Below are 143,849 nucleotides of genomic sequence, written 5' to 3'. Positions count from 1 at the left end.
TATAGTTTTACATTGTACTGTGCTATTATAGTGTACTGTAGTATTATAGTATACTGTAGTATACTGTACTATTATAGTGAACTGTAATATTGTAGTATACAGTAGTATTATAGTGCACAGTAGTAGTATAATGTACTGTAGTATTATAGTGTACTGTGGTAGTATAGTGTAAAGTAGTATTATAGTGTACTGTAGTATTACAGTGGACTGTAGTATTATAGTATACTGCAGTATTACAGTACACCGTAGTATTATATTGGACTGTGGTATTATAGTGTAATGTGGTATTATAGTATACTCTAGTATTATGGTGTACTGTAGTAGTATAGAATACTCTGGTATTATAGTGGACTGTAGTATTATAATGGGCTGTAGTTTTAAAGTGCACTGTAGTATTATAGTATACTGTGTTATTATTGTGTACTATATTATCGTAGTACAGTGTAGTGTAGTATTATAGTGTACTGTAGCATAGTGTACTATAGTATAGTGTACTGTAGTGTTATAGTGTACTCTAGTAGTATAGTGTACTATAGTAGTATAGTGTACTGTAGTATTATAGTGTACTGTAATATTAGTGTACTGTAGTATATTATTTAGTGTACTGTAGAATTCAAGTGTACTGTAGTAGTATAGTGTACTGTAGTATAGTAGTATAGTGTACTCTGGTAGTACAGTGTACTCTAGCATTATAGTGCACTATAGTATTATGGTGTACTCTAGTATTACAGTGTACTGTAGTATAGTATTACTAGTGTACTGAAGTATTAAATTGCACTGTAGTATTGCAATGTACTGTGGTATTATAGTGTACTTTGGTAGTATAGTGTACTCTGGTATTATAGTGTACCATAGTATATTAGTATAGTGTACTGCAGTATTATAGTTTACTGTAGTGTTGTAGTATACAGTAGTTTTATAGTGGACCATAGTATTATAGTGCACTGTAGTAGTAGAATGTACTGTAGTATTACAGTGGACTGTAGTATAGTATATTGTAGTATTATAGTACACTGTAGTATTATATTGGGCTGTGGTATTATAGTGCAATGTAGTATTATAGTACCCCCTAGTATTATAGTGTACTGTAGTAGTATAGAATACTCTGGTATTATAGTGGACTGTAGTATTATAATGGGCTGTAGTTTTAAAGTGTACTGTGCTATTCTAGTGTACTGTAATATTCATGTACTATAGTATATTATTTAGTGTACTGTGTATTCAAGTGTACTGTAGTAGTATAGTGTACTGTAGTAGTATAGTGCACTGTAGTATAGTAGTATAGTGTACTCTAGTAGTACAGTGCACTCTAGTAGTACAGTGTACTCTAGCATTATAGTGTACTATAGTATTATAGTGTACTGTAGTATAGTATTATAGTATACTGCAGTAGTAGTGTACTCTAGTATTATAGTGTACTGTAGTATAGTATTATAGTGTACTCTAGTATTACAGTGTACTGTAGTATAGTATTACTAGTGTACTGAAGTATTAAAGTGTACTGTAGTATGCAGTGTACTGTAGTATTATAGTATACTGTGGAATAGTATTATAGTGTACTTTGGTAGTATAGTGTACCATGGTATACTAGCATAGTGTACTGTAGTATTATAGTGTACTGTAGAATATTATTATAGTGTGCTGTAGTATTATAGTGAACTGTAGAATGGTATTACAGTGTACTGTAGAATAGTATTTTAGTGTACTCTGGTAGTATAGTGCATTCTAGTATTATAGTGTACTGTAGTATAATGGTATAGTGTACTCTAGTATTATACTGTACTGTAGTATTATTGTGTACTGTAGTATTAAAGTGCACTGTATCAGTATTCCCTCTCATTCTAGCTGCTTGTGGATGAAATGCACGCACGCACGCACGCACGCACGCACGCACGCACGCACGCACACGCACACGCACACACACACACACACACACACACACACACACACACACACACACACACACACACACACACACACACACACACACACACACACACACTGGTCTGGCCCAGCCGCTGACAAGGCTTGCAGGCCAGGGTAGTCTGTTGTGATTCTAAGCCTTTCAGCACAGATTAAACTTGCACGGCGAATACTACACCCACAACAGCCTTCCCTGGTTATGCATCTGTAACAGCTTTGAACTTTAGACTGGGAGAAAGAGGACAAAATCTGTGAAAACTGCCCTGCATTGATATTTGATTAAAGAGGAGTGGGGGAGGGGAGAGTGTATAGAGCTGCTAGCTACTCAGTCCAGTCTAGTCACTCATTACTTCTGACTGGGACACTTTTTGGGATTATTGTGACTTTTTTAATTGCAGCATTAATATTCCTACTTCATTAATAATATATTTAATACCTTAATCATTTATCCCTGTTTCATCTAATCTCAACTCATTAAGACTCCATATGTTGGGCGTACCAGTAAGATCCCCACAACATGATGCTACCACCCCCGTGCTTCACGGTTGGGATGGTGTTCTTCGGCTTGCAAGCCTCCCCCTTTTTCCTCCAAACATAACGATGGTCATTATGGCCAAACAGTTCTATTTTTGTTTCATCAGACCAGAGGACATTTCTCCAAAAAGTACGATATTTGTCCCCATGTGCAGTTGCAAACCGTAGTCTGGCTTTTTTATGGCGGTTTTGGAGCAGTGGCTTCTTCCTTGCTGAGCGGCCATTCAGGTTATGTCGATATAGGACTAGATTTACTGTGGATATAGATACTTTTGTACCTGTTTCCTCCAGCATCTTCACAAGGTCCTTTGCTGTTGTTCTGGGATTGAGTTGCGCATTCGCACCAAAGTACGTTCATCTCTAGGAGACAGAACGCGTCTCCTTCCTGAGCGGTATGACGGCTGCGTGGTCTCATGGTGTTTATACTTGTGTACTATTGTTTGTACAGATGAACGTGGTACCTTCAGGTCTACAATTTATTTTCTGAGGTCTTTGCTGATTTCTTTTGATATTCCCATGATGTCAAGCAAAGAGGCACTGAGTTTGAAGGTAGCCCTTGAAATACATCCACAGGTACACCTCCAATTGACTCAAATGATGTCAATTAGCCTATCAGAAGCTTCTAAAGCCATGACATAATTTTCTGGAATTTTCCAAGCTGTTTAAAGGCACAGTCAACTTCGTGTATGTAAACTTCTGACCCACTGGAATTGTGATCCAGTGAATTATAAGTGAAATAATCTGTCTGTTAACAATTGTTGGAAAAATTACTTATGTCATGCACAAAGTAGATGTCCTAACCGACTTGCCAAAACTATAGTTTGTTAACAAGAAATATGAGGAGTGGTTGAAAAACGAGTTTTATTGACTCCAACCTAAGTGTATGTAAACTTCCAACTTCAACTGTAGGTACTTTGCTACTATTCTATTGAGAAGAACACCATCAGTGGAAGTTTACAGACTTGTAAATTCAGCTTGTTGTCTTGAGGTTGTTATTATGCACTTTTGGCAGCTCTGGTTGCTCGAGTTGGCATCATCACATCAATTTACAAACTGGCCTTTGTGGTGGAAAAGTGACAACGATGGGTCAAGGACTCTGAATCTAATCTTTGCAAATAATTAGAGTTGTTGATACACAAACTGAATGTGTACGGGAACATTTAGTTCACTAGTTCATCTCAACACAGACAATGCAAGCTGTACTTCCAATAAAGCTGACAGGAAATTCTCAACCTTCCATTTTATCACATGGTTTGTGACTCCAATGAAAAATTGGGATATGTGATCGTTCAAATGTGGTTTGAGTGCAAGACTGTTTCAAACTGGTTTTACAGCAACTCTATTAAGCATGTTTGTGAGTACATGAGAATAAGCATGTTTCACAGCTATGAAGAATGATTTAGTCCACTGACTTCACAGTTTTCCTCTCTCCTTCTCTCTTGCACACACACACATTCAGACGTACATGCACATGCACACACACTCACTTGTCATCTTCCCACAAAGACAGGAAACTCTTTCTGTGTCATCTGGCATGTGTTCATGTTCGGCCACAATCTCTGTTCTGAGGTGAGAAGGTGAAAGGTCAAACCTGTGATGAGGTTAACCCTTAAAGGAAGCATGTGAAACAGCTTGGGATATAGTAAAGATCACTGAAGAATTCTCATCTATAAAAATACATATATATATATATATATATATATATATATATATATATATATATATATATATATATATATATATATATATATATATGTACACATTTCATGACCTTGCAAAAGCCTTCTTAATTGCTATATTTTTGGTCCATATCTGGGACATAAAGTATACATGCACTTAGAGTGTAAAACTACTTTAAAGGTAGAATGTTTGCGTAGACAAGCTAGAGAGTCACAAACGGAAAATAACATTTCAAGAGCTTTGCTAATGCAACCAGTTTGATACAGTGCTGTTGATACAGTAAACTCTCTCTCTCTCTCTTTTTCTCTCCCTTAGTTCCTGCCTCCCTTCTGCCTCTTGTATGTTTCTGTCCATTTCTCTTCGCTACAAACGTCAGAACAAGAGCTTCTCTTTTTGCGCTCTGTAGTAATCCCTTGCTGATCACGAGTGTTTTGTGGTAAGCTGCAGTACAGCGTGAGCTGGTCTAGCTCGATATGATGTCTGAAACAGTCTGAAACCATCTGAAACGCTCAGTCTAGCATGCAAACTATATGAATTACCCCCCCTGGTGTTCCCAGCACCTGGGGAGAGACACATCTCATCTCGCCACTCACCCACCCGCACCCTCAAGTCAAGCGATAGCCTGCTCCTCTACGCACCCAGGACTAAACTACGTTCCTTGGGTGATCGAGCTTTCAGCTCAACCGCCAACAGCCTCTAGAATACCCTCCCAGACCATCTGAAGGCACCACAGACTCTGGGCTCTTTTAAATAGGCCTAAAGACCTTTCTCTTCAGGAAAACTTCTGTTGATAGCTGGGATTCTTGGTGTCCTTGTCCCTTGTTTTTTATTTTATGCACTTTGAGATTATTCTGTATAATGAGAAACGCTTTACAAATGTAATACATTATTATTATTATTATTAATTATTACTCGCTATACCAATCAGACACTTTGGTACATTACCATCGAAGCCTGAATGAGATTGATTGGTCACCATGCGTAAGGCATCAGTCATGCTTCAGGGTTTGTTGGGTCATATTCCTTGCCGTGAAGTGTCAGTTTTGGTTTTGCAGTTGTGGAACTAGCTAAAGGAAGAAAGAGTGATCGAAGGAGAAAGAGAGAACAAAACAGAACGATCAATTGATGGAGAGAGAGCATGGCAGAGATACAGAGGGAAAGAGATTGAGGAAGTGACAGATAGAGAGGGAGCGAGAGACAAAGATATAGACAGAGACAGAGATACAGAGGGAAAGAGATTGAGGAAGTGACAGATAGAGAGGGAGCGAGAGACAAAGATATAGACAGAGACAGAGAGTGAAAGTATAAGCTAGTGATGGAGAGAGAGCGAGAGCATTCTGTCTGCCCACCACAGTGGCCTTCTCCGGCCTTTAGACTCTGGGGGTTTTACGGCTGTGGGAAAGGCACAGAGGTCACCGAATTTCGTCAGACCGACCAGTTTTTCTCTAACAGATTTCAGCATATTATTTTTTCAGCCTCGCCTTGTTTACTGTTATCGTCCTCCCACTGTGTGGCTCCTCGGCGGTCCGGGGAGAATATGCAATCTCCATTCTTATCTCCCAAACATCTCTGTCAGAACTGGAGGAGAGCTGGCTGTGTGTAGACTTACAGTTGAAGTCAGAAGTTTACATACACCTTAGCCAAATACACTTAAACTCAGTTTTTCACAATTCCTGACATTTAATCCTAGTAAAAATTCCCTGTCATAGGTCAGTTAGGATCACCACTTTATTTTAAGAATGTGAAATGTTAGAATAATAGTAGAGAGAATGATTTATTTAAGCTTTTATTTTTTTCATCATATTCCCAGTGGGTCAGAAGTTTACACACACTCAATTAGTATTTGGTAGCATTGCCTTTAAATTGTTAACTTGGGTCAAACGTTTCGGGTAGCCTTCCACAAGCTTCCCACAATAAGTTGGGTGAATTTTGGCCCATTCCTCCTGACAAAGCTGGTGTAACTGAGTCAGGTTTGTAGGCCTCCTTGCTCTCACACGCTTTTTCAGTTCTGCCCACATATTTTCTATAGGATTGAGATCAGGTCTTTGTGATGGCCACTCCAATACCTTGACTTTATTGTCCTTAAGCCATTTTGCCACAACTTTGGAAGTACGCTTGGGGTCATTGTCCATTTGGAAGACCCATTTGCGACCAAGCTTTAACTTCCTGACTGATGTCTTGAGATGTATGCGAATTGGAGTGGGTCTAGTGTGTCCGTGAGGATGCTGTTGATGTGAGCCATAATCAGCCTTTCAAAGCACACCATGGCTACCTACGTGAGGGACACGGGGTGGTAATCATTTAGGCAGGTTACCTTCGCTTCCTTAGGCACAGGGACTATGGTGGTCTGCTTGAAACATGTAGGTATTACAGACTCGGTCAGGGAGAGGTTGAAAATGTCAGTGGAGACACTTGACAGTTGGTCTGTGCATGCTTTGAGTACACGTCCTGGTAATCCGTCTGGCCCAGCGGCTTTGTGAATGTTGACCTGTTTAAAGATTTTGTTCACATCGGCTACCGAGAGCGTTATCACACAGTCATCCAGAACAGATGGTGGTCTCGTACATGCTTCAGTGTTGCTTGCCTCGAAGAGAGCATAAAAGGCATTTAGCTCGTCTGGTACGCTTGCGTCACTGGGCAGCTCGTGTCTGGGTTTCCCGTTGTAGTTTGTAATAGTTTTCAAGCCCTGCCACATCCGACGAGCGTCAGAGCCGGTGTAGTAGGATTCAATCTTAATCCTGTATTGACGCTTTGCTTGTTTGATGGTTCGTCTGAGGGCATCGCAGGATGTCTTATAAGTGTCCGGATTAGTCTCCCGCTCCTTGAAAGCGGCAGCTCTAGCCTTTAGCTCGATGTGGATGTTTCCTGTAATTCATGGCTTCTGGTTGAGATATGTACATACAGTCACTGTGGGGACAACGTCATCGATGCACTTATTGATGAAGCCGATGACTGAGGTGGTGTATTCCTCAATGCCATTGAATGAATCCCAAAACTTATTCCAGTCTGTGCTATCACTCTCCTTCTTGGTAAAATAGCCCGTACACAGCCTGGAGGTGTGTTGGGTCATTGTCCTGTTGAGAAACAAATGTCCCACTAAGCCCAAACCTGATGGGATGGCATATCCTTGCAGAATGCTGTGGTAGCCATGCTGGTTAAGTGTGTCTTGAATTCTAAAAAAAATCACAGACAGTGTCACCAGCAAAGCACCCCCACTCCATAACACCTCCTCCATGCTTCACATTGGGAAATACACATGCGGAGAGCATCCATTCACCAACATCGTGTCTCAAATTTGGACTCCAGACCAAAGGACAAATTTCCAACAGTCTAATGTCCATTGCTCATGTTTCTTGGCGAAAGCAAGTCTCTTCTTATTATTGGTGTCCTTTAGTCGTGTTTTCTTTGCAGCAATTCGACCATGAAGGCCTGATTCACACAGTCTCCTCTGAACAGTCGATGTTGAAATTTGTCTGTTACTTGAACTCTGTGAAGTATTTATTTGGGCTGCAATCTGAGGTGCAGTTAACTCTAATGAACTTATCCTCTGCAGCAGAGGTAATTCTGGGTCTTCCATTCCTGTGGCGGTCCTCGTGAGAGCCAGTTTCATCATAGCACTTGATGGTTTTTGCGACTGCACTTCAAGAAACTTTCAAAGTTCTTGAAATGTTCCATATTGGCTGACATACATGTCTTAAAGTAATGATGGACTGTCGTTTCTCTTTGCTTATTTGAGCTGTTCGCGTCGTAATATGGACTTGGTCTTTTACCAAATAGGGCTATCTTCTGTATACCTCCCCCCACCCACCTTGTCACAACACAACTGATTGGCTCAAACGCATTAAGAAAATAAGTAACTCCACAAATTAACTTTTAACAAGGCACACCTGTTAATTGAAATGCATTCCAGGTGACTACCTCATGAAGCTGGTTGAGAGAATTCCAAGAGTGTGCAAAGCTGTCTTCAACGCAAAGGGTGGCTATTTGAAGAATCTCAAATATAACATATATTTTGATTTGGTTAACACTTGTTTGGTTACTACAGGATTCCATATGTGCTATTTCATAGTTTTGATGTCTTCACTATTATTCTACAATGTAGAAAATAGTAAAAATAAAGAAAAATCCTTGAATGAGTAGGTGTTCTAAAACTTTTGACCGGTAGTGTATATACTGAACAAAAATATCAATGCAACATACAACAATTGCAATGATTTTACTGAATTACAGCTCATAGAAGGAAATCAGTCATTTGAAATAAAGTCATTAGGCCCTAATCTATGGATTTCACATGACTGGGCAGGGGTGCAGACATGGGTGGGCCTGGGAATAGGCCCACCCACATGGGAGCCAGGCCCACCCACTGGGGAGCCAGGCCCAGCCAATCAGAATGAGTCTGCCCCCACAAAAGGGCTTTATTACAGACAGAAATACACCTCAGTTTCATCAGCATTCCGGGTGGCTGGTTTCAGACAATCCTGCAGGTGAAGTAGCCAAATCTGGAGGTCCTGGACTGGCGTGGTTACACGTGGTCTGCGGTTGTGAGGCGGGTTGGATTTACTGCTAAATTCTCTAAAATGACTTTGGAGGCGGCTTATGGTAGACAAATTAACATAAAATGATCTGGTAACAGCTCTGGTGGACATTCCTGCAGTTAGCATGCCAATTGCACGCTCCCTCAAAACTTGAGACATCTGTGGCATTGTGTTGTGTGACAAAACTGTACATTTTAGAGTGGCACACCTGTGCAATGGTCATGCTGTTGAATCAGCTTCTTGATATGCCACACTTGTCAGGTGGATGGACCATCTTAGCAAAGGAGAAATGCTCACTAACAGGGATGTAAACACATTTGTGCACAATATTTGACAGAAATAAGCTTTTTGTGGGTATGTAACATTTCTTGGATCTTTTATTTCAGCTCATGAAACATGGGATCAACACTTTACATTTTGCGCTTATATTTTTGTTCAATATATTTTATATGAGAAAAGCCTGTACGGTTTCCGTCTCATATGTCGTAATAATGGGATTTTTTTATTTTTTATTTAAACTGTATTTAACTAGTCAAGTCAGTTAAGAACAAATGTTTATTTACAATGACGGCCTACCCCAGCAATGCTGGGCCAATTGTGTGACGCCCTATGGGACTCCCAATCACGGCCGGATGTGATACAGCCTGGATTCGAACCAGGGACTGTAGTGACGCCTCTTGCACTGAGATGCAGTGCCTTAGACTGTTGCGCCACTCGGGATAAAGAGGGACTCTTGGCCACTTGACCTCACAGCCTTCTTATAGAAAAGGGAAAAGGTGTTGGGTTTCATAAGACATGACAAGAAGAACATGGCTTTTAGTAGACTGGAAATCTAATTTACAATGAGACAAGTCCAGAATAACAATGTTGTTACTGGACTGTAACATGGAAAGAGGGAGAATCAAAGAGCGAAGCTCCCTCACTCCCTCCATGTGGCTGACTTTCTTGTCATCATGAATGAAGTATTTGAGGTTTTGATGTAAGGCCCCCTGGGAGCATTAATATTATAACACACACTCCTTTGAAATCAGCATTAATACCCAGCAAATTAATTATCCTGTGGAGAAATCTAGATTCTCAACATACCCTTTCCCTCTATCGATGTAATAGGGGAAAGTGTGAGGGGGGATGGAGGGGTTGGAAGTACTGGCGGAACACTGAGACATTATTTACCTAGCTGGAATGAAAGCCATTTGAAAATAGCTGGGGTTTGGTACAAATATGAGGCTGATCAGGGCTAGCTTTGATCACACATGAAACCTCCGGGCTGACTTCCTGCTCTTGTCCTGTGTGTCAGGGCTGGTGTGGGCTGGTCCGAAGACCCTTAAGAATTTAGACAAACACCAGCCATTGAGGAGAGAGAGCTGAGATGGGGAGATGAACTGTGCTTAGCCTTGTTCTGCCCAGGGCTCATGAGAAAACGAGCAAAGCATCTCCTTTAGCTGTTCCACAGATGTTCCATAGATATTCATCCTCACTGCAACCAAATGCTATCCCTCCCCTCCACCCCCAGCAGTTCGTCCAAGTTTCCTCTCCGCCTGATGGAGGAGTGAGAGTTACCTGAAGGCGAGAGTTGTTTTTTGGGGACGGGTGGAGGAAGGGGTCGGCGGCTGCAGTGGGAGTGATGCAGACATGGATTATGGATGCTAAACTGCCAGGGAGGGGGGTGGAGTGTGATGGGGGAAGAGGGGGTGTAGAGAGAGAAGAGGTAACCATGGGGTGCCTGGAAAAGTGGGTTAACCCCCAGCTGCAGCCAGCCAGGCAGCACGAGGCGACTCCATCCCCCTACGCATAAGTACACACACACACACACATACACACATGTGCATGCCACGCAGGGACACACACACACACACACACACACCAACATTTCTTTGCTTACTCTGAAACCCTTATACAGTGATTTTTTTGTTGTCATTTAGACAATTACAATGATTAAAAAAATTATAATAATCAGCTCCACTTACTTAGTGTTCGTACGAGATGACAGTGGAAAGAGGCGATTGTGACTCTTTTTAAAGACTCTCGCTGTCCCTGAACAGTAGGGAGGAGTCCTTCCCTCAGGACTCCTGGATTTAGAGCACAGGTCACGTGACTCCACGCACCCCAGCCCCCATGCTCCCTCCTTCCCTTACCCTTTCTCCTGTAGAGGGAGGGTTAGTGTCTGTGTTGTCCCCACAACATCACTGGTACTACTAGCAGTGTGTAGCCTCCTCTATCCACTCAACAGCAGAGAGGAGAGAGAGGACACATGAGGGGGCAGAGGGCTAAATGCATACATTGTTCCCCTCTCGTCCCCGGCCTGAGAGAGCCGTCTGTTCTCAGACCTGTAGTAATGGACTAGTGACTGGGACTCCTCTTTGTGACCATATAAAGACATCCTTTTCCCCCAGTGACTCCATTATCAGTGGTATACTTTAACATATCCTCTGAACACATGCCCAGAGCGCTGTGCGTCGTTGTTTTATGTAACAGCTGACCAGTGTGGAACTGGAACACATAGGAAAAACAGGCCAGTCTGAAACGACATGGTCCCTTCAGCCAGGGCAGGCGACCGTGGTCAACTCACGCAGGAAGACCAGATGGCATTTAATAATAGGCTGGTTGTAAAGATACTTATTACTCTGTTGTTGGACTAAAACTCTCTATCTCCGCCGCTGTTAATGTGGGTTATCTGATGTCAATCCGGTTTATTGTACTAAAGGCAGTTAAGCCGGGTTTGGCTTGTCTGATGAAAGCCTTTTAACTATTTTTGTTCTCACTGAGGCCCGACCAGCTCTCTCATTTACCATCCAGACTTTCTAATGTGATTTGAAGAAATAATCCACCCAAAAACTATCTTGTGGTATATTTTTTATGATGATGTGGCAAGTGACACTTTGCTTCTTGGAAGTCCAATATCTTGAAAACTTGACTACTGACATGCAAGACATTTTGGGACTGTATCAACAGTGGACTACTGACATGCGAGACATTTTGGGACTGTATCAACAGTGGACTACTGACATGCGAGACATTTTGGGACTGTATCAACAGTGGACTACTGAAAAAAAGACCAAAAGATAGGTTGAGTGGATTTTCCCCATAAGGGTTGGAATTCCAGCATCTGTGTGATTTTTTTATTTATTAGTGTGTGTGTGTGTGTGTGTGTGTGTGTGTGTGTGTGTGTGTGTGTGTGTGTGTGTGTGTGTGTGTGTGTGTGTGACTGCATGTGTTTGTATCGCACATGTACACAAGATACATTTTTTGAATGTTTACAGTATTTATGTTATCTTCTTTACATATTACTGGAATTAATATAACCCAGGACATACTGTACATATTTATATAATAATAATAATAATTTGGTGGGTGCTTATATTTGTCCTATTTCACACATGTACAAGTGTGTATTAAATGAATGTGTGAAATGGAAATGTGTTTTTTGCACTAACCCCGAGACACCCCCGGAGAGTGTGGTCATCAATACCATGCATTCAGTTGTGGTATGTCAGACAGCCAATCGGGACAGAGTGAAAGGGGATTCTGTGGCAGAATGAAAGTGCTGGCCCCGCTGTAACATATATGGGTCTGTCAAAAGAGAATAGGGGCCGAAATATAGCAGACCCTGTAGCATGGCTGTGACCTTGTGACGAGATAATGGCTCCAGAATAATGAGGGGAGGTCAGCCAGCCAGACAGACAGTATTGATGGAATGGGGACTTAAGGAGTAGAGGGGAGAGGAGGGGGGAATCGGTGAGAAGGGAGTCTTTACTTTGTCCTAGACACTAGGCAGATAGCGATGATTCTGGCTTGGCCTCACACACAGACATATGTTCATTGTAAAAAGGGCCCATCTTCTTCTGAGACAACATATGGTATTGTGGGCTCCCGAGTGGAGAAGCAGTCTAATACCATGCCCAATTGATTTAGTCCCCCCACACCAAACGCAGTCACGACACGCAGGTTGAAATATTAAAACAAACTCTGAACCAATTATATTAATTTGGGGACAGGTCAAAAAGCATTAAACATTTATGGCAATTTAGCTAGCTAGCTTGTAGTTGCTAGCTAATATGTCCTATTTAGCTAGCTAGCTTGCTGTTACTAGCTAATTTATCCTGGGACATAAACATTGACCTGAAATGCAGAAGGTCCTCTACTCCGACAATTAATCTACACATAAAATGGTCAACCGAATCGTTTCTACTCATCTCTCCTCCTTCCAGGCTCCTTTTTCTTCTTTGGACTTTATAAGGTGATTGGCAACTAACTTTCATAGTTACCACGACGACCGACCGACCTCAGTTCATCTTTCAATCACCCACGTGGGGATAACCAATGAGGAGATGGCACGTGGGTATCTGCTTCTATAAACCAATGAGGAGATGGGAGAGGCAGGACTTGCACATCATTCAGCGTCACAAATAGAACTGACTTCTATTTTAGCGCTTGGCAACGCAGACGCTCGTTGGCGCGCGCGAGCAGTGTGGGTGCAGTAATTGAATAACATGTATATTTACATTTATTTTGCAAAGCTCGCGTACGTGATGCGAGCGGTGTGGTCAGCATGTAATGGTGACAAACGGTGCCCACAAACTGATAGGGCCTACATAAAGCTGTCCCAACAGCAGTTCCAACATCTTACCACTGCTACACCTGGCTATCAGCGGAGCCTTGTCTGGTAGCGAAACAGTTAATTCAGCCTCATTTACTGCCTTTTAAAAAAACATAGCTGATATGGCTGACTTGCTTAAACAAATGTGGTTTGTAATAACAATTGAGATGTACAAACTATGGCATAAGGGTACGACAAGCGGATAAGAGGCAATCCGCAATTTTCATTAAGACAATGAGCGAGCTAGGACGGACGTACTCAATATAACTATTTGTTTAGCCCTTTTGAAATGTACAGCAACAGAATTCAGAACATGGGCCGTTCTTAGTGTTCTCCCTGTACACCAAGTCAGAACCATAGGATAAATAAAGGGGGCATATAAGCAGACAATGAAAGCTCTTACAATATTAGATGATTACATTTCTCGAAAACAGGTTATAGGCTACATGTGCACCACCAAGTCAGAACAGTAGGAGAAATTAAGAGGGCTAAATAGACCAAATGTTTAGGGTGAGGCGCATGGGCTACTTAGCTACTTCCCACTTACTTAGCTACTAACATCTTACTACACAACATGCAACATCTGAAAAATAGCGCCTACTTGGTAGTGTGTACCGGTGCTCGACCAGTCGGCGAAAGCCAACATCATCCATGACAGAGAACGGTTGATTTTCAAGGGCAATGAATTCCATTATCTTGGCGTTAATGGATTTCGCCTTTGAGTTGTCTCGCTGAAATGTTCTTATTCTTTCAAATGACTGCTCGACTTGTTGACTGCTCGATCCACACAGCAGACATTGTGAGCTAGGTTAGGAATGCTATATTTTTCATCCTCTACCTACGTTATATAGGTATGTACGTCAGCTTTGACATTGATTTTGCACATTGCCGTTAAACTAGACATCGGGCCGATGCCGATGTTGGCATTTTTAGCTAATATCGTCCGATTACGATATGTTTACCGATATATCGTGCATCCCTAGTTTATGTCCAATGGCCGATGAGTACCGATACATTTTATCTATAATTTCTCTTCATTATTTCTCTTCATATGACAAGGATTAAAAAGGATTTGCCAGTAGATTGTCGACTTGATTCATGATGATGACTGCTAGCCAAGATTTTGAAAGTATGACGTTGACATGATCAGTCAAATCAAAGCTACTGTACATATAACGTGATTTGACGTAATTTTATCTGTGGCCAATGACCTTGAGCCTTCTTGGATGGGCCCTTCCAATGTAACTCTATGGCAGCACCCAAAGGGCTAGAATTTTTGAGGTCTTGGCGGTGACGTGACAGAACACTGAGCCAATCACAGCGCAACGCTCCGTATTTTCTGCTGGTTTGCCCCACCACCACAGAAAGCACTGAGCTAGGCTGAAACACCTGCATTTTGGAGCTGCCTTACTCAAGAAAACAAAAAAGAGACCATGTTTGTACACGGCTCAATGATATATTTATTTTTTTACATTGTTTGCAAACTGATATGTGACACGTATTAATGCCAAAATAACATGCTAAACAGGCAAGCACCCCCAAAATGTCCTTTTTTAAAAATGCTATCATTTTTTTGCAAAAAATGTGGGGCTCACCACCTGCCCTGAATGACGGGTCGCCACTGATCATGTGTAACAACGTTCAGGTAACCTTAGGGAAATTGGCTAATTATCAAGGTCAATGGTTTTAATTTAAAAGTAACTCAATTACTTTTACTCTGAGTACTTTTTAAAATGAACTACTTTTTTTTTTATACTTTAGTTTTTTTTCACACCAGTAATATTACTTCTACTTGAGTAAAATGTAATTAAAGTAACAACACTTCTACTTGAGTAAAATGTAATTAAAGTAACAGCACTTCTACTTGAGTAAAATGTAATTAAAGTAACAGTATTTCTATTTGAGTAGAATAGTTCAGTAAACTTCTAGTGAAACTTGAGTCCTTGACATTCTTAGAACTTGAACTATTAAAGTTGCAGTCCGGGATTTTAAGCACTTTGTACGATTGGAATTCGTAACATATAATATGAATTGGATGATGTAGTACACAACTGTGCACAATTTTCGTTGACCCGTTTTGACTCGAGAGCACTACTTTCCAAACCACTGGCTGAAATTATACAAAAGCTCTGGAGCATCACTTTAATAGGTAGATATGTAAAATGCAGGACCTCTTGACAGTCTTGCCCTTGATGCGATGGTCCTTTTTAACTTCATAATTTAGGGTGGTTTACTCATAAAAGTCTAAAGAAGATGAAATATGGACAGCTACAGATCTTAGATCTTCAGAGGGACATTTTTTATTGTCTTCGTGTTTGGAAAGACAATGAGGTTGTCTTAAGAAAATCTCAATGAGGTTTCTGTAGGAATCTTGTTGGTGAATGGTCTCTGTTGCATACTTATCCACAGAATTGCAACACACACACACACACACACACACACACACACACACACACACACACACACACACACACACACACACACACACACACACACACACACACACACACACACACACACACACACACACACACACACACACACACACACACACACACACACACTTTTTCTGAACTGTGGAGGCGGGAGATGGGCGGTATTCCCTGAGGAGTGCTGGGTTGGAAGTTCACTGGGTTTGGAGTTCACTCAGTTCAGCCATGGCCGAGAGGGCATCTTGCGTTAGTGGGGTCAGCTGGCCAAAAACACCCAGCCCGAGGGTTATGTTTTATCAATGTCTCGCTAAATGACACCCTGCCTTACACACCCTAACACCAATGGTGACCCACAAAGCTCAAATGTCATAGCTAGTATTTCAGTAAATACAAGATAATTACCTGCTAAGAGACAGATAGTCTGAGTCTAAAATGTCCAGATGGACATCTTTGTGGCCTGGACTGACATGATCTTGGTGAAGAAGAGTAAAACTCCCATGATTCTTGAGTGACCTCAGCCCCTGTCTGAAGAACCGGGAACAACTATGCAGGGTCTCTTGTGTCTGGAATGGAATAAATGGAACGGTATCAAGCACATCAAAAAATATGGAACCTCTGTTCCATTTATTCCATTCCAGACATTATTATGAGCCCGCCTCCTATAGCTCCTCCCACCAGCCTCTACTGGTCCATATGCTATTAAAACTGCATGCTTTCGATTAGCCGCCACGTTCAAAACACAGAAACACACATGCGCCCTTCCTGTCCACGGTTGTACTTGCATCATCCCCCGTGAAGAGGGTCAGTCGTTGCCAAACGGCCTCCATGTGTCTGTCTCCTCCGAAGCCCAAGTAACACAGTCATACACAAAGAACAAGTCGAGCAATGTTGCTGACCCACAACCGACCTGCCTGACAGAAGAATATATTAGCTTGTCTTACAGCAACTAAGGAAATGAACAGGGAGCAATTCCTTCCAACTCTAACTGATACTCTGAATAGGATCAGAACAATAGACCACACAGAGCTCTGTATGAGAGAGCAGAGGAGGCCAGAAAAGAGGCCAGCAGACATGTCTACAATTACATTTTAGCAGACGCTCTTATCCAGAGCAATTAGGGTTAAGTGCCTTGCTCAAGGGCACATCGACAGATTGTTCACCGAGTTGGCTCAGGGGATTCGAAACCAGTGACCTTTCGGTTACTGGCCCAACGCTCTTAACCACCAGGCTACCTGCCGCCTACAATGAAGGCTATACAGCAGAAATCACAGTCATTTGTCTCATAATACTCACTGGCGTAATTTAATGTTAGGAAAGATTCACTTTTACGTCAAATGTTAGATATTTCTCTTATGAGGAGAAAGTTATCACTGGTCTTTTACAGTAAAGATGACAACACATTGGCACTTAGGGGTGTAATCCCTACGTTGAGCTTGTACTGATAAAAGGCACATTATGTCCAATGAGATATTGGGAGTTTCAAGTCTGTTGTATGGCTGCCATCACATCTTCCATTGGATCATCATGTCCTCCCCACTCCCACATATGTCAGAGGCACAGAGAGCTGGCCTCTAATCCCAAATAACTCATTTGGCAGCTCGACATCATTTCAATCTCCCTCTGGCCCTATGGGATTAATGTCAAAGTACTTAACCATGTAGTGTAGTAACTACATAAGCAGGACACAATGCAGGAATACGCAGGAGCGGGAAGTAGCTTAAGGGCTATTAACATTTAACGTCATACAGGGTGCCGTAATGTGCACATTTGGAGAGGGCGTAGTAACGCAGTGTCAATACAGGTGTCGTTGTATCTGGCTGTGGGATACATATAGTATAACCCCCCTCCTCTCATCTTTCTCACAATCCCTCTGGTTTGGATCAGGAGCTCCAGTAGAGGGGCTTCCATTTTGGGGCAAATGCCTAGTCAGTTTCCAGTGTGCCAGTGATAAAACAAAACCGTCTTTCAGCAGTGCAGATTGATGAGATACAAAACGGGACATGTGTCCATTTTGTGTCAACCTGGGACCCAGGGTTGAACAATGAGCCGGACTTGGCCCAAAGACCTATACTGTTGATGCATTTTCAGAGTGCTGAGATGAAGGTAATGCCTAGAGCAACAGGGGCCAGTAATATCTGACAGCTGCTGCAAACCTGTAATTGTTCTTTAATCTGCCGGTTTATGATGTATAGCTCTCTCCGGGCTTTAAACAAATGACGGGGCTGCTTTTCCAGGCTAGACAATCATCCTGGAACACTCCCCCAGATAAATAAATAATGGAAATGAATGTACCGCGGCTGAGGCTACGGTAGGACTGCTTGATTGCACCTCTCTCTCTTCTCTGTATTTAAAAAAAAGAATGCACAGTGTTTTGGCCCAGTGGAAATAGACTTTTCCGCGAGCTGTCAGAAGACAGGTTCTTACACCTTTGATAACTTACAGGACCAGGTTTTTTCAGACCCTTGTTTAATTTCCACTTCCTGCTTTGTTCTTGTCTTAATCCAAATGCAAGACAGCTGTGCATTGAGTCGGCAGGGGGCGGGGAGGGGTAGGAAGAGGAGGGCGGAGGCAGGCCGTCATGGGGGACGCTGGGCCGAGAAGCACGTTTCAACTGCTTTAACAGATTGTGGGAACCAGCCAGGGAGTCGTAGTGAGAGGAGCAGCACTCACAGTACCAGTGGTAGAGAATCGTGCACAGCAGGCTATTGATACAGGCCGTGCCGCAAACACTCACCAGGTTAGAGCTAAGGGCCTAAGGGTTTTGTACTGCTCACTCACCAAATGTAGGCTGACTGAATGGCCCACAAGGCTGATTCACTGGACTCTGAGGACAGTCTAGGCTACAGGGGTCTTAAATATTTAGGGGGCACTGATGTGAAATCATTTTGTGATCTAAAAGCAATACAGTATTTATATTTTAGGGGTTATCATCTGTCTCATTTCACATAGACTTAACTATATTCTGAAACAAATGTTTAATTGAGTGGATAGATGATCTTGAAACGAACCAATCCAATTTGTTGGGAATCATTTTAAAAAACATTCTCCATGCTGTGAATGTTTCCTCGCAGCCAATTCCACAGAAACCAGTTGAGCGAAAATATATGACCAGGGACATACAGAAAATAAAGTTCTGAAATGTGATCATGTCTTAAAGGCACGGAGAACAATTGACCCCTTAAAAAGTTAAGTGACAAACACATTTATACTTGAAATACAAGCCCCCTGTCTGTTGCTCTCTGTTCCGTCTCTCACAGAGCTTTTGATCCACTGCGCTAACAAGGCCATACACATGTACAACAACAAATAACGATAAAGAGTAGTGGAAAACAAAAAAAACACTGCCTCACAATTTCTCCCCTTTTCCCTATTCATGTTTTCTATTCATAGCACGCCTTTACAGAAAAAAATCCAGGAGAAATCGTCTCTTGCCGAGAAGTTAAAAGAACTGCTGTAGGACTCCCTAGAGGGATCCTCCTGCCCTCCATTGGCTGCAGCCAAGGGGGCCGGCTGGTGGCAGACCCACTCCTCACCTCAGCTTCTTCACTGGGTGAGGTCAGGGGGTTCAATGGCTGGTTACTCAGGCTGCTAAGACTGGGGCCTGGTGGAGCTTTGGCCAGACAGGACATCTATCTCTCAGGGGCCTCCCCGGACCTCGGGTCCCATCACACTGATAGAGGCCTACAGAGGAATCCAACCTACTGGGCCATGGCCTGGCCTACAGCAGATGTTCATGTTCTGGATGGGGACTCCTGAGCTCACAGCTTCACAGCTCCTGGGCCACTAGAGGCAAGCAGGTCTGTATGGTCCTCATGGTCAGTTACAAGGATTTGCCAAGTAGCTTTACTGGGAGCCTAGAGCAGGATTCCCTAACAGGATTCTCCAACCGGATTCCCCAAATTCCCCAATTTGGTCTGCTGGTCATTTTATTTGGCCCCCAGAGTTATATTTTTTTAATGTACATTTTTTGGGGACATAAAATACAGTAAAAACACCAGGAAATTAACTCTAAGTGATTTTCATTTTGTAAATCTGTTCCAAAGTTATCCCATGCATAATAGAGAGATATACACTACCGTTCAAAAGTTTGGGGTCACTTAGAAATGTCCTTGTTTTTTAAAGAAAAGCACATTTTCTGTCCCTTAAAAAAATATCAAATTGATCAGAAATACAGTGTAGACATTTGTTAATGTTGTAAATGACTATTGTAGCTGGAAACAGCAGATTTTTAATGGTATATCTACATAGGCGTACAGAGGCCTATTATCAGCAACCATCACTCCTGTGTTCCAATGGCATGTTGTGTTAGCTAATCCAAGTTTATCATTTTAAAAGGCTAAATGATCATTATAAAACCCTTTTGCAATTATCTTAGCACAGCTGAAAACTGTTGTCCTGATTAAAGAAGCAATAAAACTGTCTTTCTTTAGACTAGTTGAGTATCTGGAGCATCAGCATTTGTGGGTTCGATTACAGGCTCAAAATGGCCAGAAACAAAGACCTTTCTTCTGAAACTCGTCAGTCTTGTTCTGAGAAATGAAGGCTATTCCATGCGAGAAATTGCCAAGAAACTGAAGATCTCGTACAACGCTGTGTACTACTCCCTTCACAGAACAGAGCAAACTGGGTCTAACCAGACTAGAAAGAGAAGTGGGAGGACCCGGTGCACAACTGAGCAAGAGGACAAGTACATTAGAGTGTCTCCTTTGAGAAACAGACAACTCAAAGTCCTCAACTGTTAGCTTCATTAAATAGTACCGGCAAAACACCAGTCTCAACGTCAACAGTGAAGAGACGACTCCGTGGAAAGCAGATCAGGAGAGCTATAGAATGTAACAATCTATGTGCAATAATCAAACGGCCATTGTGCCTGATGAAGAATTGTGGATAAACAGACATGGTGAACTTCAGCAGTGAAACACATCGGTGCTTGCCTGTCTGCGCTCTTATTGTGAAGTAAATTAGATTCATTGAGGCAGAGTCATGATCAGGAATTGACTTTGACGTTCCTCGTCTGTCAATTTAGTGCATCGAGCTCCACTCTGCTCATGAGGCGCAACGATTGGGCCAGTCAGGACAGTCAATAGCGCCCAGGGGCATACGCCTCCCACAATCCATACCCGATCATGGCAGGCTTCTCCTCAACAAAGCTGCCAGACAGAATTGATCTCACTAGGATGTGTATGTGGCGTATAAAGTGATCTTAAAGGCCCAGTGCAGTAAAAAATTTGATTTGCCTGTCATTAGATACACTGAGTATACAAAACATTAAGAACACCTGCTTTTCCATGACATAGACTGACTAGGTGAATCCAGGTGAAAGCTATGATCCCTTAAATCCACTTCAATCAGTCTAGATCAGGTACTCCCAAACTGGGTTAAATGCCGTTGGGGTATGGTAGTAGGTGCCAGGCACACCGGTTCTTGTGAAGAACTGCAACGCTGCTGGGTTTTTTCACACTCAACAGTTTCCTGTGTGTATCAAGAATGGTCCATCAACCATAGGACATCCAGCCAACTTGACACAACAGTGGGAAGCATATAAGTCAACATGAGCCAGCATCCCTGTGTGTGTGTGGGGGGGGCAGTCCTAGCAAAATTCTTTCTTGAGAAATTGCTCTTTGTTAAGAAGCTATTTTTGTGTCTTTTTGACCATTTTAATCAAAAACACTTACAGTACGGTACTTAATTGCTACCCAAAAAGGATTTGATATTGAGACAGAAACAGCTGCGCTGAACCTTTAAGCTGAAACCTAAACTCATGCTCTCCAGTCAGGCTCAGCATATACAGTTCATCTAAAGCCTTTCAACTCTGTATAGAAATGTTGTTTTGTAAATACTACAGAGTGAGATGACTTAAGAAAACATACGAGAGCCAGTACATAAAGACCACAGGAGGTTGGGGGCACCTTAATTGGAGAGGACGGGCTCGTGGTAATGGCCGGAGCGGAATTGATGGAATGTATCGAATCCATTCGCTCTGTTCCAGCCATTATTATGAGCCATCCTCCCCTCACCAGCCTCCACTGATAATGAGACAGGAGACAGTCTCTTAAGTGTAGTACCAGAGCCCCTGAAAGAGTTGTGTGTAGAACAGCTGTGTGTGTGTGTGTGTGTCTGTTTCTGTGTGTCTGTTTCTATGTGTTTGTTGCCAAGGCCCCTGCAAGCGGTTAGCAGTGTGTATAGAGCGGCACAGACGCCGGGCTCCCTCCCAGACTTCCGCCATGCTGGCAGCCGGGCACGCTGACTCGGCAATGTTCCTCCGACAGCGGGATAGGGGAACAGTGACCTACCTGTGTGTGGCCGGGCACCTGACCCGCCCCTCTGCCAGGTTCATCCATAACACACTAAACCTGGCCAGCCAGGCTAGGGGATGCAGGAGTGTTGACAATAATTCCAAGGTGCAGGTAAAATGGTTTACTGTAAATACATGGGTGAGAGATTAAAAAACACTCCCAGTCACAGACGTGCGCAAACACACACACACAGTCAGAGACGTGTAGTCGTGCACACACACACAAAGAGGTTTAATCCAATTCTTTCCCCAGTCAAAATCCCTGCATTTGTTTGCCTCTTCATTAGTATCCTATATATCCTCCTAGTAACATGGGAGGAGCATCAAACTCAATAAGAATAAGAAGGACATCCCTGCCCATAACTGAATCTTCATTCTCAAATGGAGCCCATACCATACATGCTTTACTGTAGGCTACACGTTTCGTTGACAGTTGCTACAATGGATCTCAGCAGATGCTGGGAGAGTCAGGTCCACACTCAGCAGATGGCTTTAGCAGGCTCTCTGGATCTAGGCTTCTACATGTTCTCCCTCTCTCCCCCCTCTATTCTCACCTTTAACTATCCCCTCCTTTTCTCTCTGTATACAGCGCATTCAGAAAGTATTCAGTCCCCTTCCCTTTCTCCACATTTTGCTACGTTACAGCCTTATTCTAAAATTGATAAAATAAATTTTTTTCCTCATCAATCTACACACAATACCCCATAATGACAAAGTGAGAACAGTTTTTTGACATTTTAGCAAATTAATAAAAAAAATACATAAAATTGAGCTCAGGCTGCATCCTGTTTCCATTGACCACCCTTGAGCTGCTTCTACAACTTGATTAGAGTCCACCTGTGGTAAATTCAATTGATTGGACATGATTTGGAAAGGCACACACCTGTCTATATCAGGTCCCACAGTTGACAGTGCATGTCAGAGCAAAAACCAAGCCATGAAGTCAAAGGAATTGTCCGTAGAGCTCCGAGACAGATTGTGTCAAGGCACAGATCTGGGGGAGGTTACCGAAAAACTTCTGCAGCATTGAAGGTTCTTAAATGGAAGAAGTTTGGAACCACCAAAACTCTTCCTAGAGCTGGCCGCCTGGCCAAACTGAGCAATCGGGGGAGAAGGGCCTTGGTCAGAGAGGTGACCAAGAACCCAATGGTCACGCTGACAGAGCTCCAGAGTTCCTCTGTGGAGATGGAGAACCTTCCAGAAGGACAACCATCTCTGCAGCACTCCACCAATCAGGACTTTATGGTAGAGTGGCCAGACGGAATACACTCCTCAGTAAAAGGCACATGACAGGCTGCTTGGAGTTTGCCAAAAGGCACCTAAAGAACTTTCAGACCATGAGAAACAATATTCTCTGGTCTGATGAAGCAAAGATTAAACTCTTTGGCCTGAATGCCACGTGTCACGTCTGGAGGAAACCTGGCACCATCCCTACAGTGAAGCATGGTGGTGGCAGCATCATGTTGTAGGGACATTTTTCATCGGCAGGGACTGGGAGACTAGTCAGGATCGAGGGAAAGATGAATGGAGCCAAGTACAGGGAGATCCTTGATGAAAACCAGCCCCAGAGCACTCAGGACCTCAGACTGGGGTGAAGGTTCACCTTCCAACAGGACAACAAACCTAGCACACAGCCAAGACAATGCAGGAGTGGCTTCGGGACAAGTCTCAATGTCCTTGAGTGGCCCAGCCAAAGCCAGGACTTGAACCCAGTCAAACATCTCTGGAGACCTGAAAATAGCTGTGTAGCGACACTCCCCATCCAACCTGACAGAGTTTGAGAGGATCTGTAGAGAAGAATGGGAGAAACTCCCCAAATACAGCTGTGCCATGTTTGTAGCATCATACCCAAGAAGACTCAAGGCTGTAAGCGCTGCCAAAGGTGCTTCAAAAAAGTACTGAGTAAAGGTTCTGAATATTTATGTAAATATGATATTTCAGTTTATTTTTAATAAATTTGCAAAAATGTCAAAACATTTTTTTTACTTTGTCATTGTGGGGTATTGTATGTAGATGAGGGGAAAAAACTACTGAATCCATTTTAAAATAAGGCTGTAACGTAATAAAATGTGGAAAAAGTAAAGCGGTCTGAATACTTTCCTGAATGCACTGTATATATCTTGCTGTATGTCTCCCGCTCTCTCTCTAAGCCTGTGGAGTGGAAGGCTGGATGCTGGATCGAGCTAGGAGTGTGGGAGTAAGTTATGTCACAGGCCTCTCAGGGAGTTTCCCTAGTGGTGGTGCTGCCGCTGCTGTGTTTGGTTAGGTAACTCAGCCTAGCCTCACTCAGTCACAGCCTCACAAAACAAACATGCCTGACTGAACCGGTAGGCAAGCAGGCCACTCTTTATTCATCAGATGTATCTGACTGAGGCTGCAGAGCAGAACCCCCCCCACAAAACCCATATAGACACCTTTCTCTGTTTTGAACTTTGTAGGAGACCATAGATAGGGGAGACAACATTACCAGCCAGATTCCATGGAGGGTTAGGTTAATTGAAAGCTAATGTGCCGTGACATGGGAACGTGTGTACTGCAGTAGACGTGCGGTTGTCCCTGTGTACCAGTCAGTGGAGGCTGGCTCATAATAATGGCTGGAACGGAGTGAATGGAATGGCATCAAACACATGGAAACCTTGTGATGTATTTAATACCATTCCACTCCAGCCAATACCACGAACCCGTCCTCCCTAATTAAGGGTCCACCAACCTCCTGTGGTACTAGTGGCTTCCATTTGTCTTTCCCTCAGCCAATGAGGATCCTTTTATCCTCCTCAGACAAATGATGGTTAAAAGGGCAACATGAGGGTGACGGAGGGTGTCTCAGGCAGTTGCCTGAAACCCAGACACAAGACAGACAGACACTGTCTGTGACTTCTGCTGTGACTTTAAAAGCGTTGTGGGGACAAAACATCAGGCCTGGATCCTTTTTACGAGCTCCAGTCGTATATTGTGGTTGTACGCACCATTCACTGGAACCAATTCAAGTTGAGGAGGTCCATTTGTCTCGTTATTCTTTCTCAGTTTACACCTGTATGAAAGGACTGACTGAAGGATGTTTGACCGTTGGTCACAGAGATAGTGAGGGACCCAATTTTCAGTCTCTCAGGTCATCCATGTAAGACATGTTGAGCTCACCAGACCTATTACACAACTTTGTGTGTTCTGTCTGCATTAAACACCAGGGATGAACCATTATCAGATCCTGTGTGTACTCAAACCAACATACATTAATACACAATCTACTGCCAATACTTCATTTACATTCTGTTCATATGGATTGTAAAGACATATCTGATGCTAGCAGTTGTCAAATCACAGAAGAGTCCCTCTGAATATAACCACAGAAGCAAAAACACATGACTCACACGAAGATCAATCATTGGTTGCTACCACCCTTGATACCATTGCTAAAACGCTTTGGGGAGAAGGCAACAAGGAAACGGGAACCATCGAGCTGAAATGGTGCAGTTGAGTTGAGGGGCGCCGCATGGGGAATTTGATTATCAACAGGCTAGAGAGATATTAACGAGCACGAGACTGAGAGGCACGCCTCAATGTTCAATTCTTGCTTCTCCTTTTTCATCCCCTGAAAATATCAGCTTCCACCAGGGCTGTGGTGGTGTTTTGTAACGACAAACAACGTAGAGCAGTCGGTTATACAGGAGGGGATAGGGAACGTTCATCTAGGACTTTGGTATTCACAATTCCTGTTTCTATGGAAATGTCACAAAGAACAATTCCATTAAATATGTCTTTCCTATCATTTCAAAAGGCCAGGCCACGTGAATTGCTGATTTTTTGTGGGCAAAACACATTCCAATTGCCACATCCTAGAACAACGAAGGCTGTAGAGATAGAAAATGGTGATCCCTTCACACCGGCAATAGGAACACTGGATAGTATTAGCAGACAATGAAGAGAACGCCTTAGTTTCCTGTGTTAATTAAAGAATCAGTGAAGGACATTTGATGCACAGATCTCTAAGTAATGAATACTCTCAATAGCACAGCCCTTGAAAGTATCATCTGATCATACTCACCACACTGAACAGCAATGGCACCATTATTTTAGGATAACACGGCTTAATGTTTCCAAAACAGAGGTCAGTCAAATGTACAGGGCTTGTAGTTAGTGTATACAACCACTTCATTATCCCACTCATAGGTCGCTTAAGCGAGACCGTTGACATTATTTTCTCACAAACTTCTGGCATCTTAAAAGCAAGCTATTTACACACAGCAGTAAACATTTCCTGGCGTGGAGAAAACCATAATGACCTAGAGGCTTTGCACACCAGCTCACACTTACATCGACTCAACCCTCTTTTCCATAGCTAGCACTGTCCATGATCTATTTCAACTTGAAATCAGAAAGCATTAATATACATCAAATATATTAGACGAAGAATTCTCGTTCTACTGGTCAGCGTCATCTTCATCGTAAAATATTAAGGTCGATCACAAATCAGGTATCTCACAGAGACAAGAATGAGACTTGATTGGATTTATGTGAAGTTTATAACACTAAGATAAAGGGCAGTTTACACATACAATAACAAACAGACATCTAATTTGTATGAGCATAATTATAACCTGTACAAGTTTTTCTATTTTACATCGTGGGTTGTGTATTCTCAGTGCATAGCATTACACACAGAGCAACTGTTGCACAGCACAATAGTATCCAAACAGGCTGAAATGGAATAAGGCTGTTTTTTTTTTTTTTAAAGATTGAAAATAGAATGAGTTATAGCCAACATACCTCTGCACAAAATTAATCCCAGGGAGAAAAACCCCAAACAAAACAATGGAGTGGCGGGTGGGAGGTAGCCCCGCCCACTTCTGCAGGTAACACCTCTTGATTTATTGCACCCCTTCCATCTGCATGCATGACATGTTCTAGAACAGTATTTAATAAGATTTCTTTTATCCCCCTCAACTGTAAATGAGAGGCAATGTGTGGCAACCACAGGCATCATTATAACATATTGCACAAATCAGCTAAAAACTAGTGACATGAAACTTAACCTACACACTGGCACCTTTAAAATAATTTTACTTTGTTTTTAAGCTGAACCGTGTGTATGCTGCCTGTGAACTCCACAAGTTTTAGCCCATGCCAAAAGGTTCCCGTAGGTTTCCCTAGGAATTTGTACTTTAAGGTACTGTGGTAACATGTTTTGAGAATCGGGGTTACAGATGTCTAGGGGATGGCCTGTGGCCTTAAATCCAGCACCAACATGTGAAAATGGCATGTTTCTATGTTTTGCAGCTAAAAGAAAAGAGGACGATAAGTGTTTCCAATGACACCAGTGTGCATCGTGTGACTAACCAATTATGAGTAGGCATTGCCTGCTAATTGGTTGATGTCATTGGAAACTCATCTTCCTTTAAGCTTTCCAATGACATCAACCAATTAGTAGACAAAGCTTAATCATAATTGGTACAAATTTACAATTATTTTTTTTAAATCACACGATGCATTTTTTTTTTTTTACTACTAAACATAGAAGCGATTCACATGTGTTGATGTTGGGGTGGTGCTGGAGATGAATATGAAGCATTCAGAAATGTCTCTTAAACATAAGCTCCTTAATAGTGAGGCCATTGAATAGATTCATACATTTAAGCTGCTGAACATCCAGAATAGTAAGCAAATGGATACAGATAGTATATTTTTTTGCCCGATAGTTTACCTGCAGAGTCTTTACCAGAAAACACGAATACCGTCAAATAGTTAATTCCATTTTTTTCTCCAAATTTTTATTTATTTTCTTTAAAAAAAAATCATAAAAAAGGATCAGGACATTTTCAGTCAAAGTAACAAATTGTTGTTTCTATGGGGGATGCATGAATACAAGATTAAGGTACACCTAGCCATTTTATTCCACCGTCCTTCACTGATCGCAAGGCTTTTGTTTTACAAAGGGGAACAACGGGGGGGGGGGGGGGGGGGGGGAGAGACTGAATCACTGACTGAGACCCTGCAAAACCCTGTAACAGTGCAAAAGTCTATTGCTCTATTAATAGTAGCTTTAAATAAGTACTTTAACTATCAAGTCAGTGCTTGGGCAGAATGGTAGATTTCAAAGCAATAGCAGAGTAAGCTTTGTCAACTTCAAGTAAGGCAAAGAATATCTCCCATAGGCCCCACCTTAAAGAACAAAGAAAAAAAACTAACAAAAAGAAATAATTATCAAGCTTACTTTTGGCAGGTTTTCAGTGATGTCATAAAATGTAAACAAAAAAAGAGAATTCTAGATGAAGTGTTCCTGGGTTGGCTAGGGTACACTTTACGATGAAGAAAAACAGACAAAAGAACAGACAGACACCTAGGGAAAATAGTCTAAAAACAAGGCGAGATGAAACGGCATGTGCGATGGATTGTTGAAAAGAGGGAAGCCTTAATGTCAAGAGTACAGGAAAAGGCAGCTTACATCACTACCCTCAGTGCAGATTCCTGGGTGTTACAAAAAATTTGGCATGCTGAAAATAAATGATACATATTTAAATATTCGCATATATAGGGCTCTGTATATTTCATGAGCAAGCACAAGACTTTGTAAAATCTGTAGCTGCGCTAATTTCATTCCCCAACGGAATGAAACCTGTTTTTGAAAAGGAGAAGAACGTAAAAACGCAACAAAAAGGGAAATAACCCCAACCAGTTAGGGACAGCAACTGCAGAAAAATGCACATGGGAGTGCACATTAAAAAGTTCACACAGAAGTAGTGTATGCCACTGAAGCTACTTGCACCATAGGATAGGTACAGATTCTTGGCTCCGTTGTTGGATCGTAAGCATGCAGCTTGGCAGTTTAAGCACCTTTTGTTGGATGTACAAGTGATCCGGATCTTATTGGACCAGATACGATAAGGCTGCAAAACAAGTCATTCAAGGAGTAAAAGATCTGATGTCTCAAGAGGGGGAAAAAAACCTAAAGAGCACCTAAGTTCACATATTATCCACTCCTGGGTTGATCAAAACCTGCATTAAACACCTCTGGATCGGTTCAGACAAAGCTTAACATTCAATCCCACTCTGTCGCCTCGGTCTCTTACCAAGCGTCACCTCTATTGGCCTTACTGAACAGGTGTCAAGACTAGGTCAGCATCACCACTTCTGGTGTGTCCATGCACATACTAAGATGACAAAAAGTGCAGTTTGTCGAAAAACTTTCTAGAGACTGAGGGGACACCGACCTAGACGCACTAATGCAGGTTTGGATACATGCTGCAGTACGCATGTCATAAGGTACACATTTGGAACAGATTACCCCTCTATAAGCACATTACACACTGAAAATGAATTCAAAACATGATACCATTGTCCTCTGTGATGATCGCCAAAACTGTATCCGGTTACTGTTAAAAGGGGGGGGGGGGGGGGGCGTGACGCCATGTACTGTATCATAAAACACAAGGCCATTCTAAATGGCTTGCCAAAAGATTGAAGTTATACCTGCAGATACCATGAAAATAAAGGATGCCATTTTTGACCTCCTGGCTAATAAAATCAGCTTTAGAAATCAATTTTGTTGTTGTTGAAAAACATGGTATACAATTTATTAAACAACGATTCCAATAACATGCACACCGTTTGTCGTTTAACTATAGTGTTCACGTTATTGCAACACTGGCTTCCCTGCCGTTTTGTGTTCTATTTACCTTAACATAAAAACATCAACAATACATGGGACACTGGGTTTCTGCATACCTTGAACAGACATGATAGAAGGTATGGACATTGGTTAGATGTCATGTAGCTTAATAATTATAATAATAATCACAATAATAATCATAAGTCGACTGGAGAAATTCTAACATGCAGTTTACACTGCACAAACTCATGTGAGACCACCTGCAAAAAGCACAAGAAGCATTCACAGTAGACAGGATGGAAGGGGTGGTATGTGGGGTGGTAGGGGCATGGTGGAGGGCAACGAATGAAGTGGGAGAAAGTGACAGAAGCACTGGCCTTGGTTTCCACAGGAGATGGAGCAGTGAAATTTATGATTTCCAATAAGCCTTTCCAATACCGGATCTCACATCTCCTGATAGCGGAAATCTTCTTCTATAGTCTTTGACACAAAAAGGTATAACACTACAGCTACTGAACCTTTTCCCACTCAACAACGGTCTCAATACTTTCCGGATGAACGAGCGGGGGAGGGGCAAAACATTTCAAAAGAACAAAGAAAACTTGGTCAGCATTGTTCCTAAAATTGGTGGCATATTCCGTGACGCAAATGTCCTGCTGCTGTAGGTTGGTGCGGAAAAAGGTACTTGCTTTTCAGTTTATATTCAAGTTCCTTTTTTCCCCTCTGAAAGGTTTTTTAATTATTTTTTTTACTTCCCATAAAAACCTCACACTTTCGTTATTTGCGTGTGTTGATCTTCGTCAAACGGTTCGTTCTCCGGGTCAGAGTCTGTGGTGTCAGAGTATCGGTAATGGTCCGCCTCGTTGTCACTAACGTCTGGCGTTAGCGAGGTGGAAGTGCTGGCCTCAGAGTTGAAGATGTCCTCCACGGTCTTGGTAAAGTACAGCTTCACCTGGAGTTTCAGAGAAAACGTTATTATCCACATACTGAAACACGGCAATGGATCTATACAAAGGGGAAACTACATTTTATCTGAGCGAAGCGGCGAGAGCATTTGGTCACACTATTTGGATAATCCATCTGTAGATTCTCTACAGATAGTATGACCATCTGTTGATAAGCAACTGCTTGCTGATGTAACAGTTAGGTTTAGAATAAAGGTTAGGGTTAGTAGATAGTCTGTAGAGCATCTACAGACTAACTATTCAAATAAAGTGGTACCGCGCATTCATCTTGGCACAAAAGTCAAATATTTCCCCAAACATTCATAAAAAATTTATTTTTCCCCAACCCCCAATCAAAGAAAGTCTCATTCACCTGACTGACCTTGAAGTTGGGGGAGAAGTATCGGTTTGCTTTATCCTTGTTGGCCTTGTCCAGGTCGTTCTTCGTCAGTGAGAGGATCAGGTAATCCTTGTCGTTGTCCCCCGTTCCTCCCGTTTGGATTCCTGCCTGCTCCTTTGGTAACGTCGCCGTTGGTAACGTCTCCGTTGGTAACGTCCCGTTCTCAACTTTCTCAAAGTTCTCCTCTGGTCCAGGGACAAAGAAGGTATTCACCCAAAAGTGAAACATCTTGTCCTGATGGAAAAATACATGGGGGGGTGAATAAAAGGCTAACTTAATAATAACTCAGTTAGTTACAAAGTTACAGTAACTCAGTTACAAAAGCAGTTACATCATCTCAACCGCGACACAGAATGTAGGCTATACTCCAATCAGAACTTGTGTGTTTAAGTTAAATCTCACCCTCCCTCATAGTGAATCAGAATAGTCTACAATACCTAATTTAACGTGCATATAAAAATCAAGAACCACAAGGCCCATTACCACCTTCATCATTTTATTCTGTTTGTGGAAGAACTCCACCTTGATGTCTCCGCACACGGGCAGCGGCTGGGGGAACTCGAAGAACACATACTTCTCCTCCTTCCGCGTGTTCACCGGGTTGGACGTGTGGATCTTTACCTTGAGCTGGTACACCACAAACTGAGGATCTGTGGGTGAGCACAAGTTAACACCAGTCACTCTCCTGGTGGGTGGAGAGACACAGTGACAACAACCAAGTACATATTATTTACATCTCGGTAAATTAGGAATGGAGGACAGAAAAGGGACAGAATTACATAGTACCACTGCCAGGAATATTAATTATAGAAAAGACGGTTACAGTAACATGCTATAAAGGGCCCTAAGAAGAGAAGAGTTGACCAAAACCAAGCTCATTTGAGGGAGTACTTCTGGTCTAGGATCAGTCCACAACGAAGTTTAACACCACCAACATAATCTACAACCTAGTTCAACAACACCACCTTCATCGACACAACCTCCTAGTCAACAGGTAAACATTGGATGAAAAGCTGATCATTATTACCCCAGTGCCAATTCCCTTTCCTGAAACCATGTGGAATCTGCTCGCTCTTGTTTTTAACGGAAGTGTCCCCTTAGAAAGAGAAAAGGAGATTAACACAGAGTCCTGCAGCAGCCCTGCCTGGGTAGAGCTGGGTTATCAAGGCTATGTACAAACACACTGTAGCATATACATGTTTACAACCAGTCAAACAGATTCTAACTTACCATTTCAACATGCGGACAGCAACTTCCCGTTGTCAAGTTATTAGGACCTTAACCAGTATAACAATTATGGAACGGCCCTTTCTGCAATCATAATATTTATAGTAATGCATTTCCTAACATACATGCCTTAATAAGCATCAACTAACATTTTCCTTCAAAAAAAGAAAACGACAGAAAACAAACTTTGTCATCTACTACTACTAATTTTATGAGGGGCAGGGGCTTTGGCGTTGAAATTAAAACCACTTCAATACTTTGTGTGTTGTGCAATGGGAACACACCACATAGTGGTGTGTGTTTAGAATTGGGATAAAATAACAGGGATTGACATTAAAGCCAAAAAGGCACTTGCCAATCGGCAAGTCAAGAGTAGTTTTTGGTTGCCCGAAAATGTCAATTAGCCATTTACAAGCAGAAGTACCATATATTGCCTGCCTAACACCGACACATAAGGGACGAATCAGAAAAGACCAGTACTGGAATTCTTTGACTTTAGCTTGTTATCAGTTTTTTTTTTTTAAATCTCAGTGCAGGCTCTACTTGCCAGAATGCCATAAATTTTCCATCTTTCACTTAAACAATGGGTTGGAACCAGAAAGATGAGCTTTAAGCTACTGGCATTCTTTTCAGGTTGGATGTTTTCACCAGTTTTTTTTTTTTTTTTAATCACCTGCCCAATAGGCCAACCTCAGAAGGCTGCTCAGTTCACTTGCCCCAGGCAATAGGTCAACCGACAGAAATATGGAATAATGAAGTGAAGAGGTTAAATTCCAGACACAGCTGACAAGACACCCACGTGCACATGGCTGTTGTATTGTAAATATGGTGGTGGTGGAGTGGTGGCCTGAGGGGAACACACAGAATGTGTTTGGTAAGGTGTTATGAAATGTAATGTATTATTTGAAACTGTATGTAATGTTCTTATGTTGCTGGACCCCAGGAAAAGTAGCTTCTGCCTTGGCAGCGGCTAATGGAGATCCATAATAAATAAAAATACAAAAGAGCAGCCACTGATGACAATCACACAGAGTCAGGGGTTGTTATAGCATAGCAGGGCTTGAAACTGCCAGGGACCTCGCAACACGATAATATCACGACACTTAGGTGCTGACACGAGTTGTATTGCGATTGTCACGGTTCTATATGTATTGCGATTCGATACTGCGATTTGATGTTCCAAACATACTGCTCACTATGTCTTTGCTGCAGAGAGATGAGACCATGAGAAAATGTGTTTTGATCAGGGGTAATAAAAGTGCAGAAAACATGTTGGCTCACTATTTAAAAAGACGGAGAACAAGCTATAGGATAAAAATTAAAAAAATACTTTTGGCCAGTGTTTCCCCTGATTTATTTAGCAGCGGAGGGCTGCTGATGCTAAATCGTTGCCTTCACTCCCAAAAAATATGGTAAAACGTTCAATATAAACTTAAGGACAACTAAAAGCCAGATATAAAGTATCTAGAAAAGATAATGTAGCTATATATATTTTAAAATCAGATCATCTTTAAGAACCACCAAAATAAAAAATAAACAGCCAGGGAAAATCTCAAATTCAAAAAACACTTGTTGCCGCAGGTACAGCCAACTAGCGATAGCTAACAAAAAAATTATAATTATTGGAGTCAAAGTATCGATATAATATACACTGAACAAAAAAACGATTTTACTGAGTTATAGTTCATGAGGAAACCAGTCAATTGAAATAAATGAATTAGCCCCTAATCTATGGATTTAACATGACTGGGCAGGGGCTCAGCCATGGGTGGGCCTGGGAGGGCATAAGCCCACCCACTGGGGAGCCAGGCCAAGGATAATGAGTTTTCACCCACAAAAGGGTTTTATTACAGACAGAAATACACCTCAGTTTCATCAGCTGTCCCAGTGGCTGGTCTCATTCTATCCCGCAGGTGAATAAGTCAGATGTGGAGGTCCTGGGCTGGTGTGGTTACACGTGGTTTGCGATTGTGAGGCCAGTTGGACGTACTACCAAATTCTCTAAAATGACATTGGCTTATGGTAGAGGAATTAACATTCAATTCTCTGGCAACAGCTGTGGTAGACATTCCTGCAGTCAGCACAATTGCACACTCCCTCAACACTTGAGACATCTGCAGCATTGTGTTGTGAAACAAAACTGCACATTTTAGAGTGGCCTTTTATTGTCCACAGCACAAGGTGCACCTGTGTAATGATCATGCTGTTTAATCAGCTTCTTGATATGCCACACCTGTCAGGTGGATGGATTATCTTGGCAAAGGTGAAATGCTCACTAACAGGAATGTAAACTAATTTCTGCACAACATTTCAGAGAAATAAGCTTTGTGTGTATCGAACATTTCTGGAATATTTTAAGATCCCATGAAACATGGGACCAGCACTTTACATGTTGGATTTATATTTTTGTTGAGTATAATTACTAAATAATTGTGTGATATGTAACGTATTGTTTTTTACCCTCATCACTATTTGATAGGTCCATATAAGTCTTCTGGCAATCCAGCGAGGTACAGTTAAAGTCAGAAGTTTACATACACCTTAGCCAAATACATTTAAACTCAGTTGAACAATTCCTGACATTTAATCCTAGTAAAAATTCCCTGTCTTAGGTCAGTTAAAATAAAGTGGTGATTCTAAGAATGTGAAATGTCAGAATAATAGTAGAGAGACTGATTTATTTCAGCTTCCCAGTGGGTCAGAAGTCTACATACACTCAATTAATATTTGGTAGCATTGCCTTTAAATTGTTTAACTTGGGTCAAACGTTTCAGGTAGCCTTCCACAAGCTTCCCACAATAAATTGGGTGAATTTTGGCCCATTCCTCCTGACAGAGCTGGTGTAACTGAGTCAGGTTTGTAGGCCTCCTTGCTTGCACACGCTTTTTCAGTTCTGCCCACAAATTTTCTAGAGGTATGAGGTCAGGGCTTTGTGATGGCCACTCCAATACCTTGACTTTGTTGTCCTTAAGCCATTGTGCCACAACTTTGGAAGTATGCTTGGGGTCATTGCCCATTTGGAAGACCCATTTGCAACTAAGCTTTAACTTCCTGACTGATGTCTTGAGATGTTGCTTCAATATAGCCACAATTTTCCTTCCTCATGATGCCATTTATTTTGTGAAGTGCACCAGTCTCTCCTGCAGCAAAGCACCCCCACAACATGATGCTGCCACCCCCGTGCTTCACAGTTGGGATGGTGTTCTTCGGCTTGCAAGGCTCCCCGTTCTATTTTTGTTTCATCCCATGTTCTGGGATTGATTTGCACTTTTCGCACCAAAGTACGTTCATCTCTAGGAGACAGAACGCGTCTCCTTCCTGAGTGGTATGACGGCTGCGTGGTCCCATGGTGTATATACTTGCATACTATTGTTTGTACAGATGAACGTGATACCTTCAGGCATTTGGAAATTGCTCCCAAGGATGAACCAGACTTGTGGAGGTCTACTAATTGTTGAGGTCTTGGCTGATTTCTTTTGATTTTCCCATGATGTCAAGCAAAGAGGCACTGAGTTTGAAGGTAGGCCTTGAAGTACATTCACATGTACACCTCCAATTGACTCAAATGATGTCAATTAGCCTATCAGAAGCTTCTAAAGCCATGACATCATTTTCTGTAATTTTCCAAGCTGTTTAAAGGCACAGTCAATTTAGTGTATGTAAACTTCTGACCCACTGGAATTGTGACACAGTGAAATAATCTGTCTGTAAACAATTGTTGGAAAAATTGCTTGTGTCATGCACAAAGTAGATGTCCTAACTGACTTGCCAAAACTACAATTTGTTAACTAGAAATTTGTGGAGTGGTTGAAAAACTAGTTTTAATGACTCCAATCTAAGTGTATGTAAACTTCCGACTTCAACTGTATATGCTGCCTTCAAACAACTGGGAACTCTGAAATGTCAGAGTACAGGAACTCGGGTGAAGAAAAAAAAAGAGCTGACTGGGAAAAATCTTTTTAAGCAGTCTCCGGAAACTTTCTAGAGCGCCGACTTTCTGACCTGAAGATCACGGACGTCATGATTTGACCTTGTCCGCCCCCCCAAGTTCCCAGCTGTCTTGAACGCACGAATAAACCCCTTATTCTCTGATTATACAGCCAAGTCAAATGACCAGTGAGCCAAACAAAATAATAGCAGGGAAACCACACAATTTTGACGAGCATAACCCTCATTACAAAACGGTACGTTCCACTGTAGTTAATGTCAGCTTTGCATGGAGAAAAGGGCAAAAGAACATGCAACATCAAGAAGCAAAGCTGTGCAGAGCAAAGCAGAGGACAGAGGCAGGACAATGAACTGAAGCTCACATTGTGAAAGTGTGAAAGCCAGTAGCACACAAGCCCAAGGTCAGGAGGATACAGGAAAGAAACAGGATTGAGACCAATGACAAGGAAATCACTTACGACACGTTCCGCCACTGAACATGGGCACCGTTTCGAACACCATCTTGTGGAAGAGCAGAGCCACTGGTTTGTAATCCAGCTGGTTCTTCAGAAGGTGGCTATAGTAATAGACATAGCGCCTCTGGCTGGGGATTGTCACTCCCTGAATGGGAAAAGAGGAACTCTTAGAGAAACTGAAGTTTTTTTCTCCGTCTGTAGAGGACTTTTACAATTTGAAATATCAAATCATGATGACAAGCCTTTATAGGAGCCTCAAAACTGTTCAAGTTAGGAAGATAAGCCTTAACTCAAGCAACTATTCATAATGTATCCTTCAATTAAGACAATGATTAGAGATATACTAGGATCAACCACGACGACCAGGCCTATGGTGTGGAGTTGACGACTATCATCATAATCCTCCATTTAACCCTTATGTTACCAGCGAGGTACGTTGAAAATGGCCTGGGGAAGAGTTAGAGGGTTGAATGATCCAACTGGAAAATGTGGATGATCCGTTTCCAAGACAGTATGGCTGCGTTTACACATGCAGCCCAATTCTGATATTTTTTCCCACTGAACAATTGGTCTGTTGACCAATCACGTCAGATCTTTTCACATCAGATCTTTTTCAGAGTTCATCTGATTGGTCAAAAGACCATTTAGAGAACAAATATCATAATTGGGCTGCCTGTGTAAACGCAGCCTTAGAGGGCCAGACTGGAACAATAAAATGTACCTTCTTATCTCTGGTCCTGACTTCTCCATAGAAGTCCAAAGCTTCTTGTGCTTTGAGGAACTTGCCCCGGTGTAACAGGTATGCACAGATCATGACACCCGTACGTCCCTTTCCAGCTTTACAGTGAATCGCCGCCACGTGATTGTCATCCTCACTTAACCACTGGTCAAGATCTTCGCAGAACGGTTTAATCAGCTCCAGCTGGGGGGGATTGTGATCCTCAAACGGATATTGTGCAACTGGAGAGAGACGGAGAGAGACTGAGCTCAGTTAGATAATGTCACACGTGGGTTTTTAGTGAAAGATTGATTCATTCAATGACAGCCTGAATGAAAGTGATGTTTTCACTGCAATGTAATGTCTCACCTCTGCAATTGAATTTGGCTGTGTCATAATGTCGCTCAGCGCACCTATAAAGGGACAAACAAAAATGTTGCTGTAGTAGTGGACTACAAACGGGAGCATTCTTTCATTTGTACAATCGATCTGTCAGCATACAGATTATTTCAACAACCGCAACCTCATGAATTCCAAACAGATTCAGCCAACTGTTGAATAATATATCCATTGTTTTTACTGAGCTCTCTCTACTTCTCTCAATAGTTAAGATGATTGTTATCAATGAGAAACCTGTGGTCCTTAGTATCTTTGTAGCTCGCAGTTAAGTCAGTCAGTGCCAGTCTACTAGGTAATGACTTCATACTGAGTGAGGAAAACATGGTTGTAAATTCCTTTTCCAGGGTAAAACTATACCAAACGGTTACCATGATATGATTGTTCTGAAACGTCATCACAATGCCTGGGCCTATCTACCAAGAACCACTGGGCCCTGTATTAAAAAAATGATCTGGATTTCGCCTATCTGATAGGATTAGACGCCTAGAAATAGAATAGACAAATCATTGCTTGAATGGGGACTCCCGTTCTATGCATTTAATCCTATACGATAGGCCAAATCCGGATAGACAACTGGGTCCTGATGACTTAAGGCAAATAAGTGCTACTGTGGTTTACATTCTAAAACAGAAAGGCTTTTCCTCCTCCAGGGCTATATTCCACAGACATTTTCTGCATTACATCAGACAACTTTGCAGCACAGCAACCGCTGCTGACCATACTGCATATGCACAAGCAAAATAGACAGATACCAGGGTACTCACAGATTATAGATCTTGTAATGATTTTTGTGCTTAGAGTCCAGAAACCTGAGAGAGAGAAGAGGAGAATTACTTTTCCATCCAGAACACATTTTTAGTCAATTCTGATCCGACTTAACTTCCAACATTAAACGGCCCTCTAAAACATTAACGGACCTCTAAATCACCATCTTAAAACAGAGCATAATGCCAGAATGGCACAGACAGAGGGGCAGACTGACGGCCTCTCAGACAAGCTAAATAATACAGTGTTACAACATTGACTATCAGTAGGGTGTTGGTCGCTCAGATTGGCGCACATATCTAAAAACAACAGCTTCTGGGAAATGAAAAGGGCATTTTTTTCTGTTAACATTTCCAAAAGCCCACACCTATGAGTCTACATCCTCAAATTAATTTTTTATTTGTCACATGCGCCGAATACAACAGGTGTAGACCTTACCCAACAATGCAGTTAAGAAAATAAGAGTAAAGAAAATATTTACTAAATAAACAAAAAGTGAAAAAAGTTACAATACCGAGTCAATGTGCGGGGATACAGGTTAGTCCGAGGTAATAGAGGTAAAATGTACATGTAGGTAAGGGTAAAGTGACTATGCATAGATAATAAACAGCAAGAAGCTGTTAAGGAGCCTTTTGGACCTAAACTTGATGCTCCGGTACCGCTTGCCATACGATAGCTGAAAGAACAGTCTATGACATGGGTGGCTGGAGTCTGACAATTTTTAGGGCCTGCGTAAATCGAAGGAAATTGGTGCACAATAAAATAAGTAGGGTCAGGTTAAGTTCACAGGTGGCTTGCAGGTCACTCCTTTGGTTTCAGTTGACACATCAGGCAAGCCTCTGAAGCTGGCACAACAGCATGCATTTCAAACATTATATTCAGTCCGACCTCTGTCGCCCATATAATGATAAACAGTGAGAAAGGATCAGGGATTTTTCTGCCATACAAACCCTTGGGCAGGTTTTTGGGATACCTAAGTCCCAACTGTAAAACAGTTATAATAATGATAAGTGTAAACTTAAACAACTAAAACCAGATAAAGTATGTAGAAAAAATAAATTGAAATAAATTGAACTATAACTTTCAATAAAATTATCTTTGAGAACATGCCATGGCAGAATATGTAGAATCCCTGGAAATTAGCTTTTAAAATGCTAAAATATATCTCAGCTCCCTGGAGAAATTCTAAGATTTGTTGGAAATTGGCTTACATTACGGGGCCCTCAAATGTTCAGCCTCGCCAACTGCTCCCACTGGGTTTGGTTAAGGTAGTTAGGACAAGTTAACTACCTGCTGTTTTCATAGTTTACCTTTTCCCCATTCCTTTACGTTCTAAGAAACCCCTCGTTTATTTGACAGGGACGTCGACATGCACATTTAGGAGAAGTACTTACCGTACTACATCATCAATGTTGTTTCTGTATACACCCTCAAGTCTTTCAGCAGGAAAGCCCATAGCAATTATGTTCGGATAAATATCTGAGCGCAGGAGTCAAGGAAACCAGGAGGTTGGCTGCTTAAAGGTCAGAGACTAAAGAAAGGAATTACACACACCTAGACCAATACAACAACCCACATACAATTGGTATACAATACAAACAAACAGCTCTTTGATATGCCCAAACATAGATGGCTTATATCAAACATGCATTGCTTATCACGCCAGATCAATCACGGCAGAGAAGTATGGACAACAGGACAGAGCCTGGGTAATATAGACCAGACCCCCCCACCCATCATCATTACCTCTTCGAAAGAAAAAGCATTACGTCACTCACATCAGGTATAAACAAAGCTCAAGTTGCTGTAATTTGCGCATGCCTTTTCACTTGGGAAATATATCCAAGCACAAAAAAATGTATTTAAGCATACAAAGATTCCCTATTTGGTCAAATAATTCATCAGAATTTGCTACTACTATATGAAATGCATACAAAACATGATCTCTAAATTATTCTTCCATGTTTACTGTTCATTTACTGAAACCCAGGCCGTCTTGTCACACACTAACGTATCATGATAGTGTACTACTACATTTGAACTGGCATAAAATCACAATGACGTCATGCTCCAAAAGTACCCGAGACTACTGCAATGACAAATGCACTGGTCAGCATGAGCAGAGCCTCACGATGCAACTGTTCCAATCAAATAAATCAATCAATGGACTGAATGGGATCAATTCAATTTTGCACAGAACATAGTTATCTCTTGGTTGGACCAAACATCTCATTTTCAAGAGAGACTATCTCAATGAGACTAACCTAGATAAAGGTTAAATAAAATAAGCCATTTTCCAGCAACACCATTTAGGAGAATCATTTTCATATTCGTAATAGCACAGTTAAGATCTGGTGGAGAGGCATTGTTGCCGATGTGAAATCTCATCACTATTTTAAAGCCAAACCCTAGAAATGGAGAGGAATCATTACATAACAGGAACAACCATGGCTACACTGCCTTCCCGAACACTGCCACAATGACCGACACAATGACTGGCACAATAGTTCTCTCACATCTAAATATGTTTGATGGAACAAGGTGATTTAGCTATAATCCCATGTTTCGCTCATACATTATCTAACTCAAAAAATACTTACGTTAGGCAAACCCAGTTCTGTTTTTTATTTGTATAAAATAAAATGCACAGCAATTCCTGAGATCACTGATCCTCAATCAAAGGGTCATAGCCACAGCAAAGAGAAGTTTACCAATTGAAGTGCAAGACATGACAACTAAACATGCCAATATTGTACAACAGTACTAAGCCACACTTCCTCCAATTATGCTCATAACCTTTAACTGGCTTTTATCTACGCATTCTACATGCACCTACACTTTCACCATTTGATTGCATACCTTGCAAGGTTAGGTGACGCATTTCAGACAAAGCTAACTTCTGAACAGTAATTTTGAGAATGATCTTTTCCTGTCATTTGTCACTAAACACTATCCCCAACAATTGCTCAAATCAATACAAACATGCTGAGCTCATTAAGCTAGACGAAAAAAGTTAAAATATATGAAGACGACCAAACCAATGATTATGTTCATTCAAGCACATTGAAATTGGCACATTCCACTAACTAGATAGCGCTATTATAAATCGTATTAATAAGCTACCATTTCCTCTCACTCTGATAATGACTCAATGCTTGTAGGTCTTTGTCTGGCTAGAAGGAGGACTGATTGAGAATATAAAGTGAATCTAATCAATTATAGCTTGTTACATTATTATGTAGGCCAGAGGACCTTAATAATGCGTCGCAAAAAGGTTGATCTCTTTGTTCCCCATCCAGGGGAAGCTAACTATATATTAGCCAACTAACCGGTGACATTTTCAGTTGACATCAACCAAATAATTAAGACCTCAACTTATCAAGATCAATTTGCTAGACATAACGTTAACTACCACTACATTAGCCAGCTACGTTATCCATGATGTTGAATCTCTCGCTCAGTTATCATGATGATGATGATGATGGACGTGCAAACTACTAGCTAGCGAAGCTAACGTTATGCAAGCTATGAGATTTATCTAGTTATCAAAACTGCGTTTAGTTTCACAGGTCACACACCGTTCTCAAATACTGTAGCAATTTAGCAGAGTAGGTTAGCACAGAACCTGGTTGCTAATTGACCTAGCCAGGTAGTCAGCTAGTTGACCAACCAGTGACGAGTGAGCGAGCCAACCAACCAGACGTTCTGTCATTAGCTGCCTAGCTAGCTTTCACAGCTTGCTAACTATATATATATATTTTGAATTAATGCTCACTGACTTCTGTCTGACTAACTTTACTAACATTAGTTCACGTTAACTAGCTAATCTTCTTTTGTAGAAAGGTTAAGTTGGCAATCTAGGTATTATAGCTAGTTAGCAAGGTAACGTTAATAGAGACAGATGAACATGGAAATAAAAACTAGCCAGCTAATATTACGGCCATTCAACAAAAAGGATACAAGTCAAGTCCAAGTCAAACCCATCCTCCTGGTATCTCCTTTTGTTTCGGCTGACAATTTCCTTTATGATTGCAGCCATATCTGTCACAGGAGTCTTTAACGTTTTTATATTAAGATAAAGTATTGTTGTTGCCTTTGTATGAAATGCTGCCAATATTTCTCCCTCGCAATCCCGTTGGTGTCAAACGTTGACAGCGAACGTTAGTTAGCTAAGCTAGCCGTGCTAGCTAGAATAGCTTCTGCTGCTGCTGGGTCATAAAGGAGGGCCTCTCTCCGTTCCACCACAGGCCCGGCTTCCCAGATGCCACAATTTGACACAAAATCCTCCAGATGAATAGGTGATTAATTATCCAGCCCTCGAACCGTTGTATTTTAAGAGCGTACCAAGTATCTGATTTCGCCCAAGGCGCCGTGATTATGCCAGAAAAGCGGAGAGAAATCTCCCCGACGTTCCTTGCCCAGAATAGTGACTGTGACACACACTCGATCTCTGCACACACGTAGCTAGATATGGCTAGCGTATCTAGTTAGCATGTCAATTCTTCAACAACAAAAAAAGAACTCATCCGACAAAACGATCCACGTCGTCGGAACTAAAAAATATGACAGGAAAATTGACAGCCTCCACCTTAACCATAGCTAACAAATCTGTGTAATTATATTACTCGCCCGCACTTCTTCCCTGACACGTCCCTTTCCCTACTGACTCGTTTCTCTCGCTGCTCTCGCAAACTTCCATCATGGCTTCCGTTCCAATTGAGAAAGGCTACGATTGGACATAATGTTATGCCGCAGTGTAAAATAGTTCTTCAAAGACATCTATCCGGCGAAACGCGATTAGGACAACACGTAAAATAGTGCAGAATAAATTGACAAAGCAATACATTATATCATGAAATATGTATCTTTCATTGTATAATTGCATTTATAAGATATTATTTTCGTCGGTGGCGGAAGGACATGGGCACTGAACAGGGAACTAGCGTCTCTATTATAGTCACGTGTTTCTATAATTAGGGAAGTTTCCAATATTTAATTTAGGAATCATGACATTGACATGTATATAATCAAATCAGAGAATTTGCGTTGTGTAAGTATATACACTCGGTGTGCCTGATGCATTTTATACAAGTCTCATGGCATGTCTAGATGTTGGATCAAATTGCAGGTGTATTTTTTTAATTTTACCTTTGTTTAAGACACTCTTATTTTCAATGACTGCCTTGTTCAGTTGCAGAACGACAGATTTTTACCTTGTCAGCTCGAGGATTCGATCGTGCAACCTTCCGGTTACCAGTCCAAAGCTCTAACCACTAGGCTACCTGCCGTCACGACCTTGATGAGGAATCAATACATTGTTGTCTTTCCATTTTGCGTATAGACTATAAAACAAGAATGATAAATAAATAAACAGTACCTTTCACTATATGTTTCGATACTTGACAACTTCAAAGTTGTTGCACATTATGCAGTGTGTTGTAGCGTTTTCACTATGCATATAGACTAGGAAACAAAAATATACACAGTTGTTGCACATTATGCAGTGTCTGTCTTGGTACCTTGACTTTTCCTAACTTTTTACCCGGACAGGAGCTTGTGAGCCAGTAGTTGTGGTCACTGTACTAACGTTAGTTGTGTTAGGGCTCCACCTGTCAGATTTGCTTGGAACATGAAGCACAGAATCCTGACCTACACATTGAGTAACAAAAAAAGTAACGTTTTATGATGGGGAGTAGCTTATTTTGTACCATATGGGTTGTAGCCACATCATTAAATCCATAGTTTTACATGTGTTGTTCTTTACCTTGAAGAATCTTCGTTCAACGCTGTCCCATGCCACAGAAATATTGAGGAAATTATTTTACTGTTTCTATTCCAAAACGGTAGGGGGCATCTGTCAAGCAAATTGCGTCGAGCTTCACGCTGAAAGGGACAAGAGCAAGAGTGGAAGCGCTAGGTGAGTGTCACGACCAGTCCAGCAAACTGTGATGGTTAATTTGTTTTTGTAAATCATTTAAAAGTTCTAATTACAAATACATGGATCAATACAACACGTTTCACAAGGTGTCCTACTAGTGGGAATTTCTTTCTACAAAGTAACGACTGTAATTTAGGCACGAGGCTGCATGCTAACTGGAGGTCAAAGCTATCAAAATTAAGTCAAGGTTTCGGTTTTGTAACATGCAAAGTGAAACTACTATCTAGCTAGTCTTTTCACAGTTTCGATGATTGTCAAACACTTTTTAGATATAGACTTAAAATAACACCAATTCCATCATCAGGTATGTAGGTCATATCATATTACTAGCTAGCTGACAACTGTCAAATGCTGTGTCAAGCAGGACGCAACAGTACAGAGATTTTTAGCCGGCATTGTTAGCTTGCCAGTGTTGTGACAGCTAACATGATGACATATGGCTAACTGCTAACAATATTTATAGGATGGACATGAACATGTGATCTTAGCTAGCTAAACAGGATTGAGTGTACATTTTTAAGAACTGATGTAATTTCTCAGCTAATGTCTAAGCCTATTTTCAATTAGGATTTTCTGAATTTAAGTGGAATTCACACATTGTTCTTGTTGGATAAGAGTGCAGCACTTGTATAGCAGCTAAGCTATGTTGTTCATTTTCAACTGTGATCAAGTTTTGAGAATGTCATTTTGTTTTCCATCCCCCAGTCATCTAAGAAGATGGGGTTGAAGGAGATTCCAACTGAAAGTATTGCCCAGCCCTTGGGCCGGAATGAAGTCTTTAGTTTACTCTTCCGACTGACCATATTTGGTGCAGTCACTTACTTCACCATAAAGTGGATGGTTGATGCCATTGATCCCACAAGGAAACAGAAAATGGAAGCACAGAAACAGGTGAAGTTTTCAATATACAGTAGCCAAGTTTGACCTGTTTGCTTCTGAGCGTTTTCTGTGGATATCTATCATGTTTGTTGGGACTGTATTGTACTGTACAAAGCTAGGTAGATGGCTATTGACAGGTGGGTTTTTTCAGGCAGAGAAACTCATGAAGCAGATCGGTGTGCAGAATGTCAAGCTCTCAGAGTATGAGATGAGCATTGCAGCACATCTGGTGGACCCGTTGACCATGCAGGTAAGAGAGCGGCTTCAATACACCATTGCTTGAACCCAACTATTACAAGCGTTGGTTTTTCCATTTATATTTTGTGGTTGGATGTTAGTACATTGGGTGCACCGGTTGGTGTCACCTCGTTAGTCAGTATGTGTTGAACCTGTGCTGGCTTGGCTTGTCATCTCGTTAGTCAGAAGGCGTTTCATCTGTGCTGGTACAGGGGATATTTGAGTGCGGGTGCTCCAGTTACCTTGAGAGATGTGGAGGGTTAACACCTTTAGTTGGCGCTCCCTCTATGATTTCTAAGAAACTGTCCTTTATCTGTTCTTCCTTGTTAGTTTTGCTCCACCTTTTGGTTTGATTCCTGTCTACGTTTGGGGTGGGTTTTAATTTTGTTTGCCTCTTCTTGGGCAAATTTAGTGGCCGCTCATGGTGGGTCTCTTGTAGGTCCCAGTTGGTGGTGTTAGTCAACTTTCAGTGGACAACATGACGAGTTTCTTTCAGATCCACTTCTAGAACCCCACCTGTTTTGTTTTGGTTGTCAGTAACTCTTTGTTAGTTCCCCATTCTGGTTGAGTTACACTTTTTGGTGTCTTGCTGGGTAACAACATTCCAACAGAAACGAATATGAAGGAAACACTACATAAAGTGTCTTAAGGTTGTTGGAACAGCTTCAAAACAGCTTCAATGTGCCTTGGAATAGATTCTACAAGTGTCTGGAATGCTTTTGGAGGGATACGACACCATTCTTCCACAAGAAATGCCAATTGTTTTTGGTGTTTTGTTAATGGTGGTGGAAAACACTTGAGGCGCTGCTCCAGAATCTCCCTTAAGTGTTAAATTGGTTTGAGGTCTGTGACTGACGCACACACACCCTTTAAACCCCTGTGTGCCTTTGAGACCCCTCTTTCAAAGTCACAGATCTCTTCTAGCCATGGTAGCCAAAATAATCGGCAACTGGGCATTTTTATACATGACCCTATTAACTCAGGATCCACACCTACAGTGCATTTGGAAAGTATTCAGACCCCTTTTCCCACATTGTTATATTACAGCCTTATTAAAAAATGTATTACATTTCCCCCCCTCAATCTACACACACTACCCCATAATGACAAAGCAAAACCGGGTTTTTAGAAATTTCAGCAAATGTATTGAAGCACCTTTGGCAGCGATTACATCCTCGAGTCTTCTTGGGTATGACGCTACAAGCTTGGCACACCTGTATTTGGGGAGTTTCTCCAATTCTTCTCTGCAGATGCTCTCAAGCTCTGTCAGGTTGGATGGGGAGCGTCGCTGCACAGCTATTTTCAGGTATCTCCAGAGATGTTCAAGTCTGGGCTCTGGCTGGGCCACTCAAGGACATTGAGACTTGTCCCGAAGCCACTCCTGCATTGTCTTGGCTGTGTGCTTAGGTTTGTTGTCTTGGCTGTGTGCTTAGGTTTGTTGTCCTGTTGGAAGGGGAACCTTTGCCCCAGTCTGAGGTCCTGAGCGCTCTGGAGCAGGTTTTCATCAAGGATCTCTCTGTACTTTACCCCTTTTCATCTTTCCCTCGATCCTGACTAGTCTAAGTCCCTAACGCTGGAAAAACATCCCCACAGCATGATGCTGTCACCACTGTGGGGATGGTGCCAGGTTTCCTCCAGACGTGATGCTTGGCATTCAGGCCAAAGAGTTTAATCTTGGTTTCATCAGACCAGAGAATCTTGTTTCTTGTTCCTTTTGGCAAACTCCAAGCGGGCTGTCATGTGCCTTTTACAGAGGAGTGGCTTCCGTCTGGCCACTCTACCATAAAGGCCTGATTGGTGGAGTGCTGCACAGATGCGAGAACCTTCCAGAAGGACAACCATCTCCACAGAGGAACTCTGGAGCTCTGTCAGAGTGCCCATCGGGTTCTTGGTCACTTCCCTGACCAAGGCCCTTCTTCCCCGATTGCTCAGTTCGGCCGGGCGTCCAGCTCTAGGAAGAGTCTTAGTGGTTCCAAACTTCCATTTAAGAATGATGGAGGCCTTGGGGACCTTCAATGCTGCAGAAATGTTTTGGTACCCTTCCCCAGATCTGTGCCTCGACGCAATCCTGTCTCGGAGCTCTACGGACAATTCCTTCGACCTCATGGATTAGTTTTTGCTCTGACATGCACTGTCAACTGTGGAACCTGATATAGACAGGTGTGTGTGTGCCTTTCCAAATCATGTCCAATCAATGGAATTACCACAATTACCACAGATGGACTCCAATCAAGTTGTAAAAACATCTCAAGGATGATCAATGGAAACAGGATGCAGCCTGAGCTCAATTTCGAGTCTCATAGCAAAGGGTTTGAATACTTATGTAATTTTTATAATTTGCCAAAATGTCAACCTGTTTTCGCTTTAATTTGTGTGTAGATTGATTTTTTTATTTTTTTATCCATTTTAGAATAAGGCTGTAACGTAACAAAATGTGGAAAAAGTTAAAGGGTCTGAATACTTTCCAAATGCACTGTATGTGGAAGCACCTGCTTACAATATACTTAATCCCTCATTTACTCAAGTGTTTCCTTTATTTTGGTAGTCACCTGTATGTCTGTTCTCCATAACTAACTGATGTGATGCTCTCTCTACAGATCACATGGAGTGATATTGCTGGCCTAGATGAAGTCATCACTGAGCTGAAAGACACTGTCATACTTCCCATCCAGAAGAGACACCTGTTCAAGGGATCCAGACTGCTTCAGCCACCAAAAGGTGAGTCTCTTGTTTTCATACAAGATTTGCTTATTGAGACCGGTGCAAAAGCCTAGATAGACACAATGCATATAAAGGTTCAACAGGACCGCCTTCAGTCTTTAGCCACTCCTCTTACCCCTGTCATTATGATAACAGGTGTGCTGCTGTACGGACCACCTGGCTGTGGGAAGACGCTGATCGCCAAAGCAACTGCCAAAGATGCTGGTTTCCGCTTCATCAACCTGCAGCCTTCCACCCTCACAGACAAGTGGTATGGAGAGTCCCAGAAACTGGCTTCTGCCGTCTTCTCTCTAGCCATTAAGCTTCAGCCCTCAATCATCTTCATAGATGAGATTGGTAAATGCTTATTTTACCATTATCTTTAACAGATGCTATACAGTGCTTTAAATCTTGTTTGGGTACTTCAGCTAAGCCAGTTATGTTGTCATCATCCCCGGCTCCTGTCGATCCTGTAATGTTCTGTTCCAGACTCTTTCCTCAGAAGCCGTTCCAGCTCTGACCACGAGGCCACAGCCATGATGAAGGCTCAGTTCATGAGCTTGTGGGATGGGCTTGAGACGGACTATAACTGCCAGGTGGGTCCATTATGAAGGAAAAGCAAAAAGGTGCGACAGGTCCGCACTCCAAAAGATGTTGCGTAAAGCTTATTCATTTCACTGCATCAGGGATGGCGTACACAGACGTTTCGGTTTTCACATACATTGATCATCATGTGACTCCTGTCTGGTTGAGTCTCTCTCAACTGCCTCTCACCTTTTCCTCATGTAGGTCATCATTATGGGGGCCACTAATCGTCCACAGGATCTCGACTCCGCCATTCTGAGGAGAATGCCCACAAGATTTCACGTAAATCAGCCTGTGAGTCTATTCACAAACTGTACACGTTTTTCAGTATATACACAGTACTATGAACATGGTTGTGACGGTCCTGGAATTTTGGATGATTGTAATTGGCCAGACAAATGACCACTGTCTCCGTAATAACTGTTCAAATAGCAAAATCTGGTCTTGGCTGCATGTGCTACCATAGAAATAGAATGAATAGAACAGATGTCGCCATTCAAGTCAATAATGGCATAATAGGTGGACTGGCCGCCATTGTGAGTGTACTCATAGGAGCAAAGCAGGAAGTGTACCCATCAATATGTGCTGTAATTTGTTGATTCAATTCAATTGGCATGACAAAAAATACATTACATTGCATGAGCCACATCAGTTTACATCATTGAAATGAACATTCTATATTACCATGGGAATTATTGCGTCACAATAGTAGGCAGCCATTGCGAGTGTACCCATGAGTAGGGCTGTGGCGGGCACGAAATTTCGTCAGTTGGTAATGGTCAAGAAAATAACTGTCTGTCTCACGGTGATTGACCGTTAATTAACAAACACATTTAGCATCTCCTGGCTTCCACACACAGCCTACAAGCCACTGATGCCGACCTTTTGGAACAGTTCCCTTTTTTAAAAAGTCTAATAAATCCATGTAATATAGCCTACACCTTCAAAATAAATCCATTATTTATTTTAGACAAGTCTCAAAGAAGCATGATATGAAGAAAATGTAGTCTATTTCAGAAGAACAAAATGGCATACTCTGAGTTGTCTTGTTAGGTCCAGATCTGGCTATGCCATATGGCTCCGGGCTACACTAGTTCATTTAGCAGACAAGATTTGCTTAGAATTCCGTGGCATTATTTTATAGTATGAAGAATACAATTGAACAAGCAAAATAAAATGTTAAGGATATTTTCTCCAAACGATTTGAGGGAGTGCGCACATGCAGCTATTCTGGGTTGAGCAGTTAACAAAGAAATAGGTATTCTTAAATGCTTAATTTAGAGTTATTCATGTAACTTTAGTTGTTCTACAAACTTTGGGCAATATGTTTTGATTTTTAATACATTGTAAGGCTCTAATGACTAATGATTTGTAAAAAGTTGCTTGAAAGGCATGAGCTCTGCTTTGTTTTCTGTGCAGGCTTTGAACACTACATCAGTCACTCATTCACAATTTGACAAGCACTTGATAATGCCTAGAATTTCACGGCGGCATCCCGTTTGTGTGGCCGTAATGCACCCTAAAACAATCCATGCCTTTTGCGGCTAGTGGCTGTTGTGCCCTTCTCCTTGAGTGCTGCGCGCTCCATCACGTGATTGGGTCTTTCTCACAGGCTACAAGTGAAGACAGACACATCGGGGACGCAACTGCATGCATCCTTATCCAATTCTTAGGTGCATATTGAAGATATTGGATGAACTGTCCACATTTTACATTTCGTCAGCCAACAAGATGTAGGCCTAACGAACAGAAAAAGCACTAGCCTATGTCAATCTACTATCCCCCATAGTATAGAAGTTGACCTATTCTGTACGAGAAATAAATATTCCAAACATAGTCTGGGATAGTTGTGGGATGCAATAGATCCCAAATTAATACAACCACTAGCATAAAAATGTGGCTGATTCAACAGATCAGAAAGTTTAGCTTAATGTTGAGAAACAATTTCTTCACATAAGCGCAACAATGTGCACACTGCAGTAGGCTAGAAGCGCGAATGTTCCCTTAGTGGAAAACACCATTATCAAAAGTGACCACAAATGTGATTATGCATGTAATGGTTCTATAATACAGGTGCATTTTTAAGGTGATCTTTATGGTATTTTTACGTCCGGTGAACAGGTCAGGATTCCATAGCCGCAGGCAGAATAGTTGAAACTGGAGCAGCAGCACGACCAGGTGGACTGGGGACAGCTAGGAGGCCAGGTAGTCCTGAGGTATGGGCTCAGGTCCTCCGAGAGGAGAGAGAGAGAATTAGAGGGAGCATACTTAAATTCACACAGGATACCGGATAAGACAGGATAATTACACCAGATTTAACAGACTGACCCTAGCCCCCCCGACACACAAACTATTGCAGCATAGATACTGGAGGCTGAGACGAGGGGTTGGGAAGACACTGTGGCCCCGTCTGACAATACAGGGCAAACAGCCCCACACCACTAGAGGGATGTCTGTAAACCACCAACTTACTACCCTGAGACAAGGCTGAGTATAGCTCACGAAGATCTCCCCCATGGCACGAACCTATGGGTGTGCCAACCCGAACTGGAAGATCACGTCAGTGACTCAACCCACTCAAGTGAGGCACCGCTCTTAGGGACGGAATGGAAGAGCACCAGTAAGACAGTGACTCAGCCCCTGTAATAGGGTCAGAGGCAGAGAATCCCAGTGAAGAGAAGGGGACCGGGCAGGGAGAGACAGCAAGGGCGGTTTGTCACTCCAGTGCCTTGCCGTTCACATTCGCACCCCTGGTCCAGACTACACTCAATCATAGAACCTACTGAAGAGATGAGTCTTCAGTAAAGACAAAAGTTGAGACCAAGTCTGCGTCTCTCACATGGACCATTCCATAAAAATTGAGCTCTATAGGAGAAAGCCCTGCCTCCAGCTGTTTGCTTAGAAATTTTAGGGACATGACCAAATCGGAGAGATGGGTAGGAGTAAAACCTTGAAATCAGCCCTAGCCTTAACAGGAAGCTAGAGGCTAGCACTGGAGTAATATGATCACATCTTTTGGTTCTAGTCAAGATTCTAGCAGCCGTGTTTAGCACTAACTGAAGTTTATTTAGTGCTTTATCCGGTGTTGTAACTTTAATGTGTTACAGAGTTAATGTTTAAGTTAATTCATTGAGCTGTATCTAAAGATATTTCTTTACAGTTATTTACATATGTAATTGTATTGGTTAGTATTGAATTACGCTTTTGACTGCAAGTTCCAGAATGCCTTGCGACAGGAAGTAGAGAGTGAACGCGCTAGTTAAGTGCAATTAACAGGTGATTATTTTGGCTCCTTTGCGCTAGCATCTTACTTGCATTGCTCTGTAGAATCTAAAGTTGTTAAATGTAACGTGATCAAGTATTATTACTAAAAGAAGCTTTCATATCAAACCCGACGTCCCGAGTCATTACTTTGAAGATAGTTATTCTATATCCGGGTAGCTGGAAAGTAGAGCATTGCAGTAGTGACAAAAGCATGGATTAGTTTTTCTGCATAATTTTTGGATTTAAAGTTTCAGATTTTTGCAGTGTTACAAAGATGTATGCCAGTTAGGCTCTACACCCCTTGTTAAGCGGAGTAATGTGCTTAATTTTAAAAGTTATTTGGCTCCTTTAGTTGTGATACAAACCTGTTAAAACGTATAGGCCTATGGGCTAGGCTAAATGAGGTGTGCGACTATGATTTTGAAATGGTCACAAAAAAGGCATTGTTTCTATTGCTGTGAATCGTGAAAATATATAATTCACAAGTGATAGGCTAATATTGTCACCTGTCAGAGTTTTCTTGATTTAATCTTGTTTTTACATATACTAAATAATATATGTGGTGGTAAAACAGTCACCACAACAGCCCTACCTGTGAGTTTACCAGTTCGATTGCCATGGTTAGAGGTGCCAAGCCCATTCTATTCATTGTTTGCTACAACGCCTTGCTTGTTTCAGCAAGGCGCAACACAGTTTCATCACGTTGTTTAGAGTCCATGTTATCGCAGAAACGGACTCAACAGTACGAATGCCAACCGTCCTGTCTTCAGTCAGCTGTTCGCCCTGGCCTCCCCAAAAATATATAGATATTATGACGGTTATTTACTTTTCATGGCGGTCTTCATCCATAACCGTCAGTAACACGGTTATATGGTAATTGAGCCAGCCAATATGGTTATTTATGCAGTACTATATGAGATTACCTGAAATGTATTACATTCCTGCTAAAAACTATTATTGTCTTGCAGAATCGCATGCAGAGGGAAGAAATCTTGAAACTCATATTGAAAAATGAAAATGTAAGTTTTACATGGTAATTAAATTACACAATTACACATTTGTCTGTGTTTCCACTAAACTTCCCCATGCATTTTCCAGGTGGATCCCAGTGTTGACTTTGTTGACATGGCGAAGGAGACTGACGGATTCTCAGGAAGTGATCTCCGAGAGATGTGTCGGGATGCTGCCCTGTTATGTGTGCGGGATTTTGTCCATAACACCCATGCCGATGAAAGGTACCACACCCCTCTGACTGCGTTTACTATAAGGAATTTGTGTCAATTCAAATCTGGTATCAGGACAAAATGTGATTGAGTCACCGAATATACTTTAAGTATTTTTATTAAACTCAAGCGATAAATGGTAAATGCAATTTTCGGCTAACCACAGCTTCCCAGCACACTTATCTGGGGCTAACTGTTACTTCCAGCACACACACACAGACACCCAGGCGCCCACACACAGACACCCAGGCGCCCACACACAGACACCCAGGCGCCCACACACAGACACCCAGGCGCCCACACAGACACCCAGGCGCCCACACACAGACACCCAGGCGCCCAGGCCAACAGTTGCTAATATTCAATCACATGATGTAGTATTGGGTTATAGTGCAATAAACACAAATCCTAACATTACACAGGCAGCCCAATTCTGCCCGTATAAACACATACTTCTTGAGACCTAACTTGATCTCCCAATACCAATGTCTTTACATTGGCTTTTCATATGAGCATTAGTAGTGATTAGTGATTTTCACACTATTAGAGTGCCTTCTGTAGTTACCAGCAAGATACTGACCTTGTCTTTGTCTCCAGGATCCAGGATCAAATCCGGTCCATCAATCAGGACGACATGCAGACTGCCAGGCAGAAGATGAGGAAGTCGAAGTCGGCAGACGGACAGACGGTTCTGATTCATTCTACTCTGGATTGAGTCTTAACATGCAAAGGAGAACTATTAAGCGCCTGGATATGCTTTCCTTATTATTTTCTGTATGTAGAGTACTTACTGGTGGAGAGAACTTGAAGAGATATACATAAGTGTAATGTCTATCATAACATCACTTTGTAACGTCTTAGCTTATCATTTGTTATTTTAAGAACATTTAGTTCAATGCATTCAACATGAAATGTTTCTGTCAAAATGCTATTTGTTATGTGGAAGTTAGGCGTTACATGATACTTATGTTGGCATTAGTGTCTTATGTTTCTGGCCAATCAAGGTCTCACCCAAACTGGCTCTGAGACTGCAAAATATGGGCACAGCCATGGATCCTTTCAGGTTTGATAGTACATAATCGCCTCCCTATTACTTATGACACACAGCAATATTGACTTAGCCTTGGGCTTTTATCTGAACATCACATGTTGCTTCTTTTGGTACTGTATGTTTAGGGCTGTTTTTCTTCAGAAAGCTGTTTATCGAACTAGTGTAACATCTGTAATAAAATTTGCCTCTGTCATCGTTCAACTATTAGCTAATTGTACATTGAGTGGTTCTCAGAATTATGAATTAGATCACAAGTTTTATCAGAACAATTCAACTCCTATTTGAAAGTGAATTATCACTGTGGATGTTGTGAAGAGAGCATGGTACCAGATGCAAAGATGTTTGAGTAAAGTGACATGGCCTTCCATTTCCTCATAGTAATTTACTTCAATATCATGAGCTGCTTATGTTAAGGTGTGTACTTCGGTTTTTAAAACTTCAATATATCAGGAAACCTGCAATATATCAGGAAACCTGCATTGTGCTTTCAAGTCCTTTATGCCCTGGTCTCCAGCCCAGGATTCATTTACAGTAGAATCTAATAACTGCTTTTGGTGATTGTCATGTCTTATAGTTTCTGTTTATCCCTTGTGATGACCAGGATGCTTAATGGTTGATTATTTCTACATGACAAACTTCCAGTATCTACCACATGCAATCTATTGAATGTGTGATTGACAAGTTTTCTATGGACGGTTTGGGGGGTTGGGATTGGTGGAACTTTGGTTTAGGTAAAATGCTTGCTTTGCTTTTTATATTGACTAATTATTTTTTAGAATTTGTTTTACCCTGAATATCTGCTAAAATAAATTACACCAATGTTGTTCGTAATCATTTATTTGCTTGAAACTTCCTGATATAAAAAGGCTAGATGCAGTATAAGAACATTTAGAAATTAGGTACAATGGCATCACTAGATAAATAGTTTCATTCATTACACAGGGATAGTTAAAACCCCTTCCACTCAACTACATAGTCTTCTCACAGCTTCAAAAACATACATTTTAAGTTACTAGCTTGGAAGTAAAGATACAAAAGTGATCTGTTAAAACATTCATATTGATTTTTTTACACTGCTTACAGATTTATTTTGACCCACACATCAAACTAGATCATTTCCGGTTTACATGATGTTTAGTAAAAAAAAAAAAAAAAGCTCAGGCATGCATTTCATTAATGCCTAGATGTCTACAGTACTTGATATAAAATAGAAAAGCTTAAGATGTGTCTGTTAGACCCAAGGTGTGCGTGTTCATTCGTCCTTCTGCAGGGAGCTGTAGTACTCTGTGAGGACCTTCCAGGCCTTATTGGCCATGAAACCATCCGGGGGGTTCTCTCCGCTGCGTGCCATCCTCCTCATCTTGGTCCCAGATATGAACTCAAATTCCTGGTGTCTGGAAAGGAAGGTAAGACAAAGTGTGTGAAGCAGCTTGACTCAATCTCTCAGTTACTTTTTAACATTGTAGTGAAGTTTTTCCTCAGCCCTAGTTATTGCTTACAACCAGAGCCCAGAGATTTTCCTGGTCAGGCTACATAGTCCGGAAAAACGTATGGGCCAAAATATTAGCTGTCAATGTACCTCTCCTTATCATAGAAGTCCATAGATCTTTTAGTCTTGTTGTAGGCAGCCAGTCTGAAGGGGATGATCTCTACAGAGGGGAGACCAGGGGCCATGGTGAGGACCTTGGCCCCGTGGGTGGGCTCATACAGGCTCTGCTTGGTCTCAGGGTGAGGCATGCCCGCAGGGTCGCGACCAACGATGTAGAAGTTGGCACCAGCTATCATTCGTGCCCGGCAGTGCCACTGTACCTAACGGGTAGAAAGACAAACACTTGTCTAGTGACTACAGATATGACCGGATTCTACTGAATAAAACAATGCTTAGAAATACATTTTATACAGAGATTAGTGTCCAGCAGTGGCAACCCATCATTCAGGGCAGTTGGGGCAAAATATATATATAATAATATACAGTACCAGTCAAAAGTTTGGACACACCTACTCATTCAAGATTTGTTATTTATTTTTACTATTTTCTACATTGTAGAATAATAGTGAAGACATCAAAACTATGAAATAACACATATGGAATCGTGTAGTAACCAAAAAAGTGTTTAACAAATCAAAATATATTTTCTATTTGAGATTCTTCAAAGTAGCCACCCTTTGTCTTGATGACAGCTTTGCACACTCTTGGGATTCTCTCAACCAGCTTCACGAGTTACCTGGAATGCATTTCAAATAACAGGTGTGCCTTGTTAAAAGTACATTTGTGGAATTTATTTCCTTATTAATGTGTTTGCGCAAATCAGTTGTGTTGTGACAAGGTATGGGTGGTATACAAAAGGTTGGTAAAAGACCAAGTCCATATTATGGCAAGAACAGCTCAAATAAGCAAAGAGAATCGAGAGTCCATCATTACTTTAAGACATTAAGGTCAGTCAATGGGGAAAATTTAAAAAAAAAACATTGAAAGTTTCTTCAAGTGCAGTCACAAAAACCATCATGCCCTATGATGAAACTGGCTCTCATGAGGACCGCCACAGGAAAGGAAGACTCAGAGTTACCTCTGCTGCAGAGGATAAGCTCATTATAGTTACCAGCCTCAGAAATTGCAGCCCAAATAAATGCTTCACAGAGTTCAAGTAATATTTACACATTTATTTAGAATTCAAGGCACACTTAACCAGCATGGCTACCACAGCATTCTGCAGTGATACGCCATCCCATCTGGTTTGCGCTTAGTGGGACTATCAATTGTTTTTCAACAGGACAATGACCCAACACACCTCCAGTCTGTGTAAGGGCTATTTGATCAAGAAGAAGAGTGATGGAGTGCTGCTTAAGATGACCTGGCCCCCATAATCACCTGACCTCAAACCAATTGAGATGGTTTGGGATGAGTTGGACCGCAGAGTGAAGGAAAAGCGCTCAGCATATGTGGGAACTCTTTCAAGACTGTTGGAAACGCATTCCAGGTGAAGCTTGTTGAGAGAATGCAAAGAGTGTGCAAAGCTGTCAAAGGCAAAGGGTGACTACTTTGAAGAATCTAAAATATATTTAGATATGTTTAACACTTTTTTTGGTTACTACATGATTCCATATGTGTTATTTCATAGTTTTGATATAGAAAATAGTAAAAATAAAGAAAACCCCTTGAATGAATAGGTATCCAAACTTTTGACTGGTACTGTAAATATATATATTTTTTGTGCCTTTTTTGTATGTTATTTTGGCATTAATACGTGTCACATATCAGTTTGCAAACAATGTAAAAAAAAATGATTGAGTTTATAAACCCGCATACAAACCCGTACATCTGCAAGACAGAACAGCTGCCTCTGGTAAGACAAGGGGTGGCGGTCTGTGTCTATTCGTCAATAACAGCTGGTGTGCAAAATCTAATATTAAGGAAGTCTCAAGGTTTTGCTCGCCTGGGTTAGAGTATCTCGTGATAAGCTGTAGACCACACTATTTACCAAGAGTTATCTATATTTTTCGTAGCCGTCTATTTACTACCACAAACCGATGCTGGCACTAAGATTGCACTCAACGAGTTGTATACGGCCATAAGCAAACAAGAAAATGCTCCTCCAGAGGCGGTGCTCCTAGTGGCTGAAGACTAATGCAGGGAAACTTAAATCCGTTTTACCTCATTTCTACCATCATTTTACATGTGCAACCAGAGAAAAAGAATCTCTAGACCACCTTTACTCCACACACAGAGACGCGTACAAAGCTCTCCCTCGCCCTCCATTTGGCAAATCTGACCATAATTCTATCCTCCTGATTCCTGCTTACAAGCAAAAACTAAAACAGGAAGTACCAGTGAATCGCTCAATACGGAAGTGGTCAGATGACCAGATGCTAAGCTACAGGACTGTTTTGCTAGCACAGACTGGAATATGTTCCAGGACGCATCCGATGGCATTGAGGAGTATACCACATCAGGGGGGGTTTACTTGGCTCATCACGCTCTAGTGGGCCGGGCGCCTACAGGCCGAATTCGGTTGTCAGTTGAATGGTGTTTCCTCCGTCACATTGGTGCAGCTGGCTTCCGCGTTAATTGAGCGGGTGTTAAGAAGCACGGCTTGGCGTGTCATGTTTCGGAGGATGTATGACTCAACCTTTGCCTCTCCTGAGCCCATTGGTGGGATGCAGCGTTGAGACAACATTGTAATCACGAAATTGGGGAGAAAAAGGTGGTAAAAAAAAAAAAATCCCGCTATGCCCTCCGACAAACCATCAAACAGGCAAAGTGTCAATACAGGACTAAGATTGAATCCTACTAGACCGGCTCTGATGCTCGTCGGATGTGGCGGAGCTTGCAAACTATTAGGAACTACAAAGGGAAGCCAGTCGCGAGCTGCCCAGTGACACGAGCCTACCAGACGAGCTAAATTACTTCTATGTGCGTTTTGAGGCAAGAAACACTGAAGCATGCATGAGAGCATCAGCTGTTCCGGACGACTGTGTGATCACACTTTAAACAGGTCAAAATTCACAAGGCTGCAGGGCAAGACGGATTACCAGGACGTGTACTCCGAGAATGCGCTGACCAACTGGCAAGTGTCTTCACTGACATTTTCAACCTGACCTTGGCCCGAGTCTGTAATACCTACATGTTTCAAGCAGACCACCATAGTCCCTGTGCCCAAGAACACCAAGGTAACCTACCTAAATGACTACCGACCCGTAGCACTCAGGTCTGTAGCAATGAAGTGCTTTGAATGGCTGGTCATAGCTCACATCAACACCATCATCCCAGAAACCCTAGACCCACTCCAATTTGCATACCGCCCCAACGGATCCACAGATTACGCAATCTCTACTGCACTCCACACTGCCCTTTCCCACCTGGACAAAAGGAAGACCTACATCAGACTGCTGTTCATTGACTACAGCTCAGTGTTCAACACCATATTGCCCTCAAAGCTCATCACTAAGCTAAGGACCCTGGGACTAAACACCTCCCTCTGCAACTGGATCCTGGACTTCCTGATGGGCCGCCCCCAGGTGGTAAGGGTAGGCAACAACCCATCTGCCACGCTGATCCTCAACACGGGGCCCCTCAGGGGTGCGTGCTTAGTCCCCTCCTGTACTCATTGTTGACCATGACTGCTTGGTCAAGGACGACTCCAACACCATAATTACGTTTGCCAACGACAAAGGTAGTAAGCCTGATCACCGACAACAATGAGACAGCCTGTAGGGAGGAAATCAGAGACCTTGCAGAGCACAGGGGTTGGTAATCTTTTCTAGTTGCGTAGTGATTGGCTCAGTGTTCTGTTATTCATTGGGACACTATGTTGTTGCAAAATCTTCGGGGAGAGATAGAAAGTTCAAGCCCCCTTGGGTGCTGCCATAGATTTACATTAGAAGTGCCCATCCAAGAAGGCTCAAGGTCATTGGTCACAGATAAAATTACGTCAAATCACGTGACATCTACCATAGCTTAGCTAGCAAACTAGACAACAAGTCATCATCATGAATCGCATTGACAAATCCTTGTCATATGAAGAGAAATAAAACATATAGGTGCTCATTGGACATAAACATTACACAACAAGTTGGAAATTGCAAATTCTTCCATGAGTGGTTTGGAAGGAATCAGTGGCTAACTGCAAGCATTGCAAAGCAATCACTATGTTGCTTCCCCTGCCTGCTATTCGGTGGAGAGGGTGTGTGGTCCAAGTCTGCGTTTAAGAGACTCTTTTCCAAGCTTTAAAAGGATAAACAGAAAAGTTTGAATACATTGGCCATGCTGTCAAGCCAGCATGAATTCTGCCGCATTCAAAACAACTGGAACTCGGAACTGGGAAATCTCAGACTTCAGTGAGTTCAAGACAACTGGGAACTCTGGAAAAAAATGAGCTCTGACTGGGAAAATAAGTTTTGAACGATCATCCAACTCGGAATTCCAAGTTGGGAACTCAGGCCTTTTTCTAGAGCTACGACCTGAAGATCACTGACGTTATTAATCGACCTTGTTTTTTCTGAGTTCCCAGTTGTCTTGAAAGCACCATAAATCCAGAGAATGCCAGACATTGATGATAAAGTTCCAGGGCAAAACTTGAAGGACCGCCGCACCACCTTCCTGTTGAAATTGAGCAAAGCACAACGTTGAGTCCAAAAAAAAAGAAAAAGATTTACATTATAAAACCGCCACTTGTATCCAGTTAGATTTCACTTACACTGTTTGAACTATCTAAGATGTAGACCAGGGGGAACCATTGCCCTACCTCAGTGGGTCCAGCATACATCATGGGGGAGGGGAATATGGCCACGATGGTGCTGGCTGGGTCCAGTACCCCCTCCTCCAGTACGGCAGCATGCTGTTTTATGCGCCAGTCCAGAGGCACGTCATCGTCTTTGGTCCAGCCTCCCAGCGGGTGAAGCAGCAGGACAGGGTTCTTGTAGCCTCGCTCCAGCAGCCGCCGCTTCGTGTCTTGCATCAGGAGGGCGTGGCCATTGTGGACCGGGTTGCGAAGCTGGAAGGCGAAGATGGCGTCTGGGGGAACGCAAAAAAGGAGGTTCCTTATTAAGTGACTGCTAAGTCTTCTTCATCATCACTGTGTTTTTTTAGCGTTTGCCTTAAGTAGACATTAGCATACACAATGCAGCACTAAGAGAGACAGCGGACAGGAAGTGAGAATTAAACAGAATATAATAAGCTATTCACCTGCTTTCATTTCCTTGAACTTTTGCTTCAGTTCTCTTGGAGTGAAGCGGTATTGGTCCAGACCATCGTTCCATTTGATTTGCTCTAGCACCTCCAAATCTCCACCAACCAGCCAATCACCACCCTCCATAACCATCTGTGAGATTTTATCTTTATTTTTAACATTTCTGATTTTTCATTCAAGTATGTTCTGTTGACAAGCAAGTTCATGATATTAACAGGGACAGTTCTAAAAGGCAATTCTAACCTTGATGTAAGGATGCTGAGGACATGTGGTTCCCCACTGCCTGGCACAACGCTCTTCCTTCCGATGTTCATAAAACTCAGGGTTGCGGAGAATTGCCACTCTGCAACCTTTGAACTCAAGTGCGAACGCTGCGCAGCCGTCCAGCTTCTCTTTGCTCTCTTTGGAAACGGGCAGGACGATCGGCACAGAGAGGTTGATGTTTCCACCTGCCAACCACATGTCATTCTATGTCACTGACAGAAAAGTCAACAGACCTCTGTTGGCTCATTGTGAGCGCTATTGACTTTATGTGAGGTAGAAGTAGGTGTTGTTACATGTGCATAACATGTCAATAGAACATGATATTACAGACGAACATGGGCCCTATTAAGAACAATCCATTCAATTGATATGAGCATATGCTACATTAAACTGTGTCGTCTATGAAGTTATAAAATACCAGTATTACCATCCAGAAGAGTGTCGAAGTGCAGAACCTGCAGGAACTCCCTCTCCCTCATGAAGCCCTTGAGGGGGCTGGCCCAGCCCTCTGCCAGCACCTGCACCCACTGGAGGTCCAGCTACAGGAAATACAGAACAAAACGTCAGTAGGGTGTGGTCCCATCAGGTGTTACCACTCAACATGAAGGGTCAGATTGTGTGTGTCAAACCCCAAAATGTGCATAGAAGAAGGATTTGTTACCTTGGTGATGCTGACGGTAGGCAGTGTCTTGGCGTCGCTCAGTGCCAAGTCCAGCTTGTTCTCTGGCACAAAGAGCTCAGTCACTTCCTCTGTCACACCAGTGGGCACAATGTTCTACAAAACAAAAGGATCAATGTGATAGTACATTAACAAGTCAATTTCCAATGACTAGGACATTTTCCTCACGGTAGAGATACAATGAGGAATACACCACAGACAGGCGAGGCCCAGCGAGGTCTCAGGGACCATAGATAGACTCACCTGTTCCTTAAGCAGCTCGACCACCTGCTGGATGCACTCATTCGCTGAGATCTCTCCAGTCTTCAGCACAAGATCAGGTGACTCAGGCTTCTCAAAAGGCGAATCAATGCCCGTAAAGCCTAAGGGGATGGGGTCAGGAAACCTGTTAAGGACTTTGTCAATCATTTACACTTCTTTAGTGCAGAGTCAATATAGTGCTTTGGCTGTACATTATATAACCCCACTCTTTTTGCTTGTTTAACAGCATGTTAAGTAGTAGACTTTGAAGCCATGTGATCTATACTTGTAAATGTAGCTGTGTGTAATGTACTGTAACAGAACTGGAACACTGGAGGGCAGAGTCAGTCTGATCAGTACCTTTAATCTCTCCAGCACGGGCCTTCTTGTAGAGGCCTTTGACATCCCTGCTCTCACACACCTCCAGGGGAGCATCGACGAACACCTCGAAGAACGGCAGTCCAGATTGTACATGGATCTTTTTGGCTTCTTGCCGGTCCTATGCACAGGAGAAAGAGACTGGGTAGCAAAAATCAACATGTTTGCCATCTTGATTTTAATTCCATAACAAAAAAAGAGGTTCTCAAAACCAAATACCAAAGGAAGTGAATGCAGTCAGACACAGTATAGCAGCTATACAGGCCAGAGCTCGGATCAATCACAATGGATGACTTAGAGATGCTCCTTTGACAATTTTCCAATTGATTATTTTATATCAAGTAGAATTTGAACCGTGTCTGTTTAACTGTCCCTCACTCACTCACCTTAGTGAATGGAGAAATGAAGCTGGTGATGCAGACCAATCCTGCGTCTGCAAACAGCTTGGCCACCTCAGCGATGCGCCTGATGTTCTCCTCCCTGTCCACAGAGGTGAAGCCAAGGTTCCTGTTCAGCCCCTGTCTGATGTTATCCCCATCCAGGGAGTAGCAGGGAATACCATGGGACACCAAGTACTCCTCCAGGGCAAAGCCGACGGTTGTTTTTCCGGCACCTGACAAACCTTTAGTCCACAGTGACAGTTTGCAATACATCCATTATCCAACATAACTTATGTGAAACTCTGTGGTCTAGTATTGGAGAGATAAAGAGGGCATTTGCTTACCAGTGAGCCAGACAGTGCAACCTCTGAAGCCCTCTCTGGTGCCCACCACTTGGCCTCGTTTGGACCGGCTCACATGGTGAGCCTGGTACACGACATTAGTGGCCCTCTGAAGGTCCTGAAACCACAGAGAGACTGCACGATTGCACATCTGCACATTCCTAATTGAGCTATTAGCACAGGACAAAGAAATGCTGCCTTAGGGGTTTGCAACTGAACACAGTATTTTAGTCAGCTGAGAAACACTGAACTGTGCTGTAATTTGTAGTGATAGCTTGATAATGAGTGACTGGAGTCCTCTGCAAGACATGTATACTTTCCCATTTGTTTGAATGCCAAGCAGAACAATCCGTCTGAAAGAATTCCTCTCAGTTTACAGCTCATCGGGTCATCATTAGAAGTAAAACCGCAGAGCAGTTCAATTCCCGTCCTGGAGAGTCGAAACACTTCTGGTTTTGGTTTCTACCTGGTAGTTAATTGCACTTACCTGGTGTCCCGGGTCTGAATCAGTCCCTGATTAGAAGGAGAGGATGAAAACCAGAAGTGTTTTGGCCCTCCAGGACTGACATTGAAGAGCCCTGTGTAAAAGGGATTTGACTACTGATCAGGCACATACAGATATTAGAAAGATAAACCCTAACCCAGGGAAGCTTTAATTGTACAGATCATCTAGATACAACAAGGTATACTCATGTCACTCTAGCCTCTTCTAATAAGTCCTTGTCCAGCCTGCCTAATTGCATCTTTGTGGCTTCCCATACTGTGTGGTGTGTAGGCGGACCAGGTTGGTGGGGGCTGCAGAGGGACAGGGGGAAACAAACAGGCCTATTCATTCATACAGTCCTGCAGTGTGGCAGTCAGGCCCAATGCTCGCTGGTTGGAACCCCTCAAAGGCCAGGCTGTGCCTCTCCCAGGCCTGCCCAGACACGTGAGATCTGAGCTTCATTCATTAGTGACTCTCATAGTGGCTCACTGTTACTGTAGCCTCGCTCCAGCAGACCTAACTCCTCAATGAGCCCTTGTTGTTAGGGACATGGATAAACTTAATTAAAACCAGTCCAACTGGAACAACTTGGTTCACTGTTTAGAGAGGCCATAAGACAGATCCAAATGTATAGCCTAGATACCATCACTAAATATGTCACAAGCCTTAATAACATCTCAGCTATTTGAAATTGTGAAGCACATCATACACTATCATATAGTAAGACTTATAATACATTCTATACAATAAACGACATGTTATTATAAAATATCTATAGGGCTATAAAATGCAAATACTGTAAAGAACATCGGTGGAATATTATATAATGTGGCCGTATAATCTACCTATTGTTATAACTAGAAAAGTAATTGATTGGCCAAGAATCAGTTTCGCATTGCAGTGATTTCCCGAGAAGTGGTCAGTCAATCCACAGGTCTACTGAACCCCCAACGCTGATTTGTGGCTGAAACTGACTGGGTCACTTTCTTGTGTAGACCACTAACTAAAAACAGGTAAGAATGATTCTTCTATGCTATATTTTTCTATACACAACTGGTGAAAAAGGGGGGGTAAGGTAATTGTGTTTAACATAGAACATTCCTACAGAACTTTCAGTTTAGAAATAATGCTAGCTATAGAATAACTTTCGACTCTGCTCCAATGTATCTCTTTCGGTGCCCTACATGTTTAGATAGAAAAAAAGTTATCCAATTTGATACACTGTCTGCCCACCACCCAACAACCACAGATCCGAATGAAATAAGTAACGTAACATACCAAAAGTCAAACATAATGACATAGCCTACCGTTCTTTGTTTTTTGATCCCAGACATCGCCGCTTCTTCTGAAACGTTTTAGTTTGGTGACCTAATAATTTATATGTTGGTAACGATTAAGCTATATTCCCTTCTAAAAAAACGAGTTTATGTGATTTATCGGAAATAAATCTGACGGGAGACGTCCAATGAAGATTTCTAATCCGACACGTAGCATATTCATAGCCCTGCCTTTTTCGTGCCCACTCAATTTCACAGAACGTCAGAGCCACGACATTACACTGGGTTGAGCTAAAGAACTGCAAAACCATGAAATCGGAGAAAGCATTAATGGCATTTGAAGATTTATGATATTTGAAGATAATCATTAAAAAAGCATATTTTAATTTACAAATAATCACTGTTTGTCATGGAACATTTGAACGTTATTTGAGAATTTACTGATTTTGAAATGGGTTGCTAAATTTGTATTTGATACAGAATAAAATGTCAAAAGAAAAACTCAAGGCATTTACTTTAATCTGAAATATTTCAACGCAAATTATATGACAATGTAGAAAATAATGAAGTAAAGTAACCCCTAATTTAAAAACGTATTGTTCACAAAGCAGTCCCAATAATGTTTGAAACAAAAAAGGCAAATTTTGGAATAAATGTTTCAAAAAATGAGTACAAATATAAAATCACACATTACTCATATTATTGAGCAAAAAATATATATAATAACATTGCAAAGGGTCATTTTCAGCAAGGAAACCCAACGCATATACAGTGAGCTTCAACAGTATTGGGACAGTAGCAAGGTTTCCATCCAATTGACAGATTTTCATGAGAATATTCTAAAATCCACATAAAAACAAATAGGCACCTTTTCCCTCCAGATGTGTTTCCATCAAATTGACTTGTTGCAGATAAATGGCTGTGCGTGATGACGTAGTGCACATAAAACAAAATTGCTGTTAAATTGCCACTTACCAAATAAAAAAAACAACGTTAAAATGGGTTTCCGTCACATTTTCAACTCTACGGGTGGTTCTTACCAAAACAATGAGTTATTAGCGAGTGTAGCCAGTATTGGCACGTGCTGCACGGTGTTGGCTAGAACGCACTATAATTAACAAAATAGATCATTTTGTATTTGTCAAACAGTAGAGCATAGATTATCATGTCACCAGAATAAGACCCTCGATATTTATTTGAAAGGCGCATCAAGCTCATCGCCTTGCATTTTCATCACCCTGTGAAGTCCATAAAGTGTTCATCTGTAGCCTAATAAACTGCATGCTTTACCGAAGTCATAGTGGGAGGACCACACAACGTTGCCGCGTGACTCCCAAGTTAACTTCGATATGGTTATTATATCAATATTTGCGCATAAAATCGTTTCCACCGACTTTTCTCGTATAAATAATTTTACCGGGACAAAAATATCCCACCTTGTCTAGGGTATTTTGTTTGGTCGACATTTGTTAAGTTTACCTAAAAATGTTGTTTCCATTAGGCCTGTCATTACATGTTTTATCCGACATGTGCTTTACTTGCATAAAAAAGGTTGGATGGAAACCTGGTTAGTGACATGTTTTGATACAATGACTATGAGGTTAAAGTGGAGACTGTCATTTTTTATTTTCAGGGTATTTTTTAGAAATGACCATTTAGAAATTACAGCACTTTTTAAAAAACGTAGTCCCATTTTAGGAGACCAAAAGTATTGGCACAAATTCACTTATGTGTATTAAAGTAGTCAAAGGTTTAGTATTTGGTCTCATATTCCAAGCATGCAATGATCAAATCAAATTTTAATGGTCACATACACATGGTTAGCAGATGTTATTGCAAGTGTAGCAAAATGCTTGTGCAATGATTACATCAGGCTTGTGACTCTACAAACCTGTTGAATGCATTTGCTTTTTGGTTGTGTTTCAGATTATTTTGTGCCCAATAGAAATTAATGGTAAATTATGTATTGTGTCAATTTGGAGACACTTTTATTGTAAATAAGAATAGGATGTTTGTAAACACTTCCACATTAATGTGGATGCTACCATGACAATGGATAGTCCTGAAAAATTATGAGTGAGACAGAAGCATAAATATCATACCCAAGACATGCTAACCTCACCATTACAATAAAACAGGGAAGGTTAGCATTTGTAGAAGTGTTTATGAACAATTTCTAAAATGGTTCACCTGATATGGATGAAAATACCCTAATTAAAATCTGACAGTCCACACTAACCTCAGTCATTGAATCACTTCAAATCCCAAATGGTGTACAGAGCCCCCCCCCCCCAAAAAAAGGTGCTGTAATTTCTAAACACTTCACCTGATATGGATGAAAATACTGTCAAATTAAAGCTGACAGTCTGCACTTTAACCTCAATCATTGTATGAGTTAAAATCCAAAGTGCTGGAGAACAGAGCCAAAAACAACAAAAATGTCAACGTCCTAATACTTGAATAGCTCACTGTATCCAGTGGCAGACATACAATTCTATAAAGTGTTTCTTTCTGCTTTTGGAAAATGCATACTGTATGCCAACACAAAGGCACCTGAAAAATATGTTATAATATAAATCAATACAAAATTGTGAAATTACATAAATATAAAGCTCCCACGCCTCTTTTAGAGTGCTCAATGAAGACCCTGGATTCTGACCCTGGAAAAGAATGCAATCATAACTCATATGCTAAAGTCAGGTAGCCTAGTGGTTAGAGCGTTGGACTAGTAACCGAAAGGTTGCAAGCGTTGGACTAGTAACTGAAAGGTTGGAAGATCGAATCCCCGAGCTGACAAGGTAAAAATCTGTCGTTCTGCCCCTGAACAAGGCAGTTAACCCACTGTTCCTAGGCCGTCATTGAAAATAAGAATTTGTTCTTAACCGACTTGCCTAGTTAAATAAAAGGCCAAGAAAAAAAAGTGACACCTAAAAAAAGGGTGTACCTGTAAACGCCATCTGTGAAACGTGTATATCTGTAAAACCTGACTTGAATACTTAAAAAAAAGCTAGACCATTAACAAAGGAACTGCTTTGGCCAAAACCGTTAAAACCCCTCTCTTGCATGACACAGACATTTGAATCCTCCAACCCCTGTAGAGAGAGCCCTTTACGTTCACATGCCCCAAGCTCACAACTCAGAGTTGGGTCTGGACAGCTCGCACTCTTTTTCAAAATTGCAGCCTTGCAGCAGCTCTCTGTAGGTCTCTCTGACCGTATCGTAGAGTGGAGCCTGGTGCATTATGTCAGGGAAGTTCTGAGGTGTCTCGTTGAGGAGGAACTGTAGCCGGAGTCCTTCGCTGCAGTCATACAGCACAAAGAGCAGGTTGGCTGCGTAAGGCACAATGCGGCTGGTACGGAAGGTGCGGCCATTTTGCACGTCAAAGTTGTCAGCAGTCAGGGCCGTCTCGTCTCTGAAGAAGCCCATGAGGGCCAACAGGGGCAGGAGGGTCTCGGCATGACCCACCTGGATGCTCACAGCCTCAGATACATGCCCAAACCTGAACGAAAAAAAGTGTGACAATTCAAAAATCATGATAATAACCAGCCACACGGGCTCCCGAGTAGTGCAGTGGTCTAAGGCACTGCGTCTCAGTGCAAGAGGTGACACTACAGTCCCTGGTTCGAATCCAGGCTGAATCACATCCGGTCTCGATTGGTGCACAATTGGCCCAGTGTCGTCCGGGTTTGGCCGTCATTGTAAATAAGAATTTGTTCTTAACTGACTTGCTTAGTTAAATAAAAAACTACTAAGGGAAGTGATGTGAAATGCATCAGAGGGAGAAACAATCTATTCAATGACATTCCCCTTTGAAAACAGGTGTAACACAATCCATGGGAGAGGAAGTGTTGTATATACCCTCAGGGTCCCAATAGTTTTTCAATAACAAGCAAGGGGACTGTCTTCAGAAAGTATTCACACCTCTAGTTTTCCACGTTGTGTTACAGATTGAATTTAAAATGGATTAAATTGAGATTGTGTCACTGATCTACACGCAATACCCCATAATGTAAAAGTGGAATTCCAACACAATAATGTCACGGAGTACCACTTCATATTTTAAAGCATGGTGGTGGCTGCATCATGTTATAGGTATTCTTGTCATCGGCAAGGACTAAGGAGTTTTTTGGGGATAAAAAGAAATGGAATAGAGCTAAGCACAGGCAAAATCCTAGAGAAAACCTGGTTGTCTGCTTTCCAACAGAAACGGGAAAACAAATTAAACTTTCAGCAAAACAATAACCTAAAACAAGGCCAAATATACAGTCGTGGCCAAAAGTTGAGAGAATGACACAAATATGAATTTTCACAAAGTCTGCTGCCTCAGTTTGTATGATGGCCATTTGCATATACTCCAGAATGTTATGAAGAGTGATCAGATGAATTGCAAAGTCCCTCTTTGCCATGCAAATGAACTGAATCTCAAAAACATTTACACTGCATTTCAGCCCTGCCACAAAAGGACCAGCTGACATGTCAGTGATTCTCTCGTTAACACAGGTGTGAGTGTTGACGAGGACAAGGCTGGAGATCACTCTGTCATGCTGATTCAGTTCGAATAACAGAATGGAAGCTTCAAAAGGAGGGTGGTGCTTGGAATCATTGTTCTTCCTCTGTCAATCATGGTTACCTGCAAGGAAACATGTGCTGTCATCATTGCTTTGCACAAAAAGGGCTTCACAGGCAAGGATATTGCTGCCAGTAAGATTGCACCTAAAACAACCATTTATCGGATGATTAAGAACTTCAAGGAGAGCGGTTCAATAGTTGTGAAGAAGGCTTCAGGGTGACCAAGAAAGTCCAGCAAGAGACAGGACCGTCTCCTAAAGTTGATTCAGCTGCGGGATCAGGGCACCACCAGTAGAGCTTGCTCAGTAATGGCAGCAGGCAGGTGTGAGTGCATCTGCACGCACAGTGAGGCAAAGACTTTTGGAGGATGGCCTGATGTCAAGGGCAGCAAAGAAGCCACTTCTCTCCAGGAAAAACATTAGGAACAGACTGATATTCTGCAAAAGGAACAGGGATTGGACTGCTGAGGACTGAGGTAAAGTCATGTTCTCTGATGAATCCCCCTTCCGATTGTTTGGGGTATCCGGAAAAAAGCTTGTCCGGAGAAGACAAGGTGAGCGCTACCATCAGTCCTGTGTCATGCAAACAGTAAAGCATCCTGTGACCATTCATGTGTGGGGTTGCTTCTCAGCCAAGGGAGTGGGCTCACTCACAATTTTGCCTAAGAACACAGCCATGAATAAAGAATGGTACCAACACATCCTCTGAGAGCAACTTCTCCCAACCATCCAGGAACAGTTTGGTGACGAACAATGCCTTTTCCAGCATGATGGAGCACCTTGCCATAAGGCAAAAGTGATAACTAAGTGGCTCAGGGAACAAAACATCGGTATTTTGGGTCCATGGCCAGGAAACTCCCCAGACCTTAATCCCATTGAGAACTTGTGGTCAATCCCCAAGAGGCAGGCGGACAAACAAAAACCCACAAATTCGGACAAAATCCAAGCATTGATTATGCAAGAATGGGCTGCCATCAGTCAGGATGTGGGCCGGAAGTTAATTGACAGCATGCCAGGGCGGATTGCAGAGGTCTTGAAAAAGAAGGGTCAACACTGCAAATATTGACTCTTTGCATCAACTTCATGTAATTGTCAATAAAAGCCTTTGACACGTGTGAAATGCTTGTAATTATACTTCAGTATTCCATAGTAACATCTGACAAAAATATCTAAAGACACTGAAGCAGCAAACTTTGTGAAAATTAATATTTGTGTCATTCTCAAAACTTTTGGCCACGACTGTACACTGGAGTTGCTTACTAAGACAACATTGAATGTTCCTGTGTGGCCAAGTTACAGTTTTTACTTAAAATTGGCTTTAAAAATCTATGGCAAGACTGTCTAGCAATGATCAACAACCAACTTGAGAGCTTGAAGAATTTTTATAAGTTATAATGTGCACATTTTGTACAATCCAGGTGAGCTTAGACTTATCCAGAAATACACACCGCTGTAATCGCTGGCAAAGGTGATTCTAACATGTATTGACTGAGGGGGTTGAATACTTATGTAACCATGATCTAGATATACAAACGTTAGAATTTTTCTTCCATTTTGACAGAGTACTTTGTGTAGATCATTGACAATGAAATCCATTTTAATCCCACTTTGTAACAACAAAATGTGGAAAAAGTCAAGGGGTGTCAATACTTTCTGAAGGAACTGTAAGAACTTGTCCAAGTTACATGATTATGGTGGACAATAAAATTAATGTGGACTGTGGTTTAACTTTACAACCAACTCACCTGATCTCACGAGCAGCCTGATCAAGACGATTGAACAGGTCATGAAAGAGATTGCAACTGGACTTGCGGTTGATATCATGACCATAGCCCCTCTTCCAGTACTGTTTCAGGTCATTTTTGTACTCCAGCACCTGAAAAGGCACAGGTGATTGCATTAATGAACATTTGATCTTTATGACAGAACTGGGTTCTTCATTGTTTGTGGCAGAGGCAATAGCGCTCCCATGATGTTGTGTACATACTTGGGCGTCAGTCTCATCAAACAGGTTGCACCAGGCAGAGTTCAAAGATTTGATGGCAAACTCATATGAGCACAGGAAGAATGCAGCCTCCACCAGATCTGGTGACAAAAAAAAGGAGGATTAGTGAACAAATGTAACTGGCACAATAGGGTAGTAAGTTTCAGCTGTAACATGATTAACTCCCTCCACTACACAAAGTGGCAAAGATTTGGAACCAAACAACCTGGTGTGATGCGATTGTATGGCACTTGCAGCTGGTCAGCCATCTTCATCTGCACTCTTTTCATCTCTGCTGAGGCCTTGAAGAGGTGGACCTCTTCCAGGGCAGTTTGGTTGTTCTCTACGTCCTCAACAAATTTCTGACACTGGTCAAAGAACCTCATCAACTCATCGTTGATTTTGTGGCTGGGTCCAACTTCTGCAACAAGACAAAAACAGAATACAATAAGTCCAAACATTGTACATTGTCTCAGATCTCACCCCCAACAAATCCCTCTCAGCTGTAACAATAGTAATCAGTGTGAGAGTGAATATCATTCAAGGAATAGCAAAACGACAAAACTAGCTAGCCTTGCTGTACAAACAAACTCCCCTGTCACTTTCCAAAGGTTGAGTAGGCCCTCTTGAAATGCTACAATGCTGTCCACGCATCTGTGTTTAGAGCTAGTGATGAAACGGATACGGTGGGCTCTGAGGTTTTCCTCGGATATCAGAGATGGAAACAGTGTTGCCAACCTGACAGCCAGATGCCTATGGTCATCTCGGCCCTTCTCCACAAGCTTGCCATCCATGTCGTCAGTGTACCACATTTCCCACTTGGTTTTGATATCCTTCAGCCATTTATCAGTATTCATTGCCTCGTTTAGAACAAGGTCGTAAAGCCGTTGCATAATTTTTATATTTTTGGTCGATGGATATCGTGTACCATGCCGAATAATAGCGGTCACATGAATAGCCGTGCTATTGGTACATACTGGTTTTAAAATGGATTTGTTTACCGAGAGAATGTCATTAATGAGATAACGGTTAACCTCCTCATATCTGCCTTTCGTTCCAAAATGATTTGCAATCGCAGGTATGTTTGAATTGACGTTAGCATTTGCAACTGAGCAGTATGAAAACCTGGTCAAAGCAAGACTAAATGTCATGAACAACAAACTTTGTTTAGATAACGCAGTTGTCATTTCGTCAAATTAGTTGAGGTAGGAACAATTGATTATTTAACTACTAAACTAAGTTAGCTAAGCTATCGCATTGTTTCCTGCTTTGTTGTTGTTTCGCTGTGAACTTTGAACACAAAAAACGGAGCTCCACCAGCCGGCCAACCGTAATATATCGCTGCGTTTTCGAAACAGGCGGTGGTCCCTGTTTAGTTCTAAAAAAATATTTGGTAAAACCCTGGATCAATGACCTTTTTAGAAATTGGACAGAAATCAAGATTATTAAACAAAAGTTGTTCAGGGATGAAGGAAATCAAAACAATATTCAAAAAACAGCCCTGTGGTTTCAACATCATTCTTTAAGAGTTTATGGCGTACGACAACTAATGTTGTATTGTCGCCACGACGGGGACTCAACCATATAGACCCTTTTCCAGTACATGACACACTGCCGTTATGCACACGACTCTTGGTTGCAGTAAGAAAGCCATTGCCATCTGCGTCCATTCAACATAAATCTAGTATGTTTTTATTACTTCTAAACAAAATCAATGTTTTTTTGTGGTTCTCATATACTTACAATTATGTTTGGATTCTTGTTTGAACAGTCGCTAAGATTATATTTGCAAAATAACTATTTTGGATGCAGCGGTTGTTAGCTAGAATGCTAACGCTCGTTGATATAGGCTATAGCAAAAGCTAGCCAAAGAGTCATTTTACTGGTTGAAGTATGCAGTCGATTTGCGATGACGAACATTTTATTGAGTAAGACATTCATACGAGCCTTAAAATACAATTATAATCCAAAAGTATTGTGAAATGCAGTCATAAACAACATGTAATTATAGGCTTTTTTTTGCTGGCGTTCTACAAGAACTCCCACTTGTTCTGCCACCAACTTGCGTGCATCGCCCTGGTTTGGAAATGTTTGTAAACACAGAAAGGGCTCTTTACCTTAGTGGATTCAATGTCATTGAGTTGATTACCCCCAGTCTTCAAATTATGTAGACAATATCATATACATTTACAAAGAAAAATCCTAAATGTCCCTGGTCTGTCAGGAACGTAGAATAAAAATATTTACTCTTACTCAGCCAGTTGGTCCCTCAGCTGGTTGAAATTTGAGAGAAAATATACACAGGAAATTATTATTAAACCAACTTCAAAACCTAGGTCTACACACATGCTGCTTTTAGACAGCCAGCCCAATTCTGATCTTTTAGTTTTTCATTAATTGGCCTTTTGACCAATCAGATCAGCCCCCAGAAAAGATAAAGTGGTATTGGTCAAAATACCAATTTGTGGAAAAAATATCAGAATTGTTCAGCCTGTCTAAACACAGCCTATGTGTGTGTGGCAATCAATATGTGTTTTGCTCTTGCACATGAGCCATTCATAGTATACGATGTCTTGCAGGTTTTTACATGATTTTGCGCATGTGCCAGGTGATAGAAATTTCAACTTCAGTACTGGCGCTCTTAAAGGTCGGGTAAACAATACTTTCCTGTGGATATTTTCTCTCAACTTTCGACCAGCTGAAGGACCAAAACTACAGACAATCGGCAGAGTAAGTTAAAATATAATTGTATGCAACATTCCGGCTTGTAAAGGACAATTTCCAGAATCAAACACTGTCATGTTCCAAACGGTGTATTTAGAAATTCACCATCTGGTCCACAGGCAAGATTACCCGCTATGGCACCCAATTTAAATTCAGCAGTGGGCAGATTTTTCCTTGGGTGAATGTTCGGGGTCTGGAACATAGTTATACATCATTCGTACACTGCAAATTGACCGCAAGAATACCAAACGGATATAGTTTGGCAAAAACAGAATCATTTCAAACCTTGATTACAATGGGATACGCTCACATATGCCTCTCTATTTATGCGTGGGAATACTTGAGAACAGATTTCCTAACTTAATATCACTTTGAACTGATTACCCGGTGATTTTTACAGTCGTTTATGTCCAACAACGAAAATTATTTAAAATGTATTTGTATTATTTTTTTGCTCCCTGCCATATGGTTTCTATCAGGAAAATACCGCTTCTCTCCACCAGAGGGCGACTGCCATACAGTATAAAAAGAGCACTGTGAAAAGCTTTTGATGTGCTTGAGCATGAGGCACATATATTCTCCGAGATTTGCACATTTCCAGGATTTTACAGTTACGTAGCTGCTCGTGATTAGTAGCTCAGTAAAAACGAGTACTGGGCTGTGCATTAGTGAAACTGCTGTAGGAATATAGGGTGCCTTTGCATTTTCTCCATTTATCGGAGGCAAGGACTCTTCTATCGTACGCCACACAATCTATTTCTGGGTCTGTTTGACAGGTTTCGTGTCTCGGGGAGCTTCTGACTGCACACCTGATGCATTTCAGGTCAAGGTGAGGATGAAATAAGATGCCAAACAGCTTTCATGCATAAACTTTTGCTGGATCGCTAGTTTAACGAGAGTAGGCGCTGCGAGGGCATAAAGGTAGGTGATTTGACTCGATAAATCTGTCTTTACTCGGCGCGCCCGTGGCAGTGATTTCTCGATCTTTTTGCCAACTACATGGCTAATTCTGCCAATGACATTAATATTCAGTCATTGCAATCAACGTGACTGTAAATACAGTTTGGTCTAGTGGCTGATAGCGAAGAGAGGCATTTCCCGTTAGCATTATGCCAGGAGTCAGTGGCTATCCATGGCTCATTAGAAATCACCAAGGTGTATTTAGTGGAGGACACCTTTCATCAACCACTCCTTACCTTCGTTTCCCAGGCAACAGAAAGGGGTGCAGCTGGATCCATCTCCAGAGAGAAGTGACACTAGTGCAGTGAAATATAGGATCTTTTATTGTTTATAAAGAATGAATCCTGCAATGATAAACATATCACATGATATAGATTTTCTTAACATGATAAAGGTGTAGAGCACGGTTCCCCAACTGACGGGTGGTATTATTTGGCCCCACGTTTTCAACAACAACCAAAAAAACTTGTTTAGAATTTTTGTTGGACATAAGACTAAAAACACCAGGAAGTCAGCTCCAAGTTATTTTAATTTTGCAATGTGTTCCCGAGTATTCCCACACATAATAGAGACATGTGATTGTATACAAATGTAAGCAAGGCTTGCAATTATATTTTTGTCCAATATTATACCATTTTGCTTCTTGTGGTCAATTTGCAGTCTACAAGTTTATTCCACTCAAGAAAAAATCGTCCTGTTGCTGAATCTAGTTGATGATCATAGGTGTATAGATATAAATGACTTGCATTGTCTTTTAAAAATGTTTTTGTTCACAAGCATGAAAGACATATCACAGATAAATGTTCCTCAGGCAGGCAATCAACTATTCCAAATTGTAGCCTAAGTGGATGTTTAGCAGCATATTTGGGCTTTAAAACAGGGGAGGTATTAATTTCCAAGGCAACTTTTGCCTCCTTTAGCCATCCAGAATGAGATACCAAAGCCCCTTGTGTGGTTTCCTTGTGGTTTGTTTTAACATGGTCATTGAGAGCTTTGGCTTTTGTGTGTGGAAAAAGTGAGACACTCGAGGCCAGTGAGGTATAAACTGTCCTTGGAGGAATGGATCCATTGTATGATTTGTGTGGGTCTGCAGCTGTGCCAAGATTTAAATATTTTTTTTCTTCAAATTTTATAACTCTTATAACTTTATAACCAGGGCACAGATGCTAGAGCATGTTTCGTCTACACGTGGTAAGCATTTACAATTTAGTCATTCAGCAGACGTTCTTATCCAGAGCGACTTACAGGAGCAATTAGGGTTTAAGTACCTTGCTCAAGGGTACATCGACAGATTTTTCACCTAGTCGGTTGGGGATTTGAACCAGCTACTTTTCGGTTACTGGCTCAACGCTCTTAATAACCACTTGGCTACCTGCCGCCCATGACAAGCAACTGAACACGCCGAACATTAGCCATGCCAGGACACACTGCTTTCAATGATTCTACACATTGCTTACCTGCTTGCAGAGCACATACACGGGAAGCATGAGGTTTAAAATGATCATGACCCTCTTGAAGAAGAGCTAACATTTAATTACTATCCAAAATCAAGGTAGCCTCCTATACCATCACAGTTCAAGGACAGATCAGCAGAAAACCATTTCATATATGATGGGCCATTGCTATTTGGGACCCTTGGGACATCCCTACACTAACTATAATTACAACCCTTATCTAACCCTTACATTTTTTTTAAAATTTCAGCAGGGTAGGGATGTCCCAGGGATCCATATAGCACGTACCTTACAGTGGCAAGAAAAAGTATGTGAACCCTTTTGGAATTACCTGGATTTCTGCATGAATTGGTCATCAAATTTGATCTAATCTTCATCTAAGTCACAACAATAGGTAAACGCAGTGTGCTAAAACTAATAAAACACACATTATTGTATCTTTTTTGTCTATTGAATAAAAAAATTAAACATTCAGTGTAGGTTGGGAAAAGTATGTAAACCCCTAGGCTAATGACTTCTCCAAAAGCTAATTGGAGTCAGCTAACCTGGAGTCCAATCAATGACACGAGATAGATGTTGGTTAGAGCTACGTTGCCCTAAAACCCCAAATTTGAGTTTGCCATTCACAAGAAGCATTGCCTGATGTGAACCATGCCTCGAACAAAATAGATCTCAGACCTAAGATGAAGAATTGTTGACATGCATAAAGCTGAAAAGGGTTAAACGTATCTCTAGAAGTCAGTCCATGGTAAGACAAATGGAGAAGTTTCAGCACTGTTGCTACTCTCCCTAGCAGTGGCCGTCCTGCAAAGATGACTGCAAGAGCACCCCGCATAGTGCTCAATGAGGTTAAAAGAATCCTAGAGTGTCAGCTAAAGACTTACAGAAATCTCTGGAAGATGTTAACATCTCTGTTGACGAGTCTACAATACGTAAAACACTAAACAAGAATGGTGCTTATGGGAGAACACCATGGAAGAAGCCACTGCTGTCCAAAAAAAAAACATTGCTGCATGTCTGAAGTTCGCAAAAGAGCACCTGGATGTATTCTGTGGACAGATTAATCTAAAGTTGAGTTGTTTGGAAGGAACACGCAACACTGTGGAGGGAAAAAAAGGCCCAGCACACCAACATCAACCTCATCCCAACTGTAAAGTATGGTGGAGGGAGCATCATGGTTTGGGCCTGGACAGCTTGCTATCATCGACCAGAAAAATGAATTCAAGTTTATCAAGACATTTTGCAGGAGAATGTAAGAGGCTCTACGAATTTGAAGTTCAACAGAAGTTGGGTGATGCAACAGGACAACGACCCAAAACACAGAAGTAAATCAACAACAGAATGGCTTCAACAGAAGAAAATGCGCCTTCTGGAGTGGCCAAGTCAGAGTCCTGACCTCAACCTGATTTGAGATGCTTTGGCATGACCTCGTCAGCGGTTCACACCAGACATCCCAAGAATATTGCTGAACTGAAACAGTTTTGTAAAGCGGAATGGCCCAAAATTCCTCCTGACTGTTGAGCAGGTCTGATCCCCAACTACAGAAAATGTTTGGTTGATGTTATTGCTGCCAAAAGATGGTCAACTAGTTATTAAATCTAAGGGTTCACATACTTTGCACCGTGAATGTTTACACAGTGTGTTCAATAAAGATATGAACACTTATAGTTGTTTGTTATTAGTTTAAGCAGACTGTGTTTGTCTATTGTTGTTACTTGGATGAAGATTTTATGACCAATTTATGCAGAAATCCAGGTAATTCCAAAGGGTTCACATACTTTTTCTTGCTACTGTATATGATGTGTCAATTCCATATCCTGTCATGTGAATCTTGTAAAAACACACAGTGACATTCAGGGGGTGGAATGTTTATGCATGCCCAGGATATAGGCCTACTTGTTTTCTTCTAACTGAAGATAATGTAAACTGAGTGTCTGCCTATAGCCTAGAATCTAGATAATGTAAACATTGTATTTCAAAAGGCTGTAGGGTAAAACAATGAAGACAGATGGTGTTGGTTTTGCCAGTAAGACCAACCACTGTCGCCAAACAGATAATGATTAGCCTATATTCTGTGAGCATTTAATTTCTTCTCAATCAAAACTTTGATCATGTAGCAAGTTAGGCCTAGATTTCCAACGTGCATGAGTCTCCACCATCACATGATTGCTGAGGATATGAATGAGCACTCAGGACAGAAGCTGCAACAATAACTTGCCTCTTAAGCTTTAATTAAATTAGAGATTCAGCCCTGCTGTCTTGTCTTCACATCCCTGATTATTTTCTCTCTCTCCCGTTAGGATTAATTAAACTTGGACAGGCCCCGGTGCCCCTGGGCTCTTGGATGCAGATTGACTTGCACCTTCAAAGTTTGAAATAGTATAGGCTTAACTAGTATAGCAGTTCATTCTGCGGCTTCATGTTGTTGGCCTTGAGCAGACTCTTTCTGAAGTTCCTGCCCGTCTTCTTGGGCTGCTGCTTCTGCACAGTCTTAATTAACTTAAGGATCCAGCAGGGGAAAGGTTGTGATTGGATCTACAATGTCTAATTAGCTATTACCAAATAACCATGCAGAACAGAGAACATGTATTCTATTCTACAAGGTCTGGTGCTATTTTGGACAATAGGGCTGTTGGCCTGCTCTTGTATTTCATCTGGATGGAATAATACCATGCCATATATTACAAAATTTGGTGTCAATTTCCAGGCTGGTCTCATGGACTAGACATAACATAGTAAACAAAAAATCTGGGACACTCATTAATGTGTTACATTTGGTATGGTTACATAAGACAGAAGGTTAATTAAGGTAAAAACGTCAACGTCTAGCAACCCAAAGGTTGCTTGTTCGAATCTCATTCCAGACAACTTTAGCATTTTGGCTAGTTAGAAACTTTGATACTACTTTTTAGGTACTTTGCAACTACTTAGCATGTTAGTTAACTCTAACATTAACCCCTAATCCGAATGCCTAACTAACGTTAGCCACCTAGCTAACGTTAGCCACAACAAATTGGAATTTGTAACATATTGTATGAATTGCAATTTGTACGATATCATACAAACGGTAATCTGTAACCTATCATAAGAAATGGATGATGGACATCCACAAATTTAATACATAACACATCATACTAATTTGAGTGTCCCAGATTTTCATTTACTATGTTACGTCTACCCCTGAGTCTAGATGGCAGCAATTCATTGTGTTCTTAGGAAATAGTAATAGAATATGGAAATTGGGGAAATTTCAAAGTGTCCTCTGATTTTGCCCTCTGGCCGGTTTCAAATTGAGTTGACTTCCATGTGGCAGAACAATGACACAATGCCAATATGAATGGTCTCACATAGGGCTGTCCCCGACCTAAAGAAAATCTTGGTCAACCGAAAATCATCTGTTCTTTTGTGTATTTTTCCGTGTATGTATATGACACACCCTATGTGCTTTAATGAAATCAACTATAAGCATTGAGCTTGTATGATGCTTTAAGCTTACGGTTTGATGAAATAAGATCAATGCCTCAAGAGGGCGTCAGAGATCTAGATGACCAGAAGGAAAAAAAACTTTACCTGACCCAACTATTCTCCTCCTGCTGGCTTTTGCAGATTCTGCCATTACTCTCCTGAAGTTGCCGGTAAAGGAGTCGGCAACCTTTCTCATGTTGAATACCAATTTATATTACCATTTCTACTGATCTATGTGCCAGTTATGGTTTTCATTTGCACATTTTACATTTTTGTGAAAGTTTAATTTGGTTAATTAAAATGCTATCTAAATGAAAATGATACAAACTTAAAGTAACTTCTATTGCCAATGCCAACTATATGTAAAAATAGCCTAAATAAAAACATTGCAGCCTGCATGTATAAAATATCCTGATTTTTAAAAATAAATCTTGATCCCATTGAGGGAGAGGTTGTTGTCCTTGCACCACACGGTCAGGTATCTGAACTCCGTATAGGCTGTCTCATCGTTGTCGGTGATCAGACCTACCACTGTTGTCATCAGCAAACTTAATGATTGTGTTGGAGTTGTGCCTGGCCGTGCAGTCGAGTGGACTGAGGACGCACCCCTGAGGGGTCCCGTGTTGAGGATCAGCATTGCGGATGTGTTGTTACCTACCCTTACCACCTGGGGGTGGCCCGTCAGGAAGGCCCGGATCCAGTTGCAGAGGGAGGTGTTTAGTTCCAGGGTCCTCAGCTTAGTGATGAGCTTTGAGGCCACTTGAACGCTGAGCTGTAGTCAATGAACAGCATTCTCACATAGGTGTTCCTTTTGCCCAATGTGAAAGGGCAGTGTGGAGTGCAATAGAGATTGCATCTGTTGGTGCGTAATGCAAATTGGAGTGGGTCTAGGGTTTCTGGGATAATGGTGTTGTGCGCCATGACCAGCCTTTCAAAGAATTCTATGGCTACAGACATGAGTGCTACGGGTCGGTACTCATTTAGGCATGTTATCTTAGTGTTCTTGGGCACACTGCTTGAAACATGTTGGTATTAGACAGGGAGAGGTTGAAAATGTCAGTGAAGACACTTGCCAGTTGGTCAGTGCATGCTCGGAGTACACGTCCTGGTAATCCGTCTGGCCCTGCGGCCTTGTGAATGTTGACCTGTTTTAAAGGTCTTACTCACATCGGCTGCGGAGAGCGTGATCACAGTCGTCCGGAACAGCTGATGCTATCATGCATGTTTCAGTGTTACTTGCCTTGAAGCAAGCATAGAAGTTATTTAGCTTGTCTGGTAGGCTCGTGTCTCTGGGCAGCTCAGCTGTGCTTCCCTTTTGTAGTCTGTAATAGTTTGCAGGCCATGCCACATCGGACGAGCTTCGGAGCCGGTGAAGTATAATTCAATCTTAGTAATGTATTGACGCTTTGCCTGTTTGATGGTTCGTCAGACGGCATAGCGGGATTTCTTATAAGCTTCCGGGTTGAGTTCTGCTCCTTGAAAGCGGCAGCTCTACCCTTTAGCTCAGTGCGAATGTTGCCTGTAATCCATGACTTCTAGTCGGGGTATGTACGTACAGTCACTGTGCGGACGACGTCCTCGATGCACTTATTGATGAAGCCAATGACTGATGTGGTGTACTCCTCAATGCCATCGGAAGAATACCGGAACATATTCCAGTCTGTGCTAGCAAAACAGTCCTGTAGTTTAGCATCTGCTTCATCTGACCACTTTTTTTTAATAGACAGTCACTGGTGCTTCCTGCTTAAATTTGAGCTTGTAAGCAGGAATCAGGAGGAAAGCATTATGGTCAGATTTGCCAAATGGAGGGCGATGGAGAGCTTTGTACGTGTCTCTGTGTGTGGAGTAAAGGTGGTCGAGTTAAAACATTTATTTATTTATTTTTTATTGAAAAAATAAGATTTTAACATGCTGGTAGAAATTTGGTAAAACTGATTTTAGTTTCCCTGTATTAAAGTCCCTGGCCACTAGGAGCGCCACCTGGATGAGCGTTTTTCTGTTTGCGTATTGCAGTATACAGCTAATTGAGTGCGGTTTTAGTGCCAGCATCGGTCTGTGGTGGTATGTAGACTGCTCTGAAAAATACAGATAAACTCTCTAGGTAGATAGTGTGGTCTACAGCTTATCATGAGATACTCTACCTCAGGTGAGCAAAACCTTGAGACTTCCTTAGATATCATGCACCAGCTGTTGTTTACATAAATGCATAGGCCCCCGCCCCATGTCTTACCAGAGGCTGCTGTTCTATCCTGCCGATAAGAGTGTATAACCCGCCAGCTTTATGTTCTTAATGTTGTCGTTCAGCCACGACTCTGTGAAACATAAGATATTACAGTTTTTAAATGTCCCGTTGGTAGGATAAACGTGCTTTCAGTTCGTCCCATTTATTTTCCACCGATTGAATGTTAGCTAGCAGGACGGAAGGTATGGGCACTCTGATCTCTTTCCGCGAAATCGCGTTTCTTTCTCCAGCGAATAACGGGGATCAGGGCCTGGTCGGGTGTCTGTATTATATCCCTCCCGTCCGACTCATTGAAGAACTCTTTGTCCAGTTTGAGGTGAGCAATCACAGTTCTTATGTCCAGAAGCTCTTTTCGGTCATAAGAGACGGTAGCTGCAACATTATGTACAAAACAAGTTACGAAAAACGCGAGAAAACAAAATGGTAGGTTAAGAGCCGATAAGACTGGAGCCTTCCCATCCGGCGCCATCAGATATTATAGAATATTAGCTCAAAAGTAAATATAAACTGTACCAACACCCAAAATGAGGACCGGAACCTATTTCAGTCCAAGTCAAGCACTGATAAGAAGTAATCAGGTAGGCCTATTTTATGACATTTCCTTTGGATTAAAGCATGACATTTTTTCCCTTACACGCTGAGTGGTTATCGAAAGGGAGAGTGCTGGAACAATTTCTCAAATACATTGAGGAACTATTGTAATTCTCAATGGATGTGAAACTAGATTTCATTTGCTTGCTGTTTTGAAGTGAAAACATTACTTTGAGAAGTGCCACAGGTCATTAGTGATGATGCATTAAACCAATCAGAAATACCATCAGATGGGCCTCCCGAGTGGCGCAAGGCACTGCAGCACCGTGCTAGCTGTGCCACTAGAGATCCTGGTTCGAGTCCAATTAATTAGGGCCGATTTTCAAGTTTATAACAATTGGTCATCTGCATTTTTGGATGCCGGTTATGGCAGATTCCATTGCAATCCACGAGGAAACAGGCTGATCACCTGTTACGCGAGTGCAGCAAGGAGCCAAGGTAAGTTGCTAGCTAGCATTAAACTTGCCTTTATAAAAATCAATCAATCTTAGCATAATTACTAGTTAACTGCACATGGTTGATGATATTACTAGTTTAACTAGTTTGTCCTGCGTTGCATGCCTGTTAATTTATCATCGAATCACAGCCTACTTCACCAAACGGGTGATGATTTAACAAAAGCGCATTCGTGAAAAAAGCACAATCGTAGCACCAATGTACCTAACCATAAACATCAATGCCTTTCTTAAAATAAATACACAAGTATATATTTTTAAACTTGCATATTTAGTTAAAAGAAATTCATGTTAGCAGGCAATATTAACTAGGGAAATTGTGTCACTTTCAGTGTAAACAGAGTCAGTGTATATGCAGCAGTTTGGGCCGTCTGGCTCATTGCGAACTGTGAAGACAATTTCTTCCTAACAAAGACCGTAATTAATTTGCCCAAATTTTACATAATTATGACATTGAAGCTTGTGCAATATTTAGACTTAGGGTTGCCACCCGTTCGATTAAAATACGGAACGGTTCCGTATTTCACTAAAATAATAAACGTTTTGTTTTTCGAAATGATAGTTTCCGGATTTGACCATATTAATGACCGAAGGCTCGTATTTCTGTGTGTTTATTATAATTAAGTCTATGATTTAATAGCGCAGTCTGACTGAGCGGTGGTAAGCATTCATTCAAACAGCACTTTCCTGCGTTTGCCAGCAGCTCTTCGCAATGCTCGAAGCACAGCGTTGTTTATGACTTCAAGCCTATCAACTCCCGAGATTAGGCTGGCAATACTATAGTGCCTATAAAAACATCCAATAGTCAAAGGTATATGAAATACAAATGGTATAGAGAGAAATAGTCCTATAAATTCCAATAATAACTACAACCTAAAACTTAACTGGGAATATTGGAGACTCATGCTAAAAGGAACCACCAGCTTTCATATGTTCTGAGCAAGGAACTTAAACGTTAGCTTTTTTACATGGCACATATTGCACTTTTACTTTCTTCTCCAACACTGTTTTGCATTATTTAAACCAAATTGAATGTTTATTTATTTGAGACTAAATTGATTTTATTTATGTATTAAGTTAAGTGTTCATTCTGTATTGTTGTAATTGTCATTATTGTACATATATTAATCGGTATCAACTTTTTTGGTCCTTCAATAATCGGTATCAGCGTTAAAATTATAATCGATCGACCTCTACACTCCACATATTGTATTAATGGGGACCAGGTTAAATCGAACTTTTGTCGGGACCCATGCACAGTGTACCTAACCTTGGGGCTAACAGTTGTATTACACATTTGAGAATGCCTCAAATGGGGTCCCAGAGGCCACTCAAAGATTGGCATGGCGAAAACATGTGTACCACAGTCGTTGGACTCTCAAAGATGATGGCATCTCAAACACTTAGTCAACATTTGGGTATATTTTTGCCAATCTGTCATTTGAGTAATGGAGACGGTGCAAAACCTTAAACTGGCACTTAGTAGGCTTGAGTGGAAATGAAGGGAAACCATTTTTGGCAAAGCTGTGAGTTTGCAGGTTTCTAAAAAAGAAAAAAAAAAGTGGGTATTGGAAATATTATGGTCAACCCTCTGTATCGAATGAGTTATCAATGAATAGGTCACAAAAAAACACCAGACCGTTCCTATGCCAGAACTGGAATGCCATGTCAATCTGTGACGCTGAGAAGAGATGATTAGATGTTAATGGAGAGAAGGCGCTTGCTTGTTTAAGGCTAAAGTGACTTCGGAATAGGGAGTTCTTAACAATGGGGTTCAAAACATGGGTTCCAAGGTTCATGGGCATTGGGGAGCACAGGAGTGAGACCGGAGAAGTTGGAAGGCTTGACTAACTCCGTGATGGCCATCCTTGTTTTCAAATGTAGAAACCCAATAAACACATTTAGATGTATTAAGCCTGCAGGCTTAGGTCTCTCTAGATATACATTTCTCATTTGTGGATTTGACTTATTCCAAATTAAGTTGGAAATGTAGCTGTCCAGATGTTTGAACATTGACTTTGGCAGAAAAATGGGAATATTTGCTATAAGTACAAAAACCTAAGTAGTATAGTCATCTTAACAGACTTAATGCAACCTGCTAATGAAATAGGAAGAGACGACCACCTTATGAAATCCTGCTTAGTGTGCTCCAGGAGGGTTTTGAAGTTATGTTTAAACAGAGCCTTAAATCAGTGTGACCTTGATCCCCAAATAAGTAAAGATCTGATGCCCCACCTTAAATGGGAGATTGGCATACCCAGTTCCTTCTGCTAACTGATTAATGGGGAGGAGCACACTTTGTTAGGTTTAACTTATAACCAGAGAATGTCCCAAAACCTTCTAGCATGTCCAAGAGATAGGGTATAGCCTCCACAGGGTTAGAGATGTATAAAAGATTGTCTGCATATAAGGACATCTTGTGAGTTATGTTGCCCCTTAATATTCCCTTAATCCTCTCCTCCGCCAACAGGGTGATAGCAAGTGGCTCAATAGCCATATAAAATAGGAAAGGGGATGCACAGCAACCCTGCCTGGCCCCCCTGTGGAGAGGGAAGTAGCTGGAGGTAACATTGTTGGTGCAAACAGAAGCCACTGGGGACAAGTACAAACTCTTAATCTAGGAAAGGAATGACGGGCCAAACCCAAATCTCTCTAGTATTGTAAATAGATATTCCCACTCAACCCGGTCAAAGGCCTTCTCAGCATCAAGAGACATGACAACCTCTGGCTGTTGAGTAGGCAGAATAAAGAACATTATATAGCCGGCGCATATTATTATAGAAAGATAAATCCAGTTTGGTCAGAGTTAATTATATTAGGTATCACTGTCTCTAAACAGCACGAGGACCTTAGTGAGAATTTTATAAATGACAGCACGAAAGGCTTATAGGGCGGTATGAGCCACAGTCTAGGGGATTCTCTAGGGGATTTTTTTTTTAAGCAAAACCGAAGTAGTCGCCTGGGTAAGTGTCTGTGGCAGTTTGACTTGAAAGGATTTCATTGTACAATGAGCTGAGGATGGAGGATAATTTAGAGGAGAATGTTTTATAAAATTAAATAGGGAAGCCATCAGGCCCAGGGGCTTTACCACTCTGCATGGACTGGATTGCCAGAGTAGCTTTGTCGTCACTTAGAGGCATCCATGTTGGTTTGTTCATCTGAATTGAGACGGGGGGTGTCCAGATTGTCTCAATGCATGCATACGAGATGTGTCAGGAAGTGCCTCTGGTGAGCAAATAGCAGAGTAGGATTGCTTAAATTGATTTCTTTGAGATTGGTAGAAGTTAAATCAGCTGCAACACAGACTTCAGGTATAGTGCTGCTAGCAGCGGCTTGATGAAGCTGGTGAGAACTTGCCAGCTTTCTCTCTGTGTTCATAGAATTTTTGCCTCGAATTAAACAGAAGCTGCTTCGTTTGTTTGGTGGAAAGATTGTCAAATTTCGATTGGTGTCGCAGTCTCTCTTTGAAGAGTTCAGAAGTCGGAGAAGAGGCATATCTGTTGTCCACATCTAGAATGAGTTGAGATGGCTCCGATAAGCGTTTGGTGCACTGTTTGTTGTCATACGCTGTGTATGAAATAATTTGGCCCCTTAGAATGCTTTTAACGACTCGCACACAGTAGAGACACGTCATGGGTGCAGTTGATCTGTAAAAAGACATCAATGTAAGTTTACGTATTTTATGTATTTTAAAGGCACTACAGGATGGTAGTAGTGGGTCAAGTTGCCACGCTCGTTGTGACAGTACTGTACGGAAAGCGGATATCTAGCTGGACAGGGCTATGGTCTGAGATAACAATGCTGTGATATTGGCTATTAGTTACAAAAGGAAGAATTATTTTGTCCAGCAGGAAAAAGTTAATCCTAGAATATGAGCGGTGGACTGGAGGGAAAAAAGGAGTACTGTTTAGCATTGGGATTGCTCCTTCTCCATGGATCAGACAAATTGTAGGATTCTAGAAATGAGTTGATGACTGTGCCTGATTTTGAAATTACATAGTTGGGCTTCGGTCTGGATCCGTCTAGACTTGGATGCAATACACAATTGAAATCTCCGCCCAATATCAAATGATCAGAGTTAAGGTCAGGAAGTGTCATGAGGTCAGAAAAAATTGAGCGTCATCCCAATTAGGACCATGGAGTTTAGCCAGATTAACCTGTCTGCTAAACAATTTCCCCATCACTAATATATCTTCCATTAGTATCTGAAATTACTTTGGAGGAGACAAACTGGGTGCCTTTTCTAATAAGGATGGCTGTTCCTCTGGCCTTGGCACCAAAGTTGGAGTGAAATAGTTGGTCTACCCATCCTCTGTTAAGTTTATCACGGTCGCTGGACCGGAGTTAAACAATGTCCGGACTTAAGATGAGCATACACTCTGCTACGCTTGATCACCTGGTTAATTCCCTTCACGTTCCAGCTGATAAAGCATGTGGAGCCTAGAGTATGTGAATTAGGCATAGTCATAGTAATCAGAAATGTATGATCACATGGCCAGTGTGCTGAAAGGTCAGAGTAAGAAAAGAAAAAGAAAAAAAAATACCCATAAAACCTTAGACCCCTATGCTGGCCTTCCCCCCCAGCTAGTTGGTAAAAACTAATTGTGCCATGTACTGTAAATAAAATACTATTCAAACGATATTGTCCTTGTGAGAACATGTCACCCTATACATACCCTAATTGTTCATAATGTTGAATAATTGTCTTTTTTTAGCAGCAGGGTGGAGGCACGTTTCTAATCAAGATATGAATTCACTAGTTGGTCCTTAGTCGCGTTAGCACGGCTAGTGCAGGGTCATAGTATGAGCCCACAATGGCTAGTTAGTATTATGTCGCCTATTCTAGGCCTATAATTTCCTGTAGCAGTTTAACTATGGACAGGGTAGGCCACATTCCGCCTATGGTCTCGAGTCCCTATCTCACACCGAAAAATGTGACCGTTCCCCCGGAGCTGTCTGTTCTCGAAGTCCTCAACCCTGGAAGTGAGTTTGACGACATCTGATAGCCGGGTGACTTGCTCTTCCAGTGTCACCACTTTGTCGGAGTAAAATATTTGCGCCAACTTCCAGGCTATTCAGACGGGTGTCATGTCTCGCCAAGTCTTCGTTAACGGAGTTGACCTTTATGTTCACCTCGGTGGCGAGAATAGCTATTTGTAACAAACATTTCTGGAAAAAAAGCCAGATTTGTAAATTGGTTTGGATTCCAAATTTAAATGTTACAAAATGAACACGGTGGGGGAGGTGTTGGTCAAGTATTAATAGTAAATTGTTCGCCCTGGATCGGAGCACCGAGAAAACGCATGTTCACATGTTGCTGCTCACCAGCGCCCCCATAGGCCTATTTCTATGTGTGTGTCCTTAACATTGACAGGAGCACTCCAAACAAAAGACAATGACTGAATTGACAAAACTTTTAAATTGAATGAAATAAACCAATACTTGTTTCTCAGAAGTGTTGCGTAGGTTGTGTACTCTGCAAACAATGAGAATGGGAAGACTGGAATAATAATATTGAATGCATGAAAATAAATTACCATAACCAAAGTAAAACATTGTACATTAGAAATGATAGGAATTAACAGTAAATGTACTACTGGTGATATACAGTTGAAGTCAGAAGTTTACATACATCTTAGCCAAGTACATATCAACTGGGGAAGGGCTTGGTTTTTTTCACACTTCCTGACATTTAATCCCAGTAAAAATTCCTTGTCTTAGGTCAGTTAGGATCACCACTTTTATTTTAAGAATTTGAAATGTCAGAATAATAGTAGAGAGAATGATTTATTTCAGCTTTTATTTCTTTCATCACATTCCCAGTGGGTCAGAAGTTTACATACACTCAATTAGTATTTGGTAGCATTGCCTTTAAATTGTTTAACTTGGGTCAAACGTTTCGGGTAGCCTTCCACAAGCTTCCCACAATAAATTGGGTGAATTTTGGCCCATTCCTCCTGACAGAGCTGGTGTAATGGAGTCAGGTTTGTAGGCCTCCTTGCTCGCACACGCTTTTTCAGTTCTGCCCACACATTTTCTATAGGATTGAGGTCAGGACTCTGTCATGGCCACTCCAATACCTTGACTTTGTTGTCCTTAAGCCATTTTGACACAACTTTGGAAGTATGCTTGGTGTCATTGTCCATTTGGAAGACCCAGTTATGACCAAGCTTTAACTTCCTGACTGATGTCTTGATGTTGCTTCAATATATCCACATAATTTTCCTACCTCATGATGCCATCTATTTTGCTAGTGCACCAGTCTGACCTGCAGCAAAGCACCCCCAAAACATGGTGCTGCCACCCCCGTGCTTCACGGTTGGAATGGTGTTCTTCGGCTTGCAAGCATCCCCCTTTTTCTTCAAAACATAACAATGGTCATTATGGCCAAACAGTTCTATTTTTGTTTCATCAGACTAGAGGATGTTTTTAAAAAAGTACGATCTTTGTCCCCATGTGCAGTTGCAAACCGTAGTCTGGCTTTTTAATGGCAGTTTTGGAGCAGTGGCTTCTTCCTCGCTGAGTGGCCTTTCAGGTTATGTCGATTATAGTACTCGTTTTACTGTGGATATAGATACTTTTGTACCTGTTTCCTCCAGCATCTTCACAAGGTCCTTTGCTGCTGTTCTGGAATTGATTTGCACTTCTCACCAAAGTACGTTCATCTCTAGGAGACCGAACGCTTCTCCTTCCTGAGCAGTATGACGGCTGCGTGGTCCCATGGTGTTTATACTTGCATACTATTGTTTGTACAGATGAACGTGGTACCTTCAGGCATTTGGAAATTGCTCCCAAGGATGAACCAGACTTGTGGAGGTCTACAATTTGATTTCTTTTGATTTTCCTATGATGTCAAGCAAAGAGGCACTGAGTTTGAAGGTAGGCCTTGAAAGACATCCACAGGTATACCCCCAATTGACTCAAATTATGTCAATTAGCCTATCAGAAGCTTCTAAAACCATTACATTTTTGGGTATTTTCCAAGCTGTTTAAAGGCACAGTCAACTTAGTGTATGTAAACATCTGACCCACTGGAATTGTGATAGTGAAATAATCTGTCTGTAAACAGTTGTTGGAAAAATGAATTGTGTCATGCACAAAGTAGATGTCCTAACTGACTTTTCAAAACTATAGTTTGTTAACAAGATGTGTGGAGTGGTTGAAAAATGAGTTTTAATGACTCCAACCTAAGTGAATGTAAACTTCTGACTAACTGTACTGTGCCTTAGGAAAGTATTCTGACCCCTTGATGACTTTTTCCATATTTTGTTAGGTTAGCCTTATTCTAAAATGTATTGTTTTTTCCCCCCTCTTCAATCTACACACAATACCCCATAATGACAAAAAAAAATTAAACATTTGCTAAAAATGATATCACATTTACATAAGTAAAAATTTACTCAGTAATTGTTGAAGCACCTTTGGCGGTGATTACAGCCTCAAGTCTTCTTGGGTATGATGCTATAAGCTTGGCACACCTGTATTTGTAGTTTCTCCCATTCTTCTCTGCAGATCCTCAGGCTCTGTCAGGTTGGATGGGGAGCATTGCTGCACAGCTACTTTTAACTCTCTCCAGAGATGCTTGATCGGGTTCAATTCCGGGCTCGGCTGGGCCACTCAAGGACATTCAGAGACTTGTCCAGAAGCCACACCTGTGTCTTGGCTGTGTGCTAAGGGTCGTTGTCCTGTTGGACGGTGAACCTTCGCCCCAGTTTGAGGTCCTGAGAACGTTGGAGCAGGTTTTCATCAAGGATCTGTTTTATTTTTTATTAACTAGTCAGGTCGGTTAAGAACAAATTCTTATTTTACAATGACAGCCAAACCCTCCCCTAACCCGGACGACGCTGGGCCAGTTGTGTGCCACCCTATGGGACTCCCGATCACGGCCGGTTGTGATACAGCCCAGGATCGAACCAGGGTCTGTAGTGACAACTCTAGCACTGAGATACAGTGCCTTAGACCACTGCGCCACTCGGGAGCCCCCTTTACTTTGCTCCGTTCATCTTTGCCTCGATCTGGACTAGTCTCCCAGTCTTTGCCACTGAAAAACATCCCCACCATGCTTCACCGTAGGGATGGTGCCAGGTTTCCTCCAGATGTGATACTTGGCATTCAGGCCAAAGAGTTTAATCTTGGACCAGATAATCTTGTTTCTCATGGTCTTGAGAGTCTTTAGGTGCCTCTGTCAAACTCTGTCATGTGCCTTTTACTGAGTGGCTTCCGTCTGTTCACTCTACCATAAAGGCCTGATTGTTGGGGTGCTGCAGAGATGGTTGTCCTTCTGGAAGGTTCTCCCATCTTCACAGAGGAACTCTAGAGCTCTGTCAGTGACCATCGGATTCTTGGTCACTTCCCTGACCAAGGCCCTTCTCCCCCGATTGCTCATTTTGGTCGGGCAGCCAGCACTAGGAAGAGTCTTGGTTGTTCCAAACTTCTTCCATTTAAGAATGATGGAGCCCACTGTGTTGTTGGACCTTCAATGCTGCAGACATTTTTTGGTACCCTTCCCCAGATCTGTGCCTCGACACAATCCTATCTCGGAGCTCTACGGACAATTCCTTCGACCTCGTGGCTTGGTTTTTGCTCTGACATGCACTGTCAACTGTGGGACCTTTTTATATAGACCGGTGTGTGCCTTTCCAAATCATGTCCAATCAATTGAATTTACCACAGGTGGACTCTAATCAAGTTGTAGAAACATCTCAAGGATGATCAATGGAAACAGGATGCACCTGAGCTCAATTTCCAGTCTCATAGCAAAGTGTCAGAATACTTAAGTAAATAAGGTATTTCTGTTTATTTTCAATAAATTTGCAACAATTTCTAAAATCTGTTTTCGCTTTATTATGGGGTATTGTGTGTAAATTGAGGGTTTTTGTTTATTTTATTCATTTTAGAATAAGGCTGTAATGTAACAAAATGTGTAAAGTCAAGGGGTTCGAATACTTTCCGACAGCACTGTATGTAATGGGGAGTTGATATACGCAAACAACTCACAATGAAGCTATGAAACAATGAATGTGCACATTGGTGGGAGAGAGCACATTCTGGAGAGAAGTGCATGGTCAACATGACTTTTATGGTGATATGGTCTCAGCAGAAGTCAGGGCATTCATACTTCTTGTGGAGCAGTGCAGCGTTGTCAAGGAAGTGAGTTTGTGTTTATACAGGATGTACCGCTTCCACCTACCGTCAACCAATCATGTCAATGCAGAGCTATACAGAACTCTGCATTGTTAAAAAATTTGGGAGGCACATGGTGATGCGGTATGGAGCTCAATTTTGTCTCTGCATGCCACTAGAGGCTCCGCAATTGCGTCAAACCCTCCAAATGGAGCCTCCGATCTCATTTTCAGATCAAGCATAAATTGGCTTTTAGTTCTAGGCCTCCACAATGGATTAGTTCACTGAGGTGTGTGTGTGTGCTCGCGCATACATACAGTACCAGTTAAAAGTTTCAAGGGTTTTTCTTTATTTTTACTATATTTTCTACATTGTAGAATAATAGTGAAGACATCAAAACTATGAAATAACACATGGAATAATGTTGTAACCAAAAAAGTGTTAAACAAATCTAAATGTATTTGAGATTCTTCAATAGCCACCCTTTGCCTTGACAACTTTGCACACTCTTGGCATTCTCTCAACCAGCTTCATGAGGTAGTCACCTGGAATGCATTTCAATTAACAGGTGTGCCTTATTTAAAGTTAATTTGTGAAACTTCTTTCCTTGATGCATTTGAGCCAATCAGTTGTGTTGTGACAAGGTAGGGTGGGTATACAGAAGATGGCCCTGTTTGGTAAAAGACCAAGTCCATATTATGGCAAGAACAGCTCAAATAAGCAAAGAGAAACAACAGTCCATTACTTTAAGACATGAAGGTCAGTCAATACGGAACATTTCAAGAACAAGAAGTTACTTCAAATGCAGTCCCAAAAACCAAGTGCTAGGATGAAACTGGCTCTCATGAGGACCGCCACAGGAATGGAAGACCCAGGATAAGTTTATTAGAGTTAACTGCACCTCAGATTGCAGCTCAAATAAATGCTTCAGAGTTCAAGTAACTGACACATCTCGGCATCAACTGTTCAGAAGAGACTGCGTGAATCAGACCTTCACGGTCGAATTGCTGCAAAGAAACCACTACTAAAGGACACTAATAATAAGAAGAGACTTGCTTGGGCCAAGAAACACGAGCAATGGACATTTGACTGGTGGAAATCTGTCCTATTCGTCTGAAATTTGAGATATTTGGTTCCAACCATTGTCTTTGAGACGCAGAGGAGGCGAACAGATGATCTCTGCATGTGTGGTTCACCCCGTTAAGCATGGAGGAGGAGATGTTGGTGTGGGGGTGCTTTGCTGGTGACACTGTATACGATTTATGTAGAATTCAAGGCACACTTAACCAGCATGGTTACCACAGCATTCTGCAGTGATACGCCACCCCATCTGGTTTGGGCTTAGTAGGACTATCATTTGTTTTTCAACAGGAAAATGACCCAACTCACCTCCAGGCTGTGTAAGGGCTATTTGATCAAGAAGGAGATTAATGGAGTGCTGCATAAGATTACCTGGCCTCCACAATCACCCGACCTTAACCCAATTGAGATGGTTTGGGATGAGTTGTGTTTTAGTCGAGCACTAACACAATCTCGGTCAAGCAACAGCCTAACTACCAAACATTGGGGTCAGCCCTAAACTCTCACAATGATCCAGAGAATCATTATAACAGGAAACTAAAATTGTCTAGGAGCCTGATCAATGAGAAGGGATCATTATTCTCAAATTGTTGCCTGACAAGTCTGCTGTTGATAATCACTAGAAGGTTATGGTGAGAACTTCTCAGCATTACTAAAATGCCAGAGATTGTCATAGAACCCATCTCTTGGATTAATAATTAACTTTTGCTGTGCTACAATGGATCAGATTATTCACAGAAAAATGCTTTGCAACATGGTATATTACCAGCACTGTAACCTCCACTGTTTTACCTTGGAGGTTGTTAAAATGTAAACACAATTAGGCCAGGTAGGCTGTTGTCCTGTGCTTGTTAGCCTCAGGCCTAACCATCATTTATCTATTTTTTTGGGATGGTTAATCCTACGTTGAATGGGTGAATTATACTTACTGCGTCTGTAAACTAGAGTAGAACTAAGGCCTAATGTATTTCTGTGTCAACACTTAAAACCACCATTGTTTATTTTAGGCTTGACAGATGGATAAACAAGACTTGCATGACAGTGAGGGTTGAGCTTGATGTCACTGGTTTGGTACAGATGCTCTGTAAATAGAGGTGGTGTCTGTCTCGGTCTCTGCCGTCAGTTCCTATTGTGTTCTGGCATTTTTCACTGTCCTCGGACCTTGTTAGGAAGTCATCGGTGCCACTGAGACAGTAAGGTAATGAATGATGGTAATTGATCCCTGTGTTGTGGTGAGTAAACTACACTCATGGGTCAAGGAGTTTATCATTACTTGTGGCTGTTCTGTGATTTTGTTTTTCTCATCGGATAATGCCTATGCTACTAGGAGACTGTCTGAAAGACGATGCCTTTGTTTGGTAGGTAGTCTACTATGCTTTGAATGTAAGGCTGTAGACTGTGAGGTTTTGATTCTATTGTAGCTGTGCATGGCTTCCAATGGCATCAGTAACAAAATCTGAATTCCTTCCTTCCATTGTCTGAAACTGGCCTGATCTTTTCACATCTTAGCGTACTGTATAATTTAACCAAACAAGCTTAGTTTATGTTTCACTTCAACGTTCCCACCCACCAGATGGAAGTGGTTTGAGATGGAGATTCATGCATTCAGCAAATTTAATTTCATGGTCGGTCAAAGGCCAAAGGACACACTGCTGTGGTGTCAAGATTGTTTGTTGTGACAACATGAGCGCTGATAAACTTGCTTGCCGGTTTTCGATAATCAAAGGTCACGCACTGCACTTTTCAGGCTCTCACTGTAGACCTCCTCTCACTGTAGACCTCCTCTCACAATGTCTCCAATCTTTGAGTTTTGATCTTGGCTAGCTTTTGTTGGTAAAGAAGCACTGGTTTGTTCAAATAGTATGGGGGAATCGACTGAGCAAATTCCTAAAACACAAACCCTGTGTCTGTTGGCTGTTTAGTCTATGAATCGCATTACCAAGAGCTGTCCTGTTGGCCCGCAAAACTAATGTATTTGTAAAGTGGATGGAAATCAGTTTACCTTGGCGATGTTGAGGCATTGTTTAATTTCTGTCTGTGCCACAGTAGCGCCTTCAGCACCACGGTTTGTTGAAGGAATTTAGAGAAGTTTGAAATCAGCCATTTGGATTGCAGTAATGTCATGACTCATTTATGACCTGAAACCCCGGGGTCATAACTGAGACAAGTGTGGACCGAAGTCGAACGTTCAGTTGCTTGCTCCCACATAAATGCCTGTGTGAAGTGCATGGGCAGTTATCCATACTGTCTGAAAAGTATGCAATGGTCCTCCGCTGTTCAACTGGAAAGGTCACTGCAGAGATAGGCGAATAAACTGGCAAAGTTACCCACTTTTTATCTCTCAGCATACTTCATTCCCAATGTTAGTACTGTACTTTATCAGAGAGCCGGTGCAGATAGCATTGTAGACCTCGAAGTGACCAAAGGATTTTTATAGCTGCTGAATTTTTCCTCTTCAATATCTTATATTAAGAAGAACATTGTCAATAATTTTCTTCTAAGTATTAGCCTATCTGTCCTGAAGTGTTAATTGGTTTAGAAAGTCTACATCTGTGTCATACACTTAAAGGGATGTTCCTAATATTCAAATTATTTAAAGCTAGTGTTTTGGTGCCCCGGTACCACTGCTAAAAGGCCTGAACCAGTTCACAACCCTTTGGCCTGCCTCTCAGGTGCAGCCTAAAAGGTGTCACCATTCTGGTATGAGGGTAGTTGATCCTAGATTCAGAAAAGTTTTAAAGTAGGCCTATATTTCCATGTAGGCCTAGACTAAATCTTGTCCAAGTACCAGAGGTTACCCTAAATCATGGCTGAAAGTGAATTCACCATTAATTGATGAGACACAGAATACACCCTACCTAGCTATCATGTTTGTTAAAATAACTCAATCAATAGTATCAACATGGAAGTTTCATTTTACACACAATTTCTGTCTGCATGACACTCCAGTGGAGAATAAAGGAAATGTGCCGTTTCTTGTTGAAAAGCTGAGAGGAGTTTTTGAATTGCCATTGAATTGTGAGAGCCGTAAAATGGTCTAACACTCCTACCTATGATCTTTTCTAATGGCTATTAGATTGAATTGAGTGACCAGAAGCTGCCCTGAAATAGAATGTGCTTCTTTAATGGACACCACAGTGAAAACGTCTCATCAGTCTGAGTAGAAAATGACTTATTCACTAGTTTCTCCCTGTGGACTCCAGTCTGTTTCCTATTGAATTGATTTGGGCCAAGTGAGTAAATGTCACCTGTTAGGTGGCTGGATGCGAATGCTTTGAATGTACATACTGGTAAGCTAGGTCTGTTTCCATTGAACGTGAGAGGAGGGTTGAACAACTAAAGTCTACGTGTCTCATTGCTGCTTTGTTTTTGGGTCTTCTGACTGTAGGCCTATTTCATCCTTACAATGTGCAATAAGCAACTTCTTTGTAAGCATAGGTGAGTACGTAGACATGTGAAATTCAATACAGGTGAGAGTAGTATGTATATTTGTGCTCAATGCAAGATACTATTTGTTAGCTTCATCTCATTTCTGTAACAGAGAACCCCTTTTGTAAACAATTCCACAGGGAATAAGAAATCTGAAGACTGATTGAAAGTGGGTGTGACATTCCTGTGGCCAAGCACTTGACTAGGCATACATTTTGACTGCTGTAGGAATCCTTTATCTAATTGAACTAAAGGTACCACCACTACGAACTCATTTTGGCTTGAGAAAATGTTTGACTTTGTTCAGGGTATCAATGGGTTAAATCACCCTGTCCCCTATTCTTTTAGAATTCCATATCAGCCTTCATTCCTAATTGATTCATTTACTCGATTGTCACGGAATATCCACCGTTATCCAGAATCTCTCGTGGACAGATTCGCAGATAAACGTTAAATGGGATGTGACATTTTTAACAAGAATTTTACTTCTGGGTAACAGTTTCTCACCCAGATTAAACGGTGAGCTCAATAAAGCAGTATAGAGTTACTGCAGAGCAAACAATGTGCGCTACACTTAACCCTGGGAAAGCACATCTTGACTTTGGGGCATAGTTAATATTAAAAGATCCCTTTCGGTGTGGTTACTGATTATGCAAGGCGTAACCAGGCAACTCGCTAACAGAGCTTAACAGCTTCCCCTACACGCCTTCACGATTCTTATGAAAGTAGAAATGCTGCCTGGGCTGTGAGCTGGCCAGCCGGGGATGCTTACACCAACTGAGCGTTTCCCGAATGACTGTTCAGCAACGGATGGGTGGGACTCACTGAAGTTCTCAGCTTAGTGTCACTGCCCAACGCAGCCAGGTGGAAATTCTGAGGAGTTGAGTGATTAACATTTTCTGTCTGGTTGGGACAGCTTTTTCTCAGAGCTTTTCTTGTTGTATTGTAGCGCCTCTGAGTGGGAAAAGGAAGACCACAGCAGGCAGCTCAAACTCTAGATATCACAGGTACAGTGGCTTGCAAAAGTATTCACCCCCCCCTGGCATATTTCCTATTTTGTTGCCCAACCTGATTTCTTTTTTTTGGGGGGGGGGGGTTGTATCGTTTGATTTACACAACATGCCTACCACTTTGAAGATGCAAAATATTTTTTGTTGTTGTGAAACAAGCAAGAAATAAGACAATAAAAACAGAACTTGAGCGTGCATAACTATTCACCTCCCCTAAAGTCAATACATTGTAGAGCTACCTTTTGCAGCAATTACAGTTGCAAGTCTCTTGGGGTATGTCTTTATAAGCTTGGCACATCTAGCCACTGGGATTTTTGTCCATTCTTCAAGACAAAACTGCTCCAGCTCCTTCAAGTTGGATGGGTTCCGCTGGTGTACAGCAATCTTTAAATCATACCACAGATTCTCAATTGGATTGAGGTCTGGGCTTTGACTAGGCCATTCCAAGACATTTAAATGTTTCCCCTTAAACCACTCGAGTGTTGCTTTAGCAGTATGCTTAGGGTCATTGGTTAAATAAAGGTGAGAAGAAAATCTAATAAATTGTCCTGCTGGAAGGTGAACCTCCGTCCCAGTCTCAAATCTCTGGAAGACTGAAACAGGTTTCCCTCAAGAATTTCCCTGTATTTAGCACCATCCATCATTCCTTCACTTCTGACCAGTTTCCCAGTCCCTGCTGATGGAAAAACATCTCCACAGCATGATGCTGCCACCACCATGCTTCACTGTGGGGATGGTGTTCTCGGGGTGATGTGAGGATGTTGGGTTTGCGCCATACATAGCATTTTCTTGGATGGCCAAAAAGCTCAATTTTAGTCTCATATGACCAGAGTACCTTCTTCCATAGGTTTGGGGAGTCTCCCACATGCCTTTTGGCAAACTCCAAACGTGTTTGCTTATTTTGTTTAAGAAATTGCTTTTTTCTGGCCACTCTTCCGTAAAGCCCAGCCCTGTGTAGTGTACGGCTTAGTGGTCCTATGGACAGATACTCCAATCTCTGCTGTGGAGCTTTGCAGCTCCTTCAGGGTTATCTTTGGTCTCTTTGTTGCCTCTCTGATTAATGCCCTCCTTGCTTGGTCTGTGAGTTTTGGTGGGCAGCCCTCACTTGGCAGGTTTGTTGTGGTGTCATATTCTTTCCATTTTTTAAATAATGGATTTAATGGTGCTCCATGGGATGTTCAAAGTTTCTGATAACCCAACCCTGATCTGTACTTCTCCACAACTTTGTCCCTGACCTGTTTGGAGAGCTCCTTGGTCTTGGTGGTGCCCCTTGCTTAGTAGTGTTGCAGACTCTGAGGCCTTTCAGAACTGTGTGTGTGTGTGTATATATACTGAGATCATGTGAGACTTAGATTGCACACAGGTGGGCTTTATTTAACTAGTTATGCGACTTCTGAAGCTAATTGTTTGCACCAGATCTTATTTAGGGGCTTCATAGCAAAGGGGTGAATACATATGCAGGCACCACTTTCCTGTTTTTAATTTTTTAGAATTTATTGAAAGAAGTAATTTTTTTCACTTCACCAATTTTGACTTTTTTGTGCATGTCCATTACATGAAATCCAAATAAAAATCCATTTAAATTACAGGTTGTAATGCAACAAAATAGGAAAAACACCAAGGGGGATGAATACTTTTGCAAGGCTGTGTGTGTGTGTTATTTGTATACATTTTTAAAAATGTATCTCACACACAGTTTTTATTACTAAGGATAGGTTCCCAACTGAGATTCTGTCATCAACTAGTTGTCTCCATGTGAGGTCACTGGGAATACTGTGTGTGCCAGAGGAGGCTGGTGGGAGGAGCTATAGGAGGAAGGATCATTGTAATGGCTGGAATGGAACGGTATCAAACATATGGAGCCCACATGTTTGACTCTGTTCCATTCTTTTCATTCCAGCCACTACAATGAGCCCGTCCTCCTATAGTCCTTCCCACCAGCCTCCTCTGGTGTGCGCAATGCACATGTTCAGTGGTTATTTTCCTTACATGGTTTGAAGAGACCTGAGTAGGAAATGAACTGAAGTTTGTAGAGGCTATTACTTCAACTTTGTACTAAGGCTAGTTTGTACTTTTAGGTGTAGGCTTCCAGTAACAACTGATTCATCCTATGAAGCAATCGGTGCTCATAATTATCCCACTGGGCGCTGACGTCAGTTCAATGTCTAGTTTTGAGTTACATTTGGTTGAGTTGTCAACTAACGTCAAATCAACAAAACATGTCATTGGATTTGGGTTAAAATACTTTTTGCAAATCCAATCAGTTTTTCACGTTGATTCAACGTCATCACGTTGATGTTTTTGTTTGAAATGACGTGGATTCGCCCAGTGGGATGATTCTGACTTATCATGAATTATGTTGTAAAACTGCTTGATCATGTTAACTCTTTTAGATTTTCAATAGGGACAGTAACTCAGACTGATAATGTTGCTAGAATTATCTTAGATATCCTAAATCAATCTTGCCTCGCATAACTATTCAACAAGGGGTATAACTTCATTATTTTATATCCTCCTGTGTTGTATGGTCCAGTGTACTGGCCTATGAGGCCTACAGGGTTGAAGGCTTAAAATCAGTCAATTTGGGCCACCGCTTATGTTTAGAAAGATAACTACTCTCCCTGCTGTAGGCCTATATGTTATTACTGATCTCAATGGTGGTGGACACAGCCAAGTCAGACACTTTTTTGGCATTCAGGTTTCTTTCCCACGGCTCCTCTGTGGCTTGTTATTCACACTGATTAGAGGGCACTTTAATCATCACGTTTGTGGCACGTACAATTTAATAGGCCGCATGTCAAGGTGACAATATGCCCACAATTTATATTGTATTTTAATGACTATCTAAATTTTGTAAAAAAAATACATTTGAGACCAACAGCTCGCAGTTGTTGATTCATGCTCTTGGCAAGCTTTAACTAGTCTTGCAAACACCAGCCTCTCTAGCTCACTGTGTATTTAGGCTAAACTTTACCCTGAGTTACTCACACTTAAAAAAAATTGATTTCCTGTTATGGTGGTAACGTTGCCTGGCATTGCATCATGCATAAAAACAGCCCTTAGCTGTGGTATATTGGCCATATACCACACCCACCCGGGCCTTATTGCTTAACTAATGGTATATCAGCACGGTAGAATTAAATGGCTATAGTTTATTCTTACATGTTCTATGTTTGAGCTGCTTTTGAAAGCAAGTCTAATTGAAAACATTATTGGCATTGTTGAATTCGATTTTCATGATTGCAAGCTAGGACTGATGGTTTGGTTAGCTAAACTAGCAACAAAGATTTGTATAACTAACCCAAGATGGACCTGAACCCGTCGTTTCCAATGGGAGCAAATTAATCATAGTGGGCAGAACAAGCATGGAGGTGGGCAGAGCCAAGTACGAGCTAGTGAGATCCTTTTGGCGCGTTCTAGCATTTAGGCGCGTTCTAGCATTTATTTGCATTTTTCCATTAGGGAATGCCTACTCTGTGAAGTGCGTGTGCAATAACTAAATTTGCTCTTCCACAATTTTTGGAACCTTTGGGTAAAGTCTACAAAAAGTAGTCCACTCTGTTACATATTTTAATTTTGGAAACTGTATGAAGGTCATAGTTTAATTGATGAGAAAATTTGTTGAATGTCGGCCAAAATCCATCTCGCTCCATCTTCTCCCACTGCCGGCCACTGGACTTCCTCTCATCACCATATTTGGTAGTGAGTGGAAATGCCAACCGGATGCTTCACATTTATACATACTGTGAAATATCTGGCTCTAATAAGAATTAATAGAATGGGCTTGGAACCTCTAAACCTGTTAGTCTAACTGGTATTCTCATGGCGGACCTGGTATTGTGACGCAGGATTGCCACAGTTACCAGGCTTTGGCTTCCTCCAGGCGTCTGAGTCTTGGACGGCATGAATTGGAAATTGCTCGCTAATGTTTGAATGAGTTGATAAAGTAGAATAAAAGTTTTGCTAAAATGGGCTGATGAGTTTGCAGACTAGATAGCTAGCTGATTGGGTCATTGATTTAGCAAGCGCAATGCTAAAAACATAGCTAGCTGAGCAGGTAAGATAGCCAGCATGGTTAAATAAATCATGCAATCTGTAAATCTTTACTCACCGTGACAACATTAAATAACTTGCTAAAGGAAATGTTTGTCAGTCTTCTGCACTATAACTGTACTTTAGCCAACTAGATACTTTTGGACAGTGACAGCCTGTCATTTTAGCATTTTAGAGTCCGTCTGTGTCACGTAGAGTAAAAAAAAAAAAAAAAAAATCAAGTTTGAACTTGTATTTTTCAGTCAAACCCGTTGCTGACAGGTGTTTAAAATCGAGCACATAGCCATGCAATCTCCATAGACAAACATTGACAGTAGAATGGCCTTACTGAAGAGCTGTGACTTTCAATATGGCACCGTCATAGAATGCCACCTTTCCAACAAGTCTGTTCGTCAAATTTCTGCCCTGCTAGAGCTGCCCCAGTCAACTGTAAGTGCTGTTATTGTGAAGTTGAAACGTCTAGGAGCAACAACAGCTCAGCCGCGAAGTGGTAGGCCACACAAGCTCACAGAACGGGACCGCTGAAGCTCGTAGTGTGTGAAAATCGTCTGTCCTCAGTGCAACACTCACTACGGTGTTTTCAAACAGCCTCTGGAAGAAACGTCAGCAAAATAACTGTTCGTCGGGAGCTTCATGAAATGGATTGCACACAAGCCTAAGCTGCACACAAGCCTAAGATCACCATGCGCAATGCCAAGCGTCGGCTGGAGTGGTGTAAATCTCGCCACCATTTGACTCTGGAGCAGTGGAAACGCACTCTCTGGAGTGTTGAATCACGCTTCACCATCTGGCAGTCCGACGGACAAATCTGGGTTTGGTGGATGCCAGGGTAACGCTACCTGCCCGAATGCATAGTGCCAACTGTAAAGTTTGGTGGAGGAGGAATAATGGTCTGGGGCTGGTTTTCATGGTTCGGGCTAGGCCCCTTAGTTCCAGTGATGGGGAATCTTAACGCTACAGCATATAATGACAGTCTAGACGTTTCTGTGCTTCCAACAGTTTGGGGCAGGCCCTTTCCTGTTTTAGCATGACAATGTCCCTGTGCACAAAGTGAGGTCCACACAGAAATGGTTTGTCAATCAGTGTGGGAAAACTTGACTGGCATGCACAGTGCCCTGTCCTCATCCCCATCGAACACCTTTTGGGATGAATTGGAACGCAGACAGCGAGCCAGGCCTAATCGCCCAACATCCATGCCCAACCTCACTAACGCTCCTGTGGCTGAATGGAATCATAGTGGAAAGCCTTCCCAGAAGGGTGGATGCTGTTATAGCAACAAAGGGGGACCAACTCCATATTAATGGCCATGACTTTGGAATGAGATGTTTGATGAGCAGGTTACTTACACTACTTACACTACATGACCAAAAGTATGTTTTAGATTCCCAGGAATGAGAAATGGCAGTGTCACTACTTATGCAGCAGGCATTTCAAAATACAATGAATGATTAATTTAATAAGAATGAGTCCTATTAAGAGTTCAGAGGCACTCATTCGCAGCCTGGAGCATGACCTGTAACCCTATACTTGACTTGCAAGACCATATTCCAAGTCCTACACCCTCAACTCCATACCCTGTAAGCACTCTATAGATACCTACTACACATACAAAAATTAGAGGCCAAGTCATAGCGAGTCACTAGTTGGCTCCTTGTGGAGCCTTCTCGCCCGGGCCATAATGAAAGCATTTGTATTGTGTCTTTTATGTATTATTCCGTTTGCAAACATCTGTGGTGCCTATAACGTTACATAATCTACCTGTGATTGTTGTTAATTAGAATGTGTACCAGGTTAGCTAGGCGCTAATGTCTTATCTCTGAGTAATTAATTTCCCTACAATTTTCCCAAGAACAAACTCACTGCACCACATAACATTAGCCTACTTCAACATCGTCCTCCATATCAATCAGGCTAGCTAGCCAGCTGGTTTAATTAATGTGACTTTTTTTTACCCAGGATTTTTTTCTTTTTTTGTGCTGAAAAAATATAATTATGATTTCTAATAAGGTACACAACAGGTGCACATAGACAGAGAACCAAGTGACAACCTAACCCAAGCTAATGTTATCTACGTCTCAGCTAGCTAAGTTAACGTTAGCTAGCTAGCTAGCTACATTAGCGATAATTTAGCTAACATTAGCCAGACGCCAGTTATTGTTAACATATTAGCTAGCCAGCTTATTAATAATGTATCAATCGACGTAACAATGTTGTCTTGCTTACTAACTAGCTATGTTAATTAACAAGCTAGCTAGAAAATATCTTTACCTTAACGTAAACTCGTACATCGCCTTGGTCTGTAAATACCATAAATGTCAATACCATTATAAAGCACAATTTCTCCCCTTTCCAACATGATCAATTACGTGACCTAAACGCTGCCCGTTTCTGCATAATTCAAGCAGGCAATGGCGGGTGGGGAAGCGAAACTAATGCGTTATAGTGAGAAGGAGAGATGTTGTGTGGGAAAATTGCTTTTTTCCCACTCGATCTGTCCAACTTATCACCTTATCGCCTCTAAAATGTAAATAAAACACTATAAAGAGTTTATATAATGTGTCATTACATACCTATTTGAAGGTTTGTGTCGAATTTGAATCGGGTTTAGGGCGGTGCTAAAGTGATCTTAGACGTAAACAACGGCTTTGAGAATGATGATCGCATGCAATGATGACGCAAAAAATGACTAGGTATCCCCCTTACCCCTGTCACTGTCCATTTCTTGTTTTTAAACGATGAGAGAAATGCTACACCTGGTGGAGAGAGATTGTAAGACAGAAATAGTTGCTTTATGCGTGCTGTACATTACGACATGACACGTCACGATGTAACGGAGGGCCCGTTTTTTTCAACTTTTCTCCAATACTATAGAGCCATTACCATGTCGATCAACGCTTGAATAGAAACCTCACACCCCCGATTTTGAAGTCAACACAGTCGCTTCAGTCCCATTTAGTTTTCTTTGTAGCTTCGTTTGAATGTTGCGGTTGTGCACATTTGTACGGAATGGGGTGAGTTTACGTTACTGATTTGATTCAAGCAAGAGGGGGGCAAAAAAGTAAATTTTACTGTTTCGTTCGACGATGGCAATGTTACAAATGTGGGGTAAGGCTGGTTTGTACTAGACAATTAGAATGCGACGTGTCACTGGTCAAAACAACATTTTAATTTCTACTCCGGTGGAATGTCTGTAGACCGTTGCTGCAACTGTCGGTTTCATTTTTATGTCATTAATTTCATTATTCTTTTGGCCAAATTTCATATACACAAATGTGAATTTACTAACAAAAAAAACACATTTTCTTAACCTACAAAAAGAAATTGAACTGTATTTTAAGACAGTTAAACACTCTACTAACAAAAAAGCTGTTACAATTACAATTCTATGTCCCTTAAGGTCCTTGTGTAATTGTAATGTGATATTGTACCCCCTAGCTCGATTGTCCATTATATATAATCTATATATACTTGTTTACTTATGTACTTTCTGTATTGATTTGTTAATAAAATGAAAATAAACTGTCGGTTTCCCTGTCGCACACAGATGAGAAGTTCAACTTTGACCATGTCACTGCGTCCATTGTAATGGTTACGTGACTGAGCCAGCAAGGAGACAGTGCTCAAGTTCTAAAATTCTCCGGTAGAATGCTCTGCTTTTATTTCGTCATACTTATAACCTCAATCTATTTTCTGTAATTAGCTCGCCATTAACTGATCTTGTTAAGAGTTTTTATTTTCCTGTCATAATGAATACAAATGTGCCAAAGTTAAGATGTTGTCAGCTATGATATGGTCATTATTTGAACTGGCTAGCCAGCTAACATTAGTTATTTAGCTAACAAGTTATAAACAAACAAACATTGTTTATTTTAGCTGCCTGGTTTGCTAGATTGACATATAATAAATACATTTTTAAACGGATGGGTGTGTTGTTAAAATACACCTGTTATGCTAATTTGAACCACTAGGCTGCTGATGTCATGCAGCCTGTCATTTTTGTGTTTATACTTTTTCATAACGATGTCAGACGACAATAAAATGTTAATGTCAGTGCGACAACTGTCTACAGACATGAAGTATACACTGAAAGACAAACAAACTGACAGCACAAAAACAATCTCACTCCAGACATCTACTTGTCTGAAGAAAAATAACCCCTACAAATTTACCACCCATTATTTCTCGACATCAAGCGAGCAGGATTTGGCGCCCGTGCTCAGTTTGTGTGCGTCGGGGGGGAAAGCAGGAAGAGTAGAGGGTTTAGTTATATTTAAAAAATCGCACAGGGCACCATACATGGTAGAACCGCCACATGCACGTGAAACAAATAGCCAAACCGAAAATTTGCAGACAAATGCTTTCTGCTACTGATATAAGTGAAATGTAGGCTAAACTGACAACGGCCTGAAGAGCAGAAATTTAAACTAGCAAGCAAGTCGCAGCAATGAAGAACGCGAAGGGGGGAGAATTCTGGCAGGGGAGATTTGATTTTCGGCACAACACCGGAAAATGAACACTTATCTCGGGCAAATGTGTTAAATTATAGCCATAATGAACTCTGGGTTCTATGCGTTCTCTCGAAAATAATGCAACTCTGTGGAAGGTGTGTTCCACGACGCGCTATTTCCCATAGAACGCATTGCCCCTCGTTATGCCTCGATCACACCGACAGTGTTTACGCAGTTTGCTACACCAGAAGTGTATTAATTCACAATGGAACGCTGCGCTTGACTTGCAGCATTGAGTTCTGTGTGGTGCATATGTTGGATTTATCGAACGTGTGCGTCAAACTGTATGTGTACACGGCTTGACAGAAATGGTAGCAGAAGGTGAATGTTGAACTTTTGTTCCACACATATCCAGATGATGCTGTTACATTTTGCTCAAAACACAATTGGTCTATCGTTGTGATCGAAGGATTAATTGATTATGGGCGACACTTTAGCGCTTACTTTGTTACTGTCAGTTTTATCAGAGCTATTGTGTGTATCACGGATAACGTGTGACGATATGGGTGTCATCCCATCCACATAAAATAAGTGAGGCTTCTTTTCTGATGTAATTTTCTGGAGAAGTGGCACAATTATGGCCTTTTAAGCCTTTTGCTAATATAAACAACCATCCCCCTCCCTCAAAGACCGATTTGTAAACAGTGCCCCACCCTGTGAGCAAACTGTTGGAATGTTCGATGTTTCCCCATACCCGCGCTTCACATACGTTGCCTCAACTTGCCTGTTGGTTCATTTCTTATGAGGAGTAGCATGTTGTCAAACCGGATTTGTTCATTCCGCAACACAGCAGCAACAAGGTAACACGTTTTATCGTCAATTATTCCACAGAGCGTGCAATAATGTAGCCTACACATTTTAAACGTATACGACTCTCAACACGGAATTTGCTTTCTCCATTATACTGTATTGATACGGCAATAACAATATCAGAAATTTTTGAAATGGTTACAAAGTCGTAGACGCGGTGTGTTTTTATGAAATAACAGTTTTACTGAGCTGTGGGCTAATTCCTCACCTGAAAGCACTTTTCGCTGGTATTTGAACGGATAGTTGAGGTTTTGTTTTCTAAAAGTAGCAGTCACAAATCCTGAACGAGAGAGCGCTTGCTTGTGTCGTAATTCTGCGGTCCTGTGTGCAATATGTATGTATCATACTTGAGGAAAAGGAAAGCCACCTTACTTTTACTTGAGTCGTGTTTCTTTGAGTCACCCAGTAAAATACTACTTGAGTAAAAGTCTAAAATTATTTTGTTTTAAGTGTACTTAAGTATCAAAAGTAAAAGTTTTAAATTCCTTATATTAAGCGAACCAGACGGAACGGTTGTTTTTATTTACGGATAGCCAGGGGCACGCTCCAACACTCAGACATCATTTACAAATGACTCGTGTGTTTAGTGTGTCTGCCAGATCAAAGGCAGTGGGGCTGACCTGGGATGTTCCCTTGATGTGTAGGAATTGGACCATTTTCCTCTCCTGCTAAGCATTCCAAATGTAATGAGTACTTTTTGATGTCAGGAATAATGTATGGAGTAAAAAGTACATAACTTTGCCTTCACTACATTCCTAAAGAAAATTATCAAAAATATAAATAGTAAAGTACAGATGCCCCCAAAAACTACTTAAGTAGGACTCTAAAGAAGTTTTACTTAAGTACTTTACATGTGTGCGTGTGTATGCTACCATTAAAAAGTTTGGGGTCACTTAGAAATGTCCTTGTTTTTGAAAGAAAAGCGAATTATTTGTTTATTAAAATAACATCAAATTGATCAGAAATACAGTGCAGACATTGTTGCTGAATTAATTTTATTATATATATTTTTTTAATGGAATATCAACATATGCGTCCAGAGGCCCATTATCAGCAACCATCACTCCTGTGATCCAATGGCACGTTGTTAGCTAATCCAAGTTGCTAATTTTAAAAGGCTAATTGATCATTGGAAAAGCTTTTTTGCAATTATGTTAGCTGAAAATTGTTGTTCTGATTTAAAGAAGCATTAAAACTGGCCTTCTTTAGACTTGTTGAGTATTAGGAGAATCAGCATTTGTGGGTTCGATTACAGGCTCAAATGGCCAAAAACAAAACTTTCTTCTGAAACTCATCAGTCTATTCTTGTTCTGAGAAATTAAGGCTATTCCATGCAAGAAATTGCCATGAAACTGAAGATCTCGTACAACGCTGTGTACTAGTCCCTTCACAGAACAGCGCAAACTGGATCTAATGAGAATAGAAAGGAGTGGGAGGCCCCGGTGCACAACTGAGCAAGAGGACAAGTACATTATAGTGTCTAGTTTGAGAAACAGATGCCTCAAAAGTCCTTAACTGGCAGCTTCATTAAATAGTACCCGCAAAACAGTAGTCCCTATGTCAATAGTGCAGAGGCGACTCCGGGATGCTCCTCTGTCCTCTGTCCAGTATCTGTTCTTTTGCCCATCTTAATCTTTTATTTTTATTGGCCAGTCTGAGATATGTCTTTTTCTTTGCAACTCTGCCTAGAAGGCCAGCATCCCGGAGTCGCCTCTTCACTGTTGAAGTTGAGACTGGTGTTTTGCGGGTACTATTTAATGAAGCTGCCAGTTGAGGACTTGAGAGGCATCCGTTTCTCAAACTAGAAACTCTAATGTACTTGTCCTCTTGCTCAGTTGCTGATGCTCCAGATACTCAACTAGTCTAAAGAAGGCCAGTTTTATTGCTTCTTTAATCAGAACAGTTTTCAGCTGTGATTACATAATTGCAAAAGGGTTTTCTAATGATCAATTAGCCTTTGTAAAATGATAAACTTGGATTAGCTAACACAGTGTGCCATTGAACACAGGAGTGATGGTTGCTGATAATGGGCCTCTGTACGCCTATGTAGATATTCCATTAAAAATCAACTGTTTCCAGCTAGAATAGTCATTTACTACACTGTATTTCTGATCAATTTGATGTGATTTTAATGGACAAAATGTGCTTTAATTTCAAAAACAAGGATATTTCTAAGTGACCCCAAACTTTTGAACGTGTGTGTGAGAATCTGTTGAATGGGTGATTTTAATGCACTCTACATTATGAATATTTGACTTTTACCATTATAAATGGATTATTTGTTTGCTCTACAATTAAATCTGCTTTGTCATCACACTATTCAATAGATTATATACATTATATAATAGGCTTTGTAACACACAATACATTTTGTCAAAGTAATGTGTGAATGTGTTATGAATTGTTTTAGATTTTTTTCTCTCTCCCATTTTAGGACAAAATTGTCACAGCAAGTTCAATCCCAAACCTTGGTAGGATGGATTAACCTCTAGATTTGCCTGACTGGACACTCCAGGTGTCAGCAGCACCCAATGTCCTTTCTACGTGATGAGTGTGACCTGAGGAGGACTCTGGATTTGTTAGACCGAACCGCTAACACCTCTGGACTCTTCCACCCAAGTATCTCCCTCTGTTTGCCACTCGTACGGCACGGGGACTGACATGAAGAAAGTGGCCCAGTGGTCAACGGAGGACGTGCGACAGTGGCTGACCAATGAGGGAATGCAGGAATACTCTGAGGCCTTCCGCCACCTGGACGGCCAGGGCCTCCTGCAGCTCTCCAAGGCGGACTTCCAGACGGCCACTCTGGTCCTTGTCACCTCGGACACAGGCAGACAGCTTTTGGACAAGATGGAGACTCTCAGAATAGAGCACCACATTGAAGCACATAAAAATGGGCACGCCAACGGACACTCCATCTTGACCGTCATCAATGAGGTAAATGGGAACAAGCCCAAGAGTAATGGTCTGATCAATGGGTTTCACAAGGAACGGGTTCAGATCCCCATGCCTGAGATCAACCGCTCTCCGTTCCCTGAAGAGTGGGGGAAGACTGCCGTGGCTTGCATCTACGCCATGGTCTGCTTCGTCTGCACCACCATCATTATCTCCGTGGTCCACGAACGCGTGCCTCCCAAAGAGGCTACTCCGCCCCTGCCAGACAAGTTCTTTGACTTTTTTGACCGAGTAGACTGGGCTTTTTCCATATGCGAAATCAACGGCATGATACTGGTCGGCCTGTGGCTACTACAGTTGACACTGTTAAAATATAGGTAAATGAACAAGATAAATTACAATAATTTGATAACTACTTGAATTCTAACATCCGGAACGTATTGAAGGATCCACTCCATGTTAAAGTATGTTTTGCCATGTGCTGATTAAGGGCCCCAGCAAGTCTTGATTCTGCATGTACTACTTTCTCGTCCTCAGGTCCATCGTTGGTCGACGTTTCTTCTTCATCGTTGGCACACTGTACCTATACAGGTGTATCACCATGTACATAACCACACTCCCTGTGCCAGGAATGCATTTCAAGTGCTCTCCTAAGGTACTTGCCTCTTCTCCCTGGGCTCAGAAATATAGCCTTTTTGTTGCATTATTTAATTATGCAAAAACATACAGGTAACTGCCAAAATAAAGAAAATACTAACATAGTTTCTTAATAGGGCGTTGGGCCACCACGAGCCAGAACAGCTTCAGTGCACCTTGGCATATATTCTGCTAGTGTCTGGAACTCTATTGGACGGATGCAACACCATTCATCCACTAAATTCCATAATTTAGTTTTTTGTTGTTGATGGTGGTGGTGGAAAATGCTGTCTCAGGCCCCTCTCCAGAATCTCCCATAAGTGTTCAATTGGGTTGAGATGACGGCCCTGGCATATGGTTTACATCGTTTTCATGCTCATCAAACCATTCGGTGACCACTCGTACCCAGTGGATGGGGGCATAGCTATGGTAGCAAAAATAATAGCAAAAAGAAGGACCTGCCAAGCATGTTTATACATGACCCTAATCATGATAGGATGTTAATTGCTTTATTAACTCAGGAACCAGACTTGTGTGGAAGCACCTGCTTTCAATATACTTTGTATCCCTCAATTACTCAAGTGTTTCCATTATTTTGGCAGTTACCTGTAGCATGCTAAGTGAAATGTAGTTAGTAGCTTGTCTTAACATGTCTGTGAACCTCAGAGGTCAATGTTGAAAGTGCTGACTGAGAAGGCCCTGAGAATAGCATTTTTTTATGTGGATGATGAGAAAAGCAAAATTATTTTCCAGCTGTTGACCCCCTATGGTCCCAATTTTCCATTGCAGGCAGGATTTTAAATGGCAGTTAAAAAAAAAAGAACTGAAGATGTTCTCACGTTAAACGACAACAGATGATTTATGCCTCTTTGAAGGTTTTTTATTTTTATTTGTGGCATGTTGGTCATATTTTTAAGGATAGTAGATGGCATTTGTCAATTTGATTTAGACCCGTTTCTCAGCCATGCTATAGTAAAAGCTGATATATTCCCTCACATTAAGTTGATGATATATCTGTAGCCAACATTTTAAATGGTTTTAAGACTCAATGGCTGTGAACATTTATTTGACTGCGTATGACCACATTGTTCACCTACTGTGACAACCGCTTACCTCAATGCTCCCTACTTTTAGCAGGTCTATTCAGTCATGAAGCAGGGCTGTAGCGTTACAGTTCCTCTTGAGTGTTCCTCACGTTAGTGGGAGGCATACAGTAGAGAACTAGTGAACAAGGCCAGGATCCTCATCCCCTCAGCACACCACAGGCCAGGATATCCCCTTAGAGGAAACCATTTGTTATCAGTCCAAATTTGCCGGCTCACCTATTTCTGACAATTCCACATTTCCTATTTAATCTAACTGAATTAACCAAATTAGTGATAGCTTTCCAACTGTTGAAAGCAATTGGCTGTGGGCCAGCGTTTCTGACTGGAGGCCTTGTTCCAAGTTAGTCTGATCATGTATGATCAGCTTCTAACTGGCGAACAGTTAGTACTGTTCAAGCTCCTAATAGTAGGCTAACACATCCCCTTTCACAGACACAAATGTTGTTACTGTATTATTGTTGAATAAGTCTGATTTTGCGTTTTTCTGCCTTTCTGGAGCACACTAACTTGACATACTTGTGGTGTTTTGTTTTTTATTCTGTTGTAGCTGTTTGGTGACTGGGAGTCCCAAATGCGGCGAGTCATGAAGATGATTGCAGGAGGAGGCCTCACCATCACTGGCTCGCACCACATGTGTGGGGATTACCTTTACAGTGGCCACACAGTCATGCTGACACTCAGCTATCTCTTCATTAAAGAATGTAAGTAGGCTACACAACACTACGGCGTAGCCTCTCTTAGTGAAAGCCTGTGACGTCTGTGATGTTTGTTTTTGGAGTGGAGGAGACACTCGGTGGTAAACTGTACGAGCTGTTGGAGTTGATGTATGCCTGTTGAGAGAACATACATCTGATTGGTCACATTGACTTAAAGGTATTTTCTGTGTTTCTCGCAGACTCTCCAAAACGGTTCTGGTGGTACCATTTGATCTGCTGGCTGCTCTGTGCTGTAGGCCTCTTCTGCATTCTCTTGGCTCATGACCACTACTCCATAGATGTGGTGGTGGCTTACTTCATCACCACACGCCTATTCTGGTGGTACCACACCATGGCCAACCAACAAGTAAGTTGTGTAATTACCCTGTAATAGACTAGTATTACTTGCATGTTCAACGTGTATCAACAGTTAAGGCATGGTGTTGTTCATGAACATTTTAATTTGTTTCTCAGGTGCTGAAGGAATCATCGCAGAGCAACTTTTTCTCAAGGGTGTGGTGGTACCGAATTTTCCAGTACCTGGAACAGAATGTCACCGGCATCGTCCCTCGGAACTACCGGATGCCGCTGTCATGGCCACCGGCCCAATGGAGTCAAGTGAAGTACAGCCGTATTGACACACAGTGCCCGTGACAGCGGGACACCCCCCCCCCCCCAGGAGGACATGATGGTGGGTCTCTTAACAACACTCTTTAAAGTGCCACAACTAATCACAAGAAGATGCCCTATCTATTGAACTCTGATGCTGTTCCATCTCCCTTTAACTTTCTCCTGTAACATACACTCCAGTCCAACTGGCTAGTACTGTGACAACCATCGTTTCAGCCAAAACATTTCACATTGGAAAACAATCAGTCTATCCTCTCGAGGCTACTCTGAAAGTAATGGTTTCCAGTGGGTGGATCGCAAGCATTTCAAAAGTGGGTCCAGATCTATTTCAGCTCGCAACAGGAAATCTATAGTTAAAGGCTAATATCTCCCTCTGTAACCGGTTACTGAAATTTTATTGAATAAACATGTTTGTCACAGCGATTGGGCTGTTCCAAAAGTTTGGTGTTATCATGCTCAGATGTTTTACCAAGTTTTGGTTCAAAATAGCTTTGAGGACTGACCTGTCTTGAAGCAGGAGGCGTTTTTTGTAGTGACTTACATTTTTGTAGTTGTCTAAAATAAGCTTGGCCAAGGTGTAAACTATTTTCTAAGCATATAACAGGTTTATTATTCAAATTAATGCTTTAGATTTTTACAGTTAGGAGACTAGAGCAAAAAGGAGATAATAAATTAGTAACAATATTCCTCAGTGCCTTTCTTGTTGTGATTGTACAGTAAGTGTATCAGTGTCCTCATTAATGTTGACTTGAATGACCGTTTTTAAAGTGCTACATCAGTATTTCCACTTGAACAGATAGGAGGGTGCTTAAATGAACCTGACGCTGATCACCGATTACAGCATAGACAGTTGAGCAATTATGACTCCATAACATTTTCTCCCTGTTTCTGAATGTAAAGAATCATGTAATTCTTTTAATCATATCCGTGTCTTTCTAAGGCAGTCATGTTTGCTTAAAAAAAAGAAAATCCTGAATAATTTCTTATTTTCCATTGATTTATTTATTACATTGATAATTTCTTGTGTTTTTACTTGGGATATTGGATTCCCATGTCATTTCTTGCCTATTATGCCAAATAGCTGCATTGTTTGGGCTGTCCTTTGACCCAAATGTTAGGTCAGTGTGATGGAGAGAGGTTAAAAGCAAGGTTTTATTAAGTGGTCCTGACAATTTCTCAGCTTACTGATGATGACTGACCCAAATGCCCCTCTCCTCAACTTATATGTATACCTCAGAAGTGTCGCGTTAATCAGCTCTTCTCATTGGGTGGTTATGGTGTAACCATGGAAGAAATGAATCCAAAAGGAAATAAATAATATTTAGCACACCTTAATCTGTCCTTCTTTTGTTTTATTAATGTACTGGAGAAGTGATCTTTCTGTACACAATTTGGTCATGTCTAATATAGTTTCACTCTGTAATCCACCATATATATTACCTGTCAGAAGTTTGGACACACCTACTCATTCCAGGGTTTTTCTTTATTTTTACATTTTCTACATTGTAGAATAATAGTGAAGATATCAACTATGAAATAACACATGGAATCATGTAGTAACCAAAAAAGTGTTAAACTAATCAAATCTATTTTTATTGAGGTTTTTTAGATTCTTCAAAGTAGCTACCCTTTGCCTTGACAGCTTTGCACAGTCTTGGCATTCTCTCAACCAGCTTCGTGAGGTAGTCATTTCAAGTAACAGATGTGCCTTGTTAAATTGTGGAATTTCTTTCCTTATTGTGTTTGAGATAATCAGTTGTGTTGTGACAAGGTAGGGTTGGTATACAGAAGATGGTCTTTTACCAAATAGGGCTTAGTTCATATTATGGCAAAAGAATATAAAATAAGCAAAGAGAAACAAACGTCCATTACTTTAAGACATGAAGGTCAGTCGATGCCGAACACTTCATGAACTTTTTTAAAGTTTCTTCAAGTGCAGTCGCAAAATCCATCAAGCGCTATGATAAACTGGCTCTCATGAGGACCTCCACAGGAAAGGAATACCCAGAGTCACCTCTGCTGCAGATGATAAGCTCGAGTTCACTTCACCTCAGATTGCTGCCAAAATAAATGTTTCAGAGTTCAAGTAACAGACACATCTCAACATCAACTGTTCAAAGGAGACTGCGTGAATCAGGCTTTCATGGTTGAATTGCTGCAAAGAAACCCCTATTAAAAGACACCAATAAGAAGAAGAGACTTGCTTGGGCCTAGAGACATTAGCAATAGACATTAGACCGACGGAAATCTGTCCTTTTTGATCTGATGAGTCGAAATTTGAGAATTTTTGGGGTTCCAACCGCTGTGTCTTTGTGAGACGCAGAGTAGGTGAATGAAGGATCTCTGCATGTGGGGTTCCCATCATGAAGCATGGAGGAGGTTTGGAGTGCTTTGCTGGTGACAGTCTGATTTATTTAGAATTCAAGGCACGCTTAACCAGCATGGCTACCACAGCATTCTGCAGCGTTACGCCATCACATCGGGTTGCACTTAATCCCACTATCAGTTGTTTTTCAAAAGGACAATGACCAACTCACTTCCAGGCTGTGTAAGGGCTATTTGACTAAGAAGGAGAGTGATGGAGTGCTGCATCAGATGACTTGGCCTCCACAATCAGCTGACCTCAACCCAATTGAGATGGTTTGGGATGAGTTGGATCGCAGAGCGAAGGAAAAGCAGCCATCAAGTGCTCAGCATATGTTGGAACTCCTTCAAGACTGTTGGAAAAGCATTCCAGGTGAAGCTGGTTGAGAGAATACCAAGAGTGTGCAAAGCTGTCATCAAGGCAAAGGGTGGCTATTTGAAGATGCTCAAATATAATATATTTTGAATTGTTTAACACTTTTTTGTTTACTACATAATTCTATGTGTGTTATTTCATAGTTTTGACATCTTCACTAGTCTTCTACAATGTAGAAAAAATAAAGAAAAACCCTTGAATGAGTAGGTGTTCTGAAACTTTTGACCGGTAGTGGAAGTATTCACACCCCAAATTGAGATTTGGTGCATCCAATTTCCTTTCAACATCCTTGATGTCAATACAACTTGATTGGTGTCCACCTGTGGCCAATTCAATTGTTTGGACATGATATAGAAAGAATCACACCTGTCTATATAAGGTCCCACAGTTGACACTGCATGTCAGGGCAGAAACTATAGCATGAAGTACAAGGAACTGTCCGTAGATCTCTAAGATACAATTGTGATGAGGCATATATTTGGGGAAGAGTATAAAACAATTTCTTGAGTGTTGAAAGTTTCCAAAAGCATAGTGGACTCCATCTTTGGGAAATAAAAAAAATATGGAACTGCCCAGACTGCCTAGAGCTTACCATCTGACCAAACTGAGCAACTGGGCAAAAATGACCTTGATCAGGGAGGTGACCAAGAACCCAATGACCACTCGGACAGAACTTGGCTGAGATCGGAGAAACTGCCTGAAGGACAAGTCTCTGAAGCACTTCACCAATCTGGGCTTTTTGGGAGAATGGCCAGATGGAAGCCACTCTTTAGAAAAAGGCAAATGACAGCACGCCTGGAGTTTGCAAAAAGGCATGTGAAAGACTCAGAGCATAAGGCAAAATATTCTGTGGTCTGAGATAAAAATGAAACTCTTTGGCCTTAATGCAAAGCGCTATGTCTGGAGAAAACCAGTCACAGCTCATCACCCGTCTAACCATCTCTACCATGAGCATGGTAGTGGCAGCATCATGCTATGGGGATGCTTTTTAGCAGAATGGACTGGGAGACTGGTAAGGATAGAGGAAACAATGAATGGAGCCAAATACAGGCAAATCCTTAATGAGAACCTGCTTCAGAGTGCCAACGACCTTAGACTGGGGTGAAGATATCAGTTCTAACAGGACAATGACCCCAAGCATACAGCCAAAGCAACACTGGGATGGATTCAGAACAAGAATGTGAAAGTCCTTGAGTGGCCGAGCCAAAGCCCAGACTTGAATCCCATTGAAAATCTGTGGAAAGACATGAAGTTTGCTGTTCACCACTGCTCCCCATATAACTTAACATAGCTTTGACAAAATAAATCTGAATGGGAGAAATTCCCAAATCCAGATGTGCAATACCCAAGACAATTCAAAGCTGTAATCGCCGCCAAAGGTGCTTCTACAAAGTATTGACTCACGTGTTTAAATACTTATGTAAATTTGATATTCCTGTATTCCATATGCAATAAATTTGCTAAAATGTCTAAACATGTTTTCACTGTCATTATGGGGTATATATTCAATACCTTTTGAATTCAGGCTGTAACACAATATGTGGAATACTTTAAGTAGTTTGAATACTTTCTGAAAGCACTGTATGTCATTCTGTACCATACTTAAGCAATAAGGCACGGGGGGTGTGGTATAGGGCCAATATACCACGGCTAAGGGCTGTTCTTAGGCACTACGCAACGCCGGGGTATATTGGTCATATACCACAAACCCTCGTGCCTTATTGCTATTATAAACTGGTTACCAATGTAATTAGAGTAGTACAAATAAATGTTTTGTCAGACCTGTGGTATATGGTCTGATATACCACGGCTGTCAGCCAATCAGCATTCAGGGCTCGAACCATCCAGGTTATAATAGAAATTATTCTGCTTTTGACTGTTGCTATCTTGAAATGTCATTGAATATTAGACAGAGTGTGAGCTAGGTGAAGTATTCACTCAGCTGATACTGATCCTTCACCATTTGATTGTGTCCATGCAAAAGCATAATGTAGCATTATCTCATTTAATTACCTCAAGCAGGGCTCCCTTGTCAAAGAGACCCTGGTCTCAATTGTGACTCCCTGCTTAAAGAAAGGTTAAATATATATCTTTTCAAATAAGCGTTTATGTTTTTCAAGAAACAGCTCTTTCTTCTATTTGCTGTAATTGGCTAATACAGCTTATCATTTCAAATCAAATCAAATACACATATTTAGCAGATGTCATTGCGGGTGTAGCGAAATGCTTGTGTGCATCAGTCAGGTGTGCATCAGTCAAGGTTTAAGCTGAATGACTTGCATTCATGAAGCACTTCTCACATGCCCAGGAAGTGCTTTTATTAACAATATTAACACCATGTTGGTTACGCGTAGCGTTGTGCCATGGCTCGGAGGAAGACTGTGTGCTGTGCTCTGAGCACACTGGAGGTCACCCTCGGGGTTCTGTTTGTGGTCATAACCTCAGTATCTGTGGGGTTAATCTCAGTCATGGCTATTCACTGGAAAGACAGATCACGTAAGAGTTTATCTATGTTTGTCTCATTTTGCTCGTGGGTAACTTTGTAGTTTTTTTAGTGTGAGATAGCAGGGGTTTGTCACGGGGTTCATTTACGAGTAACGTTCCTTCACACATGACGGCCAAGAATAAAATCTTCATTCAGTTTATTTATAATAGTCTAATTCATAAAAACTGGTTTATTTTTGATAGTGTTAACAACTGATGTGTAATATTGTTTTTGACTTCAGAGGAACCAGTGCCTACGGTCAGTCCTACAACAGGACCACAGGAAACAGCCCATTATCAGTTTGAAAACTTCACCCTGGCACGTTTTGAAAAAAACGGCAAGTGTCACAGTAGCTGATGTTTTTCTCAATACATTGCAGTCAATGGGAAAAGATGAGTGTCACAGAGTTGATGTGATTGAAATAGAAGTGAGAGAGAGATGGGGGGGAGAGAGGGAGGGGAGAGAGAAGGGACAAGAGAGAGGGAGAGGGTGAAGGAGGGAGAGCGAGAGGAGAGAGATGAGAGGAGGTCGAGGGAGGGAAAGAAGGAGCGAGAGAGAATGGAGGAGGAGGGAGAGAAGGTGTAGAGTGATGGCAGGATGGAGAGGGTGAAAGAACGGGGAGAGAAGAGAATGAGGGGGGGTAAAGAGGAGGTTAGGGTGAGAAGAGACAGACATGAGATAAACGACAAAAACGTCAACCCTGTGACACTCATCGTTTCCCATTGACTGCAATGTATCAAGAAAAACGTCAGATAATGTGACATTTTACCTTTTTTTGCGAGAAACGTGCCAGGATGACGTTTTCCTATGATATTATGTTGGGTGAGCAGAGCAGACTGAACCAGACCCCCTGGAGACGTCCCCCTGGTGAGTGGCAATCGTCTGTCAGCACTCCAAAAGACCATTTCCCCTGCAGCGCTCCCTGGACTCTCCCAACTCACACTAGTGTTAGTGCATCGCTGACCTACAAACCACAACCACTAGTTCCCTCCTCTATTCCTGTTTGCTGTGTGTGTATGACTGTTTGGTGTGTGTGACTGTTTGGTGTGTGTGACTGTTTGGTGTGTGTGTGTGTGTGACTGTTTGGTGTGTGTGACTGTTTGGTGTGTGTGACTGTTTGGTGTGTGTGTCTGTTTGGTGTGTGTGTGTGTGTGTGTCCGGTGTGTGTGTGTGTGTGTGTGTGTGTGTGTGTGTGTGTGTGTGTGTGTGTGTGTGTGTGTGTGTGTGTGTGTGTGTGTGTGTGTGTGTGTGTGTGTGTGTGTGTGTGTCTGTTTGGTTTGTGTGTCTGTTTGGTTTGTGTGTCTGTTTGGTTTGTGTGTCTGTTTGGTTTGTGTGTCTGTTTGGTTTGTGTGTCTGTTCGGTTTGTGGTAATAAAGTGTGGATTGTATTTGTAATTTATTTTATTTAACCTTTATTTAACTAGGCAAGTCAATTAAGAACAAATTCTTATTTACAATGACGGCCTACCCCGGCCAAACCCAAACCCGGACGACGCTGGGCCAATTGTGCGCCACCCTATGGGACTCCCAATCACAGCCGGTTGTGATACAGCCTGTCTCTTGCTGGTCATTTACGTTCTCTAACCGGGACGCCGGGACAGTTGCATCCATATCTAAAGCACCACCTTTATCAAAGTCCACCACTACATGGTGGCGCTCTTTTTCAGATACTGTGTCTTGCTCCAGGGGGCCGTATGTGTGACACTGTGTCTTGTTCCAGGGGCCGTATGTGTGATACTGTGTCTTGTTCCAGGGGCCGTATGTGTGACACTGTGTCTTGTTCTAGGGGGCCATATGTGTGACACTGTGTCTTGTTCCAGGGGGCCGTATGTGTGACACTGTGTCTTGTTCCAGGGGGCCGTATGTGTGACACTGTGTCTTGTTCCAGGGGGCCGTATGTGGCGGCCTTTGCTCTTACCTGGGAGATGCCAGCCCAGACACCAGAGGGTCCTTCTGTGCCAACACTGGACTCCCCTGTGATTGCCGCAACAGCTCCTGTCCTATTGGAGTGACAAAACTATAGGAATACATGGAATACTGTAGCAGACTCCTATGCAAATTCAAAAGTGTACTTTATAGCAGAGTCCATAGCAACAAAAAAATACTGCCTGCACCAACATGTGTACATCACCTCTCTGATGCTTTCCATAAAAAAATGGGTGTTGCGCTGTCCAGCAGGATCTGACATGTTTGACACCACCTGCATCATAGGAGAGAACATTTACAAAAGTGCAAAGGTAAGAAATCTTACCAGTCACTAGGAGTGAGATGCCGATTATAATTCCATGATCTGTGGAACCAGTTACGTGTACAGATGTTTGTTGTCTTCTCCATCAAGACATCATCCACATCTACCATTGTCTTATGACTGCTGTATTGCTGTGTTTGCCCCCTACAGGATCTGCATGGTAAGGCCAGTCAGGAGGTGTGGGATTCTGTGATTTTGTGATTCTGACCCAGCAGGACCTGTTAACCAGCTCGGGGCCACAGCTTCACCGCAGAAACTATAAACGGAGGAGGAGATCTCAATTTCAAGGTTAGCAACCCTTCTCTGCTTTTCATTGTACTATATTTAGATCATTGTCATGTAGATAACCCCTCTTCAATGTATTGAATTGTTCAGAAACGGGGGCTTTTTGAGGGTGACCCATTTTGGCAAGGCATTAGAGATACACTGCTTGGACTTCCCTCCAATGAGACACAGGACTGCCACCACCCCAAACCTGTTTTCTTCAGCACTGGAGAGGTGTGAGCACTGTTCTTTTTCAGCCTTTTTCCATTGTAGCCCCAGCGCAGCCTAACACTTTCCATGGGCTTAAACTGTGGTGTTACCCTAGGGGAGTTGTGTTTCCAAAGCTAGGACTGTGTGTCAGTGTACTGTAACATGATGTCACCATGGAGATGTGACCGTGCTGTTCTCTCTGGCCTAGCTGACCTGGGCCCTCCCGTGTCACACAAACATTGTGGGCGTCCAGATGATCACCACAGGACCTGTGGCCATTGTGGCTATCCCTGGAGAAATGACGTGAGTTTCCGCTACAGTCTGAACGTGTGTGAGTGGTTGAACTTAATAAACCCTCATTTGATTTTCCTTCCAATGCTGTCATGGAAAATGTGATTAAGGAACAGATGTGTTGGACTTGGACTTGAGATGGAATAGGTTGTGACTCGCAGGTCACGCGTTAAGGCGCACATGAAAGTACAATGAAAATCAATGTTGTTTTGAAGAGAACAGACAGGCCGCAGTGTTTGTTTAGCTGACGTGTTGAAGGACATGTTGGTTGAATTCTGTTTACTTTACTCGTGTTTTGCAGCACCATGTCAGGGGAGGCCGTCAAGCACGTGAGAATCAAATATCACACACACACACACACATACATGCACACCCACTCATTAAGGCAAATATTCTGTTTGCATTTTTTTGGTATTACATTTGAATGTGTTATACAGATGACCTTTGTTTGTTGATAAGGAACTGGAGGCTCAGGGAACGTTCAGTAATGCAGAGGTGGTCGTTGCTGGCCTGTGTAGCATCTACTCATTACATCACCACCTATGAGGAGTACCAGGTGCGAGAGAAGAAGAGAGATTTTAAGTGGTATCAGATCGCTGCCCCGGATCTGATCGCAAAATGGCTGACAATCACTTATTACGGTTATTTCTCGAAGATCCAGCGCTGCAGAGGAGCATCCACCATCTCTGCATATATCCAGAAGTTTTGAGGCCATTGCAGAGGTGAGGACCACATACTGCACAGTAAACTGGGATGACGTTCGCACAGATGCATCTTGGGAGACAAGGTAGAGTACTTCCTGTTTATTCAACGTCCTCATTTCATATGCGCTGTATATCAGACACAATCCATTTTAGTAGGACGTGATATCCCTTTAATGGCCACTGTAAATTAATAAATAAACAACTAGCAGCGCCTGGAACTATCTGGTTGGTTTGATTATTTGGCTTATTTAGCATCAGGCCTTATTTCTCAAGGACATCTTATTGATCAAATTGTCAGTGTTTTATAGCTGATTATCACCCCACAGCTTAAAGGTCTAATGCAGATGTTTCTATCTCAATATCAAATCATTTCTGGGTAACAATTAATTACAGACTTTACTGTGACTGTTTTCAATTAAAATGGTCAAAAATAAACAAAAAATGCTTCTTAGCAAAGAGCAATTTCTCAAGCAAGAATTTTGCTAGGACTGTCTGGGAGAGGTCTGAGTAGGGGGGGGGGGGTGTCTCAATTAATTGAAAGCATAAGACGTATTTTTGAGAGAAGCAGTGGCAGATTGGGCCAGATGGTTGCTAAGGGGTGGTCTTTAGAGCTTGTTTTGCCCAATTTGGGTTAGATTTAGCCCTGTACAATGAGGTCAGTATTGGTCTACGGTTAACCTCCATGGTGTGGTCATGGTGAGTGTGTTCTAAAGATCAGAACTCTCCTGTGCCAACAGCCTGATGTCTCTCTGTGTGACAGTAACGAGGTCACAGTCTCTTTGATCAGCTCAGTCAACATCAGCCTGACAACATCCGAGGTAGAGGTGGGGGGGTGTGAATGGAAGGTGACACTGAGCCCTCATGTCTTTAGTGTTCTTGTCTCTTTTTCTTGTCTTGTCTTTTCTCTTCTCTCTCTTCTCTCGTCTCCTCTCCTCTCACAATAGGTTTAACTAGGTAAAGAATGGAGCAGAGAGTAATGTTAGCATTGAGTGGCACATCCTCCTGTCAGCCCAGACGTTCTCCTACCGGATCAGACACTTTGCACACTACAAACAGAGGAAGGGGATCACAGATCCTGTGATTCCAGTGAATGGGGGTGTGTCAGAGCTCTTCAGAGTCTCCAAAAGAACGTATTATTACTATCCGCTGGTCATTGAGTAAGACCAAATAGGGCACATTATAGTGTACACTTCTAGTGACCCACATTTGATGATGTATTAATATTCTCTATTTCAATGCAGTTCAATGTATGTACAGCATTGAAGCACTAAATAAGACCAGTGCTTCGATACGCAACCGGCCTTTGGGTTGACGGGCAACAAGCCATTGCGCTGAATGGAGGCTGTGCTCAACAGGATGACGGCGGAAATATGTTTTGAATGTAGGGCAGCTTCAGTGCTCTTCCATAGCTCATCTCCCATGGAAATTAAGATCATTTGTTTATGATCAGTTTATTCACGTTTTTTTGTGTGTGTAATTATGTACAGTGCTTATTTTGAATAGAATTAAATGATTTAAATATTGTGGCACACTTCTTAGTTTTATGTAGAAGGAATAAAGGGAAGAAAGCTAGTCTCAAAATGCAATTGGTTCATTTATCACAGGCAATTACAGATCATGAAACGTTAGAATTACCAAGCTGTACTACATGTTGTTTCACAAAAGGGTTCCCATTTCTCCTTACATTTCAGATTGGTATTTATTTCTCTCCTTTTTGATTTTTTTAGATCAATTATTGAGGCACAAAGAATTTGAAATAACCAAAAACAATATAACTATACAAATATTGTCGGATTTCTGGTATAAAAAATAAGTTTGAAGTGCTATACACACTTTAATACTGTCACTGCTTAGGCATTTATGTTTATCAGAGTGTCGTTTTGTACGCTGAGAAGTGTGTTAACACTTCCTATGTCCATGTTCGCAGGCCTAGGTTTGGTGTAAGGCAATAAGAGAAATAAGCTAAATAGAATGACACTGATCTTTGTCAAGATGATTGTCCATAGCTAACACTCCAGACATATTACTCCAATGTAAAACAATACATTTTGACAATAAATATACCATGACTCAAACACTTTTCCATAGACGACAAACCCTTAACATCTTAAAATAGGCAGTTCAGTTTCACAGCAGCTTGTGGATGGATTTCATTTTCCGCACACTATAACATCAGAAAAGAGAGGGAAACAAATTCTGTGTTTGCATTTGTAAATACTGAGACACAAATAGCACAAAAGAAACCCCTCACTATCAAAAGTGACTGAACCACGCCAGTGTTTTTAGTCTAACAATGTACAACCGTGCAACAACATCAAAAGGTACTTGCAGCACATTTAGGTAGAAAGTAAAAGTCATCCTTGAAACTAGAAATCCCTGACATTTAAAAACTATATTTCTATAGATGATTTATGAGGAAATCTAAATAAGACTTTTAGGGCTAATTTAATCAACTTAAATGGGGAAACTTCAACTTCTACACTATTGGGTCAAAGGAGACCACTAGTCCGTCACTATGAACCAGCAGCTGTGTCATAAAATAGACAATGAGTATAAAAAAAAATATTGGCTGTCAAAATAATGATAAAATACATAAGAACCAATCAAAACTATCTCTGACAATTTGCTGACTCTACAACATCCAATTAGGGCCCTCTACAACTAAATAGATCCACACAATCAAATGAAAACACATAATGGATACTACGTACACTGAACAAAAATATAAACGCAACATGCAATAATTTCAAAGATTTTACTGAGTTACAGTTCATATAAGGAAATCAGTCGGTTAATTATGCCCTAATCTATGGATTTCACATGACTGGGAATACAGATATGCATCGGTTTGTCACAGATACCTTTTAAAAAAGTAGGGACGTGGATCAGAAAACCAGTCAGTATCTGGTGTGACTGCCATTTGCCTCATGCAGTACGACACATCTCCTTCACATAGAGTTGATCAGGCTGTTGATTGTGGCCTGTGGAATGTTGTCCCACTCCTCTTCAATGGCTGTGCGAAGTTGCTGGATATTGGCGGGAACTCGAACACGCTGTCGTACATGTCGATCCAGAGCATCCCAAACATGCTCATTGGGTGACATGTCAGGTGAGTATGCAGGCTATGGAAGAACTGGGACATTTTCAGCCTTAGGATTTGTGTACAGATCCTTGTGACATGGGGCTGTGCATTATCATGCTGAAACATGAGGCGATGGCGGTGGATGAATGGCACGTCAATGGGTCTCAGGATCTCGTCACGGTATCTCTGTGCATTCAAATCGATATCGATAAAAGACAATTATGTTCGTTGTCTGTAGCTTATCCCTGCCCATACCATAACCCCACCACCACCATGGGGCACTCTGTTCACAACGTTGACATCAGCAAACCGCTCGCCCACACCACTCCATACACGCTGTCTGCCATCTGCCATCTGCCCGGTACAGATGAAACCGGGATTCATCCCTGAAGAGCACACAGCGTGCCAGTGGGCATCGAAGGTGAGCATTTGCCCACTGAAGTCGGTTACAATGCCAAACTGCAGTCAGGTCAAGACCCTGGTGAGGACGACGGGCACCCAGATGAGCATCCCTGAGACGGTTTCTGAGAATTTGTGCAGAAATTCTTTGGTTGTGCAAACCCACAGTTTCATTAGCTGTCCGGTTGGCTGGTCTCAGAAGATCCCGTAGGTTAAGAAGCCAGATGTGGAGGTCCTGGGCTGGCGTCGTTACACATGGTCTTCGGTTGCGAGGCCAGTCATACTCTAAAATGACGTTGGAGGTGGCTTAGAGAAGTGAACATTCAGTTCTCTGGCAACAGCTTTGGTGGACATTCCTGCAGTCAGCATGCCAATTGCACGCTCCCTCAAAACTTGAGACATCTGTTTCGCATGACAAAACTGCACATTTTAAAGTGACCTTTTATTGTCCCCAGCACAAGATGCATCTGTGTAATGATCATTCTGTTTAATCAGCTTCTTGATATGCCACACCTGTCAGGTGGATGGATTATTTTGGCAAAGGAGAAATGCTCACTAACAGGGATGTGAACAATTTTCTTTTAGAAATATATGCTTGTTGTGCATATGAAACATTTCTGGGATCTTTTGCATGTTACGTTAATATTTTTGTTCAGTGTAGTTTTATATAGTCTGAACTACGAATGAATGCTGGTGAATGAGATGATGTTCCAGGATGGCCCTAGAACACTCCATAACCGTCTCCACGGGTTGCCACGGTGAAGGCGGGATAGCCTTCGTAGGTAGTGTATGCTGCCATGTCCTGGTGCAGGGAGACGGCCTGTTTGAGCTGGGAGGCAGCTACTGAGGCTGAGGTGTTCGCTATTGTGTAACCTGCAGATCAGGAGACAGGACATGGGTTAGATAGCTATTCAAATTGCATTTCAGTTGTTCAAGCTCATATCTTGTCGTTATTGTGGAGTCTGTATGATGTTCAGTTTGAACACGTTTTTTTTATCACAAACTTTCACTTGCCAGCATATGTAATTCATGAACAGCCTTTGGTTTGTATTTGTAGTGTATACCGTCATGTGGTTCTAAGCAACCTACTCTAGAGAGAGGGTGGTATGATGGTTAGTCTTACGGACATTCACAACATACCTGGGAATGCGGCAACGGCTGCAGCGGAGGCCTCAGCGCCCTCTGTCTGCAGACCCAGGGTATTCAGGGCGTGCTCCGCAGCATGAACCTTGGCTTCATCCACAGATGTACACAGCTTGGCTGGGGTGAACGGATGCCTGGAGGGAGGGAGGGAGGAAGGAAGGAAGGGAGAGAGAGAAGGTTAGAGGGTTATATTATCCAAGGGATCCTTGGATAGAGGAAGCCGGCAGGTTGACTAGCGGTTAAGAGCGTTGGGCCAGTAACCAAAAGTTGCTGGTTTGAATCCCCAAGCCAAGTAGGTGAAAATCTGCCGGGGTGCCCTTGAGCAAGGCACTTCAACCTAATTGCTTCTGTAAGTCACTGTGGATTAAAGTGTCTGCTAAATGATTGCAATGCTAGAGGAGAAGGTTACAGGGTTATATTATCCTTTGATATAGGAAGCCACTACTGAAACATATTAGATGTGGCTATTAGGTGGCTGTGTTTCTTACACATTAGGATATTGGGTGGACAGAGCCGGAATGGTGACTTTGTAGAGGAACAGTTGGCTTTGGTCAGGTCCGATGGCAGAGTGAAGCTGATAAACTGGCTGCCCCCAGTTGTTCTTCTGACACACATCCTCCAAGATCTGGAAGAAGACATGAAACATCAATAGATGTGTTTTTCTGAAACATTTCAATTATTGTGTCAGCAGAATGCTGAATACCTTATTTACGGCTAATAAGTAATTAAGTGTGTGTGAGCAGAATGCTGAATACCTTATTTACGGCTAATAAGTAATTAAGTGAGAATGTGTTTGTTGTCCCGTCAGTTCTCATTAGGTCTGGATGTGTGTGTGTGTGTGTGTGTGTGTGTGTGTGTGTGTGTGTGTGTGTGTGTGTGTGTGTGTGTGTGTCTCTGTCTGTGTGTGTGTCTGTGTCTGTGTGTGTGTGTGTACCTGTGGTGTGTGTTTGATACCGGGAGGCTTCACGGGGTTCATGGGCGTGAGCTCCATGCCTGGCAGTAGGTCAAAGAGCTTGTCCTCGGGGTGCTTGTCTGTCTTTAGCTGGTAGGTGGCACAGCCTCGGCCTAAACCTGCGTAGGCGAGATATCCGCGACCACCCATCCCGCGTATGCCCGCTGCCCCTACAGGTACATTCATGTAAATTTCTAGGAATGCAAGAAGGCATTATATCGAATCAAATCACCAGAAATCACCTGGGAGGCAATCAATACCTTGTAAAGACTGATCGTAGGTCATCCAGGCAAGCACAGTACAGCGATTCCATTTTTGACATAATAAATTTCCCCCCATATCCAACTTGATTGAATGATCGTACTTGTCATACTAGATTGTAATATGCAGCCATGGAGAGCAAATTTTGAATGACAGTCAGACATCCTAAATCTCTTACTGCTATAAATAAAGCAGTACAGCATTATTCATAGCGCTCAATGCATGAACATAGGTACGCTATCTCTATTAGGAGATCAAACATTAATGAAAGAACATACAGAGTATATCATTGCAAAATGTGGATTTGGCTCCAGACTGAATTAAGTACTTTAGCTTTCTCTGATTCAAACAAACAAACCAATTTCAGTTGAATCCTGAAACTACTCATTGAGGCTGGTTTGCATTGGATTTGAATATCTCAAGTGATTATAGCAGATACCATTGACCTTATCAGCTACTCAAAGACACAGATTGGTAGATAAATGCCATATATATATATGTGTCTGTCTCACTGATTAGCTGTGGAGAGGAATCAGAGAGAGGGTACCCACCTCTGACCGAGGGCGTGCGCACCAGGCCACGGCCCCCCACAAGCCCCTTGGCAATGGGGAAGCGGAACTGATTAGGAATAGCAGCATATATCTGGGGGGCGTAGAACACGGGGGCACCCAGGTATGCTGCTGAGGGGTCATACACCTGGCCCAGTGTGTAGGCGTACTCCCCCTGGGGCAGGGCCCCACCGCGGCCACCTGTACCCCGGGTGTAGCGCACGTAGTTGTCCTTATCCACCGGCTTAGCCAGGGTCACCTCCACGGGAGAGCCATCCACCAGCTAGGGGAGAAGTTGACATTTGGATCTATTCCGTGTAGAGGCAGGTTGTGGCTGGATAATGCATTGTTGTATGACATTGCTTGGTTCTGATGGCTTATCGTTCGGCTGGAGCCTGGTAGGGATGAGACTTTGATTCCCACATGAACTGAATGTGCTCAATATGTGCTAACTGTGACTCACTTAAATAAAAGCATGTGTCACCATGACATTACATGTTCGAGAGAGAGAGAGAGAGAGAGAGAGAGAGAGAGAGAGAGAGAGAGAGAGAGAGAGAGAGAGAGAGAGAGAGAGAGAGAGAGAGAGAGAGAGAGAGAGAGAGAGAGAGAGAGAGAGAGAGAGAGAGAGAGAGAGAGAGAGAGAGAGAGAGAGAGAGAGAGAGAGAGAGAGAGAGAGAGAGAGAGAGAGAGAGAGAGAGAGAGAGAGAGATTATACCTTTCCATTCAGTGCGTCCATGGTGCTTATCGCGTCCTCTCTCTGGGTGAAATGGACAAAGGCATAGTCTCTGATCTTCTTAACTCTCTCTACAGCACCTGTAGATCATCAGCATACATCTGCTTACTAACCCCATTATAACACAGTCACATACGGAAACTCGTTGTTGAACCCAAACGTGACCCACTATCCGACTGAGCTGTAATTGAACCTGCCTGGTTTGATACTGTTGAACTCCTTCTTGATGGTCTCTTCTGTAGTGGCCAGCATTAAGTTCCTCACGTAGAGAATCTTCACCGTTGCCATGGTGTCCTCGTCCACTTCCACTTCAGGCTCCGCCCAGTCCACGGCGATGGCGTGCCCCCACAGCAGGATCCTCCCTGGGGAAGGAGATCAGGAAGTTCAACACTTCAGCCAATTAGCCCACCCAAACTAATAAGGTACACGTTTCTTTTCAAAGCCTCAAAGTCATCATGGTCCAGTATGATTTACTGTGTCCTTCCATAGGGGTATGTTACAACGGTGTTGTTTCTTGACTGACTGGGATTCTCAGTACTAAGACTGTTAATAGTATATAATATGGGTTTAGTACCTGGCAGTAGTTTCCTCCTGGCCATGGCTGCAGCGCGGTGACTGTTGTACTCCACAAAGGCAAAGCCCCTGTTCTTGGTCTTGTCTGCAGCACTGGGGTAAACAATCACTTCCAACACCCCATCTGTTACTTTCTTCATTTCCATCAGGATCTCCTCTCTCTTCTTGGATTTGGGGATGCCCCCCACAAACAGACGACAGTTGTCCACACTGGCACACACTCCCAGGAGCCTTCCGTTCCTGGACAGGAAACAGATTAGATTGAATGGAAAGATTGATTTATTTTTTGTCAACAATGCACACAATGAAATCCAATATTGTTACTGTCGGGTGATGAAGAGAGTGTTAGTAGTCCTGCTTTCAGTTTTCCATGACTCATGCGTATGTTTGTGCCAGCTAACCATTAGGCTACACAGGGCTTTTCCCCCATTTCATTCCATTGTGTCATGTGATTGCTTACCTGATTTCATAGTTATTGAGCTGTTTCATGGCGGTCTTGGCTTCATTTTTGTTGTAAAAGGTAACAAAGGCATATCCTCTATTATTGCCGTTGAAGTCCATCATCATCCGAACCTCAAAGATTTTCCCGAACTGTGAATAGAAAGGGGATGCATTTGAAAACCAAGGACACACAATAGGTTACACTTTGGGAACTGATTTAATTGGCAAACCTATCTTACTTTCTCACAGTGGGGGACCAGCTCATCCTCAAAGAGGTCTCTTGGCAGCTTCCCCACAAAGATCTCACTGCCCCTCTCTGGAGGAGGGCCTTCCCAGCCTGGAGGGGGTCCGCCGTACCTCCTCTGACCATTCTCCTGTAGACACAATGGACTGATGGTGAGTAACCAGGGGTTTGTAAGGCGTACAGATGTCCTTTGTAACGCAGGTTTCATTCCGAATGAGAGATTTGAGCATTCATATAGAAATCTTCCATATATCTTTGTTTGGTATGACCTTGTAGTTATGCACAAATTGCCCAGACAATCCCCATAACAATGCAATATGAGCTGTAGAATCCCCAACCAAATGATTTTGACATGGACCAGACTTCAGCAGTAAGACAGAGGGATCCAGTCATTTGTGTCTTTCACCAGAGGGTGGCGCCCCATTATCAATAATTGTAACGAAGTCCAAGGGAAAGAGCTCACTCGCATGTGAATAGCTTTGAAACTGATGGAGAGACCTCGGATTTTATCAGAGCTCCACTTCTCCACATTACACATAAACTCTATAAGGAAGGATGACTTGTGTGGAGGCCTTATGATAACACTCATAGATTTGGTCATAGATTAGGCGAAAGCCCTACATGCTTTGGATATGGTTCCTACCTGCAGTAATTGGTATCCTGTGCGCTGAATGAGCGCACGCAGCGAGACCTCTTTCTGCATGCCCGTCAGTCCATCCCCAGATTTTTGATTAGATTCCATTGAGAGCGATTGTCAGCAGTAAATCAGCGAAATTAGGGGTGCTCACTGAAATCAAATCACAGTTCAGAACACATCAGAGAGAATATCCTAAACAACCCATAACTGGAGCTCAATGTGTCATCAAATCACACTGTAGCCTTCTTTTGCTACTATTTGAACCTTTTAGGCATAAACTCTTAAACTGGTTCAGAACTTCAGTACTCTATCACGCATGAATGTATTACACATATAGTAAATCAAATGTGCTATGTATTGTCAATTCCTTTTGAGACATATTTGGTCTCAGAAACGCTCCATTACCTTTACAGAATGATCAGGTATGATTTTGGCTGAATGGCACCCCCAGCAGGTACTCAGCTGTTATGCACCATCTTATGATGACGTAGAGAGAAGCGTATTTCATTTAGTTCCAGGTCAAGGACAGCTCTGTAATTATTAACGCAACTCAGCCTAAACAGCAGACAACCACTGAGGCCCCTTTGTCTCAATCTATTCCACCCACCACCACCATACACATCTTCCCAACACTCTCACACTCATATACTGTGACATACTGTATACTGACATACAGGAAGTCCTTAAGCAACAGCTTTGAATAAGGGCCCCTTAATCAATCCTTTGATTCTCAATGGCCAATCACAAGCCACAGCAAGACGCCCAACGCTAGCGAACTATAGTCCACTTCAAGATAATCCCTTTAGTTGGTGAGAGGTTGATTAAATCAGTAGGAAGATACAGTAAACAGGTCACTCTGAGTGTTGCAAGAATTTCCATCCTGATTGAGAGGCCTCTCTTTGTTTCTTTCCACACATATGGATCAAAGAGAAAGAGAGAGGTCCTGCTGGTGATGACACGGCTCCACTTCTCCAGATCAGAGGGATGGGGAAAGAGGGAGAGAGAGGGGGTCACAGGGTATGTGACGGCCACACAAACCATCTTCAAACGGTCTCAAGTGCCAATCATGACAGAAATTATGTCATACACACACCTTCTTCCCCCAAATATAGTCAAACCAATTTCTCCTTTAAGACAATGAATTCTCCCAACACACACAAGATGGCTTTGTTTTCACTGTTCACTCCTCACCACTCTCCTCGACGGCTCTCCGGAAGACTTTGTTGAAAATGTCAAGATGCCAGGCAATATAAAAAAATACTGGAGTTGGCCTGCTCTCAGGTCGAGGACCATCATTCACCACAGTCAAGCCAGAGGGGGCATGGTTTCACACTCTCATTTAAGATTTCAGATTGATTTCACAATATCATCAGTAACAATACTGGGACCCAGGTCGCATATTTTCATCTGTGAATTCAATATTAGCTGTCATTATGATACTCTCCAGGCCTGTGTCTAGAGAGATTAGTTATTTCGGCATCATTCACTTGCAGAACATTGGCGTAGGCAGCCAACCATGGCAACAGCACTATTCCCTGACCAAGGAAAACACTGAATGAATCTCTACAGTTAAAGACGAGGTATTGGGTTCCGTTGCCACTTTGAGCCTATGCAAACACCTGGGGAGGGAAACGGTCTTTAGGTTCTATTTCTGTTCTGGGTGGCTTGGAGAGAAGATGTCATTATGAGGCTCTAGGCCTTGAGTGGATGTACTACTACTACAGGACTCCATTACTCAATTCAATTCCACTCAATTAATTTCAATCCAAGGGGCTTTATTGGAATGGGAAACGTATGTTAACATTGACAAGCAAGTGAAGTAGATAACATACAAAAGTGAAATAAATAATACTCTCTCTCAATTCAATTTAAGGTCTTTATTGGCATGGGAAACATGTTTACATTGCCAAAGCAATGTAAACTCTCTATCTCTCTTTCTCCCCCCCCCCCCCCCCTCTCTCTCTGTCTGTGTCTGGGGCTCTCTTCACGATAGCCTGGTCACCGTTTGCGTAAACAAGATAACTAGATGGAGCCTTGTCTGGCGGTGATCAGTAGCTGCCTTTTGGAGTTTTGTTGACTGAGGCTAAATACACACATGGCTGAAATGCCACTGTGTTGGCCGTGTTTGCTGCTGGAAAAACAAGTCCAAAAAGATTTATAATGGAAATCATATCAAATAGTTTGGACTTTAATTTCATATTTTGAGTAGTCTCTAAAGTTTACTTGCTTTTATTACTACACTTAGAAAAAGGGTTCCGAAAGGGTTCTTCGGCTGTCCCCATAGGAGAACCCTATTTGGTTCCAGTTATAACCTTTTTTTGTTTCAGGTAGAACCCTTTTTGGTTCCATGTAGAACCCTCTGTGGAAAGGGTTCTACATGGAATCCAAAAGGTTTCTACCTAAAACCAAAAAGGGTTCTTCAAAAGATTATCCTATGGGGACAGCCAAAGAACCCTTTTAGGTTCTAGATACCACCCTTTCCCCCCCCCCCTAAGAGTGTACTTTTCCCACAGGACTTCAAAGTTCAAAAGGAGCTATAACTCGTTCCATATGTTCATTGGCATCTGACATACATACCAAAAAGAACTACTGTTAATCATTTTGACTTATATGAAACTGTAAGCACACGACTGTGAATACTACATGCTGACTTTAATAGAATCAACAATTGGCACATACAAATGCTACAAAATTATAAACTAGTGAACAATATGACTATGTCAAACAGGGCTCTTCCCCGTCAGACATGTCACACATGTGACACCTACAACATCAACACAATTAACAGAAAATGACAACCAACCATCTATATGAAACCATCGAATCATGTCCCCCTCCCTCTAGGTTCTTACCTTGACTGTGTCCTCAGTACCATACAAGTCACCTAACACAACACTTGACCACAGTTGATCAGTTAGGTCAGTCACACGAAAAACATCCCCAGTGAGTTCAATGAGACTCAGCATGCTGGAAGAGAGCAGATCTCCAAAGGGGTGATTTCTTACAAGACTCCAAAGCAGCAGAGACATAACAAGGAAGAGTTAGTGAGCTAAGCTTACCTGAGCAATTTCAGAGATCACCACCCGGAAGACTCAGTCCTTCATTCTAGTGATTTTGAAACGTGTCACTGGGGTGATTCGGTAATTACATCATATCAAACTCCAAAGGTTCACTGTCCTGGAGCTGCTTTATGAGCCTGCAGGGTTAAACTTTAACCAGCCCTATCTCTCTCTGCCTCCCTGCCTGCAGAGAGAGGAACCTTTTGACCAGGGATAACAAGATCATGGTGCTCTCAGCCAGACACAGACACACTGCTCTGTTAACTAAACAAAGCAATTTACTGTACACTCTCAAGACTTCTACTTTTGAACAATAGTACATCACCATCTTAACCTTAAACTTTTTACTTAAGACTGTGTTTTTCTATGTAAGAAATAGGGCCACAATAACATGGGTGTACAGTAAATGAAATGACCGGGTAGTACTCTGGTGACGAGCTATTTATTCAGTTATTATAAACTGGGTGGTTTGAGCCCTGAATGCTGATTGGCTGACAGCTGTGGTATATTGGCCATACACCACACCCCCTCGGGTTTTATTGCTTGTGTCATCCAAAATAATAAGACCAAAGGCATAGTGACCCAGTATCCTCCATTTCTCAGTGATATACCTGAAGGTCAACAAGCCAAAGTGTTTGCTGTTTTGTTTGAGCAGGATAGATTAAAAAAAATATGATTTATTGTCACATACATGGGATAGATGCAGTGAAATGTGCTGTTTTTACAGTAGTACAGTTCCCCTGGAGAAAATGAGCTCAAGGGCACATTGACAGATTTGTTACGTTGTTGGTTCAGGTATTCTAACCAGCAACCTTTCGGTTATTGGCCTAGCGTGCTAACCACTAGGCTACCTGCCACCCTATTATACACTTAGAATACACAGGCAGCCACAGTCTCCCTGCTTGGTACACTTTCACCCTCTCAGGGTTTTCACCAGCTGTTCACATCAACACCACCAATCAGAGCTAACCTCCTAGCTGGGGTGAATATTTTTTACATTGTTTTACTTAACATGGCAAGTCAGTTAAGAACAAATTCTTATTTACAATAATGGCCTACCTACCTCAGCCAAACCCAGACAACTGGGCCAATTGTGCACCACCCTATGGGACTCCCAATCACAGCTGGATGTGATGCAGCCTGGATTTGAACCAGGAACTGCAATGACGCCTCTTACGCTGAGGTGCAGTGCCATAGACTGCTGCCCCAATAAGAGGTGTCATGTCACGTAAACCTGGTTTTGGTAAACAATATGTCATTATAAGAGACATATCATTAGTGAGAAACCATATTTGGCTTAAACAAAATAACATTTTATGAAACATTGGCAGTGCCTTTAATCTAAGTTTTGTGCATAATTGCTTTTGCCAATTTCTTTCCATTGGCAGATGTTTAATTTCCACACAAGTAATTGTTTTGTGTTTCACAAGGCTGTGGCTCATGCCATTACTGATGCGGGAAAAATACATTGTTAATGGCAGTGTTATCCTGTCCACGAGGAAAACACTGGGTGTCACATTGTTTGTCCAGACATCCAGCAGCATGTCTGACAAGTCTTATTGACTCTCTAGCGCCCCTATGTGGTTGAACAGATAATCCCATAAGCAGTGAGTGGTGGTACCTTTACCGGTAGCTCACTTAAACCAAAAAGTGAGAAAGCTGGCCTGAACGTTTCCTTAGCATTACATAATTAATAACATCTGTATCACGTAATAATGAGGCAGCCTTGCGAGAAATTCTGCTCCTTCTGTACATCCCAGATCCCATCTGTCCTTTTGTGTGTCTGAGGTTTTCCACTGCCATTATTATTCTCAGTTACCTCCCCTGGTGCCATGCTCATTCAAACAAAAAACCACCACAAGGGCATCCCTGACCTGGCATTGTTAATTCACTTTGTGTAGTTAGACATCTGACATCCATGAAGGCTGTGTAGCATATCATACACTCAGGAAAACATCAACATTGTGAGATACTACGAATTCCCTATACAGTAATTGTGAATGGATTAAAAGACAAGGCCTTGTATTCCATTTCTGCCTTGTGTGTTTCAATCATCTTCTGTTTGATGTGTCGGATATAACGACATGTAGCCATCCATCACAGAACAGAGAGCTGATATCAAAGAAAGTGGCATTGGATGAAGTCAACAGGATGTTAGATGGCACCTTTCTGTTTATTAAGGTACTGTGTGACAGATGGTTGGTTCCCTCCTGGCATGTCACAGTACAGAACACTGCATGTCCCAGTCAAGAAAATCTACTGGGCATATCGGCTCTGACACACACAGGAAATGAAAAAGAAACCAATCCATCATTCCGAAATGTCCCTACTTTGGAAAATGTTTTCCTGCATATGAACAAAATAGATACAAAACAGGGGTGGCTTGCAGTGTGACTCTGACGATGATAGCCAATCACTTATCTGATGAACACCTAATCTCTACTGTTATCTGATTTAGGATGTGAGGTACACAAGTCACACTGGGACAAACAAAGGTGTGGTGCATTTAATAAGGAGTGTCCAGCATGTGATCACCCCATAGATTTTTCACAATCATTCATCAAATAAAATGTATTTATATAGCCCTTCTTACATCAGCAGATATCTCAAAGTGCTGTACAGAAACCCAGCCTAAAACCCCAAACAGCAAGCAATGCAGGTGTAGAAGCACAGTGGCTAGGAAAAACTCCCTAGAAAGGCCAGAACCTAGGAAGAAACCTAGAGAGGAACCAGGCTATGAGGGGTGGCCAGTCCTCTTCTGGCTGTGCCGGGTGGAGATTATAACAGAACATGGCCAAGATGTTCAAATGTTCATAAATGACCAGCATGGCCAAATAATAATAATCACAGTAGTTGTCGAGGGTGCAACAAGTCAGCACCTCAGGAGTAAATGCCAGTTGGCTTTTCATAGCCGATCATTAAGAGTATCTCTACCGCTCCTGCTGTCTCTAGAGAGTTGAAAACAGCAGGTCTGGAACAGGTCAGGGTTCCATAGCCGCAGGCAGAACAGTTGAAAATGGAGCAGCAGCACGGCCAGGTGGACTGGGGACAGCAAGGAGTCATCATGCCAGGTAGTCCTAATGCATGGTCCTAGGGCTCAGGTCCTCCGAGAGAGAGAAAGAAAGATAGAATTAGAGAGCGCATACTTAAATTCATACAGGACACCGGATAAGACAGGAGAAGTACTCCAGATATAACAGACTGACCCTAGCCCCCCGACACAAACTACTGCAGCATTAGTACTGGAGGCTGAAGGCTCATCACTTACCTCGCAACATAAAGCACTGCTGTGTTGTTACAAAACATTACGGAAGTCTTAACATATTAGCATTAAAAACACCACACTTTGTGCGACAGTTAAATGCATTTGGACATTTTGCTAATAAACGCAAAATGTGTCAATGTGTTTGTCCCGTCTGATGGGGATGTTGGAGGGCGTCCCCCTGGCTGGTCTCAGCTGCTCTGGGTGACAGCAGGAATGACAACGTGGCACTAAAACACTAACATGGAGGAATCCACTGTGGCTGAGTGGAGCAATTTGCCACATTCTCTCAGTCAGCTCAAGCTATCCTCTTTGGTCAAGACGGCTTGTTTTCGGTTTTTTAAATTTTATTTAAACAAGGTCATGCTGTGTGGAACAAACTGAGGACTTCGGGTTAGATAACAATATAGGATGAACAAAATTGCTATGATATGGTGGAGCATCTTTATTGTAATTTGGTAGAATAATGAAGTTTGTTTCAGGCAGTGACAGTAGTTTCAACCCAAAGGTAGAGCAGATATAATCAAGGCTTACAATCCGTTTTTCATACAGTTTCAACCTCATGGGCCCGCATTATAATCTTGCTACCTACTTGTGTTACATTACTTCTACAAAGCAATTATAATTGTATTCAAAATTACTCCGCGTGTAATGCTAGGTACAGTGCTTCAAGCTTAGGTTCAAGGCATCGTTGCAACAGCTTGTTTAAAAGTGTCAGCAACCCATTGATAACCCACTTTGCTGAGCAATATAGGGACAGTGAGGTAGCTTCCTGGTTGATCTTCCTCCACATCTTTCTATTTCTGCTCCTTGAGGCGTCTCTGAATATTAATGTGCTCTCCTAAACAGGCATTGGTTTTTTTATGTGATGTTTATCGACTGGAGGAGGCCTCTGTAGTGAAAGGAAACTGTTCCCTCTCTCTCTCCCTCTCTCTCTCTCTTCTCCAGCTTCTGAGAATGAGGAGACAATCATACTGTAAGATTCAATACAAAACCACTTTTGGGATTTATTGGGATGAATCGGCCAAAGGAGACTTCATATCATATGCCTGCCCCTCCGAGTGAGTCGGTGAAATAGGGGGATGATGAAATTATTTTGATTCCTCAGGCAGTAGCTCACTGCTGAGAAGTCAAAGCAGTAGCAAACGAGAGGATGGTTGTTAATTGCACTACAAATCTGGTTCTCAGGTCTGTTGGTTCCAATAGCGGATAGGACTCCGAACCCTTGAGCAAGTAATTCCACCTCGATTACTGCAGTAAAACGACATGGGAATTAATGGGTCATAGGTGATAGCGTGTCAGTACATTGCACACCAGAAGGGCTGTTATTTAAGTAAATCAATTATACATGACATAATGGCTGGCTGCTACTTATCCTTAGCATGGTTGTTCGATCTAATGATCTAATCATCAGATATTATCTACAAACACTGGAATATTTTGGACTGATAACCTATCAATGCAGTTAAAAACTCCGATAACCAAAAACAGATTGAAAAAAAGCAGCACGTTCAAAATATACAAAGCAAAGTAGTCTGAGAAAAGTGTTGAGTATCTCTCTTCAAAAAAGCCTTCCTAAGTGCACTACAAACTATAAGCGTGTTCTTTCTTGATGCACTTCTCAGACAAATGTCAATTGTAGCCTGAGTAGATAATAATTCATTCATCTTTCTGTTCCTAATGGCTTCAGAGTAGCCGCAACACTGTCGAATGGGGAGTAGTGGAATAGATCACATGGCAGGCCGCCCAGCCCTTCATATCAATGAAGCCTGTGTAGAGTAGAGTACATTATAGAAAGGAGCAACCTAATCTCAGAGCATTTCGTATTATTCTGTACATAAATCCAAAACACTCCACTAAGAATGATAGGTTACTTTTTGAATGATATGTTATGAATTCCAATTCGTATTATATGTAAAGAATTTGCTAAACATACGATATGTTACGAATTTGCAAACGTACTACATGTTATTATTTTGCAAAACTTATGTTACAAATTCTAGCTAGGTGGCTAACATTAGCTAGCTGGCTAATGTTAGCTAGGCTAGGGGTTAAGGTTAGGGTTAAGTTGAGGAGTTAGGTTAAAGGGTTAAGGTTAGGGTTGGGGTTAGGAGAATGGTTAGCTGAAATGCTTAAGGTTAAGGTTGGGGAAAGGGTTAAGGTTAGGGTTAGGGGAGGGTTGCTAATTAGCTAATATTGTCCATGATGAGATTCAAACTTGCAACATTTGAGTTGCTAGACATTCACGTTTTTCGGCCACCCATTCTACGTTATTTTTTTCCTCAAGTAACCATCTGTCTTATGCAACCATACCAAACGTAACATATCATACTAAGGCAGCCCGCCGCACCTCTCTGATTCAGAGGGGTTGGGTTAAATGCGGAAGACACATTTCAGCTGAATACATTCAGTTGGACAACTGACTAGGTATCCCCCTTTCCTAATTTGGGGGTCCCGGATTTACATGTACTATGTTACGTCTAGTCTATGAGACCAGGCTGGAAGGAGAGACAGAGAAGAGGCTCTATTACTGAGCTCTGACTGACTGACCACTGTGATGTCACAGCTTTCTTTAGCACACACTGATGGACAAGATACATTTGTAGGTAACAATGCACTTACGTGCACAACGCACATATTGCTTCTTTTCTGTGTTGCATGTCTTCCCATTAATAACTCAACAGTGACGTCTTACATAGTACATAATAGAGGACAGACTTTATAGGGTTGGTGGATGGTCAAATCGAAGTCAGAATAATAGTAAAGCATGCAATTATGAAAGGAGAAACATGACTCAGCATAATACATATTTATTACATGAATCATCAAGGATATCAGCAACCCCTGTAAACAATTCAATATGTAAATCTTTGTATATTATTTTTTTTAAACTGAAAACTCTCTCAATTCAGCAGCTGCTCCAAGAACAGTTTTCTTTTTTAAGAAATCATCTTTTATCCCTCTGCAGATTTAATCTGCAGATAGAGACTATCTGCAGATTAAAACAATAACAAAATTGCCACCCTGCCACTAATTTGGTAAATAGCTGAGGGATGGGTCTAGAGCAGTGGTTCCCAAACTTTTTATCGTCCCGTACCCCTTCAAACATTCAACCTCCAGCTGTACCCCCTCTAGCACCAGGGTCAGCGCACTCTCAAATATGTTTTTTTGACATCATTGTAAGCCTACCACACACACTACACAATACATTTATTACATAAGAATGAGTGTGAGTTTGTCCCAACCCAGCTTGTGGAAGGTGACAAAGAGCTCTTACAGGAACAGGGCACAAATAATAATATAATAATCAATAATTTTGCTCTTTATTTAGCCATCTTACATATAAAACCTTATTTGTTCATCAGAAACTGAATAACTCACCACAGGTTAATGAGAAGGGTGTGCTTGAAAGGATGCACATAACTCTGCAATGTTGGGTTGTATTGGAGAGAGTCTCAGTCTTAAATCATTTCCCACACAGTCTGTGCCTGTATTTAGTTCATGCTAGTGAGGGCCGAGAATCCACTCTCACATAGGTACGTGGTTGCAAAGGGCATCAGTCTCTTAACAGCACAATTTGCCAAGGCAGGATACTCTGAGCGCAGCCCAATCCAGAAATCTGGCAGTAGCTTCTGATAAAATTCAATTTTCACAGAGCCGCTTGTTGCAATTTCGATGAGGCTCACTTGTTCAGATATCGGTAAGTGGACTGGAGGCAGGACATGAAAGGGATAACGAATCCAGTTGTTTGTGTCATCTGTTTCGGGAAAGTACTTGTCACGACCGTCGTATGAATAATTGGACCAAGGCGCAGCGTGAGTAGAGTTCCACATTTTAATGATAGTGAAACTTCCAAAACAAAGAAATAACGATTGTGAAATACGTAGCGCACATAGACACTCATACAAGACAATATCCCACATCGCAGGTGGGAAAAAGGACACCCTAAGTATGATCCCCAATTAGAGGTAACGATCCTCAGCTGCCTCCAATTGGGAACCATACACACACACACCAACATAGAAATATAATACCTAGAAACAACCCTAGTTACGCCCTGACCTAAAACACCATAGAGAACCCTGAGGGCTCTCTATGGTCAAGGCATGACAGTACCTGCGTAATTGCGCACCCAACTCACTCAGGTGCTTCGCTAAATCACATTTGACATTGTCCATAAGCTTGAGTTCATTTGCACCCAAAAAATCATACAATGATGGAAAGACCTGTGTGTTGTCCTTGTTAATGGAGACAAAGAAGAGCTCCAACTTCTTAATCATAGCCTCAATTTTGTCCAGCACATTGAAAATAGTTGGAGAGTCCCTGTAATCCTAGATTCAGATCATTCAGTTGAGAAAAAACATCACCCAGATAGGCCAGTCGTATGAGAAACTCATCATCACGCAAGCGGTCAGGCAAGTGAAAATTATGGTCAATAAAGAAATCTTTAAGCTCGTCTCTCAATTTAAAAAAACCTGTCAATACTTTGCCCCTTGATAACCAGCGCACTTCTGTATGTTGTAAAAGCGTTACATGGTCACTGCCCATATCATTGCATAATGCAGAAAATACACGAGTGTTCAGGGACCTTGCTTTAACAAAGTTAACCATTTTCACTGTAGTGTCTAAAACGTCTTTCAAGCTGTCAGGCATTCCCTTGGCAGCAAGAGCCTCTTGGTGGATGTTGCAGTGTACCCAAGTAGCGTCGGGAGCAACTGCTTGCACGCGTGTTACCACTACACTATGTCTCCCTGTCATGGCTTTTGCGCCATCAGTACAGATACCAACACATGTTGACCACGAAAGTCTATTTGATGTCACGAAGCTGTCCAGTACTTTAAAAATATCCTCTCCTGTTGTCCTGGATTCCAGTGGTTTGCAGAAGAGCATGTCTTCCTTAATTGACCCTCCCATAAACGTAACGGACATTAGGCAGAAGTTGTTCCAGGCCCGCCACGTCTGTTGACTCATCCAGCTGTAATGCATAGAATTCACTGGCTTGTATGCGAAGCCGTAATTGTTTCAAAACATCTCCTGCCATGTCACTGATGCCTCGTGAAACGGTGTTGTTTGATGAAGGCATTGTTTTTTTGGCCTTTTCCCCCAGCATTGTCCCAGCCATATCCACAGCAGCAAGAAGAATTAAGTCCTCCACAATAGTATGGGGCTTGCCTGTCCTAGCCACTCGGTAGCTCACCATATAAGATGCTTCTAGCCCCTTATTATTAATGGTATCTGTTGCTTTTATACATGTCTTACTACTCAAAAGTCATTTCAATTCTCGCTCAAAAATCTAATGTGGCTTATCTTTCAAATTGGCATGTTTTGTTTCTAAATGTGAAGGTTTCATTGAGTTGTGAGATAGTACTTTTGCACATATAACATGCTGTGGCTGAGGAAAGATACTACTTCCAATATAAGTGAACCCCAGATCAATGTAGTTCTCATCATATTTGCGCCTCTTCGATGGTCCAACGTCCCTGTCTGTTGTTCGGTGCTTTCCCGGGTAAGGGGGCAGTAGCTCTTCGACTGCATCAGATTCACAACTGTCAGTGTCCATGCTAGCTGGGCTAACAACAAATGTAGAATTACTGATATTAGCATTGGATGTGCTCATGGAAGCAGAACAACTTGTGTCGTCGACAGGTGCAGGTGTAGTACTGCTAGTAGTAGCAGTACTACCAGTAGAGCTGGTATGTGTCTCTATGGACGCAGGCCTTACTTTTTTTTTTTTACCATTAATAAATTTTTGAGCAAACGGAATGAGCAGCAGCTACATTTGGCTACATACGGACCGTTAGTGGAATTCCCGCGAGAGAGTAACGGTTAATGTGATTGGATGTTAATTATTTGAGTAGGCTACCTGTATTTGACATTGTGTTGTTATTTCGCTGAACACTAGATGGTTTAATTTTATTTTTGGCAGTGAAGCGAGGCTACTCAGGCGAGAAAAAAACCTCACCCAAATGTATAGCCCCGTTGGAAAATCTAAATGGACTGTTTGAAAATGTGAATACATTTTATAAAAATATATATTTTTTTATTATTATTATATATATGAAAAAATGTGAATCACATTTTTATTTGGCGTACCC

At 41.8% G+C, this 143,849-nt stretch overlaps 6 protein-coding genes and 1 long non-coding RNA gene across 21 annotated transcripts; 3 read left to right on the top strand and 4 right to left on the bottom strand.

The window, feature by feature from the left end:
- Nucleotides 1-26,684: 26,684 nt before the first annotated feature.
- Nucleotides 26,685-43,156, bottom strand: LOC120046138 (phosphatidylinositol 3,4,5-trisphosphate 3-phosphatase and dual-specificity protein phosphatase PTEN). Of its 5 annotated transcripts, none has more exons than XM_038991131.1 (10): nt 42,416-43,156; nt 39,850-39,934; nt 38,455-38,499; nt 37,661-37,704; nt 37,295-37,533; nt 36,577-36,718; nt 31,971-32,039; nt 31,430-31,593; nt 30,917-31,177; nt 26,685-30,551 (listed from the first exon to the last, which is right to left on the bottom strand). In XM_038991131.1, the coding sequence occupies exons 1-10, from the start codon at nt 42,492-42,494 to the stop codon at nt 30,366-30,368; spliced, it is 1,314 nt and encodes a 437-aa protein (XP_038847059.1). In that variant the 5' UTR covers nt 42,495-43,156; the 3' UTR covers nt 26,685-30,365. The 5 variants fall into 5 exon arrangements, with proteins under 5 accessions (XP_038847059.1, XP_038847060.1, XP_038847061.1 ...); XM_038991132.1 differs by having other exon boundaries at nt 30,926-31,177; XM_038991133.1 differs by having other exon boundaries at nt 31,466-31,593.
- Nucleotides 43,157-44,332: 1,176 nt separating this feature from the next.
- atad1b (ATPase family AAA domain containing 1b) lies at nt 44,333-55,163 on the top strand. 2 transcript variants are annotated; one of them, XM_038991129.1, is made up of 10 exons: nt 44,333-44,372; nt 45,099-45,284; nt 45,424-45,522; nt 48,107-48,227; nt 48,366-48,566; nt 48,699-48,805; nt 48,999-49,088; nt 53,027-53,077; nt 53,157-53,293; nt 53,879-55,163. In XM_038991129.1, the coding sequence occupies exons 2-10, from the start codon at nt 45,111-45,113 to the stop codon at nt 53,994-53,996; spliced, it is 1,098 nt and encodes a 365-aa protein (XP_038847057.1). In that variant the 5' UTR covers nt 44,333-44,372; nt 45,099-45,110; the 3' UTR covers nt 53,997-55,163. The 2 variants fall into 2 exon arrangements, with proteins under 2 accessions (XP_038847057.1, XP_038847058.1); XM_038991130.1 differs by lacking the exon at nt 44,333-44,372 and adding an exon at nt 44,677-44,697.
- papss2b (3'-phosphoadenosine 5'-phosphosulfate synthase 2b) lies at nt 55,152-65,312 on the bottom strand. 2 transcript variants are annotated; one of them, XM_038991118.1, is made up of 12 exons: nt 65,092-65,312; nt 63,304-63,470; nt 62,966-63,201; nt 62,562-62,700; nt 62,205-62,323; nt 61,944-62,057; nt 61,710-61,821; nt 61,262-61,467; nt 61,015-61,150; nt 60,575-60,843; nt 55,912-56,141; nt 55,152-55,726 (listed from the first exon to the last, which is right to left on the bottom strand). In XM_038991118.1, the coding sequence occupies exons 2-12, from the start codon at nt 63,449-63,451 to the stop codon at nt 55,585-55,587; spliced, it is 1,851 nt and encodes a 616-aa protein (XP_038847046.1). In that variant the 5' UTR covers nt 63,452-63,470; nt 65,092-65,312; the 3' UTR covers nt 55,152-55,584. The 2 variants fall into 2 exon arrangements, with proteins under 2 accessions (XP_038847046.1, XP_038847048.1); XM_038991120.1 differs by having other exon boundaries at nt 63,304-63,418; nt 65,092-65,311.
- On the top strand, nt 64,691-114,814 carry LOC120046136 (phosphatidylcholine:ceramide cholinephosphotransferase 1-like). Of its 5 annotated transcripts, XM_038991127.1 has the most exons (7): nt 74,230-74,343; nt 75,114-75,166; nt 109,952-110,789; nt 110,950-111,067; nt 112,702-112,855; nt 113,050-113,216; nt 113,324-114,814. In XM_038991127.1, the coding sequence occupies exons 3-7, from the start codon at nt 110,179-110,181 to the stop codon at nt 113,501-113,503; spliced, it is 1,230 nt and encodes a 409-aa protein (XP_038847055.1). In that variant the 5' UTR covers nt 74,230-74,343; nt 75,114-75,166; nt 109,952-110,178; the 3' UTR covers nt 113,504-114,814. The 5 variants fall into 5 exon arrangements, with proteins under 5 accessions (XP_038847054.1, XP_038847053.1, XP_038847055.1 ...); XM_038991126.1 differs by lacking the exons at nt 74,230-74,343; nt 75,114-75,166 and adding an exon at nt 64,691-64,797; XM_038991125.1 differs by lacking the exon at nt 75,114-75,166 and having other exon boundaries at nt 74,223-74,343.
- On the bottom strand, nt 67,897-72,925 carry minpp1b (multiple inositol-polyphosphate phosphatase 1b). Of its 2 annotated transcripts, none has more exons than XM_038991121.1 (5): nt 72,209-72,925; nt 71,840-72,034; nt 71,617-71,714; nt 71,375-71,505; nt 67,897-68,560 (listed from the first exon to the last, which is right to left on the bottom strand). In XM_038991121.1, the coding sequence occupies exons 1-5, from the start codon at nt 72,798-72,800 to the stop codon at nt 68,191-68,193; spliced, it is 1,386 nt and encodes a 461-aa protein (XP_038847049.1). In that variant the 5' UTR covers nt 72,801-72,925; the 3' UTR covers nt 67,897-68,190. The 2 variants fall into 2 exon arrangements, with proteins under 2 accessions (XP_038847049.1, XP_038847050.1); XM_038991122.1 differs by having other exon boundaries at nt 72,352-72,463.
- Nucleotides 114,815-119,450: 4,636 nt separating the features above from the next.
- On the top strand, nt 119,451-124,059 carry LOC120046133. Its single transcript, XR_005476779.1, has 9 exons — nt 119,451-119,571; nt 120,592-120,940; nt 121,102-121,239; nt 121,327-121,449; nt 121,634-121,728; nt 122,018-122,045; nt 122,176-122,272; nt 122,372-122,503; nt 123,365-124,059. It is a non-coding gene; the product is annotated as an uncharacterized LOC120046133 (long non-coding RNA).
- Nucleotides 124,060-126,373: 2,314 nt separating this feature from the next.
- On the bottom strand, nt 126,374-134,622 carry LOC120046132 (APOBEC1 complementation factor-like). 4 transcript variants are annotated; one of them, XM_038991113.1, is made up of 13 exons: nt 134,493-134,596; nt 134,286-134,400; nt 131,440-131,583; nt 130,792-130,926; nt 130,572-130,702; nt 130,113-130,351; nt 129,736-129,900; nt 129,521-129,618; nt 128,809-129,088; nt 127,979-128,190; nt 127,533-127,669; nt 127,042-127,178; nt 126,623-126,774 (listed from the first exon to the last, which is right to left on the bottom strand). In XM_038991113.1, exons 3-13 carry the CDS (start codon nt 131,536-131,538, stop codon nt 126,623-126,625), a joined length of 1,785 nt encoding a protein of 594 aa, XP_038847041.1. In that variant the 5' UTR covers nt 131,539-131,583; nt 134,286-134,400; nt 134,493-134,596. The 4 variants fall into 4 exon arrangements, with proteins under 4 accessions (XP_038847044.1, XP_038847041.1, XP_038847042.1 ...); XM_038991114.1 differs by lacking the exon at nt 134,286-134,400 and adding an exon at nt 131,839-131,909 and having other exon boundaries at nt 134,493-134,591; XM_038991116.1 differs by lacking the exon at nt 134,286-134,400 and having other exon boundaries at nt 126,374-126,774; nt 134,493-134,622.
- Between the last annotated feature and the right edge of the window lie 9,227 nt (nt 134,623-143,849).

This window comes from Salvelinus namaycush, chromosome 4 (genome assembly GCF_016432855.1).
Source record: "Salvelinus namaycush isolate Seneca chromosome 4, SaNama_1.0, whole genome shotgun sequence".
Classification (NCBI taxonomy): domain Eukaryota; kingdom Metazoa; phylum Chordata; class Actinopteri; order Salmoniformes; family Salmonidae; genus Salvelinus; species Salvelinus namaycush.
Note: the sequence above shows the minus strand (reverse complement) of the source record. Positions and strands in the feature narration are given on the sequence as shown.

Bases quoted from the DNA above. Each gene is read 5' to 3' on its own strand.
- LOC120046138 (XM_038991131.1), bottom strand. From the start codon at position 42,494: ATGGCTGCAATCATAAAGGAAATTGTCAGCCGAAACAAAAGGAGATAC. The intron at 31,594-31,970 runs GTAATAATGATC...GCTCACCCACAG, and splicing joins GAAAGGGAATTGGCACTGGG to ATCCTCAGTTTGTGGTGTAC. The intron at 31,178-31,429 runs GTGGTAATGGGC...TTTTTCCATCAG, and splicing joins AACAGAATAAAATGATGAAG to GACAAGATGTTTCACTTTTG.
- atad1b (XM_038991129.1), top strand. From the start codon at position 45,111: ATGGGGTTGAAGGAGATTCCAACTGAAAGTATTGCCCAGCCCTTGGGC. The intron at 45,523-48,106 runs GTAAGAGAGCGG...CTCTCTCTACAG, and splicing joins TGGACCCGTTGACCATGCAG to ATCACATGGAGTGATATTGC. The intron at 49,089-53,026 runs GTGAGTCTATTC...ATTGTCTTGCAG, and splicing joins GATTTCACGTAAATCAGCCT to AATCGCATGCAGAGGGAAGA.
- papss2b (XM_038991118.1), bottom strand. From the start codon at position 63,451: ATGTGCAATCGTGCAGTCTCTCTGTGGTTTCAGGACCTTCAGAGGGCC. The intron at 60,844-61,014 runs GTGAATAGCTTA...GCGTTCCCCCAG, and splicing joins GTTCAAGGAAATGAAAGCAG to ACGCCATCTTCGCCTTCCAG. The intron at 55,727-55,911 runs GTACATTGACAG...CTTCCTTTCCAG, and splicing joins GACTTCTATGATAAGGAGAG to ACACCAGGAATTTGAGTTCA.
- minpp1b (XM_038991121.1), bottom strand. From the start codon at position 72,800: ATGACAACTGCGTTATCTAAACAAAGTTTGTTGTTCATGACATTTAGT. The intron at 71,715-71,839 runs GTTGTTTGGTTC...TTTTGTCACCAG, and splicing joins ATACAATCGCATCACACCAG to ATCTGGTGGAGGCTGCATTC. The intron at 71,506-71,616 runs GTATGTACACAA...GTGCCTTTTCAG, and splicing joins TTGATGAGACTGACGCCCAA to GTGCTGGAGTACAAAAATGA.
- LOC120046136 (XM_038991126.1), top strand. From the start codon at position 110,179: ATGAAGAAAGTGGCCCAGTGGTCAACGGAGGACGTGCGACAGTGGCTG. The intron at 110,790-110,949 runs GTAAATGAACAA...TCTCGTCCTCAG, and splicing joins TTGACACTGTTAAAATATAG to GTCCATCGTTGGTCGACGTT. The intron at 113,217-113,323 runs GTAAGTTGTGTA...TTTGTTTCTCAG, and splicing joins ACACCATGGCCAACCAACAA to GTGCTGAAGGAATCATCGCA.
- LOC120046132 (XM_038991116.1), bottom strand. From the start codon at position 131,538: ATGGAATCTAATCAAAAATCTGGGGATGGACTGACGGGCATGCAGAAA. The intron at 130,927-131,439 runs GTAGGAACCATA...TTGTGTCTACAG, and splicing joins CAGGATACCAATTACTGCAG to GAGAATGGTCAGAGGAGGTA. The intron at 129,619-129,735 runs GCAGGTTCAATT...GATGATCTACAG, and splicing joins GTTCAACAGTATCAAACCAG to GTGCTGTAGAGAGAGTTAAG.